This window comes from Cheilinus undulatus, linkage group 4 (assembly GCF_018320785.1).
Source record: "Cheilinus undulatus linkage group 4, ASM1832078v1, whole genome shotgun sequence".
Lineage (NCBI taxonomy): Eukaryota > Metazoa > Chordata > Actinopteri > Labriformes > Labridae > Cheilinus > Cheilinus undulatus.
The window spans coordinates 11,861,402-11,976,997 of record NC_054868.1 but is presented as its reverse complement, the minus strand read 5'-3'; the positions used below and the strand labels follow the sequence as shown (position 1 = coordinate 11,976,997).

Sequence of the window (115,596 nt, the reverse complement as noted above, 5' to 3'; positions counted from 1 at the left end):
ACAGTGCTGCCACAGTTCTCCAGGTGAGCCAGGGAATCCTGCTATTGATTTAAACCCATCTGAAATCCAATGATATGTAGTGGAACACATTAAAAATAATAGTAATATGAGGTGATCTTTAAAAAATCCAAGACTGCCACAAGAGGCAGATTAGGACACATGGCAATCCAGTGTTGATTTAATCATGAATGACCCTCCTATATCTGATCTGCAGCGTTCAAGAAAGATCATTGAAAGCCGTCTTCCTCCTGCTGCAGACATGATGAAACACCTGCGTGCCGGTACCTTCTGTGCGTCTCTTTCATGACCTCAAGCTCAAGCCCACTTAGGTTGTACGGCAGGATAGTGATCCAGCAGTGTCTGGTGGCCTCAACTTCTAAACAATGATTTTGAGGAAGGAAAAGGAAGGAAAAGTGAGAATTCTGACCCCCCCCCCCCAAAATAAAAAAAAAAACTCAGAAGTCATGATTCTGAGAAAGAAAACTGTAAGTTCTGAGAATTTTGAGAAACGGCAGTCATTGACCTGCTCCAAGGGACAGTGTCAGCTTTGGCCCTTCACCTGGATTCAGTCCAGTTTGGGGCTGTTGTCACTCAGGCAGGCCCACAGACGCTGGGCCCCTCACATTCTAAAGTATGGACCCTCCCCAGTTGTGCTTTATCGATAACATTGTATGTGTTGGTTATGTGCCAGTAGCATTGGTGCTGCGGTCCTCGCTAACAGTTACATCATTTTGGGGCTCAAAAGGGTTCTAATGTAGAAATTATTTATTTGTGCAACTTTTAAACAACTTTCCAGACCATTTTGCCATGAGTATTTGGTGCTTTTCATGAATTTTGTATAATTTCACCCTTTTTCACTCTTTTATCCATTTTTGGGGGGATTAGACCAATTTTGCCACATTCTAACCCTTTCCATCCCTTTTTATCTGCACATTTTTTGCCACTGAACATATTTATGTTACCTTGAACCTATGATTGCCACTTTCTGCCCATAGATGCCTCTGTTGAGCTATTATTGCTGTATTAACCCCTTTTTCACCACTTTTACTCTTTTTTTTGCCAGTGTTTGTCTCATTTCATGAGTTATGCCCTCCTCTTTTTAAACCAATTTTAACCCATTTTTGCTACCTTAAAAATCCCATGTCACTTTTTTTCCATCCATTAATGCCACTTTTAATTCAATATTTGTCACTTTCAAACCCTTTCCACACTTTTCTGCATGCTTTTGCCACTTTTAACCCATTTTTGCCACTTTCTGCCCACTGATCCCTCTCTTGATCCATCATTATCACTTACCCCGTTTCACCATATTTTATGCCCATTTTTGCCACCTTAACCCATTTCCTCTACTTTAAAGGTCCCATTTTGCCACATTTCCAACCCATTCTAAGTCTGCTTTTAAGAAAAAGGGTTACACTAAAGGTTAAACATTTAGAACAAGATTAAATATTTCACTGCCATAAATCCTAATTAAACACACACCACACAAAAAACATAGACAAACAGAAAACAAAAAAACTACGGTGCAAATTAATTAAAAACATATTTGTTGCTCTAATAAGATTGAAAAGCTAAGCTGTGATAACCATGAAGTATGCTGTCTATAACAGCTTAACTTTCAAACGGATTGTGATCACATGTTGAGAGAGCTGAGAGAGTTCAGGTTACTTTTACATGAAAAAGAAATTAGAATAAATTAAATCTGTTTATTTTACGCTAACTGATACAGACTGCTTCTCTCTACCCTCCTGTACATACTGTATGTTACTGTATGAAATATCACACTCTCATTTATCTCAAAATCTCAGAGTAAAACAAATTTAAAAGTGGCATAAATGGGCTAAAATGGGTGAACAGTGGTAGGAAAGTAGCTGACATGGATGTAAAGTGGCAAAAAAGTATTTAAAATTGGCAATAAGAGGCAAAATATTTTGAAAGTGGCAAAATATCAAAAATAGGTTCAAAGTGTCAATATACTAGTGAAAATGGATTACAAGTGGCAAAAAAAGTTATGAAAATTGGTTTAAAAGTGGCAAAAAGTGTTAGAAATGGGTAGAAAGTAGAACTGTTTGCCATGTAGTATTAAGATAACCATTGGCTGTAAGTGAGCAGCCTAGCCCCGACTGTGAAACAGCCTTTCTCTTAAACATCAGCACCACAGTAGGCAGTGGCCTTCCCTGTAGGACATAATTTTAGTGTGGCCTTGTGTAACACCTTCCAGCCGAGGCTCTGCATTGCCCATAGTGGGGTGAGGCTAATATCTACCTACCCAGAGAAACCCAACACTTGAAGCGCCTTCATTGTGCTCATGTTGCCTTCACACACGATTTTAAACTCTGTAGTGCATGATGCAACAGGATTTTATACACTTTTTCACCCTTTAGTCACTCTATGCTGCTTTATGTGGTGTATATATGGCTGAGCTGTTGCTTTTTTGACCTTCCACTTCACAACAACAGAACCTAAACTTAAGCAGGACAGTTCAATTACAGCAAAACTTGCATGACTAGAAGGCATCCTGTTCTGCAAAGTATAAAGTTACTGCAGCGCTTACTGACCCATTCCAAGTTCTGCCTGTATGAAGATTTGATTCACTTCAAGCATGCATTCAAATAAAAGCAGGGCTTTCACAAGCCTTTTGACTGTACAGTCAAGGGTCCTATTTTAACAGCGCTGTCTAAAACACATGGTTGAAATTAACTTGGTGGTTATGTGGTGCACAAATTAGGGGCTAAAGGCAGAAAGACGATGAATAAAGTCCTTTACAGAGTGTTTTTTAAGATTTAACATCCCCAAGTCCAGGCTGAGTAGATACAAACATTTGCCCTTGTTCATGACACTTCTGAATTACAGGGAATGTAAGATGTGGCAAGGGGTCATGCAATACGTCAGTATATCACTGCTGTACATGTGGAAAATTGCTGCTGATATAGGAAGTATTACTGTGTGTTTTGTATGATCTCTATGTATGTATTTATTGACTCTGTGACTGTTGGATAGAGTTGGAGACATATTTCCCTACTGGAACATTGAAGTGTATCTCATTTTATCTTAACTGCTACATACACAAACTGCACACTAAGACATAACAATAAGTATTTTGTTCATCCATAATTAAAAACCTAATATCTGTGTAACTATAATGCATTCACAAAGTATTCAGACCCCCTTCACTTTTTTCAGGTTTATGTTTCAGCCTGATGCTACAATATTAAATTTATTTTTCTCTCATTAATCTACACTCAGTACGCCATAATAACAAAGTGAAAACAGAATTTTAGAAATTTTTGCATTTATTTAAAAGAAAAACTGAAATATGACGTTTATGTAATTATTTAGACCCTTTGCAAAAACCTTGAAATTAAGCTAAAGGAGAAGGGCATGAGTAAGAGAGGCCACCAAGAACCTGATGGTCTCTCTGACTGATCTCCAGAGATCCTGTGTGGAGATGGGACAACCATCACTGCATCCCTCCACTGATCCAGGCTTTTTGGCAGAATGGCTGGACAGAAGCCTCTCCTTAGTGTAAAAACACTTGCAAACACACTTAAGCATGCAAAAACAACGAACAAACAAAACACCAGAAGGACTCTGAGGTCTTATCGACATGGAGACGAAAACGATATATTTCTGATTCCTGTACATGGCGCTGTAACGCTGTCATGGAAATGCACCAAAAGAGAGAAGAAGATTACAGAAAACTGCCACAAACTTTCTCCTCGTTGCCCTTCTGGTTGTTCTCCACAGTGGATTTAAGAACATCTGGTGTATGTTGTTTGCCGTGGTAGTGAAGGAGCATCAGATTTTGCTGTAAAAGCTATAATAAGCTCAGTAGCTTCTGCAGCACAAACGCAGTCCTGTAATCCACCATTGTTGTTTTGGTTCGACAGTGCATGCGGTGTAAGTGGGCTACGCTATGTATGATGTAATGGTTTCAAGAAAGATGTGGTTGGCTGTCCATGCAGAGACAGAACAGTTAAGCGTTTACAGATTTATTTACTCTGGGACCCGGTTTCAAAAAGTAGTATTTACGGCACACCAAAAAGCTGTTTCCGTGTGGATGAAACGCTGATATGACAAAAAACTTTTGGGTATACTGAATTCATCTCTGTGTGGATGGGGCCTGTGACTATGAAAGACATGATTCTATGGTTTGATGAAACCAAGAATGAGCTGTGGTCTCAATTCTAAATGTTATGTCTTCAGAACGCAAGGCACTGCTCATCACCTGCCCAATATCATTGCGACAGTGAAGCATGGTGGTGGCAGCATCATGCTGTTGGGATATTTATCACCAGCAGGGACCAGGAGACTGGTCAGTGTTGAGGGAAATTGAATGGGGCAAAATACAGAGTTATCCTCAATAAAAACCTGTTCTGCAGCACTCAGGACCAAAGACTTGGCTGGAGGTTCTCCTTCCACCTTCCAAAATGACCCCAAACCCACAGCCAAGACAGCACAGGAGTGGGACAACTCTGTGAATGTCCTTGAGTGGCCCAGTAAAAGCCCTGACTTGAACCCTATCCAACATCTCTGGAGAGACCTGACAATGGCTCGTCAACGGACGGCCCCCACCCAACCTGACTGGAATGGCAGAAAATCCCCTAATCCAGGTGTACAAAGCTATATTCATAGACTCAAGGCTGTAATTGCTTCCAAAGGTGCTTCAACTAAATACTGAGTAAAGAGTCTGAATACTTATGTTAATGTGATATTTCAGTTTTTCTTTTCATCACTTGAAAAAAAATCTTAAATTCTGTTTTTACTCTGTCATGATGGGGTACTGAGTGTAGATTAATGAGAGAAAGAAATAACTGAATTGATTGCAGCATCAGGCTGCAACATCATAAAACTGAAAAAAGTGAATGGAGTCTGAATACTTTCTGGATGATGTATTTCTGATCTGAGCCTTGGTGGCAAACCTTGCTAGGAGGCCAGTGTGAACTTTAGTAGAGTTTAACAACAATACACATGCCTTCATTATTGCTAAAAAAGTTAGTTATTTGAGTGTTATTGACAACAATAAAATTTAAATCATATACCAGTATGTTTTATCTAAATTTTTAATGCAGGTCGTTTGCGGGCAAGCAAGCTCTACAGCTGGACAGTCTGACAGCCACGAGGTACAACCAGTGTGTTTTCTGTTCCATACATAAAAATGTTGGTGAACCTAGAATACACCTCTGGATTTCTGGTTTACTTTAAAGTGCATATTATAGTACTCAATGTGACATGACAGTAGAAAGGATATTGTGAAAGTATGCAGTTTTCAACAGAGCCAGAGCATTAGCGTTAATTCCCTTTAAGAGGCAGGTGTGCCTGCAGGCATGTTGTTATTTGTACTGCAGATTTCAGTCTTTCAAGCTGGTGGCAGTTGAGCTGATTGAGTGAAGAAGTTACAAGTAGACAAACATTAGAAGAACCATAAACAATAAATCTTGACATTTTTAATGGTGGGAGTTGAGCATTACAAAGCAAGAGCAGACATCATCATTCAGTCATTCACAGATAAAATCCCTGATGAAACAACAATGCATTTTATGGCTTATTAGCATGCTTTGTGAGCACAGATGATGGTTTAAAAAAGTTTTGCATCATTTGCTTGGGGCAATTTTCTCTTGGAGGTCAACCAGTTCTTTGCTGAAAATTGGGAAAATATAGGAAATTATATTCTGTTGCAACCACGGGGAACAAAACAGGACAGGTAAACAAATCAAGTGTTTCAAAGCCATTATAAATATATATATATAGAAACACTGTTTGCATAAATGTGTTCCCAATAAAGCAGTAGTGAAATAATTTAATAGCTTTAAACTCTCCAGTGAACATGCAGCTCCTATGAGCATCAAATCTTTTGACTTTAAGAAACATTCCAGGTGAAAATGCTGCATCAGGCAGCTTATTCACAAAAAACTTGATGGAATTTGTGTTGATTTTGTGACCAATGTGTTGCGTTTCAGGAACTCCAATGACAGGCTGTCAGCTTAAGACTGGCTCAGTTCACAGATGTTCTCTGAAAGCCTTCCACTTATTGTGTCAGTCAAAAGCCAACGATGCACACACAGATAGCCAACAGTGCTACATACTGTAAACTGTCACTGCTAAGGCTATCTGTGCTCGTGTTCAGTCACTGGTTTGTCACTACTTGTAGTCATAATGGGAAGTAATAATGCACTTAGTGTTGACAGCCACATCACCATGCACTGGAAGGTTCTGTGTTTCAACTGGAGGTGGAGAAAAGAGTGATAACAAAGGAGAAAAGCTAGCAAATGTATTACATCTCCATCAGTTATACCAAATTACTGTGCAAAATGACAAAGAGCTGAATGTGCAAAGATCTGTACCTCACCTAAATTGTTTGATGAACTCACATAATGCACAAACATCAGCATTCTGCTACTGGATTTATAAAACGGCAAACACAGCTTTGGACTTGATTTGTGGGATTCAAACCATTTCTCACTCAAGTTTTTGGTTTTGTAAACAGTAACATTCAAAGAAATCGTCTCTGACAGCCTGGACGTTGTTAAGATAAACAGGAAACAGTTAACTGCAGACTTTATCTTAGCATGATCAGCCTGTCCTGAGAGGCCTGTGTATGAATAGAATCGTCACTGACTCACACTGTGTATTTGAGGTTGTGTGCTTGGGTATGTGTGTAAACGGCCAACCACTTCAGTACCTAAATCTCTGCCTGTAAACATTTCCAAATTCCCTCCCTCTTTGTCTTTACATTCCTTACTTACTCACTGTATTAACCCATTAATCAAATTGATTGAAAAATAAATAAACATATGTTACATAGAATACATTCAAGTACAGCAGTTCCTCAATACTGGAATGCAAGCAGGTTCTGCTTTTACAGTTTGCACCACTTTTCAGTCTGGGTTTTGGCTGACTGTTTTCTTAGTTGACTACAGTACGTGCACAGCATATAGTCAATAACCACATGCAGCTCAACAATCTCAAACTGGCTCTATGATGTTGAGAGTTTTGCGATCATTTGAGCTCTCACTGAACTCTGTGACACTTGTATGTTTCTGAGGAAACCTCACCTTGCAATCAACTGCTCGTTCTGACCATGTATGACACTCTCTACCCACATCTGCAGCATCTGTGGGATCATTGGCGATCTAATATACTTAGGTCAAGCGCCAAGGGTTGCCTAATTGCCACTTTGAAGCCTTAAGAGGTTGTGGTCCTCTCATAGAGCAGTGAGGGTGCGGAAGAGCTGAGTGAGGCAGAAGACGGAGGCGGTGAGTGCAGTGCACTGTTTGGCTAGCAGCTTGGTACTCAGGTCTTGGCAGCTGCGTTTGCTGCTGGCTCGTTCTGCTGCCAGACAGAAGTCTCTGAAAGAGCGAGCGACATCCACCAGACCTGCAACTGCCTCTGCATTCCTCCTGTCACACCTATCGCAACCCGAGAACCAGAGGCATATACCTGCCAGCTCTACCAGGGTCCGGAAACTGTTAGCCAGGGAGTGCAGCATTTCCTCTGGACTCTGTCCAATCCCCACCACTTTCTGGCAGCCTGTCATCAGCCGCCGGGCCTCCATCTGGAGCACACGCTTGTTCTCTGTAAAGTGAGCAGGGCAAGTGTCTCTTGGATGACGACCTCCGTGACCCATCACTGATCGGTCAGAACCAGTGCTTTCCAAAATGGAAAGCAGCTGGTCCACATCTACACGGAGTACTTGGAAACCTGCAGGGGGATCTGGGTAGCGCTGCTGGCCCAGCCGACTGATAGTGTCTTTGTGCGTTTGAGACAAGAAACTGTCAGAGCCATCAGACAGTGGCGAAAGGAGGGGGCTGAGTTCTGAGGTTGAGGAGGAGAAAAGGATAGATCGTGGGAAGGAGGGAGAAATAGAAGAAGTGGGGAGAAAGGAGGGAATGGGGGATGAAGTCATGAGAGGAAGCCCTGCTCCAGAAGTCTGCTTCATACCGCTGCCCTTTGAACGACAGGAGAACTCGTAGACCGTCAGCTCCTCGTCAAAGCCGTCCCCACTGCTAAAGCAGTTGGTGTAAACTGGAGGGCAACCACAGGCATCCAGCGGCATCTGCATGCCTTCCATAACCGTCTCACATCCAGATGCCAACACAGAACTACAGCCATACTCAGACTTCAATAGTGGGGCACTCCCCACATCTACTGGGGTGTTTGTCTGCAGCGAATCCTCGCAGATTGTAAACACCCTACATCCTGAGGAAAGTGTTTTTTGTGAGTCTGAAACTTGCTCTGTAGGTCTACAAAGACCCACCAAAGGCCTGTCACTACTGGTCCGTCTTACTTTCTGTGTCTGACTATGAAATGGGAGTCCTGGTCCATTTAGATTCTGTGTGGTGACAACTATTGGAGGAAGGATGGAGGGTGCAGCATCTTTTATTGGGCCAGGAGTGTCCATCTTTATGCCTGAGGAGTCTCTTTGGAGGTTGTTCAACATGGAGGATGGAGGCTCTGTTATTGGTCCTGGTGTGGTCTTCATAGGTCCAGTGAACAGAGGCTGAGGATGGGATTTAGGCTCAGTCTGGACAGGCAATGGAGAGCTCACTTCCTTCACCTCCGTTCCAGATTGAAAACTCTTTGCAGTGGTTGTTTCTTCAAAAAACTCCCTGTCCACCTCAGGTCCTGTAACAGTCGTGTCAGTGTCATCTGATCCTACAGATTCCACTGACTTTGAGAGGCCTTTTCCAAAGTCTACTGTTTGTGTGACGTCATTAACGTCTGTAACTTTGATGGTGATCTCGATATCACCCCTTTTGTCCTCAGCAGGACTCTGCTGTACATTGCTCACACCGGCTTGGTTGAGGGTTTCCTGTGAACGTGATAAATAAAGGGGCAACTGTTGAATTTTCCCTCGCAGTGTAGAGGAAGATAAGCGACCCATTATGCTAGGGGAGCATGACTGGAAGAGGAAGTGGGTAGGGGAGGGAGGTTCCTTCGATAGATCATGGACTGTGGCTGTGTAAGCTTGGGCTAAGGTAGGACTAGCTAACCGTTCTTTGACTTCAGTTCTTGGAAGAGTAGAACTTTTTTGTTGGTCTACACTTTGGTTTGAGCATGCTGATGCTTCATGTGTATTTTCACTTTTCAATGTGCCTGAATTAAACGTCGGAGATATGACACTTGTTGCGGCTCCAAGCTTTGCAGTGATAGAGTTTATAGTACGAGTGTAATCAGAATTAATTGAATTCATTCTGGAACGAGCTTCAGTTTTAGAAAGAGCTGTCTTAGATTCACCTTTACATGTTGGAGCTGAATTGGCATGGATGCTATGCTTTGTTTCTACAGCCCACTCCTCTTTTTGGCCACTTGAAAAAGAATTTATGGGACAAGTCACCTCATCTTCATCAAAAACATTGTCTGAATTGGTGCTGTCAGTAACTTCATCGCTTAAAGTCACAGTTGGACTAACTCCACTGATGGCTTCATCCTCATTTACACTGGTGGTAATTTCTAAACATAACTGTTCTTGGTTTATGTGATTTTGATTGCTAAGAGGTATCTCATCAATCCTAGATAAAGATGTTTTAGTTCCCTTGTTTTCACTGCCACCTTCTACCTTCATCAAACAGTCACTTGGGGATTTCAGACGACCTGGTATAGGAGGTAGAGGGGATGAAGGAGGAGGTGGAGGTGGAGAGTATGATGGGGGGCTTGACTTTTTGTGCACCACCTCGACCTTAATTTCTTCTGAGTTTGAATTCTGCTCTTCAGTGATGAGTTGGCCTTCCAAAAAGCCATTACTTTCATTTTTATTCAAACTTATGAAACATTTAGGCAGACTGTTAGCCTCTGGCTGTTTCATTTTACCTGTAAGTGGTCTCTTTGAACTAGATGAGCTCTCACTCAGCCCGTCTGTATTCTCTTCTTCCCTCTTGATTTCCTCTTTGTGTATTTCGGGTAAAAACATATGGTGAGTGAATGGCCCATTGCCTGAAACACTGGCTGCCTCCTCCTCTCTGTCCTTTTTCCCCTTATCTATCTCACCTTGTCCCTCTCCTTCCTCCTTTCCATCCCCCCTTCGATCAGCACTTTCCTTTCCATCTGGATCCACCCGGCAGCGGACAACGCTAATCGTAGGAGATGCTGCCTTCACCAGATCTGTGACCGATTTGGATTCCATTGCATCGGGCTCCATCTCCATTTCTTGCTTCCTAGAAGGAGCCTGTGGCTCTCTTGTCCAATCATGAGACTGAAAACCACTGGGTGAGCTGAGCCCATGTAGGCATTGTTTGGAAATGATGGGTTTTGACTCGAGCTGAGATGGTTCCCCTTCAGAGTGAGTCAGGGAGGAAATTGTAGGACTGGGATTCTGGGTTTGGTCAGAAGGCTCAGGATCTGAGCTCAGCATCTGCACATTATTGACTACAGCTGAAAGGTTTTTATGAATCCTGCTAGAGAACTGGTCCTGCTTTGATTCTGAATTTTGCTCTGGGTACGACACTGTCGAGGTGTAGTCAGTTTCCATGAAGGAACGACGTTTACGTGATCGTTTTCTGAGCTGAAACAATGTTTCCCTGCCTCCTCCTTCCTCATCTTCTCCTTTTCTGTCTTCCTCTGCTTCTCCATCTCTACCAGGATCAGTTACATAGACTCCAATGTCACTGAGACTGAGCGTACTGAGGAAGTCTAGCTTCATTTCAGTGCAAATATCTGCAAGGGAACAAATTATACACAAACAGACACACAGGTTATTAAAATTAGCTCATAAAAAAAGACATCCCTCCAGGTACAAACATATTCTTGATAAGACAGAAAATGACTTTTTTTTTTACATCTTATTTTTGTCTTGTCTTTACAGATTATTGTCAAATCACTGAAAATACTCTGTTTAAAAAAGTTAATCTTTCTGAAAAGTTGCTGCTAAACAACACCAAAAGCTAAATAAATCAGCAGGAAACCTTTTCATAGAGATGAAAATACAAACTTTGTTAAAGCTCCTGTGAAAAGGCTTAAGGTTAGGCTGGTTTTGGAGAACCCTTGGAATTAAGAGGGACTTTTATACCTCTATTTGAAACACAGTTTATAATTGAACTGAGAGCATTAAAAAACTGTTTAAATGGTGAACAGCTGATGGCCTTGCTGATGTTCTTGTGTGTGTATCTAGCACTGTCTGTCCTAGAGCAGCTACTCTTTATTTTATTCTTCATATGGAATTATATAGGTTTAGTGAGTCAATTAAAAGTTTGATGTGATGTGAAAGTGTGATGGACCTATAAAATACCAATGTAGACATCAACATTCTTATTGATGGTCTTCTTTGCTGCTATAGATCATGTAGTGCCATTATAGTATTATTTTTAGTTGGTTGGCTACCATCTAATAGCTCTAAAGAACATAATATTAACTCTGAAAGGAAAATATCAAGGACTTTATGAAGGAAACCTGTTCCCATTTATTAATTATCCAGCTGTTGGATTGTTTCTTTATCTAGCAAAGCACATTTGGAAATGTGAACTTTTTGAGTGTTTGGATGGCATGATTGGTAGTAGTGGCTACAGTCTCCTGAGTAAAAACAGACAAACTTTCATAGATATTTATGTTATAACATTAACTTGAAAGTAGGACATTACTTACATATTTCACATGCAAGTTTCTTGTATTTAATCTCTAATATAGCAGGAGGACATTGTGCTTATTTCAACTATTTTGGTTTGACAGTGCTTCCCAAAAAAGGTGGCAAAATACATAAGGGTTTTGAGTTGATGACTGTAAAGTATAAATTAAAACACAAAGTTCTGCAGCAAAAATGTGCATGAAATTTTTTTTTAAGATAATCATTAGAGCTACATTGTTTTATATAATTAGAAAACTTGCTTTTTTGTTCTGTTTTTTCTTTTTTTTTTTTTTTACAGAAATGTAAAATATTTAGTTTGAAAGGGTTAATGTACTATCTAGAATATTTGAGCATTTACAAATACTTTAATTTTTAGACATTTAACCGTAATGGCATCAGTCGTCATGTGCAGATAAATAAAAAAAGAGAATATCACGAAAAAGTTTATATCGTTTAATTCAAGAAGTGAAAACTTCAAATATTCTAGATTCATCTCAAACAAAGTGAAATATTTCAAGACATTTTTATTCTTTTAATCTTGATGATTACAGCTTCAGCTCACAAAAATAAAAAAGCCACTATTTAAAATATTAGAATATCACAAAACATTGGTCTAAAAAAGGATTTATAATGCAGAAAAGTTGACTATCTGGAAAACGTATTCATTTATGCATTCAGTACTTGGATTGGCTCCTTTGACACAAATTCCTGTGTCTACATGACCTGGCATGGAGCCAATCAGCCCAAGGCACTGCTGAGGTGTCGTGATGCCCAGGTTGCTCTGACAGCAGCCTTCAGCTAATCTGTGTTGTTGAGTCTGGTGTCTCATCTTCCTATAAACATTTCCTCAGGGATTTGGGTCAGACCAGTTGGCTGGCCAATCAAGTACAGTAATACCATAGTCAGTAAACCAGTTTCTGGTAGCTTTGGCTTCTCAGTGAGAAGGTGGAGTCCAGCTGGAAAAGGAACTCAGAATCTCAATAAAGCTTCTCAGTACAGTGGACCAACAGCAGTGGAGGACATGCCACATTAAATCATCACTGACTGTAGAAACTGAAAACACTGGACTTCAAACATCTTGGATTCTGGGCCCCTACGATCTTCCCCTGACCCTAGGATCTTGATTTCCAAATAAAATTAAAAATGTGCTTTCCTCTGAAAAACATGACTTTGGACTACCGAGCAGCGGTCCAGTTCTTTTTGTCCTAAGCCCAGGTGAGAACCTTGTGACATCTATAGTTCAGTATGGGCTCAACAGTGTGTGGTGACTCTTTATACACTGACTCCAGCCTCAGTCAGCTCTTTGTGAAGTTCCCCAAAATTCTTGAATCTGCTTTGTCTTACAATCCTCCTCTGCTTGTGCACCTTTTCTTACCACACTTTTACCTTCCAGTCAACTTCCTATAAATCTGCTTAAAGCAGCCTCTGGGTACAGCCTTATCTGTCAACAATGACCTTCTGTGGCTTACCCTCATTGTGGGGGATGCCAGTGATTATCTTCTGCACAAAAGTAAAGTCAACAGTCTTCCCCATGATTGCAGTTGTGTAAACTGATCCTGAGTAAGAGAAAGAAGGCCCAGGAAACCTTTGCAAATGGGACTTTTCCACAATATTCAAATATTCTGAGATCGTGGTATTTTGATTTTGTGAGCTGTAAGCTGTAAGCATCAGGATTAAAACAAAAAACGTCTTAAAATATTTTACTTTGTATGAGATGAATCTAGAATATATGGAAGTTTACAGTTTTTTAAATAAATCACAGGAAAAAAATGAAACATTATATTCCATTTTTTAGGTGCACCTGAATATGCTGTCCTATCCCTCAAGAGTGTTAGAGTCCAAAAAATAAATACTATAAAGAAAACAAAAATAAGACTAAGACTATTCAAAATACAAAGGATGAAAAACCACTGCCATTGACAAAGGGGAAACAAGCTGTTACACTGGATGGGTCTTGCAAACCAAGGACCACCCACTTATACAGCCTGCCCACCTTGAAGTACTGTGAGGAAATAGACTTTTTGCTTTCACTTTTTCATTCATATTAGATTTTTGAAAACATAAGTTACACCAGTATTTTATCTTTTATTTTTAAGAGCTGCATGTACTTTGCTTGTGTGTCAATTAAGATATGCTATTTAGTCTACAACTGAATAAAAAGCAATAGACATTGCCATACAAGAGACAACTAATTTCAGTATTGCTGTTTCATTGGATGTCATCAACAAAATAATATTAGTTAACCTAAATATCTTTACATCCCTAGGCTGAAAGATACATTTGGACATTTATATGCTGAAAGATACATGTGGACATTTATACAATCCCATGCACTGAGCCTTAGTGCTTCTAAGATAAAATCTTAAGTCTGTGACCAAATCCAGCACTTCTGTTATGGTAGGTGTGGTCAATAGTTAATCAAATGCTTTCCAGGCAATAACAGCATTGCTTTGTGGCCCAACAGTGTATCATTTTAATGTAGTACACACTTTCAACACAAGATGGCAGTAAATGCAGAACAACCAGCCTGTCCCTTTGAAGTAAAAGGAAAAGCATGCACCCACTACAGAGAAAGAAATCACCTCTTGGCAGAGCTCCTGAGGTAGGGTCTTCAGGGGAGGTGAAACGATCCCTGGCGTCAAAAAACTCTTCATCAGAGCTGCTGTCTCCAAAGCCAGGGGGAGGCTGGAGGATGGGCACAGACTCCAAGTCGACTTCCTTGGCTGGATCCCCCTCCACTTTCTCTCCCTCCTCTCCTTCATTCTGACTCGAGGGGCGGGGAAGGCTGCGAGCACTGTCAGGAGTGATGTTAGAGCACAGTTTGTAGTAGCAGCGGGCATCACTCTGGTCAAAATTAAACACAAAATCCATGTTAGAAGATGGGGAGGACGGGGTAGTGGACAGCAGAAGTTCATTAAAACAGCCCTCTCCACTCACACTTCCACCTTCCCCTGCTTTCCTCACAGATTCATTCAATTCTTTTAACACCCTTCTCCTCCTCCTTCTCAGTTCCTCCTCTTCATCTTCTTCCTCGCTGGCCTCCGGAGGGCTTGGTAAGAAGTCCACAAGGCGGGAGAGCTCAGCGAAACACAGAGAGCTTTCACTAGAACAAGGGTTATCTGGACATTTTTGTGCATGAGAAAGGCTTAGTAAGGGGGACACAGGCACCAGGAGTTGGGGATCTGCTCCATCCCCCGACCTTCTGCGTCCTTCTCCTCTGTCAGGGGTTTTAAGGTGGATAAGGGGATGAGAGTGGGCTGGTGGAGGGACTAAAAGGTGTGGCTGAGTGTGGCTGTGCGAGTAGTGGTGTAACTGAAAGGGAGAGTGGGCATAGCCATGAGCATTGGGATTAATGGTTGAAGAAGAACATGACAGTAAATCATCTTCCTCCAAAGCATCAAGGGAGTCACTTGAGGGGCTGGTGAGCACCCTGGAGTCAGAGTGACAAGAATCAGATGCTTCTGATACAGGAAGCTGCTCCTGTGCTGCTGTCACCTCTCCTCCACCTCCCATTTTACCTCGTCCCATTTTTTTCTGTTTGTCCCCCAAATCGTTTATTATCTCAACCTGCACTTGCAGAGTGTCCCGTAATCCCTCTGTCTTCTCTTTGTGCTCCGTACCGTCCTTCTCATCCACTTTGTTTGTATCTGGCAGAGACTTTTCTGTGTCAGCATCCTTTTCCTCCTTCTCCCCTTTATTCCCCCAAGGTTTATCTCCTTTTTCACCACTTTCTTTGTTTTTTCTTCTGTCTTTGTCTTTTCTTTTTCGCCCATCTGGATCTGACGAAGATCTGACACGAGGGTAGGGCTTGTCATCTTGAGACATCTTGTCCACCAGTGGGTCCATGTCCAAGTCTGAGGAGTCATCTGAGTCGCTGCCACAACGGGACACATAACCTGTGAGCAAGTACCAAAATGAAAACAGTTATCTATTCTATGGCATATATCGTAGTCTTCTATTTTAATAACTAGGGCTGTCAAAAGGTTATACATCCTAATTGGTAATAAGGAGACTGATTAATGGCTAGATCAAAGATTTTATTGGGACGATAGATAGATGGATGGAAAGATGGATGGATGGATAGATAGATAGATGGAAAGATGGATGGATGGATAGATAGATGGAAAGATAGATGATAGATAGATAGATAGATAGATAGATAGATAGATAGATAGATAGATAGATAGATAGATAGATAGATAGATAGATATTTCAAATGTCAGAGTTTTTTTTTTGCAGTCAAGAATCCCATGAACCTTCCTTCCACCATACTCTCTACATAGGGAGTAGAATGTAATGAACTGCATTGTGCCTTTATTAGCATAATGAAAAAACTATTTTGGACACTTCTTGCTGACTTATCAGCTGATGCTAATGGCATTGCTGTCACACAGCTGAGGTGAGCAGTTATGTCAGCCTGCCAGCAGAATTTCTGTGCTAACTGAAATTAATGTGCGAATTTTTTATGGTCATGTGCCTATCGTCATAGAGAACATCTAAAGTTACTCTGTTAAAAACCTTTGCTCTTTATCAAAATACCTCCAAATCTTAGTAAAAATGTCACCAATATCAACTTTTTGTGTTTCTGTGCTCTGCATCCACATTGGTCATGCTCCTCTTGTCCTTCTGTCATGGACAACTGCGCACCACATTGCATGGAGATACGAGGTAAGCCTACTGAATAATGGGACGGTGCCAGTGAGAATAAAACCACGTGGTTCACAGTCACACTGGGTGTTATATATTAAAGTTTGGCTAATGGTCTCCATTGACTAAGAGCTGGTTTGGGATATTTTGCATGAAATTTTAATATGACAAAAGTGTGTGCCAAAGTTGTCCCAAAACTTCTCACTCCTAATCAAAAGGAAAGACAAAAGAAATTTTGTGGAGATATTTTGGAGCAATTTGAAAGAAACCACTTTTTTTTTATTTTTCTTTTTAGAAGGAGCAATTAGATGCTATGAAACCTTAACCTAGCAAAGCAGATGGATACACCACTCCTCAAATTATGCATGTAAAATATGTAAAGAGGTCATAACCTGATGCCAAACATATATAAACTTTTTTTCTGCAATAATTTTAAACAAATGAAAATGCCATTTGTCTGACTGAAAGAATATATTCCCAACATAGTGTACTATATGGTGAGTGACCTTGAACACAGCCATGGTTTTCTGTACATGTGTATTTATCTGTACCTTCCTCTGCAGACACCTTGTGCTTCCGGGAGTCCTCAATCCAGGGAAAGATGTTTAGATTGGGATCCACAAACACTCGACAATACCCTGCTATTAGGCAGGACATGTCTTTGGCTGCCACTGACTCTAATAGCAACGTGATGGGCTTTGTAGAGAGAGGGGAAAAGATGTAAGAGACAGGACAAGAAGAGAGAGTGAGTGGTAAAAGAAATAAACCATGGAAATATTGTTCTTAGCAGGTCATTATTCTGATGAATAAGCAGTTGATGTCCTTTGAAAAGGAAAAGACTTGCTCTAAAAGTACTGCTTTAATAGTAGGTTACACTAAGGTGAATGCTAATTAGCAGCTTTCTTTGGCCCTTAACCTCAATCCTTCTGTCAGCTGTACCTGCCGATCCCATGGGTATTCTTATCGTATCTCATAAGGGCTTTGCCAATCACTTAATTTGTTATGGCATAAAATATTTTTTCATTTGTCTGTGTTAATACATTTTCAATAGATAGAATTTTGCATTCAATTCATTCAGTTTTCCACGACCCTTATTTTAAAATTTTTAAATATTTAACTTTATAGAACAGTTGAGATAGCCATGGGCTTCCACTGTTGTTTTTTTTTTTTTACATAATCTCATTTTATGCAATAAGCAAATATACAATGCACTTGAATTTTTTCAGACCTCCACTTTTTTCAGTTTTGTTATGCAGCCTGATGCTACAATCCTTTGAATTCATTTTTTCTCTCATTAATCTGTACTCAGTACCCCTAAGCTCAGATTCCTTCCATCAATCTTTAATGAGATGTTTCTAAACCTTGACTGAAGTCCACTTCTGGTAAATTTAACTTACTGGACATGATTTGGAAAGACACACACCTCTCTTTAGAAGGCCTCATGGCTGACAATGCATATTGGAGCAAAAACCAAGCCATGAGGTCAAATGAACTGTCTGCAGAGATCAGAGACTGTGCAAGGCACAGTTCTGGGGAAGGCTACAAAAAACGTTCTGCTGCACTAAAGGTTCATACAAGTACCGTGGCCTCCATAATTCTCAAATGGAAGAAGTCTGGCATAACCAGGACTCTTCCAAGAGCTGGTCATCCAGCCAAACTGAGCAAATGGGGGAGAGGAGGTGACCAAGAACCTGATGGTCACTCTACCTAAGCTCCAGAAATCCTGTGTGGAGATGGGACAAAGTTCCTGAAGGACAGCCATTGCTGCAGCCCTCCACTGATCTGGGCTTTATGGCAGAGACGCTAGACAGAAGTCTCTCCTCAGTGCAAAACATATTAATGCCCACTTGGAGTTTGCAAAAAAGCACCTGAAGGACTCTCAGACGGTGAGGAACAAGAATCTCTGATCTGATGAAATCAAGACTAAACTGTTTGGCCTCATTTCTAAATGTTATTTCTGGAGATAACCAAGCACTGCTCATCGCCTGCCCAATACCATCCCAACAGTGAAGCATGGTGGTGGCAGCATCATGCCGTGGGGGTGTTTTTTAGCAGCAGGGACTGAAGACTGGTCATGGTTGAGGGGAAAAACCAGTTCCCAGCTCAGGACCTCAGACTGAGCAGGTTCATTTTCAGACATAACAACGACCCTAAGCACACACCCAAGACAACACAGGAGTGGCTTAGGAACAACTCAGTGAACGTCCTATAGTCACTGAGCCAGAGCCCTGACTTGAATCCTATCCTACTTCTGGAGATACCTGAAAATTGCTGTCTATTGGCGGTCCCCATCCAACCTGACAGAGTTTTTAGAGGATTTGTGAAGAAAAATGGCAGAAAATGTCTCAATCCAGGTGTGAAAGTTTGTTGCGTCATATTCATAAGGACTCAAGGCTGTAATTGCTGCCAACTCAGTACTGAGTAAAGGTCTAAATACTTATGCCAGTGTGATATTTCAGTTTTTCTTTTTAATAAACTTCAAAATGCTCACACATTCTGTTCTGACTTTATCATCATGGGGTACTGAGTGCAGATTAGTGAGAGAAATAATGAATTTAAAAATTTGCAGCATCAGGCTGCAGCATAATAAAATTGAAAAAAGTGAAAGGGGTCTTAATACACTATACTACTCTGAAGCAAAACAACATAATTATTCTTTATTTTAATAACATTACAGAGGAAACATAAACCAAGATTTTCCAATAATTTTTTTAACGATGAAAGTCCTCAAAGTAATTTGCTCTTTTGATCCCTGGTCTGTAGTTTTTGCATGATTTAAATTTCTAAAGAGATGAGTTAAAGATCTTAAGACATATTAAAGACCCATGATGCATTTAGGATCTCTTTCTTAAAATCATAAGACAGGCTGAATTCAGAAAGGCTGCACAAATATCACTAATTTCAAATAAATATAACCACGTTTTGTAGAACTGATTCAATACACAGTAGTTTTGTCTTGCTGTATGTAAGGTGTGATATGTGCTCACCTTGATGTCCTGCATGTAGATTTTGACCAGGCTGACCTTGTCTGACTCCGGCAGCAGCTCGATGCGTGTGATGCTGGTAAACTCAGTGAGGTTTGACAGGATGCTCAGTTTGTGATTAACAATCTGACTCACACCGTAGCGAGCTCCAACCAACAAGGTCACCATTGACTCCCTGTCCTGGAGCTGAAAACAGAGACAGCAAAGAAGAGAAAAGACCAAAACTTCATTCAACCAAGTTAACAGACATAATACAAGACACACAGCTATCAAAATACCCACCATCATGGTGGCACTGAAGGATTTCCCTCCAAATGACTTTAGATCACTCAGCTCCTCCAGGTAGTTGAGGCGCGCCTGATTGACAGACAGTCCCTTCTGTTTGGGATCGTGCAGTGATTGGCTCTTCTTCATGTGGTAGCCGATAGCTTTCCTCAGATCCTTTTCTCGCATGTTCCTTAATAATGTGGATGACACAAAGTTTTCTATGCCCCACGTCTTCCTGCAGAAACAAAGACACAGAAAGGTGAATTTAGAGGGTCTTCTGGTGTGGATAAGATTGGAAGAAAGCTATTTCTAGTTGTCCTACAAGTCAACATTAATTTTGCTCTGTAGCATTTACTGGCAATTTCAATTGCGTTGATAAAATACAATATCATTTAATTGTGTGTGTGTCCCACGTGATAATTTTCAAGTTGGTCTTCGGTGACTGTCCGCAGCTCGCCAGTCTTTCCTGGATGTGAAGAGCAGCAAGTCTCAAGGCGGTGTTACACCTCATCTCTATTGCAAAGCGCTCCTGCAGCACATCATTCACCCCCTAAAATGCACACAACAGACAGACAGTACACAGTGTAAATAGTTTCAGATACTATTTAAAGAATATGACTGCTGCAATGCTTCTATGTTTCTGTTTATAATCAGTGCAAACTTTGCCTTGTCAGGTTCTGATTCTGATAATGATTCTGGCTGATCCCCATCCAAGTGTACATATTTTTTTTGAAGATGTTCAGCCTGCTTTGCAAATATTTGCTGTCAACTGGAAGCTCTGGGAGGTTTTTAGAATATACAGACATGTGCTTTTTAAATTTCTCTTTTCCATTTTGTGTGATTTTACTGAATGTTTTTAGAGGATGTCTGTTTTAATGTAAAGAAAATTTACAATAAAAACAATCCTAACATCACTGAAAAACCAAACCTTTAAGATATTTTGTATACATTACAGGACATTTCTTGATATTCTGTACTATATTGTCTTTTAACTGAGGAAAAACATCAGTACTAATTATAAGTAAGTTGCTTTTCATTATAATTGGGAGCTAAAAGATTTCCACAAAGCCTAGCCTCTATTAACTCCCTTACATGGTGTATTTATAGATGAAATCTGGCTTGTTATGTAACAAAAATCCCCATTTTCCTTTCTCAACCAAGAAACAACAATGCAGGAGTGAAACCTGGGTAAGTTTTGATGTTAAGACTGAACACTTCAAAACAGGCTGAGCTACAGTCTGCTTTGTTGCATAAAGGTGAAATGTGTCATCTCTTACAGTATTTATTTTTAGAGGTGCTACGAATCTTTGCTCCTTAATTTATTTCAGATTCAGAATCCCCTCAGAAGAGTAACCTTTTTTAGGACGCCTCTTCTGATGATATTGCTAGTAGATCTGCACAAAATTATATTTTATTTATAAGGATCAACATCAATATTGTGAACTCCCTCATCATGGCTCAATTGACACCAGTTACATGGCACAGCCTGGTGAACAGTGATGCTGCATTTACATGGTTTCTGCATACATTATCTAGATATTCTAATGAAGCAGAACAAGTTAAATCAGGCCATGCCCATTAAAGCCTCTTTGAAATGGATAACAGTTTGATTAAAAAAAAAAAAAAGAAGAAGATCCTTCTAAGGGCTTTTAAGGTTAGAGCAAAGCATTTTTAACACAGCTTTTCCAAACACCCTAGTTTTATTTTGGATGCTAAAATTATTTTGCTTTGCGAACGGAAACAAAATTATTTCACAAAATTTAAGAAAACTACCAGGGTTTAAATTATTAGCCCCCTTTAGAACTGGCATTTTTGTTGAGCCATAGCACGAACCACTGCTGTGCAATGATCTGCTTTAACTTTTTTTAATTTTCAAAACTCGTAAAACCAAGTTAAAACTGAGGCTTATCTTCCAATTTACACACAGTATAAAACTTCAGTAAGGATTTTAAACCTTGTCTCTTGAGAAAGTATCACTGCAAAACCAAAAGAAATCAGTTTAGACCTGAGAAAAAGAATTGCTCCTGCTAACAAAGCAGGAGAAGGATCTACAAAGTTATCACGGCATTTCCAAGTGTCAAGAACTGGAGTGAGAGGTATGATCAAGTTATCAATGAGAGCTACACAATACAGAACAAGCCATGCAGAGGTCGGAAGATAAAGATTTCAGAGACCCTAGAAAGAAATCTAGTAAGAGATGTAAGACCCCAGACCAACTACCAAGACTCTAGTGAAGGCCTTGCAGAAGAGACCTTCAAGCCAGACAGAAGTATGCTAAGAACAACCTGAAGAAAGATTATGCAGACTGGAAGCATGTTTTTTGGTCAGATGAGACCAAACTGGAGCTATTTGGCTGTACAGACATTACTTATCTTCGGAGAAAGAAGGGAGAAGCGTATAAGCTAAAGAACACTGTCCCAATAGTAAAACACCACGGTGGGAGTGTTATGCTGTGGGGATACTTCTTGTAAAGGTGGAAAAATCACAAAGGAAGAAGGATATGTAAAGATTTTGAAAGAAAACGCCATGCAGTCAGCAGAAACTGAGTCGTTGCTTTGTCTTGCAACACAATAACGACACAAGAACTACCCCCAGAGGAACGTTATTGAGTGGCCTGCACAAAGCTCTGACTTGACTTCCATTGAACCTGTGGGGTGAACAGAAGACCAAGGTCCATGCAAGAAGACTGTCAAATCTGAAGGAGCTTGAGAGATTCACCAGAGAAGAATAGGCTGGGATTCCTCTGGAGACGTGTCTGAGACTTGTTGAAACCTAAAACAAACGACTCAAGGCTGCTATCCAGAAAAAAGGAGACATAACTGACAGAGGGGCTAAAAATTTGACCCTGGGTTTTTTTTTTTGTGAAATAATTTTGTTTCTGTGTGCAAACTAAAATAATACAAGCATCCAAAGTAGAACTGGAATGTTTGAAAAAAGCTGTGTTAAAAAATCCTTGCTCTGTTTACAGCACAAAGGATAAACCTAAAAACAAACATGACATTTTCATAGGGGGGCTTATAATTTCATCCTCATCTGTACATATGTGACCAGAAGAGCCAGTATGCAGCCTGAGATCTTCAGGCAGAGGTCTTTAGACACACCTGAGGATTCAGGATTACAGAGCATTTATACTTAAAGCTGAAAACCCTGAGAGAGCTGCCAGAGGAAATTGGGTCAGTGGAATCTGTGACCCCTTTAAATCTTTTCTTAAAACCTACTTTTATTTAATTCTTATTCTTGAAAGACAGAATTTAAAAAAAATACATTTTTCATAGTTAAACAACTAGGAAACTGGGTAGCTGGAAAACTAAACTCCATTTCATCTATTTTTGCTGTGTTCATGAAAAGAGAAAAAGCAGCGCATTGATAAATGTACTTGAGCTTGCATAGCGCTTTTCAAGTCGTCTGACTACTCAACTACTACACTGTAGGCCACACCTATCCATTCACACCCTTTCACTCTAGGCACTCCACATTAGCTAAAAACTGATGGCAGAGGTTGCTATGGAAAGTTTGCCATCAGTTTTTAGCTAATCCCATTCAAATGGTTGCATACACATTTACACGCCATCGACAAAGTTGTGGGAGCAAACTGGGGTTAAGTGTCTTCATGACTGCAGGAGCTGGGGATCGAACCCATGACCTTCCAGTTGCAAGCTAATCGACTCTACCTACTGATCCACAGTCGCCCTTACATTACAATCAAAAAATGCTGAATTTATACTGAGATATATAAAAAGCGCATCATTGTAAAAACGTAAAAATGTAGCATGTAGGGTTGTCAGCATTAATGCGTTAACCACATTTAATTAAGGTCTTAAAGTAATGCATTCAGTCTTTGCAATCACATTAATTCCGTCCTTCCGGCAAACCATACTCAGGCTGCTGTAGCAGGGCATTAGTTGGGCAGGACTAAATGTTCGGTCTTCCTTCCTCTTACAGTGAAGAAAATTAATGGCATCAGAGCTTCTTTGAATGTCTCATTTCACTTTAAAATACTTGCAGACAGCTCAGAGGACACATCAAAAGTAACCTGCACCTTGTGATATCAAACATTTCATCTTTTTGCTGTTCCCTTCAGCTATTTTCATTTCATTTCATTTTCCACCCAAAGCTAGTTCCTTTGTTTCTGTGGTTAAGCTGCTCTTGCAACTTTCCATCTATGAGAAGTGTCTTACTGTCTTTAAAAATAAGACAAGGAAGTTTTTCTTTTTTTTTTCTTTTTTATCATAAAAGGAAATAAAAACATTTGATTGAGACAGTACAAAGTAAAATCAAAACCAGAACATTGTCTTAGTAAAAGTCTCAGCTTATTGTTAACCTTAACGAGGTCACTTAAACAGTAAACTAGAACTCCTGAAAAGGTCTAATGCTGTCACATTAGCCAGTTGGACTTCAGTGAGTCATTTTGTACATGCTCTACTGCATACTTCTTGTTCTACAACAATTAGACATGTAACAGTATTTTGAATTTTGCTTTTTGCAGTGACATGTGATGTTTCAGACGATAGGTCTTCAGGGTCAAAAGTGTCATTTTTTTAGGAGCAGACAACTTCGACCAGAACAGTTAACTTCGACCCTTGCGTACCCATCATGCCTTGCGCTCCACTCGCTGGCTTGATATAACAGCGTAAAAAAAATGGTGGATGCCATGAGTGGCAAGGGAGAACTAAATTGTGGAGGCTCCATTACAGAAGCATTTTGGTTTCCCAGTGTCAAGAAATGAGAAAGGAGAAAAAGTGATGGACAAACAAAAAAACTAAATGTAGACACTGCCAGACTGTGGTGAAGGCAGTTGAAGGGGAATACGAGTAACATAAGGAGCCACTTGGCAACAGTGTTAGGGGTAATGTTACAGAGTAATCCATTAGAGTACGTGGATTATGTTTTTGTTGCTACAAGTAATGTAACGCACTAGTTTTACAATTAAAGTATTCCATGACCTTTTCAAAGAAGTAGTTACTGGAAGAAAATTCCCCTATTTCTTTTCTCTTCTGTAGCCACAATGGGAGAGAAAGAAAAAGAGGCTTCACAAAATCGGCACTGTTCACATATTGTAATACTGAAAGTACAATTGTTAAATAAATGCTGATATCACTTTTTCCCAAGTCTTCATTTGTTGTTGTTTTTCTGATAAATATCGTACTGTGAACTTGAGGTATTATCGTACCATGAGGTTGTGAGATTTTGATCCCGCAACATCCCTAATAACAATAATCAAAACAAATGGAAATATTGACACCTTTACCGCAAAGTTGACATCTTTTCGGAAGGCACTGTCATGATAACTTGACATTTGCGGTAAAGGTGTCATAATTTAGCGAATGACACTTAATGACATTTAATGGCAACATTCATGAAGCCCTATTCATGTTAATGATAGGTATCATGTCATGATTATGACAGCATAATGTCAGTCTTATGAATTAAACTTCAAGTAAAGTGTTACCAAATATTCAATTTAAAGCTGCTTCCTACCTCTGAGCCACACTTTAAGAGCACACAGCAGTGCAGCGCATCCTTAAACAATAAATCAAGTAGTCGTAGCCATAAAATTCTCAAATCAAGACATCACTTTACATTCATTTGATTCACAGTTCAAGACACTGGAAAGAACACTTGACAGCCACATGCACAACATGGACAATTGTGTTGAGAAATGCAGTTCAGTTTTAAAAGTGATTAAAACTTTGATTTATCACAATGAACTGTTAAAAAATGGTGTTTGACAACTCTTAAAAAAAATTATCATTTAACATGATAATTTCCCTTTTTTCATTACTTTGAAGCAGAAGTAGTTTCAAAGATTTTGATGTATTGCCCAATTATAACAATGTTGCTTTGAAGTTAACAATAACAGCAAAGCAGCTTATTACATCATATTTCAAGAAAGAAAATACCAAAAAAAGACAAATATAATGAAAAAAAATCCTAAGTAATAAGACGTGAAAAGTTAAATGAAGCAGTTTTTTTTTTCTATGAGTGAGATGTTCATCATTGTACCTGCAGGTAGAGGTATTCAAAAGCAGTTGGATCCTCCTGCAGCAGAGTCTGGAGGAATTTGGGCAGGAAACAGACTCGGAACAGACATCTGTAGTCATGGGCCTCTTTCTTCTGGACCACCTGAACATTTATAAACACACATAACTCTTTAAAAACATTTAGATGAAGGTGAAAGCTTTAGTTACATGCAGATTTAACCCACTTCTAAACACAGCTGTATGTTGGATAAGTACAGTGCTTAACAAATTTATTAGACCACCACCCAAAGTAAGGTTTATGCCACAGCTGCCATAAATTAACAGCATTGGTAAAAACAAAACCATTTTTTATGTTTCTGCAATGGTTAATACACCAATATGTAGAAGCTCTTTAACCCAAATGATATTTTTAATGCTAAAATATAATTATTATTGTTATGCATTAATTTCAGATTTACTGATTTACAAAAAAAACTGAAAAAACAGTAAAGCACATTATTATTTCTTGAATAATATGTCAAATTATAGTTATTTAGTTGCATTACTGAACAGAAAAATGAGTTGTAGTGGTTGAATGTTATGCTTGATTCATTTCTGACTTCTCTGAGAAGCCCAGTGAGCCGGCTCAAATTTGGGTATAAAAAGGTGAATTCAGTTTGAAATTCCTCATTCCTGTTTAAAATGGTAAAACATGGAGAGCTCACTGAAAATGAAAGAGTCCGCATTAAAGAACTTCATGATGCTGGATGGTCTCTGAGACAGGTGGTCTGATAAATTTGTTAAGCACTGTATGAACCACGTCGTAAAATATCTTATAAAAATATCATGTTTGTGTCTGTGTGTACCTGCTGTATCCTCTCCTCATCATGGAGCAGCAGTAGTTTGGTGATGCTGTGCTGCTGCTCCAGCACCAGGGAGAAGTGTTCGATCCGGCTCAGAGAAAGCTTTTCCTTCAGGGTCATCACAATGTCCTGATGTATATATAAAAGTACTTCTTAGGGAGGGAGCATATCACATCAACTGAAACTCTTAGAATAAGCTACAAGGTCAGTACAGTCTTCTCTTGGTTTTACAGTTATGCTAATATCCAAAGTTCAATAAAAGCAGCAATACTGTTCTTCAGTGACATAAAATTGTGTGAAATTTCACACAAACACAACATTAATGTTAGTTCATGCTTCATTAGAATTGAAAAATATCTCCATACATTCTCCAGTATTCACTACAATGCCATGTCTTTCCTGTAGTGCATACTAACCACATGATTACAATTGATTGCATACCTTGACTGTGGTGTTGGGTTCAAATTTAAAGGCCTTGGTCTGCCCATTCTCCAGATACACCTTCAGGACGTTAGGCAGGAAGAGCAGCGAGTTGCCCTGTCAATCAAACATGGAGTCAGAGGTCATGGGAAGTGTCAGAACGACTGTAAGCATCCTATAAACCATCTGGTTAAACTGGATTGAAACAGCATGAGAGGGAGATGTGACACACTGTATGCAGGGAGAATGGTGTGAACCTGTGGTTGATGAATTTGGCAGAAATTTTTGTTAAAGATTGTCAAGCAGCAGTAAAGTATATGAAAACAGCACTTAAAAATAGCATGAACGGGAAAGTTCCCTGGAAAAAACTGTACAAAACCATATGTTAATGAAAATGTATTTTGGTTAAAATATAACTGATGAATATTTGTCCCAGTGGCAGCTGAAAACATGTTTTTAATTACTCAAAAGACCAGATCCTCAAAAATGAATTGTGCCAAACAAAAAAAAAAAAAAAAGGAAAAAAATAGATGACACCAAAATTCTTAAAATCCTGCGTACGTGAGACGTGCAGCGCCTCTGAGATGCAGCCCTAACACCAGTCTGCCAGTCTGAAATAGCAGTTACTGCATAGGAACAGTGAGGAGCGCTGGTGCTAAGAGATGTCACAGTGCTAGTGCTGACCAAAACATGGCGGCCTCCTGGTGAGTTTATAAACTCAAATTAACCAGAATGTAGATATCTACGGAGTTTTTAATTCAATATACAAATGAGAGATACAAACATCTATCCCACAAGATGAACATCTGATCATGCAGGGTTCCTTTTAACAAAAGCTAGAGACACAGCTCTTCCATGAAAACCAACACTTTGTTGTAATATTGATTAAACTTGATGTGTTTGCTGTTTATCAATCTATTTTAATGATATAATAATATTGGCATTGTGCAGGGAAAGTCTAGGATACATAATATTTTATGTATCAAATGTTATAAAATTATCTGTTACTGTACTACATATTGTGAGAGCACTAACTCCCACCTGTCTGAACTAGGGATTGATTGAACTTGGAGCTGTTTCTTGGCCTCCTCTATTTGGATCCTTGCTTGCAGTGTACTTACTTTCAGACACTCGAGACAAAAGCTTCTGCTAAATGAAATCGTAACACTTTAAATTATAGATGATAGAAGCAAAATTGGCTAACCATATCATGTATTCCAACATGACTGCTTAGTGGTGTTAAAAAGCACTAAGTAATGAAATCCGTTTTGTATGTAAATGCTGAGGGGAAAAATGTTTCCAGAGTGTCACATGGAAAATTTGAAATACTACACGCCCACATGAAATACTTTTAAGGACTTGATGGGTTAATTATTCAGTTTGATATCACTGCTTCAGAAGCCTAAAACATCACAAAGATGTAGACAACATGATGGGAAAATGGCATTGCTGTTTTCCTTGTGTAAATGCGAGGAAGGTTCCAGTCTGCTTCCAGCTCCACACACATCTGATGTTTCTGTCTGCAGTAATTTTTCATCTCTCAGTGTCTAGTCACATGCCTAATGTATGCCATTATTTATTCATCAAGTCTGTTTCCATTGCACTTTGGCTTAGGTGGAAATGTTGGTGTACAGATTAAAACAGAATGGGACTAACTTTATGACATTTAGCAATTTCATCATGCACAATTGGAAATTTTTATCAAACATGGTGATGGAAATGCATTTTATAACAATGATTCGGTTTTAAGAAAGGATTTTAAATATAGCAAGCATTTCTTCTTTGCAACCAAATAATTAATGTGATTTCACATTTGTAGGCAACATTTCTAACAGTTGGAAATCCAAATGAACCAAAACAAACAGCCATATACTTTCCAACATACTAAGAAAGGAAAGAGAGAGGTTAGCCCTATCTTATTTTCAGCTTGTACCATATCCTCTGGTCTGTTCCTGTCTGCACAGCCTGCTCACTGTGTTGAGTCATGTTTTCCACCAGTATCCTAGCTGATCCTCTGGCCTTCTTAAAAATGTTGTTCTACATTGACACCGATGTAATGTAACAATATCGTCTGTAATATATGTTGAAGTTCAAGTTCCTTTCCCATTAAACAATGCCTAACACACACCTTTACGCTTACCTATCTCCCTCCATCTATATCGCGCTCTTTAATCTTATGCTTATCATGCTGTAATCACATACATTAGGACTGGAGGATGAAGGAGGCATCGATCAGTGTTTTCTCTGTGATCAGTAATGGGCACTTCGGCCTCAGTGGATTCCTCACGCAGCTAATTTCACATCCGCTGGCAGGATGGGAACCTACCAGGGTCAGGTATATAAGAGGAAAAGTGCACACTGCATGGAATCATACTGGGCAATTATGAAGGATCACTCAGCAGTTTGAAGAGATGCATCTGATTAAGACAAACTTAATTTTCTTTTAGCAATATCTGCCATGAACAAAAACTGGACCAATCAAAAGCTAGGAGGCTTTATGAGAAGCCTGCAAGCAGTTGTGCCGTGGTACCTGCAGAATGGGTATATTCTTAATTATGCCCAACATTATTTTAGTGACACATTCAGCAAAGGATAAACAGCATCTGGTGTGGACTGCACATGCACATTTGGTACACTTAAAAATGGGTTTTTGTGTTTGCACACTGACCATCCACTTCTGCTGCAGTACTACAGGTAATAAGGATCATTATAAAATTATGACAAAGGAAGCAAGATTATAAAAAGTAGCAACATACTGTAAAACTGAACAAGTTAAATGCTTTAAATTTTAGTTAAAACCGAAAGCACCAAAGTTTTTAAGTATAGGAAATAGATTTTCTAATAATCTTTACTCATTAATTTAGGTTAACTTGACTTTTATAAGTTAAACTCCACTTTCCTTCTGTAAATATTCTGTTAAACTCCAACTCAAAACAACATGTTTAAGTTTGTTTCGTCTTACAGTGTGACAGCTATGATGTCCTGCCAGAGAACTGCTGAGTATGACCCATCCTACTATGCCTCTCAGTTTTTTTTTTTTTTTTCCAGGTCAGAGAACAAGAAAAAAATATTGTTTCTCAGCCTTAAAAGTGGGAATAATCAGGAATCAAACAGGATAAACACCATGTCCAAAAAGAAATCCCTGCTGCAGCTAGTAGCATTTTTGTAGGCCAGGGGTGCCCAAACTTCTTCCATTGGGGGTTACATACAGAAATTTATAAGGATGGTGGGGCAACTTTTATATATCTCACCTTGACATTAAAGTTAATTAAACCAATCAAACGTTGGTTAAGATATGTTCAGTGACTGAGTCTGCTTAAATGGCTAGTTGATGAGTGGCAAAGCAAATGGCCAATCACTTTAAGTTTTTGGGGAGGCCAATCAGATGTCAGGGGGCCTAAGTCAGCGCTGGCTACCACTGGCCCTGCCCCTGGAACATCATTGGTGCTGCTATTTGCTGCTGTAATCCTTTGGAGTATTATAAATCAAGATATCTTCATATTTGTTTATGAATATTTTTACTATTTATAGTTTCGTCTCAATTTAGTCCAGAAAAAACCGCTACAAATCCTTGTTAAAATGCTTGTTTATAGTATTAGCATGGCAGCACTGCCTTGTTTTGAAACTAAGAAGAATAAAAGCATGTAGCACAAGCTTTATGCTCTATTAAGGGCCATATTTAATTTGATTAAAAGAATTTTTGGGGGGCCGATCAAAAATGGGCCACGGGCTACATTTGGCCCCAGGCCATAGTTTGGACACCACTGTTGTAGACAGTTGGACTCCAGCTGACATTTGAATATTTAATGTTTGCATTTCTGAATACAGCATATATAACATAATCCCAATTATGTACATACTGATCAAAGAAAAGTGGTAAGCCCTTATGATCAATTACTGTAAAAATGATCAGGGTGGTTCAACTTATAAATGTAAGTTAAATTGCTGCCTTAAAAACATGAGTAAACTAAACTTCAAGGAAAGCATTATTTCCACTCAGGAAGGTAAAATATGTAAGTCACTAAATTAGCAACCTTTATTTATTGAACTTGATATTCAGAGTTGAAACAACTAACTACATTACACTGAAGAAAACTTGCTTTCTCTTGTCAAAGAAAGTTGAAATTATACTGCATTTCAACTCACAAACTTCAGTTATACCAGTTGTTTTATTACTGGATATTTTTTTAGAATTTGATACTCTGAGTAACAAAAACCTACTATATTACTTTCAATATTAATATAATATCAATAAAATGTCAATATAATATCTATATTACATTCAAGAAAACTTTGTCTTGTCCAAGAAACATATGTTTTTCCCACCTCCCATTAAACACGTGAAAAAAAATCCTTGCCAAAAGACAAAGGTGTCTTGTGATAGAGAAAAAATTATGTGACAGAAAAAAAGGGAAAATGACAGTGAATGAAGACCAAGTAGATTTATGAAAAACACTTAAACAAGTTGTTTTGAGTTGGATTTAAACAGAACCTCTTCCACAGGCAGGAGGTGACCAAGTAAGTGGACAACTTCAGTCATGGTGCAGAAGTGTAAAACACAAAATTAAAACAAAGAAATCCCAACAGTGATCACTGCGTAACATCCACACACATAAAAACAAATAAAAATATATGTAAAAATATCTGAAACACATCTTAACACTCAGCCCAAAGGCATTTTGGGAAAACTCCAACCCTCAGATGTACACTGGCAGTGGATTTAGATCAACTGACTGTCTACAGAGTTGAATGGATCAACCCTGTCAAATAACTCCAACACTGAAGCTTGGTCCACTCAGAATGTGGAGTTAAAATTAAACTTTAAAAGTCAAAATCAACTCTGAAAAGTTAACACTGAGATTTCAACACCAGTTTTTTGCTGTGTATTGTGTTCTGTTCTCCTTCAAATACAATTCTGGGAGATGACAGATGAGAAAAGCCTAAAACCCAGGGTAAATAAGAACCTTAATTTCAAAGACCAAATGTGTTCAAATGAGACAGTATTTATTCATGTTAAAATATACTGCTGCCACAGCAGGGGCCATGATCAGTTTCTGAGAGACCTGGTTTTCATTTTGAAACTCACGTTGAAAAGTTTTGTTGATAAATTGAAATTTCCATTTCACTAAACTGACTAACAACCTTGAGGTAATAAGTCATGATATCAAGTAGAAATTTCATAACTCATTATGTTAAGTGGACATAAATGACAGTAACCAGTTTTGATAATTGTTAATCATTCATTTTTACAGTGTACAAAAAGCAGGCCAGGGCCTTTAAAAGACAGAAGGAGGCCAGCTAGGCCATTCCTGAAATTGTCTCATACTGAGAACAGTGTTACCGGAATTCCTCAGTTTCAGGCATTAATAATCAAACTATTACAGGTGGTGGAGGGCAGACAATGATGTACCAGCAATAAAACTTTGTGCTCCGTGTTGTAGACTTTAACAGAGATTAAAAAAACGACATGTAGAAGTCATTTTAAGTATACTGTGATATAATATCTATTTCTCATTTGAAAACGTTCTTCCAAAACATAAGAAAATAATATTAAAAAATCACTGGATAAGGTTCTGTGCCTGTCTCAAAGCCTCCCACCATCTGTCCATGCGCAATTACATGCAATAAATATCATCAGATCATATTATTAAAATCTCCAGACATGCTTATTGATTATCCTCCATTGTAAATGAGCCTTCTTTAATGGTCTGCTGTTACAAACAGTACAGGTTCATACAGTAAAGGAGTAAAAACTCCTTTTCTGTGTCTAAAAATATTTCTTTTCCGTTTCCTCAAGAGAGTTTCATCTGTTGTCTCAAGTAAGTACAGTTTAAAGCTTTCTGCTTTAATATCCAAAAATATCTTCTGCACTGTTGTTACTACGCACACTGGAACTTCTATAATTATGGAAGGCGGCCTCTCCGATCTTTAAAGTAAATCGATAAAGAAAGCCTCATTCATTAAATATAACAAACAACAAATAAATCATCTGAAAGCTTGGCTGCTTAACATCATTTATAAGAGCAATGTGGCCTACAGGGATTGTTAGAGGTGGAGTGTAATGTTAAATACATTTTAAACCCCGTATCTAATCTAACACTGCTACATCTACGCTGGGCAACAAGTCCACCCTGACTCGAATAACGTGTGTTAATGAGCTGAATCCTGGCATGGGATTTTAGCTTATCCTGTTTGCAACCAGATTGATGTGGCGATCCATGCATTTGATAAATGAGGGCAAAGGTGAGGTGCCTTGATCAGGTTGTTGCTCTACCTCCTCCTACTCTCTCTGTTTCATGAGGGACCTTTATTTTGGCCCCCAACTGGCCAAATCCAAATCCACTGGTTTGAACTGCTTTGTCTGACATCTCCTTAACTGTTGTTAACAAACTGTATCCCTGCTGATTTTACTTCATAACCACTTCTTCTGGACAAACCCTAACTTTCCATCCTTGTTGTTTACCTCCTACCTCTAACCTCTGCATGTCCAACCTTTTTTATTCCAAATGCTTCCACGGATACTCTGCAGAATCCTCCCTGGGAACCATCAGTTCTATGTAAATAAATCACCCTCTGAATATCAGACCATGGCACTATGTGAGGCTTCAGGTTAGTGGAAACTATCCCAAGTGACACAAGTTTCCCTCCCAAATCAACCTGTATCTCCGACTTGTTAGCAACCTTTAAATGGCCTGACTGTTGTTTGCCTTTAATTCTTCCTCCTTTGAATTTCTCTTCCTCATGGACAAACAAACTGTTGTACTTACTTCCTGATTACACTCTGAATTTAACTATCGTCTTCTGCTTTCAGTTTCCTCGGCTAAACTTAGACAAACATGGTGATGCTGCCATGTGAACCCATCTTGTTACAGACTTGTCTTACAGCCTGTCAAAATGTGCCTCAAAGTTGCTGTTCCTGAACACAATGTGCACAATGGTCTACAAGCTCAAACACCCAAGATATAAGATAAGATAAGATGGATTTTTAAATACCAACGAAAATTCTGATGAGATGTTGCGCTAACATTACAGTACAAAGAAATAAGACAAAAAGCAGTAAATATAAGCAAAATACAAAAACATCAACTGTATCATAAGTTATTGAGTAAATATGGGTTAAATTCAAAGAAATAGTTCCTAGAAAGGATTAATAGAAGTAGGTGACATAAGTAGGTGGGATTAAGTTAAGCACCAGATAAGATCAAAACAACTATAATGTCATTATTGATGGCAGTATTGATCGTACAGACATTCTGCAGATCTAGCCTCCTACTATGCAGGCTCCAGGTGGTGACAACAATGATATAACTCTTTTATAGGGTGTTTGCAATCACATGATCCTGAATGTTTGTTGGGGGTGAGGAAGTAGGAGGGATGGTCACCATGTCCCAACAAGGCTGTGACATCAGCAAGGAGGTGGTGGAGTCATGTTTTGGGCCGGATTTATGAGGAGAGAGCTGGTAGGCCCCTTTAGGGTCCCTGAAGGTGTGAAAATGACCTCGGCAAAGTATACAGAGTTTCTGACTGACCACTTTCTGCCATGGTAAAAAAAGAAGAGCAGTTCCTTCTGTAGCAAAATTTACTTCATGCATGAAAATGCACCATCTCATGCTGCAAAGAATACCTCTGTGTCATTGGCTGCTATGGGCATAAAAGGAGAGAAACTCATGGTGTGGCCCCCATCCTCCCCTGACCTCAACCCTGTTGAGAACCTTTGGAGCATCCTCAACCTAAAGATCTATGAGGGTGGGAGACAGTGCACATCAAAACTGCAGCTCTGGGAGGATATTCTGACATCCTGCAAAGAAATTCAAGCAGAAACTCTCCAAAAACTCGCAAGTTCAATGGATGCAAGAACAGTGAAGGTGATATCAAAGAAGGGCTCCTATGTTAACATGGAACTGTTAAGAAGTTTTTAATTGAAATAGCTTTTGATTTCAGGAAATATGACCTCCTAATGCTGCACATTCAACACATGACCATTTTCAGTTCTTTACAACCTATAAAATGTTTTAAAACTATGTCGTGCTTAATAATGTGGAACAGTGCATTTTGAGGTTTTTATATAAAAAAAAATAACGGTTATCATTATGAAGTTTGTCCAAAAACATCTGAATTATGCTCTATCGGCTGATGACTTGAAAAATACTCTGACTGTCATTTGCATTAATATTTAGTAAAATAAGAGAAAAATGTCATTTGCTTAAAGGGGCTCCATGTAAGATTTTTGCTTTAAAACGTCCCACTTTTGAGTATATAATGGTGCGCACTTTATCCCGATGTGAAGAATGAGGCTCTTTATGTCTTCCTTGTTTGCCTGTATAAGCCTGTGGAGTCATTTTTCTGTGAAGATTTCAGGCAGAATTTTCCGCGAAATCTCAACAGAAGTGACGTCGGGTACTACGTAATGCGCACACCCCCTTGCTCTGTTTATACCTGACAACGGCGTGCTGAAAGGAGAAGGCTGCTTCAGCGGGTAAATGACCAGCTACCTCAGCCCAAACACCCACACAAACTCCATGAAAACATAAAAAAAACTAAGATAGTTACATAGTTAAGATAGTTAAGATAGATATTTGCTGAAGCCCGTCAAGCTAAAGGAGAGTGGGACTGACGCAGGGGGACATCGAGGACAAATATCGGTGGAGCATTTGAGAAATGGAGGGAGCTTCGCTTGGTGCTCGGTATAAATACCAATCCAGAGATGGCTCTTTCTGTTGAAAAGGTAAGGCATCACTTCGGACCATGAAATACAATGTAGTGTTTTATGTTGTATAAACCATATGCCACTTCACGTTAGCTTGCTTACAAAGATGCTATCAGAACAACGAGAATGTCACGTTGCTCATTTAGTTTTTTCCGGAAAATATTGCACCTTTTACTTGCTTCCTGGCACTGAACTCAACTTACTGAGTTTATTTTTTGATACTTATTTCATAAAATATCTTCAACACATAATGTCAGCTATCTGATATCTGTGGTCGAGGCACCATTATCAGAGCTAAGCAATGTTTGCCCTTTTGCTTCTGCTCTAAAACGCGTCCCATTCAATACACATTAAACATTACACACGTAAAAAGGCAATAAATTAGGCCAATGCTGCACTAAGTAACGAAGTTGTTCATTCATAGAAATGGTCGCGAAAATATCATCCTTTTTTAATCGCCTCATATGAACCAATATTTAATTTTGTGCTGTGTCTGCACTAGAGGTTCAAATATACTTTATTCATATTCACTTTTAGTTCGTGGAACTTTTAAGTATTACTTCACTAACCTCCTCTGTTTACACGATGCCGGTAAATCACCTTGGTCTGCGTGTGTATCAGCTGATAAACCGGAGGCTCGTTCATGAGCAAGGAGCGTGCCGTCGTGGATGAGCAACACAATGTTGTTGTATTTCGCCTAATGGCCGACGGTGTCGCTACACTGATATTTTTCTAAATCTTGCATAGAGCCCCTTTAATAATGTGGAAAGTGGTGTATGTTTGCTGTGGCAGCTAGCTCCTGTTTAGTGCAGTTCCTCTCCTCCATCTTTTGTCCTAATTTAATCCACATTTAAAAAAACAAATTGGTACCAGATGATGAGACGTTTAGGAGCCTAACAACCAGCCACTAAGCTGAAGCAAATGATCTGGGTCTCTTAAAAGGGGCAGATTTCCCATCACAACAAGCAAGGCTGGATGGATCAGCTGAAGAAACAGATCAGAGTTTAATGAGCTTAACCAAGACAAACTGTAATGAACCAAACTGGACTATATTGTGGAAACGGACCATACATGGGCATGTAAGCCACTGCATGCCCAGGCTGTAGAGGGAGGCTTATTTAATTCCTGTGGGCTGCCTTTTCTCTTTTTTTTTTGCCTAAATATTTCACTACTTTCAGGACAAAAAAGTAGCTTAAAAATTAAGAATTTTTATATGACTACTATGTGTGATGTCATCTACAAAGAACCTATTTGTATAATTTCTAATGGAATAAGTAACAGCTGTCTCAACAGGACCCTTTATCCTGCATCAACGAAAATGAGTACAGCCTGTCCCACCTATGTATTTTTAGTTTAAGAAAATATACTTTATTTCCTAGAATGAAATCAAGAATGTTTATTGATAATAGCTTTACCTGCAAAGGCCCCAGATATGTGTGTAGGTTATAAAGACAGCTATGTATGCATTGACAGACAGAACATGGAGTGATGGACAATAATCTGCCATCGGTCATTGGAATGAAAGAAGCTTTGATACCCCGCCAAAAACAAAACACATGATACATGGTTTAGGAATGAGTCAAGATTGAATGTGATAAGAGCTAGATAAGAGTAGGATGTGTGGTTTAGAGCTCTTGAGTTAGTTATAAGGTTTTAGAATAAATGCATGTAAATGATCCGTTCACTCACCTGAGAGTGTCCATTGACTTCCACTTCCTCTGCAAAGTGAACTTTGACTGGGTTGGACCTGAGCTTGGCCCTTTTCTCTGGTGTGATGAATGATGACTTTGGTCCCTGTGAGGAATACAAACCATAAATAAGGCTGTCAGAGTATTTTATAAATCTAATCAGCACTGCTGCTGTGTTTGCAGTGGAGCCCAGTGGAGTGGTACATATGAGAGGAGGAAAAGGATACAAGAATTTTTGTTCATGTATTGGAATGAGGCTAAACTTTGTTCAAGACATACCAAATTATATACATTGTAAGCAGAATGACAATAATGTGATCTACTGCAGAGCTGTATACAACAGGAACATACACGTTTTTAAAGATTCAGAATAAACATCACTAAAAGTAACAAAACACTAGGCTTCCTTTAGTGAAACATGACTTTTCAAATCATTATTCATTTAATTTAATTATATCATTGAGCTGCCCCTTCTCCATTAATAATTACACTTACTAGCCATATTATTAGATACATCTGTGATACTTATTAACACAAATATCTATCAATTGCATGGCAGGGACAAGTGTATTAGTCATATAAACATGGTCAAGACAGTCTGCCGAAGTTCAAACCAAGCATCAAATGGGGAAGAAATGTGTTTAAAGTGAAATTAGCCGGATCCCAAGTCTCTTATAGATCGGTCCTCGGTCCTACAGATTTCGCTCGAACCGAAAGTAGTTTCTGATCCACCATCTTAAAGACCGTGCTAAAGCTCAGTTTTAAGACCCAAGCATAAGACCAAGGACTGAGATTTGAAGACAGATGAGCAAAGACACATGAGAGCAGGCTTCCTGGAACTCTTTTTACTCAGAGGCACGCCCCCTTATTGGATATCACTCTCTGATTGGATGCTGCTACATGGTGGATGTCAGTGAAACTTCTCAGCACCAGCAGAGATAAATAATGGAGGAGAAACAGAGTTTATTACAGACGATAAATGGACTCAACAGACTCTCAAGAGAATATAAACATCTAAATTCAGGGTTATGATGGACCGAATGTAGAAAAAAAACATCTAAATGATGTCAGTGTTTGGTGGGAAAGTGAAGATTTATATCTGATTCTGTTGATTTCATGAGCTTTTAACATGTTTTATGTTTGAAGATGAATCAGAAAACTCCATACTGATTCACTCTTTATTACTGATTTTATTAAATATATTCTCAGTATTTCACTCTAAATGCTTATTTCAAACACTTTTTAAAAATCCCAGCTCAACAGTTATTGAACCTTTAAAACTTCTGATGTTTACTGCAGTTTCTCTTCATGCAGGTTTTTTTTTTTAATTCCACACTGAGACCAAACACTGTCAATGTGGATATTTATTTAGAATAAAAACAGTACAAATTATGCAGACACAGCTGTTTATGCCTCCTAACAGCTGATTGATGATCAGCCAGCACCGTCATCATAAACTGACGTTGCTTCAAGTGACGCTGCAGAGGGAAGGACGTCCCATGAACCGTTAATCGTCGGTCTTATGGCTTCAGTCTTCTGCGTCGATTCCTCGGTCTCTCCATTAGTCTCTGGTGGGCAGTACTAAGACTCAAGGAAATGACTCACACCAAAGACCCAAGCCATATAACAAAAGAAGTGAGACACACCTATTGTATGTTCCACAGTCTTTGGTAGTCTGTCAGGCTCTCATGCTGTCTACTCCAAATTCAGACCTTAACATTCAAATATCCCAGCAGTAATCCACTTATGTCCAACCAGGCAACATTTCATCGTAGCTGTTGTTGTCTTCTGCTGCTGAAGCTCATCTACTCCAAAGTTCGATGTGTTATGCATTCAGAGATGCTCTTCTGCACACTTCCATTGTAACAAGTGGTTATCTGAATTTTTGTTGGCTTTCTATCAATCAGTGAATCAGTCTGGTCTGGTGATCAGTCTCCTCTGACATCTGCCATCTACAAGGCAGAAAACTGCAGCTCACTCAGACCAGCCCGTCTGGCACCAACAACCACGGCATTTTTAAAATGTCACTTAAATCACCTTTCATTCCCATTCTGATGCTCAATTTGAACTTCAGGCAACAATCTTGGCCACATCCATAGTTTGCTGCTGCCATGTGATTGGCTGACTAGATATTAGCTTCAATGAGTCGTTGAACAGATATACCTAATGAAGTGCTTGTGGGTAGGTGATGTACAGTTGCTAAATAACAAATATCAGCACACTTTTGCTTTTGTTACTTATAAAAGGTAGGTAGAATGAAACTACCACAGAAATGATTCCCTCCCTCTCCAACATCAATGACTGATTTTAATGCTGATTAAAAAAAAACAGACTTGCGTCGATGTAGAGGTCTGTTGATGTTTTGCGAGCACCAACAAACATGACAAGGATGAATGTTTTCTGAGAATTGCCTTAAAAGCTCATTAATAATTTCTTGGAAGACCTGTAGGTGATAAATTAGACAGTAAAGGTGCCAACATCAGCAGAGCTGATGATGAGAAACACGGAGTGGAGCCATCAATTCACAGATCTACTCCACTTCAGTGCAAACACATATGTCACCTGCGCAGATTTAGCTCCATAACAACTGATCATCTAAGAATATGTGTTTATCTGTGGGGGGTGGAATTCAGAGGCTGTAATCACTGATGTAGTGGTGAGACCTTGGCGACAGGAAGCTTGTTAGCAATAAGGCTCGACCTGAAGACTCATTGACATGCTGATTAATGGCTTTGTGGACAACAGCGTTTATCCCATGTGTATCGGCTAACTACATCCATAATATGCAATCACGAGTAGTCACACGTGTCTGTATGTCCTGAGTAACCAGTAAACGCATATACCAAATACAGTTGAAAAGAGTGTAAAGTTTGAGGTAAAAACAAGTGTTTTTGTAGAGTGTGTGTGGTCACAGAGAACTTACCAGCATTGTTCTGAGGACAGTCATTGTCAATGAATCTTGACACTCCCTGAAAAGACAAATTGAAAGGTTATTCTAAGTGTTTGGGGTATTACACACTATTACTGTATGCATGTTTGTATGTGCGTCTTTGTGTGTTTGCAGCTGTCAGTGTAGACCTGATTATTTCAGCAGCTTGCTCAGGGGTCAGGTCATCAGCAGCAACGTTATTGATCTTCACAAGCTGGTCGCCGGGGACAAGCCGACCATCTGCAGGGCCACCTGGAAACACAAAATGTCCTTGTGTTGTCATGCCTGAGGGTGTTTTCATTTGCCTGAATTTATTCTGCAGCGGCTGTACCGACAGCCAGCAGCTTTTATTCTGGTAATATCCTTTCATCTCACACACGCATCTTTTTTTTATTAAGCTATGCAAATGAGCAAACCTGTCCAACAACAGGAGGATAAACAGTACTACAGCTTTAAAATCACTACTGGTCTCACATAACTCAGCTGTATATTTTTCTTCATCCTTTAGGATCCAAAAGCGTGTAACATCTTACCCTCCACTCGCCAGCATTTGATAGAAATTTGTGTTGTGCCTAACATCAACAGCAAAGTCTTCCTTATCACAGGATTTGCCTCAGAAGTGACAAAGAGATGTTCTTATGGGGTTAAGCCACCATGTATGGTACGTGATATTTAAGAAATTAAGATCGGTTAAGCAGACTAGAAATGACAAAAGTTGTTTGCAACAACTTCTCCAGCTGCATTGATAATTCACAAGTGTAGGACTCATAGGAATGTGAAGCATGTTAATGGACACTTTTGTGCATTTAAATAGACTCAAGGAACACCCCCTTTGATATATTTTATCTTTATATTAATTTGTAAATTACGTAGTTCAGCTCCAACCTGATATATTCATGCACAAAACACAAGTAGAGTTTTAGCAGGATTATTTGTGGTAAAAACGAGTAAAGATTACACAGGCATTGTTTGGGGCAGCTGGGTGGTCTTGCTGACGCACAGGTGCGCATGCATTGTTCAGATGCCCGCTGGTATTATGCCACGCTAAAGCTGATGTGCTTGTGTTCTTGTATTTACTGGTGAGCAAAGTGTTAAACTGTGGTGAAACTATGAATAAACATAACTGAACAGATGTGTAATGAGTGTGTGTGGAAACGAATGTCTGTGAGTGCAAATAAGTAACGCTATGTCAAAGTTTGCAACTTATTTGATAGTCTATGAAGTGCCACTCCTGACGTATTTTGCCCGCGAAAATGCCAGTAGTTTATCAGACTTCCTGCTTTAATTTGTTCTGTGTGAGTGTGCAGAATATTTTCAGAGTGAGTGTTAATGACAGAAGATGTGGACATTTATTAGCAGCATGTGTCACTGAGCGAGTAAGTGTACATGTTGTTCAGTAGACCGAAATGCCAACTGGTATGATGCCACCTAAACTGATGTGCTTGTGTTCTGGTATTTACAGAAGAAAGGTTTATTAAACAAACCCATGCACACTTGGAAGTCCCTGTTTTTGCCAGTATCAAAATGCCAACATATCGTCACATGCTCCTTGCTGATACATCAATATAAATGTTACAGAATCAACACACCTGCAAATGCTGTAACAGCAGTTTTAAAATACACATGCCCGACACTGCAGCTAAGTGGATGTTAAACTACATCATGTAACACACACCTGTGGATGATAAAATCTATCCACTACCCGGTGGAAAAAAATACTGAAATATTTCAGGTTTCTACATATACTAGGAAGACTGGGGTTGGATATGAGCCATGCAATATGAAATCTTCATCTACAGACAACAAAACAGTTGCCTAATTTGCAGTTAGCAATAATAGCCAGGCAAGGCCAGTTTGTGTTGACACAACCAGCACTGAATGATGCTGTAAAGTGGAAATTTCCCTCAGCTTCCTAATGAGATCAGAATCTCACATCAGCAATTGGTGCTTTATTTATAAGGACTCAAGCAGAGCAATGTAGCTGATAATGACGGCTTCAGGCAGCTGCTTATTGAGTGTGAGTAATGCTGTTTAATCCCCACTCATCAGTTCATTACAGAAACTGCTGTGCCTGTATTTTATGCAGATTAAAAACAAAAAGACATTCTTGCAAATACAACAGGCTGAGAGTTAAGTGAAACCATAATATTTTTGTTGTATAAAAAACAACAGCAAGGGACATAAGACAGGTGAGGTTAGGTTTAATAAGTCAAATAATATGTATCTTTCTACCATAACTGCTGGCATGTCTGTGTGTCTGTATGTCTCCATTTGAACTCCACACTACTGCTCCAGTTGTCCTTGGTACCTCTCAGAAGACTTCTTAATTGTACTGGTTTGAAACTGAAGAAGGGTTGTTAGCTAATTACACTAACAACCTAAATTTACTGCGATTAGACAGAGTCAGTGTTTTCATTAACATTGAGTGTGTACAAATTACCCCTGCAAATTTGATAAAAAAGGTGGACTTAAGTTATGATTACTAACCATATTACCTTCTGGAAGTTCCTGAGCTCTCTTGTCTGCAGGCTCCTCTGGATTGTAGATGGTGAGCTGCTGTAAATCAGCTTGGCTCTGACTGCGGCATCTATTAATGTCGGTATCTAATATAATTATTACAAATGTCTTTGTGACATGTAAAACTGCAGGACATGAACAGCTTTAATTATTATTTGTCTTCTCAATTTCATTTTACTGCTAATTCCTCACATTATTTAAACAGGATGATTCAGTGATTAATTAAGATCCTGGTATGAAGAGTGTGTTTTATATGTGAAACTTCACCAAACAAACTTAATGTGTTAAAGTATATATCCCATTACTGCTACAGAAAACTCCCCCACAACACCTTAAATATTTCTGTTAGATCAACAGCATCCTAAGCATCCTTTCTTTGTACAAAATTAAGCAATTCTCTCACTCCGTGTTCCTCACTGCTTGTAAATTCTGTTACTTGCTGACATCCAACAGAGACAGATGAAGGTGACTAGCTATGAGGACACTTTTAAATTAAGGTCTGATATTTCACTGTCAAGATGCTGCAGCACGTGCTGCAGAGACCGAGGGAGGAAATATTGAGCCAAGACTCGGTGGAGTCACTGGGGACAAGAGCAACAGTGTGTTAGATGGTGTGTGTCTGTGTGTCTGTGTGTTTGGGGGGGGACAGGCAGAAGCAGATGGTGACAGAGTAGACTTGAGCCAGACAGGAGAAAGCAAGGTAATCTCCCCGACCCCAGGGGGATTCAGATCATTTCAGCTCTGCAGCTTAGAAACAAACTGAGACACTTCAGTATGCACATACAAGCAGTATATACAGTGCTGTGAAAAAGTATTTTTCTCCTTCCTGTTTTTATATACACAATAAAGTGTTTCAGATCATCAAACAAATTTTCATATTTATATTAAATACAAGATGCAGGTTTTATATTATGGTTTTTAATCAGTGAATCAAAAAATCCCTTAAATAGAACCTGTTCAATAAAGTGAAGTAGGCACAATATCTCAAAAAGCAACACAACACGCCACCATCTTAGGAAATTCAAGAACAGATGAGAAACAAAGTCCTAAACATCTGTCAGTCTGGAGGACACAAAGCCATTTCTGAGGCTTTGGGACTCCAGGAAACCACAATGAGAGCCATTATCCACAAATGGAGAAAACTTGGAACAATAGTGAACCTTCCCAGGAGTGGCCAGCCTACCAAAATTACTCCAAGAGTGCACTGACAACTCATCAAGGAGGTCACAAAAGAACCAGGAACAACATCTGAAGACCAACAGCTCTCAGAGGTAAGGTCAGTGTTCATGATTCAACAAAAAAAAGAGACTGGGCAAAAATGACATCCATGGGAGACAAAAGTTGAACTTTATGAAAGGTGTGCATCATGTGACAGCACTAAAAAATACATGGCATTTCATAAAAAAAACCATCATACCAACCAAATATGATATCAGAAAGGGGGCAAATACATTTTCACAGTCCTTTACACGAACATACAGTAAAGAGTAACGACTTTACAAACGTGTTAAGATGAAGTCAGATGTCACTAGGTTGATCTATTTTTGTTTCAGCAGTTACAATGTCCTAATAAGACCCTGTTTTAAATATGGATTCTTTATCTGTCTGATGTTAAGTACAGCAATGAAATGCCAACAGTCTGTGAGAGTGACTGTCAGAGATGTATGGTCTGCAACCCGACCCCTCTCAGAATCCTTGGTTTACCTTTAATTCATGTCAAACAAGAAAGAAAACAGATATGACTTAGGCAATACAGACTCTTTAGTTTAAATTTGTTAATAATACTTTGTATTATATAAGATTGAAATGCATTACTGCACATCACATTTTTTATTACTTTAGAGCAAGCCAAAATAGACTTAACGTCTACAATAATCAAACTATAAGTCTAAGATTCACATACTAATTTACCATATTTAACCGTAATGATACTCCAGAATTTATTCTGGAACGTCCCTCTTTTTCATATTGCAATATATAATACAGAAATAAAAGGTAGCTAATGTCACCTTTTAACTCTCTCAGCCATACATCAGATAGATTTCAGGTAGCCAGGGAGTCAAACACTGAATGGCTTTGTGACAAAGCTGTGTTTGATCTGTATTTTATTTGTGTTGTTGCTTAACTTTTCAAACTATTTGTGTTCACAGAATTTAGTATATCATTGTTGAAATAGACTGATAGAAGACATTACTGAGCTTGTACTGCTTCAGCTTGTCTCCTTCCTAGCCGACAGATTACTAAAGCACTGTTTACACTGCAGGTCACACCTAGCCATACAAACCACTTTCACACTGATGAATAGGGACTGCTTTGTTATGTTTTCATCAGTAATAACTAATCCTATTCACACACAACATTACAACCTAGAAAATGCTCCATCTGTTAGTTGCTGCTCCCACTGTCTGAACTGAATACATTGTATACACCTATGCAGACAGATTCTACTTTTTACACAGAAACTATTAACAGAGATTTACGTGGTATGACATTGCTCACCTTTAGTAATGCCTCTTAAAGCCAACTCTTGCTGTATTCGCATCCCATCTCCTTCGATTGGACCCTAATCACACCCCTAATCCCAATCCACCAATCTATTTTATAACACAGAGCCAGTGGCTGTTTAATTGAAAGAGGTATATGGGTACAGGCCACAGCCCTGGGGAGGTTCTGTTTAAAAGCTTTAATAAAAAAGGGAAAATAAGGGTGCTTTTCTTTTAAATTGTGCCCAGTTGCTTTTGCCTCCTTACTATACTAAAGATACTATACAGTATTAAATTCACACATTATAATGCCCAATGCATTTCTTTTGTTGATGTAATTTTGTGTGCATGTTTGCAGTTGGTGTACAGCATCAGCTCCCAGGAGTTTCTACTTTTTACAGTTTACCTTGGGCAATGGCCAGAGGCCTGCAGTGTTTTGGCACTGTTCCATTTGCTAAGGGGAATTACTCTTTGCAAAGTAAGACAACAGAAAGAATTAGGTGGAAAAGTACTCTGCTCTTACAAGAACTGAACGTGTTTAATTTTAACACTCAGCTACCAATTTTGGATCTTGTAGCCTCAAAACATGTAAACACTGTACCGTGAAGCTTTCAGAGAGGATGACCATCAGTAAACTGCAACAAGCATTTTTCTTGATTGATGAGACAAAGACAAAAGGGTACATACAACTTCCTCATAATAATTCTCAGTTAATAAGACTTGAATGAACTGCACAAGCAACTGCTCCTATTACAAAAATATTCAGCCAAAAGATTTATAGCCGACAAAGTGAACAGTAGTGGTTGTGCCTGGTGGGCTGGACACTCAGACAAAGCAGCCCAAAACACTCCAGACCTTGGCAACAGAAACTGGCACAAGGAACAGGATCTCCCTGGGCCAAGAAGCCTGAGCTGGTGTTTGTGAAAACAGTCACCAGCCAGACATAGCTGGGCTAAAAATGCCGTGTCAGCTGAATATTCCACCCCCTGGTACTGGGTAGTAATGTCTGTCCACTGCTCTTGATATTTACAGGGTTTCAGGTAAAAGTAAGCTTATATAAGTGTTTAAAGCAATCACATAACACTTAGACTTTAGCAAAGAACTAAGTAGGGGTTGCCTGATGATCGGCCTGGCTGATTATCAGGGCTGATATCAGTTTTTTTCCCAGTAATCTGTATCAGCATTTTATTTGATGAAATTAATCAGTTAAAAGTGAAACTACTTTGGCTCCACTTTGAAGGGTGTCTTCCCCTCCGGCTCTGTTTTCACTCTCCACAGTCTAACCTGTCCAACCCACCACAACATCTGATTGGCCAGATGTCACACAAGCACTAGCAAATCAACACTGAGGGTTGGGTGCCACTGACACAGTGAACATATGACGACACTTCATGTGTTCCAACTATGCTGCTATGTGCCGCTTCTCGTGTTGACAAAGCTGGTGCTAAATTGATCATTTTGCCCTTTTTGTTTTTGGTCATGCAAATTGAAAATTCTGTTTTTCATACTAAATGCTTAGTGGTTCCTAGTACCAAAGCAACTTGTTAGAAAGTTTAGTTTCTTCAGAGCAGACACTTAGGAAAAGGAAGGCCCCATTTTTAATAACTAGAAAAGTATTATTTTGCTTTTAATAAGGGGTACAAGACCTCTATAATATCCTTGGTGTTGCATGAATCTACTGTACCTGGGGTGATGTCCTGCACCAGGATGGGGATCTGAGAGGACAAAGTGAGGCCATGCGAGTTGAGATTTGGGTCCCGTTGGATCTGAACATTAAAGCGGAAGGGGTAATTTCTCTGGTCAGTGCCACTGGACTCTGCTGTCTTCCCGTCCACTGCAACCCGGTCTCTGAAAAGGGGCAGGTCAGCAGTGATGTGAAAAAGAAAAGTAATACATTAAGATAAGAACTTTAATGTTAGCTTTGCAGTTTGTTCACTTCTATTTTACATAACTACACATTTGTAAAAATGAAAAAAAATAAGGAATAATGGAATTAGGAAAAAAAAGAAGCAAATTTCTGCCATAGTCATATCCCAAGAATCCCTTGGAAAAGTCTGACAAAGACAATGGATGATCTCCACTTCTTCACTGTAGACCTCACCTAATCCCCACCATACTGGTCAGATGAAATCGGCAGTCAAAAACAAATTTATGTCAGATATAAACTGTTGTTTACCTGGTCAAAGAATGAGACCTGCTGCCTAAGTCTCTGGACCGTCTCAGCCATCGTCCCACCACCTGCTCCACCCGGCTGGTCCTGCGGGATGGGGAGCGGCTCCTGTCCTGCACCTCCATTTACCTGCAAGAGGATGAATGTTAAAGATGTCACTTATTCAACTGGTTTAACTACTCCACTGTTGCCTAGCTATGAGCTTGACTTTAATGTACATGTTGATGTCAAAGTTAGGTGCTTGGATCAATTCTAATCACCTGACTAGAATGAAAAACATTTGGATAATTTGTGCACCAGATCACTGAACAGATTAAAGCCATCTGTGAAGAAACACCAAAATAAGTTCCAGAATAACCAGCAAACTAAATAATCACACCTTTTATAAATGGGGTAATTTAGCATATTTATCACATGATCATTTCCACTCTACCATTTTTATTTAATGTCAATCGTATGGGGAAAGGGTAAGAATAAAAGGTAAGCATCAAACTTGATATCAGTACAGTGCCTATGTAAAGTTTTTGTCCCCTTGGGTGTTTTTTTCCCTTTATTAATCGTAGAAATTAATCATGGCCAATATAATTTGGCTTTTCTGACCCAAAGAAATAAAAAAAAAACTCTTTAATGTCAAAGTCAAAACAGATTTCCAAAAAGTAATGTCATTAAAAATGTAATTGACAATAAGTGACTACATAATTATTTACCCCCTTTAAAGCGACTGACTTAATTCAACAGGCTATTCCTGGCTACCATTACACCGTGAAGACAAAAGAAAACTCCAAGCAATGGAAAATGTGATTGAAAAGTAAAAGTTGGGGGATGAATACAAAAAAATCCAAGACACTGAACATCCCCCAGAGTTCAGCTAAATCCATCATCAAGAAATGGAAGAATTATGGCACATGTTTAAATCTGCCTAGATCAGGCCGTCCCCACAAACTGAGTAACCATGCAAGAAGGAGACTAGTTAGAGAGGTCTCCAAGACACCCATGACTACTCTGAAGGAATTACAAGTTTCAGCAGCTGAGATGGGAGAGACTCTGCATACAACAACTGTTGCCTGGGTTCTTCATCAGTCAAAGTTTGATGAAGGAATGGCAGAGAGAAAGTCACTGTTGAAGAAAACTCATTAAATCTGGACTAGAGTTTGCCAAAAGGCATGTGGGAGACTTGATGGTCAACTGGGAGAAAATTCTTTGTCTGATGAGACCAGAATGGTGCTTTTTTTGGCCATCAGACAGCATCATACTGTGGGGACCCTGGAAGGCTTGTAAATGTAGAGGGTAAAATGAATACAGCAAAATAAAGGAAAATCCTGGAGGAGAGTCTTATTCTGTCTGTAAGAGAACTACGGGTTAGAAGAAGATTTCTTTTCCAGCCAGGCAATACAGTGAAAGCAACACATAAATGGTTTAAATACAACAAGGAGAATGTTCTGGAGCGGCCAAGCCAAAGACCAGACCTTAGTCCAATAGAGAATTTGCAGCTGGACTTGAAAAGGGCTGTTTACGTGCGATCCCTGCACAACCTGACAGAGCTTGACCAGTTTTGCAAAGAAGAATGGAGTAAAATTCCAGTGTCTAGATGTGCAAGCCTGACTGAGACCTATCCACACAGACTCAGTGCTGTGATTGTGGCCAAAGGTGCATCTACTAAATACTGATTTGAAGAGGATGAATATTTATGCCAGCTTTTCTACATGACATGTTTTATTGAATTCACATTGCTTTGAAGAATTCTGTTTTCACTTCTATTGTGAAAATTTTCCAGCAAAAAAAGCCAAATAATATTAACAATGTTTGATTCATTAAATCAATAAAGGTGTAAAATATCCAAGGGGGTGAATACTGTTGGCACTCCACATAATAAAATACAGTAACATGTCCCATGCTACTCCTAATACTACACACTCCCCTAAAACTACACAATACACTATTTTAGAGCTTACACTTTAACCCAAAAGGGGCTTTCAGTTTGTTTTTCTGAAATGTTATTAATAAAAGAAGAGCAAAACTTTTTTGAAGTTGTTTCTATTTAAAGAAAAAAAAAAGCAGGAAAGAAAATTGATTAAAATTCTAAATTGGGTTTAGTGTGAAATAATGAAAGATTTTATTTTTAGGCTACACTGCCCATCCGTTGCTGTATATAGAACATCTAAAATGAATGTGAGGTATATCCTTTAGTCATCAACTTATTCTTATAATGGACCATTGAACAGCTTGGGCCTGTAAGGCAAAGATCTTACTTATTTTAGAGAGTCTCCTACATTTGGTGCAATTTAACAGCAAAGGCATTCAGGAGGATTGACTTTAGACTAAATATGAAAAATGGAAAAGAAAAATTAGAAGAGGGAGTTTTAAAATGATGAAAACAAATGATAAAACGTAATTGAAACAATTTTATAAAACTGCAGGTACAGGAGCTGAAATAAAATATGACTATTATTAAACACATTTTATTACCATATGTCACAACTGCAACTACTGGCCTTTTCTGAGAAAAAGAGCAAGAGGAAGCTACTCTGCTTGCATAGAAAGTGCTAACCTGTCAGCTGTTTGGAGGCATTTTACGCCTGCTAGGCCAGCAAACTGTGGGGCTTCGAATATCTGCAAAGCCAACATTTTCATGGGTGGCAGCAGCATTACAGATGTAACACAGCTGACATAATCAAGTACCTCCTGCAACTCCATGCCACCGCGAGACAAACAACTTCTTTATTTCCCAGGATCAGCTGATACCAACATTTCAGGTATCGGTAACAGGACTTAATAGTCAGACAGGTATAACCCGAGTTGAGGCTGCAGTGGGAAATCAGACGTCAGGAGTACCTGCTTTCTGGAGACGCCGTGATACAGCTTAGTAACTGGAGTCAAAACGGCTTGCAAATATAATGCTTCACTAACACACTAGGTACACACACTCACACACAGTTTTACAGTGGGGCTTTTGGGTAATAAATGTGGTCTAAGGCCAATGATGATGTCATTTGTGGACCCATGCAGTCTAACAGGCTCTTAGCCCTCGTTATGAGCCAATTTCTTTCATGGAGGGTTCAAGTCTCTGTAAACACCACTATCATTTATTCCTAATTATCAATAGAAATGGTCTCTCCAGTAAATGGGTCCCTGTTGTATTCACTGGGAGACAGGTGGTGGTGCTGAATGTTTATCGACTGGTTGTTGTGGGTCGGGGAGAGGATGTAATGGACATGGGTAACCTCGGGCATTTGAGGGGTTTAGGCAGGCAAACATGAAGCTGTGAGTTAATGGGTCTTCGTGAAACCCTGCTATATTTGAGTTTAAGAAATATCAAGTTACAGACATTAATACCCTTGTTTGGTTGATATACACAGCATTCAGAAAGTATTCAGACCCCCTCCACTTATTTCAATTTTATGTGGCAGCCTACAGTAAAAAATTCCTTTTTTTATTCTCATTAATCTACGCTCAGTACCCATTAGGACTGGGAAATTATTTAAAAAATAATCGAAACCGCCATTTAGAGCCTCTAACCGACATAAATCTGCCAAGTCAATTATTTCAATTATTTCCCTTTGTAATTCTCTCTCTACTAATGTACCACCGCTTTAAAAAACAAACTACTGTCTGTGTAGTAACGTGATAGGAAGCTAGGTGTTGCAGGCGCATATCCTGCTGGAAACCCATGAGAAGAAGTACTAGTCATGTGACACCATCTCATCCGGTCCACAAAAACTCAAACACGGACACGACTGTGCAACGTGAGCAGAAAAGTTATTTTCTACTTTTTATAAAATAGTATAAAAATCATTTATGTTGTTAACAAGAAATACAAGTTGTTTATTTTCTAGTTTTCTTGAAAATTTGACTTTTTTAGAAAAGAAAAATCATTTCAGCTTATGTATGTTTTGATGTCAAATGTTTAAATAACATAAATTGTTTATCTGTGCATGTTCCTTTCAATTATTTGTTAAAAATTATAAAAAACATTGACAGAAAAAACAGAGTCAAAAATTGAGGGTGGAATAATCGTCCGTTAATTGTAATCGAGGTAAAAAGTTCAATTAATTGTGATTTTGATTTTTGCCATAATCTCCCAGCCCTAGTACCCATCGTGGCAAAATGAAAATACACACTTTTTCCTGCAAATGTATTAAAAAGAAAAATAAACACTTTTACTTTTACACATTCAGACCATTTACAAAACACTCAGATTCCGCTAATTTCTCTGATCCTTGCTGAGATTTTTCTACACCTTGATTGGAGTCCAACTATAGTAAATTAAGTTGATTGACATGATTTGGACACACACCTCACTATAAGGCCTCACAGCTGACAATGCACATCAGAGCAAAAACACAAGAGCTAAGTTCCAAGATAGGAATGTTGCAAGTAGGGATGGTGATCGATAATTTTTATTGATATTGATACCCTTATCGATACTCCTTATTGATCCACTATCTACACTTTTCTATAGTTTGGTGGAAAAATAAAATGAAGACAAATATTTACACTTGAAGTGGTCTTAGCTGAGTAGAGCTTGAGTTAAAAAGCTATGATTCAGTCGTCTAGTTCACTGAAGTTACCTGAACGCATCATATTTTCCATCTTTCAGCTTGTTCAGTTCACTAATCAACTTTAATTCTGCCGATTCCACCACGAATTTATACACTTGATTACTACTTTTAACAAACAGGAATTGCTACAAAGTTTTGGAGCACTTTCAGCATTTATCTGAGCAGCTGAAGAAGAAAACAGTTCTGAAGCAGCTAAAGAGAGGGGTATGAGAGCCCGTTACTCCCCGCGCAGGCGGATATGACTGCATGCATCTCGCAGGCAGCGTCTTTTTTCCTCAAGCCGACAGTTAAAAGTGCATTCTGGTTTAATGTGATGCACAATATTGATGCGCTTTTAGTTTATGTTCCCCTTGATGTATGTTTTTACAGCAGTTTTATCTTAAAATGACGTTACGTCACAGAGCGCCTCGATAGCAGTATTGATAAGCTAAAAAGTTATTGATTGTCAGGTATTTCATAAACACAGAACCGGGTCCTTATGGACCCGGGTTTCGATGCTCATCCCTAGTTGCAAGGCAAAGATCTGGGAAAGGCTAAAGGTTCCCAAGAGAACACCGGCCTCCATAATTCTCAAATGGAAATGGAATGCCACAATCAGGACTTTGAAGGACTCTTCTAAGAGCTGGTCGCCTGGCCAAACTGAGCAATCAGTGGATTAATGCCTTTGTAAGAGAGGTGACCAAGAACCTGATGGTCACTCTTGACTGAGCTCCAGAGATGCTGTGTGGAGGTCGAACAAAGTTCTAGAAGGACAAACATCACTGCAGCTCTCCACTGATCTGGGCTTTATGGCAGACTGGCTAAAGTTTTCACTTTCCTTCAATCTATTGGGATAATTGATCAACCAATGGTTGTGTAATGCATTGTCACACCCCTCTTGAACATCATATTTGTTTTCTTACTTTGGCAGGCCTAAAACAAGAAAAGAACTGGTTTGAAATAATTAAATTATGACTCTATGACTCAGAAGTAAGTTGCCCATAATCAAGCCTGTATCCGTTTATACATTGCAGAAGAAAAGATTTCCCCATACTGTATCTTTCAGCCCTTAAACTTTAAACTCATCCATCATAAAAAATATCCTTCAGGTTTCAGTAGATTACAATGATACAAATTACATTAAAAATTCAGCCTTTAAAAACACACACACAAAACACAACGACTGGAGGTCTTTGGCAGGTAAAGGGTTAAATGCTGAAACAAAGTTATCTTTTTTAGCTCTATAGCAAAGCAAAGGCTCAACAAACGCCCAAACATTACTGGGAAATACAAGAATTTGCTCTTAATATCTTCATATAATACACATGCACACACCCTTCCTCCCCGGCCTTCGACTGGGACAGTCAGACATAATCTTTATCATTAGCTGCTACCTAATACTCTGTTAAACTAATCAAAGGTTGAATCTTCTAGACTTTGACTGGCTAACAGATACTCACGCACTTCTTAGGCTTCCATCAGTCTCTCTGGGTAACAGATGGTCACACGTGTAAGCAGTGAATGAAAATATAAACAGTGAAATAAATGAATCACTTTAAATGTGATCAGGACTCTCACAAAACAGAGGATGCAGAACAGCTGGATGAGTGAATGGACAGCAGATAATTGAATGATATCATAGATGGGTGGAGTGAATGAGTGAATGAGCTCAGCAGGCCGTTAGGTCTGTCAGGGAGCAGATGTAGAAAGGAATCACCCCAGACAGACGTTGCTGCTGATGGCCATTAGCACCATCCATTAGTGAAAACAGGGCAGAGAGTGAGGAAGTGCAGAGAGGAGAGGGGAAGAAGGTATTAAAAAACTGACAGCAGTTCCCTGTGAGTTCCCAGGTTAAACATGATGAGACAAAACTAAATGAGAGTAAGACAGAAAACAGAGAGGTGTGACAAAGGTGAGTGAGGAAGAGGAGGGTTTGGTGATGAATGTAGTGACACAGACACAGCAATGTCTCCTGTGGGAATCTGGACTCATGAGCACATTATCCATCCATCTTTCTGTGAAAGCCACTCTTCTGCTTCTCTTGTTTGCATTCATCCTATCTGCCCCTCCTCACTTGTATCGCCTCCAAAGCTCGCTCTTCCTGTTTGCCTCGCTTTCAATATCTCCGCTCTCAAGTTACAGAGACACAAAGCAGCAGTGTGCCTACCTTTGTTAGGTTCAGAATAATCCAATTACGTCACCAGGGAGCTGATTTCTATAGTGAAATGATAAAACGCACGCCCCCCTCCAGGACGTTAATGGAGAAATAGTCATGCAAAAGGGATGCACAGCCAAATTTGTTTAACATCAAATTCTGCGGCAAAGCCATCACACACTTAATCTCAACTAATCCCACAAACAAGTGGCTTTGATTACCTTAACTGATGAAGTACAGAGGTCCAGTCATTCATTCTACTCTAGAAAAAATAGTGTTGAGGCTGCAAGACTATTCTGGTTTTGCAATCACAGCATTTCAACATAAGAAACCAAGAGAGAAAATGTAGGCAGATTTTTTTTACAGGTGTAACATTAGAGGCTGCTGGGAATATTATACCGTGCTCTCGTCCCACATTAATCACAGGACACTTTACATTTCTCATCCTGACACTTATCATGAGTTGCCCTTAGACGGTTCCATGCAATTCACACTACCTTTGTCTAAAGAATCTTTTAATCTTCATATACAACCATTTTAGGTGGCAGATTATGAAATGGATTTGTCAAGCTATTACAATTTTAATTGAGATTTACCCAAGAATCTCTATAGTTAACTGTGATCAAGCTCCCTTTTTTAAAATCCAATTGTTTTGCATTTAAAACAATTTTTGTTTCTTTTTTAAACCAAGGGCTAGGGATACAGGCTTGGAATGTGCTGGTGGTTAAATATGAATCAAGTGTTAACCATCATCAGAATTATGAGTTAGTTAAACCAATACTGAATGTTTCTTATCAGTTCAGGCCTACAATCCTGATCAAATGCTCCATCTAAACTGTGATGCAGCTGCCTTCCTATAGTAGCCTCTGTAACTGTTCTTAATGAACACTGTGTGGGTGTCACAATGCTATTTAATCCAGTGTAAACAACAGTGAACTTATAACAGTGATAGAATCTTGTAGGACTAGCTGGCTTGGTCCACTTTTAATCTTCAACTAGGATAAAGTTGTTCAGAGGCTGTACCAGGTTAACTCATTTAACCAACATGATGAGAGAAGGTTTTCAGCACAGGTATGTGGATTCTAACCTGCAAAGAGGATTGAAGGGTGGCAGGGCTAGCACTGTTAACATAAGCCACATCCTTTAAACCAACATTGCACCATTAGGATGTGAAGTTAGTCAAAAATACAGTGTGTTTACTTGACTTAAGATTTGTCAGCAAAATCAATTATGGGAATAGGATGAAAAATTTTTCACCCAGGAAGATGCATGATGCAGACATGCTTTTATTTTAAGAGGAACCTGAGGCAGATCAGAGATTATAACATTAACTTAATCACAAAAAAGGAACTTGTTACAGATTGGAAAATAACAAAGGGAAATTTAAAGTGAAATGTTTGGTGCTAATGACATTTAGCCTATCCACAGAGCTGTCTGTGAGCTCAGCCAGTTACCTTCCTCTGGCTGTAGGACTGCTAATTCTGCATCAGTCTGTGTCCTGAACCCAGGTGTAAAAGCTCTTGTTGTAGAAACTACAAGTGGATAAAAGTTTTGGCAGAGATTTTACCACTGACATCAGGTTTTTAGAAGGATTGTACAACTACAGTATGCACTGCCAGCTACTTGCACTACCTGGTGACCTGGATGTTGTTCCTGGCACAGTTACAACACAGTACCAATCTGGAAACCCCACTGAGGGGACAAGTGTAAGAAATAGCCTCAGTCAGCAAGTTCAATCCAAATGTATCAGCCTCACATTTCCCCTGGCTGAATTAATGTTTGAATATAAGGCCTTGTGTTAAACCCTCAGTTTCCAGTGACTCTAGAACAGCTGAAAAATTGAATTATGTACACCACCCACAGATATAATACAAGATTTAATCAGTTTATTTATAATCTTCCTGTTATCTATAATGCTATAAAAGTCAGATTTTTGTTAAAATTTGAAATAAAGAACATTTAACTGTCCTATTTTACTCCAGTCTTTTATGGAGCGAGCAGAGGGACAGATTGTACTGCTGTAGACAGTTAAAGCCTTTCAAAACGAGAAAAACTGATAGATTTGCTACTCTTGATCATAGTTGGGATTGGAGCTGGGAATTAAGACTTGAAATTGAAATTACAGTATTTTTCTGCTCTTTGCATAAATTGTATTACATTACCATTTTGTGAAATGAAAGAGAATCACACATGCAATGCAAATTCAAGTGCCTACCCCTCAAACAAGCCAATGATGTGATACTAAACTCATGTTTAAGAGTTCAATGCTTAATGTTCCCAGCTTGCAGACCAACTGAATCTGTGGTTTGAGCTTTTGTTTCTCCCCTGCTGAGTTTTGTCAAGCTCAACTGAAAACTTTCAATTTTTTGATATGACTGTTAAGCTTTTAAGTAACATACCATGGACTTTGTGAAGAACTTGTCAGGAATTGCGTGTTTTTCACTGACTTAACTAGGGCTCACGGAGTCACAATTAGTGGCAAATATACAGAATTACAGTATTGTTACAGTATCGAAAGCCACTTGTTTGACCACGAGTCACAGTCACAGCCTGCTTCTTTTAATACTCCTGGACTTGGAACAAATCAGTCATTGGTTGAAACACAACTTTAATCTTTTGTTAAAGCTGTTTTAGAGGAGATGCAAACTGCTGCAGGGCTCAAGACAAACCAGGCTGAGCTATAGTCTGTGTTGAGGCTCCAGAGGGACTGACAGAGACAATCCAAAGAAAGCACAATCTCAAAATGAGGGGTCACAATCTGCAGACTGTTATGTACTGGTAGATCCCAATAGGACCTTGTAACTTGATGTACATAGTAATGTAATAGTGATATTGTAACTTTTTTGTTTTTCTATTTGGCTGAAAAATTTGTTGAAGGAAAATTTTACATATAGCAATATTATATATATATATATATATATATATATATATATATATATATATATATATAATATATAATATATATATCATATGGTAATAATCAATATAGAAATTTAAACTTTTAACCCTTTAAAGCTACTTTTTAACCATTTTGGACTTATTTTCTCAAAAAGCTTGTAAAACATCAACCCTGGTGCACAGTCAAGCTCTAAACATCCTTTTATCAGAACAACGTGGGTGTTAAGAATATGTGTGCTGCAGTAATGTCACTTGTTTTGAAATAAAGTTATGGGACTGTAAAGACCAAAGAAAAAACTAAATGCATATTACAACTAAAGATCTCTATGTTTGACACAGTAAACAAAATGACTCAGACTTTTTTGGCACAAACTTGTTAGAAGTGAGTTTACACAAATACACAGAGTGCAGCAACGTAGTACAGTCCCCTATAGAGTATGCATTTATGTACAAGCATACTAGTACACGGTCCTGGTGGAGTTTGTTGTTGCTGTATTTTATTTTATTTTATTGGCAGGGTGGCATTCTCCACGATGGATGTTGTTGCTGTAAATCTCCAAGCAATGAGGTGTTTTTAGAATAGATGTTTCCTAATACTGAGGCTGGAGGTGGGCAGGGTAATAAGTGCTGCGGAGAAATACTCAAACACTCACAAGCTGACTGATGGGGCTGCAGCAGCACTTACAGATTATCCCCTGCAGCCCACACTTCACTTCTCACTTGTAAATTCATTCCTTCTCTATGACACCGCTTCTCGCTTTATGTTACTTTTTTTATTTGTATCACATACTTTGAGAAAGTACATGAAAGATTTTAAATGAATCCCAGTGAAAGAAGCAGCTGGGCCCTGTATCATAGCCAGGATTGAGGCTCCTACAAACAAATATGAGCTGGCCCTCTTTTATAGGCTGGAATATTATTGAGGGTTACGTGTTAATTCTTGCACATTTCTGTTTTAAGGGCAGCCTGAAATGCTTTTAAACTGTACTGAATTTTTAAATGTCGCAGCTTTTCTTCACTTTACAGTGCTGATGGTCACCCATGATGCTCCACAGCCAACCAAATCCTTAAGCCAGACCTGGCTCACAAGTAAACACTGAAACACCCAGAGGGGTATGCAGACAGCAAAGTTTAACAAGGGATAAATGAAGCAGGTCAGAGAAAGTGGAGACCATCTGCGCACCAAATAGAGAAGAAGGGGCTTTTCTTTAAAAATGGATGGACGGTTACATGTTCATTCTCCTCCACACTAAGGACAGTTAAACTAGTATGTCTTCTATATTTCAGTACCGTCACAGTCATTAATACATTTATGTCAAACATCACTATGAGACAGAGCACACGTCTTTCAGCAATAATCCTGACTAATGTCACATCTGAGGTCTGATACAGATGAGAACAAAATTACTAGCCCCCCCATGGAAATTTCATTTGTCCCCCAAGTATGTGCTCTTAAAAAGAGCAAGGAATTTTTAGCACAGCTTTTCCAAACATCCTAGTTTTATTTTGGATGCTTACATTATTTTACTGTAGATACGGAAACAAAATTATTTTGCAAAAAAAAGAAAACAAAAGAGACACTCAGGTCTTAGCCGCTCTGATCTTGATAGTCAGTTCACTCCTTTTGTGCTGGATGACAGCCTGCAGATGTTGGTTGTAGTTTTCAGCAAGACTCAGACACGTCTCCTAACAAATCCCAGCCCATTCTTCTTTGATCGTCTTCATGGACTTTGATCTTCAGTTCACCTCACAGATGATCAGTGGTCAGGGTTTTTATGTTCCCTTTGGATTTCTGGAGGTAGTTCTTCACCAGGAGCCACGTATGTTTTGGGTCCTTGTCGTGTTGGAAGACAAAGTGATGACCCAGACTCAGTTTTGGTGCTGAATGCTTGAGGTTTTCTTTCAAGATCTTCACATATCCTTCTTTCTCCATGACTCCTTTTGCCTTTACGAGACTCCCAGTGAAGCATCTCCACACGATAAAAATCCCCTGTCATGTTTCACTGTGGGGTCAGTGTTTTTTGAGTTATACACCTCACCTGTCTTTCTCCAAACATAATCACCGTCTCTATGGCCAAAAAGCTCTTGTTTGGTCTCATCTGACCGAAGCACATGCTTCCAGTCTGCATAATCTTTTTCCAGGTTGTCCTTAGCATTAGCTTAGCTATCTTCTCAGCAGAAGTGAAGTTTTTCCTGGTCTAAATCCTTGCAATCCATTCCTGTGAAGGACTCTCCAGTAATGATTGTCTTCATTGAGACTGTAATTCCTGACTTGGCTAAGTCCTTCTCTAGTGTTTTGGCAGTTCTTCTGAGGTCTTTAGACACGTCTCTCGCTAGTTTTCTTTCCAAAGGCTCTGGAATCTTTCTCTTTCTACCTCTGCGAGGCTTGTTCTGTCTTGTGAGGCTTTTACTGAATTTCTTGATGATACTTCTCACTCCAGTTCTTGACCCTTTGAAATGCTGTGATAACTTTGTATATCCTTCTTTTTTTAAGTCTCTTTTGTTTTGGCCATGATGCTGACCAAAGTTTTTTTTCTGTATTTAAATTAAAAGATAACTGTCAGTTTTGACTAGATTTTACGAGCCTAGAGCATTAAAAAAGTTAGTTAATTAAATGGACAGCAAAGGTTTTTGCTATGGCTCAACAAAAAGGTCAGGGGCTAATAATTTTGACCCTGGTAGTTTTTTTTTAATATTAATTTCTTTTTCTGTGTGCAAAGAAAAATAATGTGAACATCCTAAAAATTCCTTGCTTTGTTTAACAGCACCTGGAAAATACTTTAAAAAAAGTGACATTTTCATAGGGAGGCTTATAATTTTGTCCCTATCCGTATGACCCATCAAAATCCTCTGATTTAAAATGTTTACAAGACAAGCTGTAGATTTTTGTTTTTCACAAACTGAGAAAGTGTGAGGAAATGAAAGACAAAAGCAGCTGTGATTTGTTTTAATTTTTCAAACTGTATCCTATTTTAAATGCTCTTTTAGCCCACTTGAAACAAAATAATATGTTACAATATTTTATCTTTATAATCTTGAAGCATCTTAGAAATAAAGGTCTGACTCCTGATATTAAGCCTCTTTCATATTTCTGTAATTTTAGCCTGGCTAATGAGGATTTACATTATACATGTATAAATGCTTTGATTCATTATTTGGAGAAAAAAAAAACTAGCATGGTTAGAAAATGTCTAAGGACTAATAATACTCTTTTGTCATCCCACAACCACAGCTTATGAATGTGTGTTTTTACAAACAGCTTTATAATTTTGGTACAAACATGCCAAAAAAATTTCTGTGCGCTAACTTTTTATCAAGCTTAGCGTAAGATGATGCAGGAAGACTGTTTCTCCATTCATCCTTTCATTCATTAATAATCACTCATTCACGTGTCTCCCTTTCCCTGCTCTCTCTGTTTTCCTGCTCTGGTAATCAGCTGGTTTGGGCGTCTACTCACTTTAGTCCTAAACCAATCCCATTCTGCCACGCTCTCTCTTGATCCAATCATCCTGTGGCTGTCATATTTTATAATCTGTTCTCCTCTACTCTGCAGTCAGAATGTTGTTTCAGTGCAACCACTACAACACTAATCTACCTCAGCCCTCACTGTTACATCTCATCTATGCCTGGGTCCAGGTCCTCAGAGGGTCTACTCCTTATCTCATCCTACATCTTTACATTACCAGCACCAGTGTCTAGACTCCATGCGGGGGAATCCTATCCTGCTGTCAACCTCACAACCCCTTCAAGCTCATGAAGACATTACAATGGAGTCTGTTCAATGAAGACATTTCACTTTTCCATACTTGCAAAATAAATTCTTATTTACTCATATTAAGTCTTTCCTAATTCATTCTTAAATCTACCTGTAATGCAATCCTTCTCATGTAACTGATACACATAATAAACCGTTACAAAGCCTGTGATTAATTAGCTTAGTTCTTTTATCAGTTGATGACACTAAAATAGGGGCTGCATGTCAGTGCAGGGGTTAGTGCTGTTGCCTCACAGCAAGAAGAATCCTGGTTTGCTTCCCGGTCTGGGTCTTTCTGTGTGGAGTTTGCATGTTCTCCCCATGCATGCATGAGTTCTCTCCAGGTACTCTGGCTTCCTCCCACCGCCAAAAACATGCTTGTTAGATTAATTGGTGACTCTAAAATTGGTCATAGGTGTGAATGTGAGCATGCCTGGTTGTCTGTCTCTATATGTCAGCCCTGCTGACTGATGACCAGTCAGAAGGTAGGCAGGCACAGTGTCAGTAGATGGATCCAGTCATAGGTTCAGTTTAATACAGCGCCAGCCACAGCCACGAGAGGAAGCCTCTCTGCCACTAACAACGACAACAACAGTGAGTTATTCCTCCACGTCCCACACAGGTGAACAGAACAGGTACTGGTGTCTCCCACCACTTTACCCACAGAGCCAACGCTGAACCAACTGGACTTGTTAAACCTGAATGCTAAAGGTTCACCAAACAGTCATAACAGCATACACTCACAATATAACCAAGCACCTCAGTGACAAACACACAGACCTGTCTGAAAAGAACAAAGCACAACAGCTGAGCACAAAAGCTAGATGGCTACCCCGTAGGATGATGATGGGCTGCTCAATTGTGTCCGCAGCATGTCACTATCACCCCCACCCTGCAGAAGTAAAAGCCTGACAGGCATACAGGAAAACATGAGCTGCAAAATGACAAATTTATGACGCTTCAGTTATGAGATGTCTTGTTTAGGTCCTTTTTAAAAAACTGAAATGCTAGTAAGCTTACAATAGGGCTTGCAGCTTATGTTACATGTCATTATCGTGGCTGTTTATAGCATAAGATTTAACGGTCAGTTAAAATGACAAAAAGTCACTCTCCCTCTTTGAACCTACGAGTGCAAAGACTGAACATAAGGCCCCAGATAAACACACAAAAATGTGATTTAATTAGTGGACCAACATGTTAGCATAAAAGGCCTACTTATAGATTCTGATAGTCTATCCTATTTATAGCAGCAAAGGCCTCAAAAATATATTTTAAGTACTAAATGTTATGAAATCAAATGTAGATGCACATTTGATCCAAATAGAAACTACCAGCAGATTAACTACAAGCCTTGATGTATATGATAATAGGTATTACAGGTATTTTCAAACTGAACTCTGTAAACTCAGTGAGTCTCCTAGTTTTGCACAAGCACACTGTGTGAGAATAAATGGATATAATTATGCATAAGTTTTAGACATGTAGGATGAATAGCTCAGTGGTTCACATCGCTGACTTACAAGAGATTGGGGTTTGTTGACACCGATGTGTGTGGCTCAGCAGCTAAGGTCAAGCCTGACGGCTTCTCTTTTGTCAGGGCTTCTCCACCCCTAGTAATATACCCAGAGACCACCAGCATTTTTCAGGCCCATGGGAAATCCAGAGCATGACAAGGGGCTACCTTAGGCCATCTATGCTTGCCAGATACGCTCTGAGGGTGTGGATTTTGTCATTTTTTCAACAAATTATTTTCCCATGCCAAGTTATATGCAAGGATATCCAGAGCACAACCTGGGTTGTGTCAATTCTCCTTGTGGTGCCCTATGGCATTTAATTTTCCACATCTACACCTTACTTTAACCTCAAATTTTGGCCCAAACATGCCTAAAAGTACTGCACAGTTATGTAGAGTGCCAAATACTTGATGACAGATTAAGGCGGAGTTAATATTGAATAACCAAAACTGTATTTAAATGTTTTTTTTTTATATTTTTAGTTTTGAGTATTGTGATACTAAACTTGGTATCAGAGTTCTAATTTTGGAATTGTGACAACACTGGATGCTCACACGTTTATTCAGAACTTTTGCATAAAGCTCAATCACACAGACATACACTTACACACAGGGCAGGCAAATGGGATTACAGAGTGTGTCTGCAGGCTGGGACAGGGACTTTGTGCGTCACTCCCGCTGAGCCAGATTACACTGAGCTTCACTGAAACCGTACAGGTTTGGTTGAGGTTACAGACATACTAAAGCTACAGCACACACTGTCTATATCTGCTTTACAACTCACATAATGCACTACTGTCTTACTCTTGCCCAGTGCCACACTCTTGATTCTCAAATGCTGTCTTCTTCTAATTTTTCTGCAAACACAGTCTGTTTCACATCTGTTTACTGAATCAGAAATACTGACACACACATACACACACCTGCTCTCTGCCCTGTGTATCAGGGCTCCATGAAGGCGCCAGTTACAGCCCCGCTCTGCTTTCTCTCCGTCCATCGCTCTGCTGAAGAGGAGCAGCGTGACGTGCCTTCATCTCCTAGAGGGAAACACAACGTCAGAATAAATGCTTGTTGTAGGCTGAATCACAGAGTTAAAATATTCTGGCAGAGACAAAAATAGCCACTCAGATTGATGGATGGACACTTATGAAGACAGTCAAAATAAATATGTAGACAGCATGGAAATGACATTTCATTTCAATGCACATAAATTTTATGTGAAAGAACAGAGGGACAAAAAGAGAGGAGTGAACAATAGTGAGTGTGGCGATTCTTTTTATCCACACGCGCACACCAAACAACAAGGCAACATCATGGGGGGGTAGGGGAGTGCAGAGACTGACTGGAGCCAGGATGAGAGGAGCAAGCATAAAGATGAAGAGATGAAACTATTAGAGGGAAAAGACAAAGTGAAGATAGGCCAAATGACAAAAAGATGCACTTTGTCAGCAGACTGGAATGACAGACACAGATGATAAGAGAGGGGTTCCGAAAATGAAGTTAGGAAATGAGGGTAGACAGTGAGGGAAGGCAAAGACTGAGACTGAAGAGGCAAAAAAAAAAAAAAAAGACAGCAGGGCTCCCTGCAGCAGGATGGGCCTGCCTGGGCCGCTTGTGCTGTTTGTGGAGTCCCACTTGCCCCCGCTCTGCTCCAAACACCATGCATATTTAATGAGGCCCTTACAAAGCCCTGGGAAAAGAGATGCTGGGAACTCTTGTGTCCCTCCCCTTCTACCTTTGCCTTCCCCTCCTCTCAAATCCTCACCTCTTGGTACTTTTCTTTGATAAGTTTTCCTCTGTTTCATCTCGTCCTACTGTTCTAAACACCTCTGTCTGGATTAACTTGTTAGTTTTTAAAGCACAACAGTGTCCTGCAGTTCCTCTGTGTGTTCAGCTAAAGTGGGTAGTTAAACAGTCAACAAAGCTAACTTATCAGCAGGTGTGAGGGTTTTCTTAATTTAAGTCATGTGCATTTTAAACAGACTGCCTTATCTTTAAATAACATCGTCTGGGAGAATCAGCTGTGTTCTTTCAGCTATAAAGAAAGTGCATGCACGTGTGAGGCTTTTTTCTCTTTCTCTATTGCATCCATTCGTATTCACAAACAAATAGAGGCACATGCTCCTTATGACTGTGCATGTGTGTCTTTGCAGCTACACTGTTTGGTTTTATGAGTGTATGTAGGCCTATGTTTTTATTATGTGAACGAGTGTTTGAAGTTTGTGTGAATGTGTGCATGCATTTGTGCATGTTAGTCAGAGTGCTGCGTGCATCAATAATGTATTTAGATAATGCAGCCGCTTCACTCTACCAGGAACAACTAACAGGCGTCCTGAAGCATAGAGAGAGACAGAGAATGAGGGGGAAAGAAAAAGAGAAATTGAGGCAAAGAGGGAGAAAAAGGAAAACTCGGGTGGAAGGCTTTATAAAAAAGAAATTGATGCATGCAGGCTGAAGAAATAACAAGCAGGGAAACCTTAACACATGTCACACCTGAGTAGGGATGGTACCTTTCACATTTGAAACAGTATGGTACTGATTCCCGGTACCTGTGAACCGATACCAGTATAAAACGGTACCCATTTTCGGTACTTTTGAGTGTGAATAATATGCAATAATAAATGTTATATAACCTCAAACTTTATGAATTTTCAATATCAAAACACTATCAAATATCAGTGTTTAAAAAAAGTGTTAAGAAAAAATTACTCCAAAATGGAAAACAGCCTCCCATTCCTCGAATTTACCCTCTCAGAAAAATGTGCGTTGGGGTCCATGGAGGGAGAAAAGTTTAAAACAAATGAGCAATGAGTATGGAGTCAAAATAACCAAATAAATAATGGTATAAAATTTTACCAGTTAAAGTATTACAAATGAAAGAAAACAAACTACTTCCTCTGCCATGAACTACGTGTACTGCACATCTTCTTTCCTCATGCAGTTCTTTTTCCAACAAAACTAACACGTCATCTTTCCCTGGTAAGAGCAGAGTCCACTTCTCATTCATCAACCAATCACATGACCGTCCACGCAGAAGCATAAACATCACACACAGGGTCCTTTACGTTATATTTGTATTTACTGCAAAAAGTTAACAAAGTGGCAAATTGTTTCATTCTGCGATGAAATAAGCAGTGAGGACGAGCCTGTGGCTCTGTCACTTCTTCAAAATCACTCTGGATCCATCCTGACAGAGCACTTAATACGGCACCAGCTGCGCCAAGTTAGAGATGGAGATCAACTTTTATGACACACTCACACTAGGCAGTCAGCATCGTGGCTTAATCCAGTCTCTGTGAGGTGACTGAGCAAACAAACGTGTCTCTTTATCTACTATCTTTCCATGGTTGATATCCACATCATAAACGGGCAAATCATAGTGTTTAAAGTGAGGATTCAGTACGAGAGAGAGAGAGAGAGAGAGAGAGAGAGAGAGAGAGAGAGAGAGAGAGAGGAAGGCAAACAAGCAGGAAACAGCAGGAGCCATCAGCCATGCTTGTTTCGTTGATTCAGTTAGTTGCTACCGACGTCATTACTCACATGCATGCAATGCTGCGTTCGTGTCCGGCATGGAATTGACTACTCTTCCACTCTCTTGCAGTCACAAGAATGCGTTTAGGTACCAAAACATGGTACCGTTTGATTTTATGTGAATTGGTACTCGGTAGTACTGACAGAATTCGGTTGGTGCCTATAAAAGTACTGAATTCGGTACCCATCCCTACACCTGAGTGTGTCAAACCTCAGAGCATTCAAAAATTGCTGATGGGAATAAGGGGAAAGGCTTAATCAGGCTGAATCAGGAAATGTTTGTATTAGGACCTTGTCCTTTATGTTGCATTAGAATACAACTAAGTGTGAGCAGTCATTATTTTAAGTTTATATTTTTAATATTTAACTCAAAGTTAAAATATTTTCAAGTACACTGTGCCACAGACTATTAAAAAATCTGATTTTACACAGAGCTGTCATAATTGTACCAATTCACCACTTTTCCTGTTTTTCTTTGGGATTATTTTCAACCACACAAGAAATATTTTCAAGCAAACAAAGTCCACATGCTTACTTTAATGAACAATGAGAAGTCAAGCTGCCCCCATCACATATTTTTGCTACAGATACCGATAACAATAATCTATGAATATGATTATACCAATGATAGAGATTAAACTTTGAATTTTTGACATAGCATCTGGTTTGGCAGGTGGCCAGTCTGCTTAGCTTTGCAGTGTATTGGGACTCCATACAGGTGGCAGTATAACATGATAAAAGCACCTCAAAAGTCACTCAAAATCATGTTTTTATGTACAGAGTTCAACAGAACAACATATAAAAAACAAGAGAAATGTTGACTTCATTCATTCATTTCTGTGAATAAACCCATCATTTCTTGAATGAAACTATGACAAAAATTACTAGCCAACTACTTTTTTTCCACAGTTTGACAGGGCTAAAAATAGATCTTTGGTGAAAACAAAAAAGTTGGTTTAAAGTTTAAAAAAACATAAGAAAATACAAAAATACATTTTATTTTTTCCCATGGAGACTAAAAAGCAGGATATTTGGACAGGATATTTATGAATTGTGCATACAAGGTATACTATATGGCCAAAAGTTTTCGGCCACCAGACCATCACACCAACAAGGATTGTAATGACATTGTATTCAAATACATGGACTTAAATATGGAGTTTACCCCCATTTTGCAGACATAAACTCCTATAAACTATTTTTTTGTGAAAATTTGTGCATTAATGAGTTCATGCACTAATGTTGGACAAGAAAAGAAAAGGGCCTTCCTCAAACCAACAAAGATGGAAGCATAGCATTGTCCAAAATGTCTTGGTATGCTGAAGCATTAAGATTGCCTTTCACTGGAGATAAGAGGCCTAGCCCAAATCCTGAAAAACAGCCCCATACCATTTTCCCTCCTTCACCAAATTTCACAGTTGGCCCAGTGCAGTCAGGCAAGCAACGTTCTCTGGGCATCAGCCAAACCCAGACTGGTCCATCTGACTGCCATACAAAGAAACGTGATTCGTAACTCCACTGAACACGTTTCCACTGCTCCAGTTTGTTGTCACTGCATGGTTTTTGTGCTTACAATGATGCCAATGGAAGTTTATAACTCTTCAGCTATGGAATCAGCAGAGCATTGGTGACTTTAATGCACAATGCACCTTAGCAGTCCTTGACCATGATTTGTGATTGATGTGGTCGTCCAATTCATGGTTGAATTGCTGTTGCTCCTTAATGCTTCCACTTCTAATATCATTTACTGTTGACTGTGGAATGTCCAGCAGCGATGAAATTTCACAAACCGTCTTATTGCAAATATGGCACCCATCACAGTACCACACTTGAAGTCACTGAGCTCTTCAGAACAACCCTTTTTGTATCACAAATGTTTACAACTGTAGACTGCATGGCTAGGTGCTTGATACTCTATACCTGTGGCAACGGTGCATAAAATCAATTGAAACACCTGAATTTAGTAATTAACAGGTGTGGCCAAATACCTTTATTTTTTTAGCTTTAGGTTTTACCTCAACTACTTTGAGTTGAGGAGGATGATTCACCCAGAGCAGCTGTGGTGAGAGATGAGGTTTGTAAAACCAATAATCAAATGTGCTGCATTTTGGTTTGATGTGATTCACATGCTTATATACTTGCATCTTATGGCTCGCCATTCTATTAGTCTATATAATTGTATTACACACACAGAGTGCTTTTCTCTGCTGCCAACACCAGGGAAAATGCAACAGGAGTCTGTTGCACTTCAACCCCTTTATAGGTGAAGGACCAGAGTTGTATGTGCCATGCCTCCTTAGCAGCATCAAAATGATTTGAGAGTGATGAATATGCAGATAAAACATGACTTACATATGTTGTCTTCATCTCAGTCACAGACAATATTTAGATAACATTTATGATTAATGTTTGCAAATTAAAGATCACTTTAAACAGTAGAATGGTGATATCCACTTAGGTGGCATAATTCAATGGAAAATTTATGTGAACCAAATAATGTTTTAATTACGGCTGTCAAGACTAGTCACATATATCACATATATATATAAGTTAATTTATATCCACAACTAGTGCATTTTTTTTTAAATATTTAATTGCTATTCAAAAAAAAAATCTGTCCCATTTGACAAAATTGGTTAAGCCACTGCAGCCCTGCAGCCAGTGATTAAAACTAGACCACCACTGTTACTGTTTCATTTCACTTAAAAACTCACAGACAACTCAGAAAACAAGTCACCTTGTGGTAAAAACCATGTACCTTTTAACTGTTCCCTAATATCCTTTCCAATCCATAACAAGTTCCTTTTTCTGTGGTTAAGTTCACATTATAATCCTTATCTAACTATAAAAGCAGGTCTGTATCCAAACAGGAAGTCAATTCCTCTTAGTTTAAGACAGTGGAAAAACCTAAACTGGCACAAAAAACTGATTTAAATGTGGTAAAAAGGATGCTATTAATCATGATTAGATACAAAAATTTAAATCTTTTGACAAACTAATTTTAATAAATGATAATCAATCAATGTTCAATAATTTATTGCATCTTTCAAGGGTATTATTTTGCCAGTAAACTTTTAATATTGTGTTCTTGTTTTGTGTTTGATGTGAATCATTTGCGTTCACAGATGTATTTTTGAGAGTTGTGTTTCATAGCCAGTGCCCTCAGTGTTTGGAAAATAAAGCAGTGGTGCAAAAAAACGCTGTTTCTTGAGTGGCTGAAATGTCAGGAAGACAACCTGTTGTACCTGTAACTCAGGAGGCTAAAGACTCATCTCTACCTTTTCATCTGTTCCAGGTTGATCTCAAATTAGTTTTAGACAGTAGGTCAATATGGTTGATTGTTGTGGACTGGCTATAGCAGTCCCTTCCAGTAACCAAATGGGTGACATCATTGGGACTTTTCTTTCTACAGTCCTTGGTTGTTCATAACCTGTACTTGTTAACTTAAGTTAAAAGTTAAAAATGAATTGAAACAGTGTTTCATTGTTTGTTTGTTTTTTTATTTATTCCACCAAAGTGGTCACCAAAGTGGCATACATGCCATTTTCTTATTAGACAAACATATTTGAAAGTCAGTTAAGATAATACGAATACATTTCCGCAAGTCAGTCATTTCCTCAGATGGACTTCATGCTATTCTCTATCTCTATTATTAACTGACTCTGTTATAGGGGTGTAAAGGTACGTGTACTTGTACTGTACAGATTTGGTACAGGCGTGTACCGAATGGATACATGTGGAACGAAGCTCACATACTGACAGAAAACCAGAGCGCAACTCACTGTCAGACTGTCCTGGCAACCACACAACCACAGCAAACTACAGCAACAGCCTGAATATTCCCAGATAAAAGTGTCCTGTTCAGGAACACTTTGTTGCCCAGTAAAATACAACAGTGGACAAAGACAACAACAGTAGCGCTGACATTATTCAGCAGCTGTGTCTCTGACAGCACGTCCTCCAGCGGACCAATCAAAGCATTCTAAAAAGCATCACTCAAACAAAAACATCACTGTAACGAGGAGGACCAAGAAAAATTCTCACCAGCCAGTTATTAATTTCCTATTCTTTAAGATCGTTCCTATTATAACAATGGTGCTCCGGCTCTGTGAATAAAATTCATTCTACCTTCAACTGTCAGCCTCGGAGGAGGGGGAGAGCGGACTCCATCATGTCAGCAGCTGCGTCATGGGTAAAGTTATCCTCAGATTTCACATGGCTCTAACATCTTTATCCAGCAAGATGGGCCGTGAAAGTCCCCCAATTTTGTAGTAGGTCCCACTGGTTAAAAAGTAATCCAATGCTGAAGTCCATGTTGAAATCAGCAGGATAGACGTTAATCAGCATACTTAACAAGCTAACGTAGGATGATGCGTTCAAGTTGGCTGGGATATTTTAGTGTTTAAAGAATTGATATAAATATGTCAATATATAAATGAAAATAACCTAGTAATTCAAAAGTGTATTTATTTATTAATATTTTTAATCATTGAGGAACCTTTGGAAAGAGGTTGCAGCATTATCAATTACTTAAACTTACTTAACTGAAATTTTTCTGTACCGTTACACCCCCTACTCCCGGGCTGCAGGACTCTGTGCTTACTCATTATCTCACCATCAGAGGTATTGAGAGCATCTCCCCGTGTTTCTTCTTGTGAGTGTGAAAGTTAAAGGTCATATAATCATTGTCCAATATATTTCTTGATTACATTTTTTGAGAATAACCAGTTGCCCCAGGATTTAAGATTATTGGTGCTGAAAAGCATTAACCAGTGTTTCTTGTTGTCCTTTTGGTGATCTTTGTTTTTTAATCTGAAGATACATTTCTCAGTCTCCCTAGAAGTTTGTGTTCATTTCAGCTGCACGGCAGCAGTGGTTTTAGGATTCAAACCAGGCACTCTCTTCCAAAAGCACAGGTATCTAGAAATTGAATGACCAGATTCTGATCTAATGTATCATCTGTAAAGTGACTTCACCACCATTTTGTTTACTGACTCAGCATTCTGTAACAGCTCTTGGATAGTTGCTCCCCCTGACCAAGACTCATGTAAAGATGCTGCAAAGATTAAGATAATGGATGTTATCTTTCCAGGCAGTTTACCTACTTATGTACTCTCAGTATTGCTCAAAGTATTTATATACTTATACAGGCAGCACATCTCTGTCATCTTCCATTTACCAAAGGCGAAACAAAAATACTCTAGTTGAAGCCATTGCAGCTGGCTGGAGGAACCAAGAAATAAACATCACACTCCTGCTTTTTAAAGCACGCATGTAACTGATAAAACATCAAAATCCCTCAGGTTGGAACAGTGTTCAGCAGAACAGTTTTGTGTCAGTTGGGAGCACACACTCATGAAAAACAATCACCGTATTGACTGTTCCTTCCTAATCTGGTTTAGGAGGCTGCAAGCAGCTGCATTTGTCAACAGAGCTGTCAGTAATGACATGACATCAGCGTGTTTTTGCATCCAATAACCAACTCAACCAACACTACTCAAATAACCAACACCTAAATATAAGCAAACATAATAACTGTCACTATCTCTTCTTTGTTTGATCAGAAAAAATTAATATTGTACACATGTTGTTAGAAAAGCCTGAAAAAGTGATTTTTGCATATGTCCCTTTTAAGAGTGTTGTATTTAAAGAAGCAGTAGTATGCGCCCACTTTCATTCACTTTTTCCTCGACAATACATCCATTAGCAATATATCTGTGGAAGATTCTGTCATTTCCCATTTGCTTCAAGTACTACATATCTAAACCTAGCAATAAATCCATTAGCAATATGGCTGTCAATGCAGAAATCTGAGCCTCACTTCAATGTTTGTGCTGTCTGCTTGGGGTTATACTCACACTTTGAATACCAAAGACCATTGCAAGCTTCAGACTGAAAGAGTGATGAAGGAAGAACAGCGACAGAGCACTCTGGGTTATGTTTTTCATATTTCAGAAATTACAGATGATTGAATAATGATTAGAGAGTTGATATGTTTGTAGGTAGCAATTTGAAATTCATTCACCAATGCATCCATTATCTTTGCTGCTTACTCCATTCATGGCTTTGGGTCGATTCCAGCTGTCACTGGGAGAGAGACATTGTACACTGTGAATTGGAGATTTAAATCAAATCACTGGTTCACAAGTGATCGTTCTATAGTTTTTGAATACCTTTGAATTGCTAGCCAGTAAGTTTTAAGCAACTCAGCACTGCGACAAACTACACTAAACCAAACTGCAGCACTTTTAATAGTCATCTATGTGTTTATATATATGTATATGTACAAGTAGCTTATAAGTAGAAAGCTGTTCTTTAATCGAAGTAATTCACAACAGCATAGAAACTGACAAGCTACTGATTTTGTAAACCAAATAGTTGTGGTTCTTTGGATTTGCTGTTACATTATTTGGTAACGTGCTTTTATCAGTAGATGTAATTGGAGATTTGACGATATTTCAATTTCATATCACAACGACCATGGCCTATGAACATGGTTATCAGTATGATCCTGGCATTGATAAAATTTACATGTACAGATTCATCATTTTAGATCATTTCAACAAAATCTGACATTAAAAACACTATAAATCAAATAAGCAGCACAGGCACTAGCCAATATACTTCTGGTGTTTGTAAAAACATTAAAGCAATAATGAAAAGTTAAGAAAATGTGGATAAGCAAAGGTACTTTGTAAATAACACTGTCAATGATATTAACTTGAACCACATGCCTAAAATAATATATTATCCATTATTTTTACATTTGATGGGATAGAAAACTACCAGTTACCAGGAAAAAACAGATGTACAAGTCACATTTCCTTATCAATACCACTTTTGATACTTCTCTCTTGTGTAGTGGAAAGACCAACGACAACCTGTTTTAAACAGAGGTGTGAAAGATGAGACTTTGAGTTACAAAGTTAAAAAGGTCATAATTATATCTGTTAAATCTATTTTATACTGCTAAAACCAGCATATCTCTCTTCCTCACCTCTGTATTTATTCAAATTTCTTATTTTGAACTAAGGGGAACAGCTTGAAAAGTTCGGGAGTGCTTTTCATAGACTTTTTGAGCCGAGGAGGAGCAGAAAAATCCAGTGTGGATACGACAGTCTGGGTTTTTTCCCCATGAAGCCGGCAGTCTAAGGTAGGCTACTACACATTGGTTTAATTTGATTCATAATGCTGATGTGTTTTGAGCTTATGAATTGATTCGCCTCCAGCTAAAGAGCTCCTTGAGCCTCCTTGTCTGTTCCTCTGCTCTGAACTCGGAGAGTCACAGTGAGCGTTGCAGGCAAGACTAAGGAGAGACACAGCAATGTCTCATCCTTCTTAAATGTTTTTGTTCCCATTCACCTCAGTAAATTAACCTGTGTAGCATGTCGTCTGGACATTATTTACCCTGATATCAAAGCGTAGTTATCAGCAAGATTTATCATGATAATTTAAATATGAACAGTGTGATAACCGTTTGGGAGTTTTAGCACTGTTATCACTAATACTGGTAATAGTTTCATCTCTAGATGTGATTTTTTATACAAATGTGTTTCTATGATGCCTCTGATTTCTTCTACCTGTCTAATTGTTTGTTGTCTGTTTAAGATGTAGGATTCTTTGAGGCTGGTCTCATCCTGGTGCCTGGGGAAGATCTATCTGTCTGCTGTCAAGTCTAAGGACTGTCAACTGGAATTAATGCACACTGCAATCATCTTTGAAAGACATGAGAACTCTGTCCACAGTAACGCTCCAGGTTTGCACTGTACCTGGACCTTCCCAAATGTAAGAAGGGCATGTTTGGTTTCATTCAGAGGAGACTGTTAAACCTGGGGCAGGAAAAGTTCACCCTGAAGCTGTGAACAGATTTTAATTTTTAACATTTAATATATGACAACACACAATTTTTACAAACGTATTGCCTTATGATTGTTCTAGCTTTAAAAACAGTCTTGTCATGACTGGGATTTATGCCATTATTTTCAAGTAGGAAAGATTTGACTATAGAGAGAGCTATTATTTATGGTAAGTACTGCTCACTTTAACAGAGTATATGAATGTTATTCAACTTATAATTACTACATTTTATCAACAATATGATGTTGACCACACTAAGATACATCAAATGACAAATACCAAGTGCTGTCTGCCTTTATGGGCTGGATATCTTAAGTAAATTGATATTTTTTAAGTTGTGACAACTTGGTTGAAGTTTAGCTACTCACTTAAGTACAAAAAGTTCTCACTACTAAAGAAAACAACTTACCCGGTGCAGGCTACTTTTAAATATTCAGTTTCTACAGCTTGACACAGCAGAGTTCCTTTACCTAACTAGATGGTTACCTAAATAAGTAAACTTAACTCGTCTGAATTTACAGTGTACACACATAAATATAGAGGCAAGAAAAAGTATGTGAACCCTTTGAAATTAACTTTTTTTCTAACAAATAATTACAATATTTAACGTCTTTCTTGAATACAGCCATTAAACATTCACAGTGCTGCTGGAGAAAGTAACTGAACACTTACGCTGATGACTCCACAGCTGAAGTCAAATCCTTTAAATAAGATTCGAGCTAGGTGTAGAGCTAATGTGAATTATGAAATCACTCAACTTTTTACATTTGCTCTTCACAAGAAGCCCCCACCAATGTGAACCCTGCCCTGCAAAAAAAAAAAAAAGAGATTGCAGAAGACCTTCAATCAAGAATTATTGAATTTCATTAAGACTGGAAGTGGTTCCAAAGTCATCTGAAAAACTTTAGGTATTCATCAGTCAAAAGTTAGACTTTGTTCACAAATGTAGACGATACAGTTCAGGCACTAATCTCCCTAGAAGTGGGCATCCAGTCTGGTTGACAGGCACAAAGCAGAATATTCATCTCTGTTCATGAGTCTACCACACACAAAAGACTGAATAGGCTTGGTGTTCATAGCACGGGGGTTGGGAACCCGCGGCTCTTTTGCCCCTCCAAAGTGGCTCTCTGCAGCTGTGCCAAATTTGAAATAAAGGAAAGGTTTTTTTTTGTTTTTACATTAGACAAATTATTTTTTAAATGCTACATAGAGAAAGTTTTTTTTATATTTTATCCAAAAAAATGTAGCTCTTTCATTCACTTCTAACTTTATTTTTACAAAAAAGGCCTATTTTATCACTTACAAATGCGTCCTAACGTGCCTCTATGGCATGGCGCATACGGGTGCTTTCCTGTGAACAAAGGTCTGGATGCAGTCTTCTCACAAATGACTCCTGAAGCAGGAGTTTTGCTCATCATGCAAGTTAAGTTTTGAATTTCTGAAATCTTGTTTAGCAGCAAGAGGGAAGGTCAGTATGTGAAAATGACGATCAACTTTGATAAGTTTCATACAAAGCTGGTGCATCTGTCAGACCTTAAGAGGACTAAAGTAGTGTCAGCAGAGAATGTGAACATTGATAACGTTAATAACAGCGTAAAAAACTAAGACAAGTTCACAATTACCAGCATCAGTCAGGTAAAGAAAGAGAGAAAGGAGGCCAAAGGATCAATAGAGGGCTGTTTGAGCAAAACAAACAGGTGAGCTCATATTTTATTTTTTTACTCTGCTGCTGTGAAGTCGATATTGTCATTTAGAAGACTGATACATTTGATGATTATATAAATTAATGCAAGGTTGTGTACCAGTGTGCACTGGTGTTGTACAAGATGAGATTGTTGATGTTTGAGCTGAAAATGTCATGTGCGTTAATGTGGCGCTGTCCACGGTGCTGACGTGTCCCTCACAGAGAGGGAGTTTTAAACAGCTGATTCTACTCTCATGGATATTTGGAGTGATTATCGTGGTTGCTCTGATTTGTCCTTCTGACTGTTATATTTAATGCAGTCTGTGATCCAGAGACCATGGATGCTATAGTTTATTGATCAGGCCAAAACCGTCTTTCCTTCTGCACACCTGTATGTGACGTAGACAGACAGACAGCAGCATAGAGAGAGGAGATGAAGAGGAGAAGGTTTCACCCATAGGTGAACAGTAGTCTACTACAATATCCTACATTAACTCTGTCTGACAGCAGGTGGAAGGAATGTTTTGATGAATAAATAAGTAATGATAATGATTATACCAGTATCATTAGGGATAAAAATAAATAATCACTGGCTGATAATAGCACTTATAGATAAAAATATGTAGCCTACACAGTTGTTTCTATTGTAGTTCTAAATCCATAAATGCATCAAAATGAAAACTATGATTAAAATGCAAAGTAAGAATAAAATAACTACTAGGTGGAAAGTTATCAGTGTTATAAAACATATCAGTAGATGGCCACATACCTTTGCTCAATCAGTTATGTCGACAGACAAAGACTTAGGCTAACTGACTGTGTCACCTTCATTGGAAGGTTCAAATGTGTTTTACGGCTCTTCAAAGATTTTCTGAGAGGGGGTTCCAGCAAAAATGGCCCTTTCAAACAAAACGGCTGAAGTTTGCCAAGGAGCACTTTGATACTGCGCAGCGCTACAGCAAAAATGTGTTGTGGACTGATGCAACAGAGGTTGAATTGTTTGGGAAGAACATGCAGCACTACGTATGGTGTAAAAAGGGTACCACATACAAACATGAGAACATCATCCCCACAGTAAAGTATACGGTGGTACACATCATGATTTGTGGCTGCTCTGCTGCCTCAGGGCCTGGGCCAATTGCCATCATCGAAGGGAAAATGAATTTCCAAGTTTTTCAAGGTATCCTACAGGATAATGTCAGGGTGACTGTGCAGCAGCTGAAGCTCAGAAGAGGATGATTGATGCAGCAGGACAATGGCCCTAAACATGGAAGTAAATCTACTACAGCATGGCTTCAAAACAAAAAAAATCACCTTTTGGAGCTTTATATTTAATTCGGTTTAGGCATGCTAAAAGTTAGCGCTTGAGACTGGAAATCAATTCTTCTTTGCTGCCAGGAAACACTGCATGTATGGGCCACCGCTTTTAGAGCAGCAAAGAAGAACCAAAGGACCCACTGCAGCAGCAAAGAATGGTGGCTGCGTGACATTTTTCTCTGAATGTGATCATTAAAATGCTTTCTAGACCACCGTCGTCATACTCGACAAGAAGTGACACAGTTTATCAAAACTTTAAAAACTTTTGAAACATCAATTGTTGCCTCTTACTTGTTTTTTTCTTCTGAAGTTAGCTGCTGTGCCTTCCTGTTGATGCCTTTGCCCTTGCGGCAGCATTTTCAGTGAGTTTGGAACTCATATGACTTTTTAGGACTTAAATGATTATATCTACACCAGTATTTTCATCCATTTTAATCCAACTATGATCATTTGTTATCGTTAGCTGGAATACTAACCATCATATTTTTTCCCCCTTGTCTGGGTCTGTCAGCCAGCTGCAGGCTGTTCTGTAATCACATCATGCTGCCCGAATAGAGCCTTACAGAGAGAGGCTGTGATGCAGGCCCCTGTGTTATTATTTTAATATTTAGCAGTAAAACTCAAATATCAGCAGGAAAACAACTTTAGGGTCACAGTGATGCAGTACATTATGATTCTGTCTGCACAGTCAGTCCAGAAAGTTCACACTGGTATCCCAATTAAATACTAAAATTATTTTTGTGGTATTATGTTGACCACATTGTGTTTGTCTGAACTTGTGACTCAGAAGCAGATCAGGTCATATTTGATGACCAATTAATGCAGAAAACTAGATCATTTCAAAGGTTTGCATACTTTTTCTTGCCACTGTACACCTCGGGGAAAGCAGAGAGATGACCTAATCCAATTAGCCACTCAGATCGCAGCCAGACAGAGATACAGACACTCACAAAGTGTACCTGTAACCTAATGACCTCTAAATACCTGTCATTTAATCGACACAGACAGTGGGTGGCTGGCTGCAATCAAACATATGTGTTTGCGTGTCTCTTGAGAGACACATGTAGACAGGAATAACAGGGATTAAGTTACAGTTATAAGATAGTTCCTTTAGGGACAGCTTTTACAGAGTTTGCAAAAATGCTGGGTTTGTTCCCGATGTAAACAGACTAAATACCTACAATATAACATATTACAATATGTTGCCTTTCTCTCATTGGCTGAGTTATATTTCATTCATATTTATAATGAGTGCTCACTCTGACAGGGCAGAATTTTTGGCCTGGAGTCAGAGAACACATTTGTCTCTGATCTTCACTCCAGTATGGATGTTTACAGTAAATATGAAAATAGGATACAAGGCAATGCCAAAGCTATTCATTTTTAGTTTTTGGTAATTATTTCATTCACAAATGCTTTTGTGAATTGATTAATACCGGCACTTTAGATCATCAATATCAAGATGCATCCTGTTCCATTCTGACATGACATCCTTCTACTCATACCGAGGGAAAGAAAGACCAGAAGACCTTACAGGCATAGTGTGTCTATGCTCTATCCTTTTCTCAGTGAAAAAACATCAAATAATGAATGCTGTTTAATCCTAAAATATGGCATATATCAGAAAAATATTTATTCTTCATGCTACCAACTGTGTTAGATGTATGGACAGGGGAGGTTATGTGTATTTACCAAATGTTGCAAATGTATGCATGTGATGCAAAGAGTTTTTAAGGCAGCTACATTACACAGGCATATTAAAATCTTTGGATCAGTAGGCTAGTTTGCTGGCTTTTCTCCCCAATGGCCACAGTTACATGATGTTTTTTAATTCGGAATTAATTATTCAGAATTAAATAATTCAGAAATAAAGTATTCTCCTTCACGTTTACATGGAAATAGTAATTCCGATTTGAGGTTTACATGGTAAACACGTTTAATCGCCTTTATTCAATTCTGCTTAAAGCCTGGGGGTTGGGAAGGGTTCTGATTGGACAGGGGGCAGACGTGACGTATTTACGTAGCTCGGTAATGGCTACGTCACGTTTTGTTGCCTGTAAAGAAGTGACAGACGGAACCTTCATCCAATCACCTTCCGAGTTTCTTTTCAAAGCTCTGCCCTTTCCTAAACACCATCTATGGAAGGTTTACCAGAAGGTTGTCTGAAACAAATCCATGTCAGGCGTGTTAACACAGAGTATAAATAGCATGAAAACCACAGTAGCACTACTGCTATGCACATGCACCTCAAAAGAAAGCATCAGGGGCCATTTTACAAGACAGCAGCAGGAGCAAACTGGAACCATGTGTAAGTAACTTTTTTTGTCCCTGACCAAACTAAATGTGTCTAAACAGTTCTATTCATAAGGAATGTGTTGCTGTTAATGGATTGTTTAATGATATTTGTACAGTTACCTCCATATCCCAATATCACTATATATTTTCTAAGAAATTACATTTGTCTTTTTTCAAAAAGTAAAGGGATGTATACAAAGTGCGATAGTAGAACTAGTGTAAACTTAAAGGCCTTTCTGAAGGTACCCTTGTTAACCTTATAAGTTCTAAATACAAAAATCATTACTTTTTGTGATTACGTAATTGCACAGCCTGGCATTTAATTTCCATAAGAGTGAATGTGCAGCACTGCTTTCACTCAAAAATCAGGAATACTGCATCTAAGCAGATCCTCTTTTCAGTTTATTGCTAAATCCTCATTTACTGTGGCAATACTTTTGAGATAGTGCTTACCTCTACTTGTCTGTTATGATTTGATATACACTCCTGATCAAAATCTTAAGACCAGTTGTAAAATTGCAAGAATTTACATTTTGCACTGTTGGATCTTAAGAAGGCTCTAAGTAGAGCTTCAAAATGCAAGACAAGGAAATGGGAGTGACAAAAAAAAAAACTGAGTAAGCAATTTATTTAAAAACAACAATTGAACTGAAATAGGCTGTTCATCAGCTATCAGAAGTTTAAGACCATAGCTCAAAGAAAATTAAAACCCCCTCAAAACAGAAATAAAAGTTTCATAAAAGGACCCAGTAATGAGTTGCTCCACTGTTCTTGTTGATCACTTCAAAAATTCGTTTCTGCTTGCTTGATGCGAGTGTTTCCAGGAGGCTAGAGGGAACGTTGCTCCAGGTGGTTAAGATGGCTTCATGAAGGGCATCCACTGTCTGGAACTGATGTCCATTTTTGTAAACTTCCCTTGCCATACATACCCAAATGTTCACAACTGGACTTAGATCAGGGGAACACGCAGGATGGTCCAAAAGAGTGATGCTATTCTCCTGGAAGAAGTCTTTTGTCAGGCGGGCATTGTGAACTGCAGCTAGTCCTGTTAAAAAAAAAACCCATTCATTACCACACAGACGAGGGCCCTCAGTCATGAGGGATGCCTGCTGCAACATCTCCACATAGCCAGCGCCCGTTTGACGCCCCTGCACAACCTGAAGCTCCATTGTTCCATTGAAGGAAAAAACACCCCAGATCATGATGGCGCCCCCTCCACTGTGTCACGTAGAAAACATCTCAAGTGGGATCTCCTTGTCATGCCAGTAATGTTGGAAGCCATCAGGACTGTCAAGGTTAAATTTTTTCTTACCAGAGAATAAACCTTTCCTCCACCTTTCAATGTCCCGTGTTTGGTGCTCCCTTGCAAAGTCCAATTTTGTGGCGTTGAAGGAGACGGAGCCTTTGAAGATGTTTTTGTTTTTAAAGCCCTTCCCTCGCAGATGCCATCTGATGGTCATTAGGCTTCAGTCGTCGCCAGTAACGGCCTTAATTTCGTCTCGTCCCGTGTCTTGACAGCCAATCGGATCCTCCGGCTCAGTGCCAGTGAAATTATTTTAGGTCTACCACTTGACTTTTTTGTTCCACAACCCTCAGGATCTTTTAAGAAATTCAAAATGATTGTCTTACTGCGCCCACCTCAGCAGCGATGGTGTTGGGAGAGGCCTTGCTTATGTAGCACAACAATCTGACCATGTTCAAAGGCAGAAAGCTTTGCCTTTGCCATCAGGAGGTCATGACATTGTGAATACTTGACAGAAAATGACATTGAATCCACATTTTTGAGCAGATTTTGCCTTTTAAACTTTTGATCAGCTGATGAACAGCCTATTCCAGTTTAATTGTTGTTTTCAATAAATTGCTTACTCAAATTTTTTTTGTCTCACTCCCATTTCTTCTTCTTGCATTTTGAAGCTCTACTTAGGACCTTCTTATGATCCAACAGTGCAAAATGCAAATTCTTGCAATTTTTCAACTGGTCTTAAGATTTTGATCAGGAGTGTGTACTGTATAAACCAGGACACTTTACCACACCACAGATTATCCAACACCAAATTCACATTAATGTCTGTTTTTTTTTTCTTAATCAGTTGATTCTGTTTGTTTGTTTGTTTTGTTTTGTGTGTGTATATGTTTGCTGTGTTTTCTTGTTACTGTTCTGTGAATGAATTTTCACTTTGTCACCAATAAATTAAAAAAATAACTTTAGTAGTATCAGTAAACTATGTGCAGCACTAGCCAGAGATGACACTTGGATTCTCTCCCAGAGATTGCTAATAAATAAATTTGATATCATACCGACTACTGTCTGGTTTAGGGCCATACACCATTTTTCCATGTTTAGCTCATGATAAGTCTGCCTTTGATTGTTATGAAATAACGGCTAATAATCAAATCTACAAAGCAGCATGGACTGATGTTGTGGAGGATGGTGAAGGCACTCCCAATCCCTCCAAGCCCTGTCTTTGACATTTTAAAGGCCTTTTTTAATTTACTAGTAGGTGCACTAGAGCTGAAATTTTGGAGTACACTTACTCGTTAATGGTTTATGGGCTAGCACTGGTCTTTTACTGGTTTAGTAATTGTTTGCCAGCACCATTGCGACATCCAAATATTGTATAATAGCAGAGGGAACTCCATTTGTTCTCCTGCTCCACAGAACTGCTTAAAGATGTGTTTAATAATCAGTAAGTTTAACATGATTTCTTGGGCTTTCCCCAAGAAGTCAATGAGTACTTTACAGAGCAATGTTAAAGGGGTGAGGTGGGCTGCTAACTATAAAAAAACAAGTTTTAATTTGCTTGCGGAAAAACATGCATCTATGACACCCCGATATACAACTATGGTGAGTTGCATAACAGAATTAAAAGTAACAATAGGATCAATCTTGAAATTGAACAGTAAAATTACATCAACTGACCAAAATCAGATTTGGCAAAGCCCCATGAAGTTGACATTAAATATGGGTATTAATAATACTTTGCCAGAAAATCCTCCCACAGAAAAAAAAGAGGTTGGGTTGTCTGAGGTGGTTTAACAAAAGTGGACCCAACATGCAAAGAAAGTGGAGAGAAGAAAGGAGTCCTGAGTGAGCTCTGATAGAAACACTCCACTGAGACATCCACCTTGCACAGTTGGCAGGAAAGGCTGGGTATTCTATCCTGCAAGGGAGCTGAAATGCAATGCAGCAGTATCTGATGAACACTCGGGCATCAAACTACAGTACAGTATACTCTGAGCACAAGGATGATGATGTACTTTTATCCAGGAGTATTCAGGCTGTTGCTGTCATTTGCTGTGATTTTGTGGTTGCCAGGACAGTGACAGTGAGTTGTGCTCTGGTTTTCCATCTGTGTATGAGCTTCATTCCACGTCTCTGTTTGGTACACGTCTGTACCGTACCGAGAGGCCCGTAATAGACGAATACACGTACCTTTACACCCATAGCAGGCAGGTATCAGAGTATTTTCTGTCTCTATCCAATAAAAAGTGATGGACAGTCTGAAGGCCGTACTTCCCTAAAAGCGCTTATAGAACTATTTCTGCTGTTGCTGGAAAGTCTTTAATCAGGAGTTGCAGATTGAAGCCAAACAGTCTGAAAGTATTGTCTATACAACCAAGGAGATTAGGGTTGACCTTAAACCTTGCAGAGCTCATTAGAACAGTTCCTCCCAAACTCTTCTGTTTTTGATTTACTTTTTCACTGCATGTCTCAAAGCTGCGAGCTGACTTTTTCATCTGTAGCAGTTTTGTTGCATGGGAATACTTCTCTCTAGTTTCCTGATGCTTTCACTTCTTCAAACGTCTCATAAAGCTTTTAAAGGAGATTCACCTCCAACAATAGTCAAGTTCTAAAAGCAGCCCAATTACAGCAAAATTTGGCAACATGTTGCCTTCTGAGGTAGAAGATCACTTCATTATTTCTTTGGTTTAGAAAATTCTACTCGGCTTATTATGTGAACACTGGGTGTGAAGTTTTGAAATGCAGATGGAGCCACAAGAGACATTATTACCCCAGGGACTAAAGCAAAACAGCGCACTTGGGTCTGAGTGTGTGCTGTTTCATGTCAATAAATATTAATGTTGAATTTATAAAGCAAGGTACCAATTAACTTTATCATTCTAAGTAATGCTGTGCACAAGAGCCTTACATATTATCTTCACACATGATTTGTCTGCATGTGTGCATATGTGTGCTGCTATGCTTGTGCGCATGCAGTTTCCTACAAAGAGGTTGACAGACACACCCCAGGTTTTCACTCAGTATTAAACTTGACAAATACGAAGCATCAAAAATGTAGCTGAGCCTAAAAATAACATCATAAATTAGTAAAACCTGGGAGGGAATTCAGAACGCAGCCGGCCTCATGTTCTTCTTCTGTTTCAATTCTGCACTGACTGTCATGTCTTTGTATTCATGCCTTTTCTCTACACATACATGCATATGTATGCTGTGCACACACACCAATGTGGGTGCCTCACATGTAGATACAGTCAGGTCACATGCACAGAAGCAGAGCGAGCCACTTATTAACATGTTACAATGGTTCATTAAAGTATGATGTGTTTCAACGATGCATGATGCAGCAGAATATCTGGAGCGTCATGTTGCCATAAAATGCATGTAGTAGTGTGTGTTTTACTGTGTCTGTGTGCAAAAAAGGAGTGTCGTGTGTATGGCTGTGCATGTTTGTGGTTGCAGTGATGCATTAGTAAAACACATTTTGATTTTGCACAGACAACGTACTGTTGGTCTGTTCATCAATTCTTAAGCAGTGGTTGAATATAGAAAATGACTGAGTCATTTGCTTAAAAGGGGGCAGGGAATGCCTCAGTCTGTTTATATCTAAATTGACTGAAGTGAAACATTTAGAGCATGAGGACTGCACTCCTGATACAGCTGAGTCCTGTCTACAGTTTCTCTCTTTGAGTTTAAGCTTCAAATTTCTTTCTACAAATCCTTCCTCTTTCATCAAATTACAAAGGTGGATTTAAATAGTTCAAGAGGTGAATTAGGGCTAACTTTCACCTGACTTCCTCTCTGAGCGTGGGAGGTGTGAGTCTGTCGTATTTAAGCGACTTTTAAGCATGAAAGGAGGTTTGAAATTTTCACTATTCAATGACCCACAACCAAGCTAGATAGCCAAAGCACCGCGGTCCTTTGAACTGCTAGCATGCTGCAAGGAGGCACAGAATGGAAACACAATTACAGAACACACTGACAGAAGTCTATTTTTAGGACTTTACACAGTCTTGCTGGCTGAATAGTAGGCTAATAAGGCGTAAAGACCTTACCGGGTACCAGGTATCTCCTCTCTAATCCCCTCCTGAGCGCAGGGCCAGCCGTCCCGACCGTCCTGGATGTGGAACAACTTCGAGAAGCGCCGCAAAAAGCCGCACCTTCCTCAGACGGTGAGAAATCAGTTAATCCATATTACCTGGCGTGTAGGCAGCGCGAGGACGACGGCTCGAGATTTTACAAAAACGCTGCGTTTGATAAAGTCCCAGAGCAGGTGAGCGCGCGAGATGTAGACGGGTGAGGCGCACGCGGCATTAGCGACAGTAATCTTCTCTCACTCGCTCAACTGTCTCACCCCCCTCTCTCTCTTCTCTCTCTCTCCCTCCCTCCCTCTCTCTCTCTCCTTCACACACATAAAGTTTTAATTCCTCTGACGGGCCCTCGCTTAAAAACACACAACAAACAGTGAATGGAAAGGGATACACTGCGAGGTCACCGTTGTTTACACACCTGCATCCCTCTCCCTCTCCCACTCGATATGCGTGTGCCCGTGCGGATTGTAGAGCGCGTGACAGTTTGAGTGCATCAATTAAGACCGGAAGAGCGTACCTGAGTTACCGGACATCATAGATAGACTATGCTGACAAATGACAGTGGCTTCTTTCTCTTTATCTTTTCATTTTAAATGTGAATTTAGGCATATATTCATGCTACAAAATGTAGTCCATACCTATTATTTAGCACAGATAGATAGATAGATAGATAGATAGATAGATAGATAGTGGTCCTTTGTCGCCTCCGACTGGCGCTACTGCTTTACTGCCACTCGCAGCTTTCAGGTCCATTCTTACAAATAGGCTACTTGGAAAACATCTTTAATCCAATCTGTCCTTGGCTGTCTTGGTCAGTTCTGTGTGCAGCAGGATCCAACGGCAGGATTTTTTTTATTTCATTTAATTATTTTTTTGCAAAGAGTTAGCAGCAAAGAACTGAGAGTGACTGGGGCGATGGACCATCGGACCCTCCCACAGCCTTTGAAGGTGACAGTAGTGAGACAGGCAAGGATGATTACTGCTGACCCCTTACATCCTTCATTCAATATGAACAGCTCCCGTCAGGTCAAAGTTACAGAGGAGATAACACAACAGATTTAAAATCTCAGTCAACCACTTATCAGTGAGTCTCAGGTCAAAGGAGGAGGTCACATGAGGATGGTACACTGTAAAATCCAATTTATAAACCTTACTTCAAAAACATGCAAACTGATTGCCTTAAAAAGATTAAATAAAAATCACATTTTGACCTTAGTAAAAAAAAAACTAGATATTGTGTCACATTTAAAAAGGTTTTGTGTGTGTGTGTGTGTTGTGCACTTTCACTTGAATTAAAGACAGTTAAGATACTTTGTTATTAACACTTGATAAATTAAGTAAGATCTTCAAATGACCAAGTGAAGAGAATAAGTAATACTCATTCCATACTAGTCAGCATTTTCAAGTAAAATGAACTTTTAGCAGGAAGTTTGCCATATTCATAAACTTAAGCCAATCATGCTGAGTACACCATCCCCTGCTCCCCACAGGTGAGTCAGCAACTTGATTCATGGTGCAAAAGTAATAAATGCTCTAAGCCAATAACTCTGCTTATTAGGGGATGGTTCTTAAATAATTAGAGCAAAATTAACACAACTTAAATGTTTTTAACCAACCTTCAACAGTTCAAATTTGTAGTGAAATACTATAAAGTGTATTTGATCCACAAAAGTGCACTTCTACAAGGATCACTACACTTTTTTCATGTGTTCTTGCTAGTACCCACAGGGGGGAATTCTCTGACTGAGTCAGTAACTTCACTCGTGGAGCAAAAGTGTCTACACTGAAAAAAGTACAACAATGCTGTTGTTGGATTGATGTAATTTTTTGTTTTATAACAGCCTAAAATTATTGATGTGTTCCTTAAATGTAAATCTTCTAAATTATCTTATATTTTTTTATTTCAACTGGCAGCTGGACACCAAATTAAATTCTGTCATTGGATCAATGTATTTTTATTGCATTAAGCCTGCTGTGCTCATGCACATTTGTAACAACATCCTGTAGGTCCCGAGTGGATTCAAAAAACACTTGATGCAACAGCAGCCATCACTTTCTGAGTGGCTCTCCCTCTACAATCCAGCACTGGCATCCAGCGAACTGACTTTGACTGAGAAGAAAGTGCCAAGTTGGCAGCAGAAAGGAAAAACATAAGCTTTGTGTGCAGTTGAATTAATCCAAATATAATTTATCCTTAGCCTTCATGGCTCCCTCTAAGAGATTGTGCTTATTGCTGAGGTTGGTTACAAACATGTCAGCCCAAGTTCAGAGACTGTCAGCTTCTTTTCTGAGATGTTCTTGTTCTTACATGGTTGCAATTTCACTGCAGTGTTTTAAAGGGGACTTATTATGCAAAAATCACCTTTTCAGGTTTTTCTAACAAAATATGTAAACTCTCTTGATCCTCCTCTTAGCTGCTAGCAGAGATGCTGGCTAGCTCAGTGGGTTACCCTGCTGACTTTAGATTGAGAGATTAATGGTTTGAATCCCAGTCAGGTCCTAAACTTTGGATAGAAGTGCCTGAAACATCAGGAGAGTGATATCCATTTCCTGCAAGAATCCTATACCACTGTTTTTTCAGCAATAAATTTCACAGGGGACCTCTGAGACCAATATAGACTTGTCTTGAAGGGCAAAATACGTCCCCTTTAATACATTTCTGCTCTCCTATCGGGCCAAAATAGCAGGAATTTTCAGGAAAAATGTGTTGAGTTGACTTGTGTGAGGCACGGCGGCACAGCGGTTAGCGCTGTTGCCTCACAGCAAGAAGGTCACTGGTCACTTCCCAGTCAAGGCCTTTCTGTGTGGAGTTTGCATGCGTGGGTTCTCTCTGGGTACTCTGGCCTCCTCCGACCTCTAAAAAAAATGCCCAATAGGTTAAATAATAATGATAATAATAATGTCTTGAATTTATATAGCACCTTTCAAGAAACCCAAGGACGCTTTACAGGAACACAAAGACATGGACAAACTATGTGAGGGGTAGGATGAGTGTGAGGGGTGGTTTAGTGAAGACTGTAGGCTGTGGTGAACAGGTGGTGCTTGAGACGTTTTTTGAAAAACGGTGACTCTAAATTGGCTGGGACTGGTTAAAGCCCCCCCACCACCTGCAACCCCCAGTGGGGTAAGCAGTATAGAAAATGGATGGATAAAGGATTGAGTGCTGTATTCTCTACTTAAAGTATTTTTAGAAAATTCAATTTGCTTTACTTTACATTTAAAATAAAAACAACTATTATTTCCTTTATTGAAACAACCTAAAAATTTACATTTCTACAACCTTTATAAAAAGGTTGTATGAACTTAAACATTTTAAGTTCAGATGAGTGGAATATTTATATCGGTTGATTAAGGGAAATTTTTATTTTTAGTTTAGGACAATCTAAAATAATAAGGTTTCCTAAACCTTTAAACAAAGTTTCTATGAACTTAGAAAATTTACATTTACCTAATAAAAAAAAATAAATAAATTGATTCAATTCAAAATGTGTCGTGTGATTTATTACTTCATTTTTTTTTTAAAGTTCAACCAATGTTTTACCTTTTTCAGTGTATGCACAAAAGCATTCTGGGATCACTATGCTGATTAAGGGATGATTGTCAAGTACAAAATGTGACAAAGAAATACTTAGAATGATTGAAGCCTGCTTACTTAAAACTAAACTAATCTTTGAATTATTTTCAGGGACTATATTTCTACCACTAAAAAACTGGAACCTGGGTACATAAGGCAAAAAAAAATCAGAGTGGACATTTGGATGTTAAAATAACAGAGCACTGAGGAGTTGCACATTTTTATGTCATTTTCATTGATATTATCTTTAAACAATTTAAGCCCACCAGCAACGAGAGATTTTGAATGTCATTGAATGTCATTTCCCTTCTATGGATACATTTTTGAATATTGTGAATTCTTGTTCTATCATGATTTCTGAGTACAGACACTTTGGGAAACAGTCTTGAGCAAAACAGTGAGTCTCCATGTGAAGTACTTCCTGTCACATGATGGGGATGAATTCCTGACCTATTTTATCAAGGGCAAAAGTGACAATCCTCACAGGAAAAAAGGAGTTTATATGTAATGATGAAGTGTTTGTGGTTGATAATTATATATCAGCTTAATCAGAAAGTCTCTAAACCCAAATAATATAAAAATTACATCAGATGTTAATTTTGTGTGTGTAGTCATTTGTCCAAATGGCACTTATTACTGTTTTTAATGGGGGAAAAAAAAATCTTGTTAGCTTTACTTTTTGGGCTATTACTTTTTCACATAGAACCAGATAGGTTTAGATTTTTTCCCCTTTATAAATAAAATCATCATTTAGAATCTGCATTTTGTATTTCTTTGGATTGTCTTGGTGAGATATTTAAATTGGTTTGATGACATTTAAGTGTGATAAATATGCAAAAAACTCAGGAATCAGAAAGGGGGCAAATACTTTTTCATGGCACTGTACATTCTTCTTTGTGTTGTCTGCATTTACATTTTTAGTGGATTAAAGAAACTAAAATTTAGACAGTGATGTATTTACATGTCATTTGACACTAAATTGTAACCTTTTATTATGAATCCCTCCAATTTCATCCTTTATGTTTATATTTGGTTAATGAGGTTTATCTATGCAGATATTTAGGACAGCCATCACAGATGTGCCACAGTCTGAGAAAGTAACCATTAAAACGACTTTTATTTAAATTAACAACGTGGCCTGAGACTACAAATGCCTGATTTAACACAAAAAAATGTGCATTTATATTTATTAAATTAACCTAAGGTAACATTATTTCATAGATCAAACAATTAACTCCAAATATAAATATTTACATATTTTAAGCCCTTTAAAAAATCTTTCAAAACCTATTTGATGGCCTGATGAGGAAATCTGTTTTTAAATTATACATTTTAATTTATGTTTTTTTTTTTTTTTTACTCCCGCTCACATTTGACCATTATAGTGGTAGACAACGCATGTGCCCTCTGGCAACAATAGTTATCAGTCAATCAAATAAGATTTTGTAGATATTAAAGCACAAAATGCAGAAAATAACTACAAAACATGGTCACATGGGAGCCAGTTAACGTGCATAAAAATAGTTGGAAAAATTTGGGCACAAATGGGTTGCAAGAGAACATATACTTACAAGAGAACAGTTCACACAGATTATTTCCCTTGTTAATAAATATATCCTTATAGTCACATAATCACAAAAGTGACAAAATCACATGTTTTGTTTTACTAACATCTTCCTCTGAACCTAATAGATGTGGGTGTATTACTAGTTCAATTGGCCATTTCAATCTAAAGAGTGGTTATGATGCTGCCATCAAGTTCAAAATGAGCTAATAATTTTCCCCAAATGGTAAAATGTCTCATAATTAACATCTGATAAGTTGTGTATGTTCTATTGTGAATAAATCATGGTGTAGGAGATATGCAGGTCAACACATTTCATTTATATTTAGATTTTTCACAGTGACCCAACTTTTCAGGGATTGGGGTTATATCATAGAAAAAGACTGAAATGAGATACAATTTTAAGAAGCATCAAAGAGGAGTAGAAGTTATATGGAAGATGTTATATATATATAACTATATATATATATATACTATATATATATGCTATATATATATATAACATGCATATGTGCATATCTGAGTCTGTTTTAACCTGACATGCCAGATGAATGTGTTTAACACATCCATTTGTTAAACCTCTCAGAAACAGCATTTTTTTGAAAGGGCAGGGCCTATGAAAAAACTCAGAGTATGATTGGATGAACATGGATGGCTGGATGGATGTAGTAGTGGGTCACTTGGATGGTACTGAAATAAATTAGCTCATTGTGTTTTTTCAGTGATGAATATAAATATTATTTTGGAGTCACTTTCAAACCATATTTTTAATAGCAGAAACTACACAATAAAAACAAAAGTTAAACTTATTTGTCAGATTATTTTTTGTTGAAACAGTGCTTCTTGGTGATAAAACTGTTGAAAAAACGGTTTATTTCCCTTTCTAATGCTGCCACATTTCTAAGGAGCATGCGTTTGTGGGATGAGCAGCAGAGCTGAGTATGTGGCTTAAGCCAAGGAAAAGTAGCCAAATCTTCTCTGCCAATGCCAAACAGCTTATTCAGTCATTCACTCCTGTTTGGTGGGTTGGATGGTAAAAGTATTGTTGACAAAAGACATATTGGCAAATTAACAATTAATTCATTTAACAAACAGGGCCTTCAGTAGCATGTGGAAGAACCATACACAGCCACAACAGCCTGGCATCTCCTCCTCATGCTGGTCACACACTGCTGTTGGATGGCATCCCATTCTTCAACCAGCATTTGTCATGCCAATGTGGTTGTGTTGGTCACTCTGGCAGAAACCACACATCCTAAAAGTGTTTAATGGGGTTAATGTCAGGACTGCTGTCTATCCTCTCCACTTCCAAAATGTAGAGGTAGTCTCTGATGAACCCCGCTCTGCATTGGCAGAGATTTGCCAAATTTTTCATGGTGCAACCACACACTCAGCTCTGCTGCTCATCCCACAAATGCATTCTCCTTATAAATGTGGCAGCAATAAAAAATAAATAAATAAATAAAATAAAATTCTAACAGTTTAAGATGTATTCCAAGAAGCATTGTTACAACAAAGAAATAATCTAAACACACATTTTCTTTCTATCTGTGCTAGGTTTAGTTTAAAGGAAAAGCATAAAGTTGTTGCTATTAAATCCCTCTCTGTACAGTTATGGTGCACTGAATGTCCAACCATAAAAAGCACCTCAAAAAATAACAATGTATGGCCACAAGATGTCAGTGTAACACAACTGTAGCCTACTTCTGTTTCCTCTTTCTGTCTCCTGCTGTCCCACCATTTCTCATTTTCATCCTCACACACTCACAGCCGTGTCTCAAATTCAGCTTCAGCAAGTGTCCAGCCTTCATGCTGCCTTTATTAATAAGATCAGAACCACACACTCTACTTCCAGTCACTGCTCCGTGTCTTTATCTTCTCCAGGAAGCCCACACAGCCACGCACGTCTGCTCTAATTTATCAGAGATTAGAAAGGAAACCCCTTTGTTGCTCTTGTTTCGACCCCCCTGTTTTGTGGTCCGTTTGATCTCTGTCCTTGGTCGTCAGCTGGTGGACAGAACTATTTAGGGTGGGTGTAAGGGGATTTTTATGGCCTGTACTGAGTCATAAGAATTGGCTTTATTTTACAACTAAAGGAGAGAGGAAGGCTGCAGCTAGAATGGAAACATATTGTGCTTTGAAATTAAGAAAAATAAAATCTTGTACCAGAGGGAAATAGAGAGAAAGGAGGTATCACATCATTTAAATAGGAAATTGGAGCACAGGACAGGGCATGTGAAAAGAGAGAAGACATGATTTGAGGTTCACTGTGTTTCTCTTGTCCCCGCTGTCTAACAGCACGTCTCCTTTTTTTCATCTTTTTCCACAGTAGTTGAGCCCACCATCAAGACGATAAACAAGAAAACATTTCTCCTTTTGACCGAATGTTCCAAAGTTTCAAAGGCAAGTCCAACAAACTATTGTATTGACTACAGCAAGGAACGTACACACATTTCCATTGCTTCCTTTCTCTCTTCCTCTCTATATGGAGATGAAAAGATCTTTCATGTTGTTTCCTCTTGTTGCATTATTTATTGCCGTGTGGCTCTTTATTAGCTAGTTTCATCTCAGATTTCGCGGGCTGTTTTTGGAGAAGCCTTTGAAATGTGTTTCTGACTCCAAACAATCCTTTCCCCGCTTTTGCTCACTTGCTTTAGTCGCCTCCTCTCTCATGATAAAATACCCCCCTTAGATTTTCAAAGCGAACTGAGCCACCCTCTGAAGCCAAAATCCATTCAATACTGTCCTAAGGAAGGGAGCTGTTGTTCTTGTTTCGAGTCTGACATGAAAGGAGAACAGAAGATCCTCTTTGTCATTAGCCTTATTAGCATCATTAGTGCAGTATGGATGAACTTCAAATGACTGGCTTGGAGTTATTTGTGTTACTACAGAAGCAACATGAGTGCTATTTCATGTTCTGTGTTGGAGGCTGTGAGTCGGAAAGCGGTGGGTTCATTTAAAAGAAACCTGATGTTTCAGACACAACCACTAGATGGTGGAACTACTCCTGATTTAGAAACATCCTGACTAGAAGTGAGAAGGGAACTGGAATTACTGGAAGAAATTTGGGGATGTTTAAAACCACATAACCACAATTTAAAACAGGAGTGTTTTATTCCGGAGTTAAGCACATTATCAAGCTAAACGCGCCCTCCGAAATCTTCAGATAGATCTACACATATGAACCTGTCACACACTGTCAGAACGGGTCTAACAAAAACCTTAGCTGTGTAAAGAAATAAGAAGCTTCCCAGCCAGCAGTTTATCTGCTGCAAAAATATGTTTAAAACCGTTTATAGTTTCCTTTTACTGCAGTGATTGATTGGAGCTTGTACAACTAGACTTGTATGGTTGTTTATTTAGGACATTTTGTGAAGCTTCATATGCTATATGGCCACCTGACCATTAAACCCACTCTGACTCTGATGACATTGTATCCAAATACATGTACTTTAATATGGAGTGGCCTCCTTTGCTTCTATAACAGCCTTGGAAGACTTTCCACAAGATTTTGAAATGTTTTGGTGGAACTTTGTGCACATTTATTTTGTAGAGTATTTATGAGGTTAGGCACTGATGTTGAACAAGAAGGCCTGTCTCTCAATCTCCGTTCCAGCTCATCCCAAAGGTCCTTGATGGGGTTGAAGTCAGGGCTCAGTATGGGCCAATCAAAATCTTCCACACCGTAGTATAAAAACCATGTCTTTATAGTCTCTGCTTTGTGCACTGGGGCAAAGTCATCTTGGAATAGAAAAGGGCTTTTCCCAAACTGTTGCCACAGATTTGGAAGCATAGCATTGTCCTAAAGGTCTTGGTGCTGTAGCAAAATAGCCCCGATACAAACCATCAAACTTCACAATTGGCACAGTGCAATCAGACAGGCAACGTCTTCCCAGCATCCGCCAAAAAAAAAAAAAAAAACCTCACCCATCTGACTGAACATAGAAAGATGATTTGTCACTCCATTAAACATGTTTCCACTGCTCCCTAGTCCAATGTTTTTGTGACTCACACCACTCCATCTGACTCCTGGCATTGGACTCAGCATGCAGCTGCTTGGCCATGGAAACCCATTCCAAAAAGCTCCTGCCTGTTTTAATGCTTGTATTTATGCCAGTAGAAGTTCTGAACTCTTCAGCTATGGAATCAGCAGAGCTTTGGCAACTTTTACACACCTTGCACCTGCTCTGGGATTTTGCGTCTTCTGCATGGCTTAAATGCTATTGTTCCTAAACGCTTCCACTTTGTCATAATATCACTTACAGTTGACTGTGGAAATCCAGCAGGGATGAAATAGAAAAAGGTGACATTTATCACAGTACCACACTTGAAGTCACTGAGCTCTACAGAACGACCCATTTTGTATCACAAATGTTTGCAAGTGGAGAGTGCATGGCTAGGTGCTTGATTTTATACACCTGTGGCAACAGGTCCGATTGTCCAAATACTTTTGTCTAGAAAGGTCAAGTAGAAAGTTCATTTAGTTTATCAATCAGTCTTTATTTTTAAAGCACCAGTTCATTACAAATCTTATTTGAAGGTACCCCACCAAAGGGGAGAGTGTAAATTATTCTCAGTTATGCTGTAGAATTTACAAAGACCAAGCATTGATCCAACATGACACAGCACTTGCCAACATTTAGCAAAGTAAAAACTGCCTTGTACACTGGTTTCATGAGGCAGCTTTAGGTTACAGCATGTCAGATTGACTTTTTTACATGTGTATATAGGAGGGGATATGTTTTACTTCACTCTGTAGTTCCCAAACATTTTTTCTGCCAGGGCCCTCTTTGGCATATGAAAATACTTTCACCCTCCACCATGCACAAATACATACGCATACATTATATTAATATACAATAGAAAACAAAAAGTCACACAAACATGAGTAGTCATATTTAGTTTTGATGGCTGCTTTTGAGTCATCATTAACCCTGAGTTCACCTAAAAGTCCTCTCACAAAGTTTGTCATGCTTTAAAAGAAGTGCAAAACAGTATGCATTGCTGTCATTAGCCTTGCTGCACCCCTTGTAAGCCACGGGCCCCACTTTGGAATCACTGCCAAAAACACACAGCAGGTGCTTCCACTGAGGAATAAACTACTACAGCCACTGACATGCCAATACATAATTTTTTACAAGCAGTGGAGCCAGCTGGTAAAAAAACAAAAACAAAAACAAAAACAAACAAACAAAAAAACTCAACCAGGCTAACCAAATAATTATTGTCATTTTAACTGGAGAAACAGTATTAAAAACATAATTTACAAATACGTTTCTTACAGGTATACATCTCCTGACCTCTGTGGAGTCAAATTTTAGAAACTGCTGACTTGTCAGGCTATTCTGGTCTGCTGCTCTGATTCATCTTCAGGTGAAGTCTATATTCTGATCCTGTGACACAGCTTGCCATAACAGCTTAACAAATGAGATGTATTCTTCCTCTGCCTACCTCTGGATGGAGGTGTAACGTGTCAAAGAGATTTTTTTTTTGTCCTACGCAGCTTCTGTCTTTTTTTATTAAAGAGGAGCAAATGCACACATACAACTTAAAGCAAGAGTCTCAGTGCCCAGACATGGAATATGCATGATCAATCAGCAGTGGGAATTTCATTGATTGGAATATGGCTAAATATGGTCATTAACAGCCACTTTTCCATGAGGAAGACTGGATGATAACATGCTAAAAATAGATGTTTGATAATAAAAATGTTCACAAAAAGTTAGTTTAGTTTTCATCAGGGAGACTAAAAAGGACTTTTTATCTTAAAAAGCTTGTAAAACATCAACCCTGTGGTGCACAGTAAAGCTCTATACACCCTTCAATCAGGACGACCTTGGCTTTAAGAGTATGTGTGCTGCAGCAATGTTACAGAAATTTTAAAAAAGTTAAGGGACTGTAAAGACAAAATGAAAAAATAATAGGAAATTAAAATTCAATGATTTTTCATGGATTAAACACAGTAATCATTAATGACTAAGAGTTTTTTTTTTTTTTTTTTTTGGAACAAACTTGATCCCCTGTCTCTTTGGGATTAAAGAATTAGAAAATAATAATTCTGTGACAAAATCTCTTTAAAATATTAAAATTTTTAGAAAATAAATGTCCTTGCACCTCTGGGAATTTGAGTCATTTTTTAAAGTGCAGTGATTCTGAGGGACAAATTACAGCTACCCAGTGATTATTTCTCTTTATTATGAGTCATTTAGGCTCTCTCCTTAATTTTTTAAGTCTGTGCACATGCACTGATAAGTAAAGCATGACATGACAGTGGAACAGCTTTCTATTGGTTGTCACACACCTGGCGCAACATGTTCTGGGATACAAACAGACAATATGTTGGCCGGCTATATGCAGGAATGATCGAACAATGGATTAGAAATGGATAAAAAGACTTCCAATATTGTAGTTACTACTGGTGTGGATTTAATCCTTAAAGACCCCGGAAAGTCAGCCAAGTTCCTCGCTCACCAGAAAATGTTCTGTAAAGCTACAAATGTGTGGAGAGCATCGTTAGAAAGGCACAACAGAGAGCTTTCAGGGGAAAAACAAGTAAGTGCATATGATTAATGGTTCAAAAGTTACAAAGGAATTTACTAAAGGTGTGCCTGTAGCACGAATCTGTGCCGCATGTGCTCTAAGGGTTAATAATAGTGCTGTATTATATGACTATATATATATACATATATATATATATATATATATATATATATATATATATATATATATATATATTTACATGATATTTACTCATCTCTTTAAAAATGTTGGATGTTTATGTTTGTTTTACTTATTTTAAAATAAAATCAATCAGTTGAGATCTGTCATTCTCTTTGTGGAGCGTAGTGGGACAGTGCCTCAACTAGCACTAGTTAAAAACAACAAAATTAAAGGTAGATGTCACAAATACAACGTTTAAAGTTAGTTTCTTGCTCCAACCAAGATGAAAAGGAAAGGCTAAGTTGAAATGTACTCAGTCTATGTATAATGAATTTGTCGCTGTTTTATGAATAAATAGATTAGACCGTTTTCTAAGGAATGAATATATGCAGAGAACTGTATTCCTCTAAATAACGATGTGGCAGATAAACCTCCATTTCCTGGTTGAGAGCTTAAAACACCAGCATGACTCCAGAATCACAGCAGCCATCACATCAGGTGAGAGTTGAGATGAAGGTAACAGAAGAAAAGGGCGGGCAGATTTGGGATAGCATGTGAGCAGTAGGTGGTTGGAGTCGAATCCTATGTAAACTTAATGGTTCAGTTTTTTATTTCTTTCTCTCTTTCTTCTCCTCAGCGTGACTCCATGCATCTTTATCAGGAAGCTCCAACCACTCTGCAGCTGATGGTTGATAAGCCCAGCAGGCCTGGTTTGGTTTGAACTCGTCTTTTATTCATTCCATCTCTCCCAGTACCCACACCTCCACAATGGCCCGGTTTCTCCTGGCAGGCCTTAATCTCTCTCCCTAATCGGCTACAGACGTGAGGCTTTGCCATTCCCCACAGGGCTGCTCATGGGATATGGCCAAGTTCTCAGAGTGAGTGCAGAGGTACTTGCTGCAATGATGGCAGAAGTGTTGTCTCTTTCATGTTAAGAAAAAAAATCCATGTGTCACCTTGTCTTTAGCTTCATAAATTCCAAATCTGCTGAGATGGAGGACCGGTTACGGAGGAGAAGCTAAGGCCATGCTGCTGGAGCCAGTGGGGTTATGTATTGTTAGAGAGGAAAGACGCCTTAACACAAGGAACTCTTTAGTGAAGCAAAACTCACTTCTACTGCAGCTCCATCTCCACAGGGGAGGTGCTCAAAAAGGGCAACTGTAGTAAAAAGCTGTGGACCTACCTATCTCCAACTGTTTCAACTATTAAAGTCAGTACATCTATTATCATTAACGAGGATCTTAGAAATGTCCTCTTCAAATTATATAACTAACTTAATCAGTCCTCCCTATGTTGCCATTACACATTAAGGGTGATCAGTCTATTATCAGACTTCAGTGTTCCTAACACCATGCATACTTGAACCGTTTTTATGTTGTATCATGAGTATGGTTTACAGATGTGCACGATTAGCTGGCTATACAATTTAAGTTGGTGCCCTGGGTAGATGGCACCAGCATTATGAGTCAATTAAACTAACTTTTAAAATCAGCTCTGGTCTGTAGTCTAAGTCCAATGTGTGCGTCTGTGTCTAAATTGTAACACAGCCACTCGCTTCCTTATGCCTGTGCAGCTCTGGTTAGTGGTAACGATAGCATCTAGTGGAAGCTTTACAGCCTGTGTTTTGATCTAGAAAATGGAGAAAAGTTGTAAGTTGGCTGTGTCAGGCTATACTCTGATGGGTGCTCAGACGGCCTGGTGGTTAGGGCAGGTTAATGTCCAGCCAGTGGCTCCATTCCTGCACGTCTCTCCCCCACTCAATCATCCCTGTTTCTGATTCTGTCCAGTGCCCTCCTCGAGGGGACAAAAGAAAAACACAATTTTCAAACCATACATTTTTTCATGCAGAGACATGCAGTAAAACACACACCTGTCAGCACATAAGATGATTATTAGATTATTTTTTGGGGGTGGTTAAAAAGAAAAATACATCGCACACATGTCTGTACCTCTGCTGTTGTTACTAAATCACATGAATCACACCATCATTGAAACTAGTATGGCTGGAAATCAGTCACTGGTCAGTTAGAACTGAGAGAATCATTCTGTGTAGCATTACATTTCCTGCTGGGTAAGTCAGTATTTTATCAATGAATTTAATTGAACGCTCAGGATTTTTAACCATGAGATTAGCAGCAGCTCTAATTGTGGAAGAAGAGAGAAAGCAACCTTCAATTTCCACATACAGCGACCGCACCGCAATCCGCCGGCGAATCTGCGGGGCAAATCCTTCCCCCTCTCGTCTATCAGAGCAGTTTCACAGCCGCCGCTCCAGTCCGGCATCGGCTTTCCCTGGAGCATCACTCTGCTTTGTTTGGGATACACTGCAGGTCTATTTTCAGTGCTGGCCACTGCCAAACCATGTCAATGGCCATCGATCAGAAAGCTCCAAACAGGAAGTCACAAGTGTAGAATATCGGGGGTTTTTTTCAAAATACAACACATTGCACAGATTCCCGATTGTAAATCATCACTATATCAACATTACTTCTCATCCTGCAGTGAGACCAAAGGGTCACCGAGAGGTCAGTGGGTCACAGAGCTACAGTGGTGCCATTGAAGAGGAAAAGTTAATTTTTGAGGATACTGAGCTAAATAATTTTACATAAAACCACAGATCCTTTAAAAAAACATAAACCTTTTAACTTCCTAATGTGCTCACCCGATGACGGAAGCAATAATATCACGGACTTATACCAGAACGGACAAAAAATGAATCCCCAAAAGGTGAAATAGTCAGCTGTTGACATACTATTCCTGCATCAACCCGCAGTTCTCCCACTGACCTGGGCTGCGCCCCTCGCGCTCTGAACACGCTTCCAGCGGGCGAGGTCGCTCGCCTTCGGTTGGAGCAAACCTGTCTAAACAAACGACAAAATCATTTGTTCAAGAGTCAAACCATCTTCAAGAATGTATAGGATTACTTGACATTTGCATTTATAGTGGGATGCAAAACTTATCTAACCCTGATATTTATTTCTAACAGTGCTACCTGTAGCTTTAGTAGCTCAGTAAGGAGTGCCAGCTCCTCACAGCATGTGGAGCATAAAGGAACACCAAGTCTTGATAGGGATGATTAACTTAGTCATTTTTAAAGGCATTTTGCTCTGCCAAAAAGGCAACATAATAAAAACCAGGCCCCTAAGTTTAGAAAAGGCTGCCAAAGAATCAGCAAAATGAACTGCCTTAGAGGGCCATTTGTATCCGAGAACTTTAAATCTCTGAGGAGTCTTCATTAATGATCCTACTGGGAACTATAGTCATAATAAGCAAACATGAACAACAGCTTTGTCTTTACTGTTAGCCTTTTAAAACAAGACTAAATAAGTACAATCCACTTCAATGAGAGGCCTTCACTGAGAGGAAGCAGCTGGACATGGCATCGAGCCGGTATTGTTTGTCCTGCTGACGTCTCCTGGAGAAGTGACAAAACATGTCCCCATCATGAAAATAGCTGAAGTATAAAGCTCTGCAATGATCAATATGGGTTTCCTTGTCATCAGAGTTCTGTCATATGTTAAACTCCTTTGCAAGAGATCAAAAAAGCTTTGGTTATGTCGTCAGCAAATCAAAAAAAGAACCAAAACTTGTCTTTAATATGAGGACAGAAAATGTGAATGGCTCCAAGGTTAACTTTAAACTTAAAATGTATTTTTCTGTCTTCTATAACCTCTCGCAGGACTTGTATTAGAGGATTTTTCAGGCTGAACAATAATATTTTTCTCTCTCCCTCTTTAGCTTTGAGTCAGTATTTTCCTGCTAATTCCGACTCCCTCTTAGATGTGGAGGTTCAAACTATTTACAAATCCAACTTTTGGAGAGTCCAACTCCCTTTCGTCTGGGATTAGATGGAAAGAGAGAAGGATGAGGGAGAGGGAGGGAGCGAGAGACGGATCACAGCGCAGACACTGCTGCTGAGGACAAACTTGAAAGGATTAGAGGAAAAAATACCAAATGTCTTGCAAGTAATAAAAGTGCATGTTTTTTTGTTGTTGTCTACAAAGTGAGATCAGTCAAGCTTCAAACGACATCTGATTGGTGCTGTAAAGTTGCAAAGATATACTGTCAGGCCAAAGAGCTGTATAGAATATTTACAGATCCACAGAGCATGGTTGGGTCCTGGGCCAGCTGGCAGCAGATACTGAGAAGTAGACACAGAGAGTTTGGAGGAGGCCAGGAAAGATCATACAGCTAAAAAAAGAGAGAGGTATGTTTTATGTTAAAGAATATAAACACTCACAGGGAGCTAAGGTGCTCATTAGTGTAGAGGAAGCATATGGAGAGTAGAGAGTTCAACCTTTTCAGAAGACCTTTTGGCTGAATGCTAGGTCTATCACCTGATCTTTGTCGTCATTAATATGCAATACATTTTAACCCCTTAAAAATCAGGGTATTTTTTAACTACCAAATGAGTCCTTATAGGTAAACCACATATCCTACACCAGGGGTTCTCAACTGTTTCAGTCTGCGACCCCCAAAATAAAGGTGCCAGAGACCAGGGACCCCCCACTGTACCTGAAGGTGGTTGAACACAGCCATGCACAAGTAAGAGTAGTCATGTGCAGACAAGGCCGCCCATAAAGGAGGATAAATGGGAGAGCTTTCTGCCTCCCAGCCAATCTGGGGCTCCGTAGAGATCAGCAAAACCATGGTACACTAAACCATATTTCATATTTAACCTTAAAAAATAACCACTCTTGTCAAAGGAAGAAAATATTTTTTTAATCATTTGTGTAGTAAAAAGCCTTCTTAAAAATGTTAAAACCCCTTTGTTAAAAAAAAGAATAAAAATTGGTTTAAAAATTGACAAAGGGGTTAATAATGGCAGAAAGAATAGTGGAAAAGGTGGGGAAATTGGATTTTAAAAGTAAAATGGTTTAGAAGTGGCAAAATTAGACAAAAAATGGCAAAAATGGGCATAAATAGTGGTAAAAGGGAGTTAATAAGTGGCTGAAATGGTCTAAAAGTGGGAAAAATGAGTAGAAATTTGGTGAAATGGGATGAAAAATTGATTTAAAAAACTGACAAATGGGTTAACTAAGAAAGAAAAAAATGACAGATATTGGCAGAAATTGGTTAAACTAGCAAAAATGGGCATATCAAATAATGAAATGGGGTTAAAATGGGAAAAAATGGGCGTAAAAAGTGGTAAACAGTAACAATAGTGGGTCAACAGAGGCAACATTAATCTTAAGTGGCAAGAATTGGTTCAAAGGTGGCAAAAAAAAGGCAGAAAAAAATGGTGGAAAGAGTTTAAAACTGACAAAAATAAGTGTTAAATGGCAACAATTTGTTTAAATTGGTTGGAAAAATAATGAAAAGGGGTTAAAATTTAACAAAATTGGTGTAAAGTGGCAACAGTGTAATTTAAAAGACATCTTTAGTTTTTTAGGGCATCTGGAGACCCTCTCTCTGGGTCTTGCGGCCCCCAAGGGGGTCCCGACCCCAAGGTTGAAAACCACTGCCCTACACCACCAAAACACTCTGCTTCTCATGATTCTGACCATGTAAATCATTCCAGGATAAAATCACCATGGCAGCCACAATGAATGCATTTGTCAGGCTACTAACAAACAAACAAGAATAAAGGTAAAGCACACTTCACTATTACACTCATCTGATCCTAATATTCCATCAAAAATCATCCATCAAAGAATTTATGCCGTAGTGTATATCCTTCTTCTAAATCTAAAGCTCTTTGCTTTAAACAGTATAAAACAAGTGGCAAAAATAGGTTCAAGGTGGCACAAATGGGTTAAAGGAGGCAAAAGTCAGTTTACAGCAAAATAAGTGGTGGAAAGACACAAAAATGGCTTAAAAATTGTTTAAACAGGCAGGAAAAAGGTGAAAAGTAGTGGCAAAAATAAGCCTATGAAAGAGTGGAATGTGGATAAAATTAGCATAAATAGGGGTTAATAGTGGCAAAAAAGGGCAGAACAAGTGATGTAAAGGGTTCAAAAAGTAGCAAAATGACTTCAATGCATCAGGATGGGTGAAACAGGATTGAAAGGGGGTTTAAACCAGAAAGAGCTGGTTAAAAGTGGAAAAAGAGTTAACAGACAAAGAAGAGGTGGAAAGTGGGAAAAAAATAGTTAAAAGAGGCAAAATGGGTGTAAATGGGCACAAATGGGATAAAAGTGATAAAAATTGGTTAACAGAAGCAAAATAAATGGCGTGACATGCTGATGACCTCTTGGCCAGATCACTCTTGTGAAAGAGGTCTCGATCTGAGTGGGTCTTTATCTGATTAAATAAAGGCTAAATAAATAATTACGAATTTCTCTAGGTTTGTCAGAGTCCCAGCCAAATCTGTGGGCAGACACCGCTGCATTCAGGTCTTCCACTGATCATATCAGAGCAGTAGGTCTTCTTCAGACAGTTGTCTCAGAACCTCTGACGTTCTTTTCTTAACTTCTGACACAGACTCAAAACGTGTTCCTTTAGAAAAAGTCACACAGTGCTAAATCACGTAAATGAGGACAGTGATCAAGCGTTGTGATTTGTTTTTGGGTCAGAAAGCTTTACTGAGAGCTCAGTGTGAGCTGGAGCGTTGTCTTGATGAAGAATGAAACATTGTTTTCGCAATTGTGGTCTCTTTCTTCAGACTTGTTCTCACAGTTTTTCTACAATCTGTTTGTGATATTGTTGATTCACTGTTGACCTTTCTGGAATCCACTCGTCCAAATTATCCCCTTGATGTCAAAGAAAAACATGGACTTGAATTTGGACTTACTTTGTTGTGCTGTCTTTTGCCTTGGTGATGATGTTTTTTTCCATTGCATTGACCGCTGTTTGTCTCAGGATTGTCGAAGAGCCCAGTTTCATTGTATGTAATCACTCCTACTAAAAAGTTTGTGTCTCTTTCAGTTTGTTCCAAAATCCACAATTAATGTACCAAAAGATTCAGCTGCTGTTTTGTTTAATTTCACCAAAAATTTCAAGTTCAACTTTTGGGCTAATCATTTTCTGATGCATTAGCTAAAACAGGCACTTCAATCAGCAGCTAGCAATCAACTAAAGACGTCACTTATTGAAAACTTACAGTCAGTGTGACTGTGAACCACATGGTTTTATCCTCATAAGAGCAGCCTGATTATCTAACAGCCATACCTCCTAAATCAGTGCTTCCATAAAGTGATGAATTAGACACATTTTTTCAAAGAAACCCTTCTAGAAATAAAGTCTAATCCAATTCTTCATTATATTTATTTTTCTTTCTTTTGTTTCTTTTTAAGCATGCATTTTTCTGCCTTTTTGAATTATGTCTGCATGTTTAGGCAATAATTTCCCTCCTCTTTTTGGTGTATTTTACACTTACTGATGTGCCTAGAGTAAAGATATAATCTGTGCCCTCCCTAAGTTTTTTTTTTTTGCAGTCAGTGACAGTGAACTTTGAAGCTTTAGGGCTTTAAAAGTTTACAAAAAACCTATGGTTAAAGATTGGAAAAACTTCTGAGTGAAAAATAAGGTCTACACTCAGCTGAATGCAGAAATGTTCTAGTTTTTCACTGGTACTCTTATATGTAAAAACCTGACAATGCCTGGTTGTTCAGAATTTGACTCCTTCTCTTTGTTAAACATGATTACATATTCTAAAAGCAACAATAATCATACTCAGGCCTCTAATCTAATATCAGGACAGTATGGAGGGAGGGTATTTCATATAGTATCTGACATTCTGAGATGTATTTGTCTGAAATATTCTGACCCCTTTTATCCTACTTTTAACACCAAATGTGCAAAGCCAACATTGCCCCTAGCAACTGAATATGTGGGGCTGCCAAAGATAGCTGTAGTTGAGTCATAGTGGCATACACTGCCCTGATTTTCTGCCAGATTTTGCAGCCAAGTTCAACTTAACTGAACTTTTGCACCAAATCTGCTGACCCCCTACAAGCATGTCAAATGGCCTCCGAGCCTGACAGCAGGAACCAAATTCACTTAGAAGGTCCTGATAGAATCAAAGTTATGCAACTATTTTTCTCCTCTACTATCAGAACATTTTATCCTTTATTTTATTTTTATTTATCCTTTGTGTTAGCATGGAGGACCTGCTGAGAGCGGGGTCTGTTTTTCAGGGGTGCCCTGCAGCAATACAAGTCAGAACAGAGTAAATATGTATAAACACTGTTGAAAATAATTACACACTCTTATCACACAATCCTACTTGAAAATATTTCTCTCTTAGTGTTTTCACATTTCTGAACAGCTTCAGTTCTCTTCAGGATGGTACTTGGATAGAAAAACAGAGACATTTACATTCTCATGTTTGTTGTGGCTTTAATTGGATGGGAAACATTCTGTGTGATTGAATTTGTGCTATCCCATTTGTTAACTTTTACATTTGCACATTTGGTAAGAAAGATGGTGACTTTTCCCAAACAATCCCACAAGAAACCAGGCTGAGTTTTACCGATCCATGACAGCAGCTTGGCTGACTGATGACATGGCTCCAGCAGGGATGGAGTCGGACACGGAGCAGTCTATATGTGCAGCGTAGCAACACATGCAGGCCTCATGTTTAGGAGTCTTCACAGCACATTCTTCAAGATTTTCTCTTTTACACACAGAGGAGGGAGATACACAGACAATGGAAGAGAAAGCTTTCCTCCCATCTGGTCCAGATCTAGCTGGCGTGCAGATGGATACAGTAAACCGAAGACATGGCTGGGAGAAAATATGTTTCTTTACTATCAAACAGCATGAGCTGGAGAGCAAAGGAGCACACTGAGCACCTGGCTGTTAACTGAAGTCTCAACATATGAGGTGGGTTTGCTTGTCACTTTCATCTGCTGGCCAAGAAAACATACAGTATATAAACATGGACGTAGTCTTAGTGGTGGTTCTGAAGAGGCCTTTTGAAGCCCGTTGGTGACGGTTGCCACATTGGAAGTGTTTGTTCAAACTGAAGTTTGATCAGTGGTGTAGTAACAGGCAAAGAGCTGGAGCTGTGGCCGGCCTTTTTCTTCCTAAAAAATGTATCGATATGTATCAAACCCATATTTTATTCACTTTAAAACACAAACATTATATCAGATGTTGAAATTGAGACATTTTTAATTTGATGGCGGTAACACATGTCAAAAAAGTAGGGACAGGGCCATGTTTACTATTCTGTAGCATCCTGTCTTCTTTAAACTTCAGTCTGTAAACTCCTTGGATATAAAGAGAGCAGTTGCTGGAGTTTTGGGGAGGAATTTTGTCCCATTCTTGTCTGAGGATTCTAGCTGCTCAGCAGTGGTGGGTCTGTCTTGTCAGAGTTTTTGAAGCCTTGCTGTTGTGATGGATGCAGTATGCAAGGCTGCCCATAAGGGGGGATAAAGGGGAGAGCTTTCTGGGGCCCAGCTACATGGGGGGCCAATGGAGGTCAGCAAAATCATGGCGCTTTGCAGTCAAGCTGTGATAACCATATTTTATTTTAACCTGAATAATAACCACTCTTATCAAAGCAACAAAAGGTGAGTTTATTTATGAATGCATTGGTACAGTATAGCCTTCTTCATAATCTAAACCTCTTTTCTTGAAACAGAATGACCCTTTATTGGTAATATTAACAGTGTAGATGGGCAAAGTGGAACAAATGATGAGGAAATACTTCACAGCTAGGCCTTAATGTACACAAATGTCATGATGCCATGGACCACAATTGAAAAAAATGGCAAATGGGGGGGGATAGTAAAATCTGGTCAAACTGTTCCAAAAAGGGGCAAAATGGCTAATGGCAAAATGAGTTACAAGAAGGCAGAAAATGGAAACAATGGCAAAAGTATCAGAAATTGGTTAAAAGTAGCAATGCTTCTGATCCAAGACACATGCACTGATATCATCAATAAAGAGGGCCCATTCTCTGGGGTTGTCCCTCCCAAATCTGCGAGCAGACCTGCAGTATGTGTCTTAGCATCGTCTTGCTGAAATATGCAAGGCCTTTATAATTCAATACTTTTCAGCACCAATAAGCTTCCCATGCCATATGCCCCCTCCTCTTTAGTCCACAGGACATAGAGTCGCTGGTTTCCACAAAGAATTTCAAATTTTATTCATCTGGCCACAGAACAGTTTTCCATTTTGACTCAGTCTATTTTAAATGTGCTTTGGCCCAGAGAAGATTGCAGCATTTCTTGAATGTGACATATGGCTTCTTCTTTGCCTGGTACAACTTTGAATTGTGCTGCCAGACTGTCATTTCAGGAAGTGTTCCTGAGCCCATGCAGTGATTTCTAGTACAGAACCATGCCTGTTTTAAAGCAGTGCCCCCCAAAGGCCTGAAGATCACAACATCCAGTGATGACCTTTGGGCTTGTCTCCTGCACACACAGATTTCTCCAGATTCTCGGACTCATTTGATGATGTTATGTACTGTAGTTGGTGGGATATTTAAAGTCTTCCCAATTTTATGTGGAGAAACATTTTTCTGAAATCCAGTTTTTTGACAGAATTTCGATATTTTTTGACATTTTAAAAGACATAAGCACTTCAGCTTGGGAACGGTGCGATCCAATGGGGTTTGGAGGGTTAATACACTAAATTTAAATATACAGCAATACTGCTGTTGTTACAACCTGTTCTGTATGACAGGTTTATGCCTTTATTATTGTTATTACTGTTATTATTATTATTATTATTATCATCATTATTTTCCCTTTAGGAATCACATTGGCCATTGGCCCTGAAAATGAATAATCAACATCGTTTTCCCCCCATTTTAGCCCATCTCTGTATAATGTGGAACTGTTTCTTTCTTTACGGCTTTTAGTCAGGAAATCTTCACAATTTCAATCTGGATTTCCAGACGTCACACATATAAACTAGCTGGCTGTTCTTTTCTCAGCTCTATGGTTTATGTGTGTCAGAGCATGCCAATGTGGTCTGGGAAAAACTTTATTGGTTTTCAATTGCACGTCAAATAAATGTGCCATTTTGTTAGAAAAGTTTCTTTCATCAGCTTCTCTTTGTTCTTTTATATCTGATTTACAAACCAGCCTGGTAACACAAAACCAATGTGTGTGACTGCTGCTGTGTTAAAGCCAGCACCACAGCTCCATGTGAATGCATCAGTCATCAACAGGAAGCTGATACTAATGGCTCCCAAGTTGTGGTTTGGAAGGACACATGTCATGACAATTAACCAGAGGCTACAGGAAGTGGGTTACTTACAACACAATGCTCCCGTCCGGCCTGATATATGCGTGTCTGATAAACACTTTGGCCAGAGGAAAACCAAGTGTCAGCTGGATACGCTTTGAAGTCTGTTTGTATTGTTTTTGTGCAGATAAAAGAGACAGGTACCTTTGTTGTCAGATGCTGGAGGAATGTGAAAAAAGAAGCTGCCATTTTGTGTCATTATATCCTCTTTCATATGGGTTCCCACTGAAAAAAAGGCCTGTACTGTATTTACAGGAAATTCAAAGCTCCATTAGCTGCTAGTTTAAAGTTACCTTGAGGTAGTGGAGGTTAAAAAGACTGCTGGCCTTTGATGAAATAGAGCAACACTTAAGCCCCAGAAACCAAGGGTCTTTGATCATTTAACCTGATCTTCTTATATTTAATAGCAGGATCCAAGGAACAAGCATGGGAACAGACTTCACCTCCTTTGATGATCTGAACCGGGTTCACATGTGCACCTCCAGCAGTGGAAACAGTGTGATGGCATAACTCATGCAGCAAAGACAGTATGTGACTTTGTGTGAATCTGTGTACACAAATACAATGCTGAATATGTTCCTCATTTAACCATATGTTGACTTTTATACAGTGTTGAAGAGTTTTACATCTAGCAGCATATTCAATTACAAATGGATGAAATGAATGAGAGAGGTTTGAGGTTGTCTTTATCATCCCTGTGAAGGGCAATTAGTATTGCAAACATCCATCAGACCAAGCATAAGTACAGCATAAGGGACACTATGGATAAAAGACTGCTGAGTAATCATCACAGTCACACAACAAAGACAAATATAACCATGATGTTAGCAAGCATTTTCAGAGATATTTCTAAGAGTTAGACACACTGACAAACTATTAAGGCTCATGTATACTTCCTTAACTGATTACTTCAATAGAAGCTGATCGGTTAATAAGAATGGCAGGTGGGTCTGTACTGAAGTAGGCCTGGGCGACATAGCCTAAAACTAATATTGCAACATTTGTAGACTTTATGATGAAACATGATCGATATATTGCTATGAAATCTCTCTCTCTCTCTAGAGAGTAAAGTCAGTCGTCCCGCAAACAGAAGGCTGTGGATTCGATCCTCAGCCCCTGCAGTCACATGTCGATGTGCCCTTGGGCAAGACCCTTAACCCCAATTTGCTCCATGCTATGGATGCATTTAAATGTGATTTGCTAATACTGATAGCCAATTCTCAGTAGCAACCTCTGCCATCAGTGTATGAATGTGGAGTGAGTGGAGTGAAAGGGTTGTGAATGGGTAGGCGTGTGTTGTGCTTTGAGTCAGATGACTGAAACTAGAGACTCTATAAGCTCCTACTGGATACCTTGAATTTCCCTCGGGAATAATAAAGCATCCATCCGTCCATCCATCCATCCATCCATCGAGCTCAGTGTGATTGTTGCTGTCAGTAAAAGGCCCAGGCTAGCTTTTGACCTACAGTGTGTGAACAGTTGCATGTGTTAAAATTGGTTCCAGTATCATGAATATTTATACCTGAACGCTACAGGTTACCTTTAATGGCTTACAAATATATAAAGAGTGAACTGAAGTGGGCTGGTCTGAAATTCAGCGGCTGAAAATGAGTCCCACTCTGGCCCTGCCTCCACGCCAGGTACATTGGTTAAACCAGAGTTTTGCAAACTTTTCAGCCTGCGACACCCAAAATAAAGGTTCCAGAGACTGGAGACCCCCACTGTACCTGAAGGTGGTTGAAGCACAGCCACGAAGACTTACATTTTAAGGATTTTTTTAAACATTACTTTGACTTTAGTATAAATCTCACCAAATGACCATGATTTTATTTTACATTTAACTAATTTTATGTATATATATTTTTTTATAAAAAAGGGTAAAATATACTGTATGAAAATTTTTTTAAATTATATTTATATATATATAAATTTTTCGTTCTTTATTTATTTATGGAGACATCTGGCGACCCCCTCTCTGTCTTTCATGACTCCCAATTGTGGTCTGACCCCTAGGTTGAGAACCACTGGGTAAAAAAATCTGGGAAAAAAATCTCCTTTTTTTAAGGGTTGGGATGGTTTTCTATGTTTGTAGAAATGTTCAGATTATAATTGCAGCATGCAGGTCCATTTAGAGTTTTAAAGCATTAAATTTCCTAATTTATTCTGAATGCCTGACCCCCAGTCAATATTCAGGATCATGAGTTTGTAAACAACCTATTATTGTTCTCAGGGATTCTTGGTCACCCCATTAAAATAAGTGTAAATATTCAGCAAGATCTCCTCTTTCTTACAATTATGGTTCCAATAACAGACGCACCAAAAAATTAATTAGTAAAGGAAACAGAGGTAATCTGTAATTACACATAAATAATTTGCTCCGTGGCTGCAGTTTGTTCCTTGAACACCCAAGTGTTTTGATTTTACCATGAAATGTTGAAGAGGTGCTCACTGAAACACCCCATCACGGTCACACTACAGTATTTTACAAACATCTATCATTAAATCCTTTCTGGGATTAATGGCTCCAAAGTGGACCGTCTCATCAGACGTGTGCCAAAGCTGCCAGATGGTCAGTCTGGGTCTGGCTGCTAGGCAGCATTTTTTCTCCTGATTTATGTTACATCTGATTCTCCGACACTGACCTACATGGCAGGGGGAGCAAAGGAGGGTGGACGGATCTTTTTTTCTTCATCCAAAACAGAGAAGAAGCCGTCTGTAGCCAAGTTTAATGATGATGACAGTTTGTCTTTTATTTGAGCAGATAAAAAAACAGCCGGCTCTTTAAAGTGTCTTTTGATGTAACTCAATCCTTCTGACTTCTTCCATTAAATATAACGCTGACTACAACTCGGTGAAAATTTCCTTTCCTTCTCTTCTTTTTGTCTGTTCGTTGTGTGCTGTGTTCGGTTTGATAAACTTCCATCAAAGGGCATATACTGATCCGTTGGACATCTTACATAATCTACGCTGCTGCTCGTCATTACTGTAATTTATTTCCACTGGAGGCATCAGCTGCGACTTGCAGACTTTATTATTCTACTGGAGTTAAATGGACCTCTTAGTGTCACGGATGGCTGTTTGGGTGGGTATAAAGATGAAAAGATTTGCCTGAAGCATTGAAGGAAGACAGAGTCAGAGAGTGAGGACAACTTTTTTGCCTTCGTACACTTCTTTCACCACAGAGCTGCTGAAGTAGCACATGCATCACTTCATTTTCATTCTACACACGTAAAAAAATTTCAACCCGCATAACCATTTCTAAAGCCAAAGTACTCGGCCTCTCTTATCAGATGTAGATTTACTAAAATGCTTTTTGTTGCACACTCTTTACCACCATCTATCTGGTTGAAAAGTAAAGGCAAAAAACCTTCAGTACTGAACAGACAGGTAAGAGAGTGAACTGGAGCAACTGCTAGATTACTAGTCTGAAAATTCAGGGCAGAGAGCTACTAGCAAAAGAAAAAAAAGATTCATATTCCATCTGAAAACACTGAACTGAACATGCACAAAATTGGTAACTAGCTGGTGTAGTCTAGTTAATTAAGGATTGGCCATTTAATCAAAGTTACTGCTCCAAAGCCCCTTGTAATCTTATGTTGGTGTTTTTTGCTTCATATGCATAGAAAGCCTCATTCAAATTCATAAGTTACATGTGGAAGAGAGTCGTGGATGACCAAAAACTGAAGAAACAGAAAATAGAAATAAACGAATTATCTGTCATCTGCATCATTAACATAAAGATCCATTTTACATCACACTGGTATCCTAAATGGTGCTGCTTTAAGATAAATCACTGATGAACCAGGATGTATATTCTTAGTTAATCATAAGCCTGATAGGGGCTGCACGGCAGCGCTGTTGCCTCACAGCAAGAAGGTCCCTGGTTCAATTCTCAGTCAGGGTCTTCCTGTGCGGAGTTTGCATGTTCTCCCTGTGCTCTCTCCGGGTACTCCGGCTTCCTCCCTGCTAATTAAGTTAACTCAATTGATTCTAAACTGGCCGTAGGTGTGAGTGTGCCTGGTTGTCTGTCTATATGTCAGATTGACTGGCGACCAGTCCAGGGTATACCCCGCCTCTCTGACCCCCAACGGGATAAGTGGTATAGAGAATGGATGGATGGACAGTCCTGATGGCCTCCACTAGAGCTGCCCCTTGTCACTGATTCTGTATGGCATTTTCATGGACAGGATCTCAAAGCACAGTCAGGGGGAGCACCTTTGAATATCCACTCCGATTTTATGCAGATGATGTAGTTCTATCAGCTTCTTCAGCCAGAGACCTCCAGCAGGCACTGGGTTGGTTTGCAACTGAGTGCCTAACCCTACTTCCGATTTCTACATACTCTGACATCTGAGTAGTCAGAGCCAATTGTTTCCTCTCTAGTCAGTCCTTGCAGTTCTACTGCCCACGCTCCGGTCTGTTTCTGGTGCAAACCAGAAGTGCAAACCAGCACTTCCAAACCACATCAATCCACATAGAGCAGGTCTATCCAAGCAGCTGGAAAATGTGCAAAGTATCTGGTTAAAAATCAAAATACAACACAATGCACAGACTCAGTGCAATGACTGGACAATGACTGGACGAATGAGATTATGGATATAAGCTGTTGAAATGAGACCCTATTAGAAATAGGGTGAGGAGGTCAGACACTTCAAACCTGTCTTCATTGAATACAGCATGAAAATAAGCTATTTAATTTTAAAACTCATCAACTTCATTTTTCTAATTGAAATGTTCACACATTATGAATTTGCATGCTACATGTTTCAGGAAGTAGTGTTGTAGTACTCGAGAACTGTTATGGTCTTGAGACCAGTCTCACCTGTACATATGAAATAATCATGGAACATTACGAGACCGAGATGTTTTAAAGTTAAATGCAAAGCCGGAACTACACTCCAGATATGGCTGCTGCACTGTGTCACTCTGCCCAGTAGTTTACTCAAGAAATAGTTCAGAGTATTTGCTTCATATGTTGTAATTTTACATAATTATATGTTATTATTTAATAGCGTGGTGAATGCGCAGGTCACAACTTGTCCACGAGAGCGTTTTGGGGTTGCTGGATTGTGTATTTGATGAGTTTGATGAGGGAAAGCAAACATTCTGTCTGCTAACATAGCGTTAGCTGTGCAGCCAGTTTAATGGTCCACCCAGATCTAGAAACAGCTTGCACCGACAACTAAAGGAAATGAACCTATTACTAAGACTATAGGAATTATGGCAATGGGCGAATTTGCCAAAATGTTGAAGTATCCCTTTAACTATCTTGTCTTTGTATTCAATTGTTGAATGGGGTTTACAAATCAGTGGATTCTGTTGATATTCACATTTCACATGTCCCAACTTTTTTGGAATTGGTATTTATAGACTGTTGCCATTGTTGTCTTGTCCATTGTTTCCCCATGTGATGCTAAAACACACACACATATCATTTTAGCATTTCCATACTGTTACCACTGGAACATAAATCCTACACGACTTCACAGGAGGTGTCATTGATAGGCTGTATATAATTAGCTTTGCCTACTGTTGGCAATAAGCTGCATCTCAGGATAGGGAAACAGTTTGCAACATTCTTCCTCCAAGCGTGCAAGATGACCTACTATGACTGTAAAACTTGTTAAAAAGAAAAGAAAGACAAAGAAGCAAAGGCCATTTTTGTTCTCGACATCTGAAGAAACATGCAGAGCAATGGAGCAGACCTTCTGCACAGCTAATGCTCCAGAGCAGAGATGAAGACACACAAACGGAGAAGAATCTCCAGAAATAAGTATGAAGACTGCATACATTTCTGCCACTTACTCTGCTAACAGGTTACCAATTTGCCACACTGACCGTCTAGTATAACAAGGATCAAAAATACAATTGTAGCCTTAAAACATTGATATTCTGTCTCAAAGTAGGGGATATTAAAGGTATAAATCACTGTTCTGTTGTACAACAGATTTCTCCCACTGTACTTTGTTTCTTGTGATTTGGAGAAACAGTTCAATGTGATCTAAAATCCCAATGAGCGTAATTTTGAAAATAGATCATATTACTCCAAAATCTGAATGTCTTTATTTCTTTGTATTTTGAAGCAAAGAACAGTATGTGTTGTTTTTGCAAATAGGCTCCACTGCTGAACTGGGCACTCTTACAAAGTGCCATTGTGGGATCTTTAAAGAGTTTCCCAACATTAAAGGGGAGGTGGTGGTAGCAGGTGGTGAGCTGGAGGAAGAGGATCTCCCAGTGGTCTCGTTCAGGCCTGAGAGAGGACTGGGACAGGTGGTCAACCCCTTTAATGTTCCAGGCTTTTCATGTGTGCGTGTGGCTGTAAAACAGGGCACACTGTACACTGACCAACAGCTCTTTACTGGCTGACCTGTGATATAGTCTCTGCTGCTCTTGCTGGCCGTTTCATGTGGTTTCACTCTGCTAACATCTGCAGCCGGAGGACTTTGGGCATGGCATAGCTTCTTAATCCAACAGTGACATGTGTATTACATTTGGTGTTCCAGCTATGTAATGTTTGTTTAAGCTTAGAGAAAGTCTCAATCACCTGTCCGTGACCACTGACAGCTGACTTATGAAGCTCTTTGTTCTCAGATTATTCTTAGGGTGCTTTTATACTTATAACTTGATGGCTTTGTTCTGATGATAAATGAAACATTGTTGCATTTTTCTCTTGGGTGGGTTTGTGTTCACAGTGTAATATTACAAAGCGGGCCAAAGCACACACCAATGACAGGCTGTCCTTACATAATAACACCAAAGCTTGCCTTTCCCACTACAAATACAAACAAATGCCATGCCTGGCCTACTAGTCACAGTTTGCATCAAGAAGCTAGCGAGTTCGCCTATCTACAAACGAGTTGTGGGTTGACATGGAGCACGAAGGACCTCAAATGCCTCATTGACGTTTTTGAAGATTAGCATATTTATCAGGAATTTGGTATCATTTACAAAAATACTGAAGGAAGCAACCTCAGCACATAAATGAGTGAGCCTTTCAAAGCGCTACTGGTGTTATGGTCTAACTTTTGGCCATGTAAACTGTTAATTGTGAATGTTCCTTTGATTTTAATGTACATGTGATGAGCTAGATGTGATTTTGTAATAAAGAAATTAACACAAAAGTATTTGTGAGTACTTAAGGCTTTTTTAACATCAAGTGAGTCACTCTTACAACCTTAACACCTAGCAGTGTCTGCAAAGCTCTGACAGGTGTATGCAAAGAGTAGAGACCAGCTTGCTAAAAGTGGTGGTTCTGCTGAGGGGAGGGACCAGGTTCAATGGGCTGTATACAATTCTGGTAACTTGTTGTGTTATTTCCTTGTCTATTTATTTCAGTTTTGACACATTTGTGACGCTCATGCATGTGTTGGATGAGCAGCAGAGCTGAGTATGTGGGTTGCACTCATGAAAGAATTGCCAAAATCTTCTCTGCCGATGCCAAACATCTGGTTTTGTTCTTGCTGTTGAGTCTTGTTTCGAGCTTCTGGTACCCCTAGGTGTGCACAACCAGCTGCCTGCTACAGTGGTCAGTAGGTGTCTGCTCCAAGAATTGGCATGCCATTTTTGACTGATAGGGCAACTTTATGCTGGTGTAAGCACTCACTCTCACCCTTTCAGCACTTAGGAGCCAGATTCTACCCTCTACAGATCTGCAGTCAGGGTTTGCAGGATGATATGGCCCACAGCTCTGTGCTCAGACAATTGAGAATAGACTGAAAGCAGCCAAATCCATTCTCATAGTGCTGCTTGGAAGCCTGCCTTGATTGCCTTTCACCGTCAGGCCCATTTGCACTGGTGTCGACAACACGTGCACTGGAACCTGAACATGTGGAGGAACGTTATGTTTAGCGATGAGTCCAGGTTCTGCCTATTGCAGTTGGATTGTAGGGTCAAAGTGTGGAGAAGACACGGAGAATGCTATGCCAATTGCTATACAGACAGCTATTGGTGGAGACAGTGTGATGGTGTGGGGCGGCATTTCCCTCACTGAAAAAAATGAGGCCTGTCATCATTGGAGGTAATCTCAATGCAGAGATATCAAGATTAGTTTCTGCAACCAGTGGCAACCCCATACCACAGTCTGGGACTGAACTCTATCCTCCAAGATGACAATGCTCGCCCCCACAGAGCGGGATTTATCAGAGACTACCTCCAGAATTTGGGAGTGGAGAGGATGGAATGGCCTGCCAGTAGTCCTGAACTCAAACCCATTGAACACTTGTGGGATCAGCTTGGGCGTGCTGTTCGTGCCTGTGACCAACAAAACCACAGAGGCTGACTTAAGATAAATGCTGGATGAAGAATGGGATGCCATCCCACAGAAATGTGTGACCAGGCTGGTGCCCAGCATGAGGAGGAGATGCCAGGCTGTTGTGTCTCTGTATGGTTCATCCACAAGCTACTGAGGCTCCTGCTTGTTAATACACTTAATAACTGCCTACATGTTTTGTATTTATTCAGACTTCAATCACCAAATCCACCAAATAAGAGTCAGTGGCAGAATAAGGTGTTTGGCATTGGCAGGGAAGATTTGGCAGATTTTTCATGGGAGGGACCCCCAAACTCAGCTCTGCTGCTCATCCCACAAATGC

At 39.1% G+C, this 115,596-nt stretch overlaps 1 protein-coding gene across 1 annotated transcript; it reads right to left on the bottom strand.

Moving 5' to 3' along the window:
• Positions 1 to 7,122: 7,122 nt before the first annotated feature.
• Positions 7,123 to 84,260, bottom strand: LOC121507924 (FERM and PDZ domain-containing protein 1). Its single transcript, XM_041784323.1, has 16 exons — positions 84,030 to 84,260; positions 62,974 to 63,087; positions 47,199 to 47,321; positions 46,707 to 46,870; positions 40,172 to 40,274; positions 40,017 to 40,062; positions 37,095 to 37,199; positions 26,720 to 26,815; positions 26,282 to 26,407; positions 25,459 to 25,578; positions 19,869 to 20,005; positions 19,471 to 19,690; positions 19,192 to 19,374; positions 16,756 to 16,900; positions 14,140 to 15,453; positions 7,123 to 10,653 (listed from the first exon to the last, which is right to left on the bottom strand). Exons 3-16 carry the CDS (start codon positions 47,315 to 47,317, stop codon positions 7,205 to 7,207), a joined length of 6,327 nt encoding a protein of 2,108 aa, XP_041640257.1. The 5' UTR covers positions 47,318 to 47,321; positions 62,974 to 63,087; positions 84,030 to 84,260; the 3' UTR covers positions 7,123 to 7,204.
• Positions 84,261 to 115,596: the final 31,336 nt, after the last annotated feature.

Coding starts and splice junctions, on each gene's coding strand:
- LOC121507924 (XM_041784323.1), bottom strand. CDS start 47,317: ATGGAGGTGCAGGACAGGAGCCGCTCCCCATCCCGCAGGACCAGCCGG. Junction 20,006..25,458: donor TTGAATACCTCTACCTGCAG/GTACAATGATGA, acceptor TGTGCATTTTAG/GGGGTGAATGATGTGCTGCA. Junction 19,375..19,470: donor CCTTCAGTGCCACCATGATG/GTGGGTATTTTG, acceptor CTCTGTTTTCAG/CTCCAGGACAGGGAGTCAAT.